At 46.0% G+C, this 128060-nt stretch overlaps 4 protein-coding genes across 6 annotated transcripts in view; 3 read left to right on the top strand and 1 right to left on the bottom strand.

The window, feature by feature from the left end:
• Nucleotides 1-43759: 43759 nt before the first annotated feature.
• On the top strand, nt 43760-78632 carry GTF2H1 (general transcription factor IIH subunit 1). The gene is made up of 15 exons (XM_069740141.1): nt 43760-43892; nt 50287-50459; nt 51830-52022; nt 52557-52719; nt 58874-58967; nt 60581-60730; nt 61825-61904; nt 63203-63330; nt 65486-65573; nt 65721-65809; nt 66067-66184; nt 67249-67339; nt 68070-68185; nt 68461-68553; nt 77270-78632. Exons 2-15 carry the CDS (start codon nt 50306-50308, stop codon nt 77354-77356), a joined length of 1644 nt encoding a protein of 547 aa, XP_069596242.1. The 5' UTR covers nt 43760-43892; nt 50287-50305; the 3' UTR covers nt 77357-78632.
• A 3420-nt stretch (nt 78633-82052) lies between these two features.
• Nucleotides 82053-103940, top strand: HPS5 (HPS5 biogenesis of lysosomal organelles complex 2 subunit 2). Of its 3 annotated transcripts, XM_069740042.1 has the most exons (24): nt 82053-82138; nt 88757-88894; nt 89437-89547; nt 89633-89697; nt 89931-90123; nt 90879-91012; nt 91176-91391; nt 93430-93501; nt 93585-93673; nt 93966-94144; nt 94893-95051; nt 95207-95366; nt 95619-95742; nt 96268-96414; nt 97452-97532; nt 98110-98603; nt 99474-99594; nt 99717-99872; nt 100248-100367; nt 100676-100789; nt 100873-100979; nt 101162-101432; nt 103453-103526; nt 103810-103940. In XM_069740042.1, exons 2-23 carry the CDS (start codon nt 88793-88795, stop codon nt 103511-103513), a joined length of 3276 nt encoding a protein of 1091 aa, XP_069596143.1. In that variant the 5' UTR covers nt 82053-82138; nt 88757-88792; the 3' UTR covers nt 103514-103526; nt 103810-103940. The 3 variants fall into 3 exon arrangements, with proteins under 3 accessions (XP_069596143.1, XP_069596144.1, XP_069596142.1); XM_069740043.1 differs by lacking the exon at nt 103810-103940 and having other exon boundaries at nt 95640-95742; nt 103453-103651; XM_069740041.1 differs by lacking the exon at nt 103810-103940 and having other exon boundaries at nt 103453-103651.
• Nucleotides 103941-108475: 4535 nt separating this feature from the next.
• Nucleotides 108476-128060, top strand: part of SAAL1 (serum amyloid A like 1) — a 57411-nt gene continuing 37826 nt past the window's right edge. Inside the window, exon 1 of the mRNA XM_069740249.1 lies at nt 108476-108515. Coding sequence (XP_069596350.1) covers nt 108512-108515 — 4 coding nt within the window. The 5' untranslated portion in view covers nt 108476-108511. The remainder of the gene's footprint in view (nt 108516-128060) is intronic.
• The window catches only part of LOC138649695 (serum amyloid A-5 protein-like), an 11790-nt gene continuing 3810 nt past the window's right edge, over nt 120081-128060 (bottom strand). Inside the window, exons 2-5 of the mRNA XM_069740320.1 lie at nt 123657-123968; nt 122045-122209; nt 121000-121138; nt 120081-120352 (exon numbers count right to left, since the gene is read on the bottom strand). Coding sequence (XP_069596421.1) covers nt 120214-120352; nt 121000-121138; nt 122045-122183 — 417 coding nt within the window. The 5' untranslated portion in view covers nt 122184-122209; nt 123657-123968 and the 3' untranslated portion in view covers nt 120081-120213. The remainder of the gene's footprint in view (nt 120353-120999; nt 121139-122044; nt 122210-123656; nt 123969-128060) is intronic.

Genomic DNA, 128060 nt, shown 5'->3' with positions numbered 1-128060 from the left:
TGGATCCATCTGGTGCCAGATGACCCTGCAAAATTAATGAAAATGAAGACCCTTCAGCACGCTTTATTTTTAGGCTTCCCCCTCTCCCATGCTTTCAAAGAGATGTTCCCATCCGGAACATTTACAGCTTATGGATAGGATAGATCATAAATGTTCCTGTCGAAAATGAGTCCTCAGCACTTTCACTGTTCATTTTTGCAGGAGCTCCACAAAGCGATGACCGTGTTTTCTTAGCAATGTTTGGAGTTCATAGGTTAAATTTCCATGTTGCAAAAACACACTGGATTTTCCGCTGCGATTTACGTACTTGCTGCATGTTACAGCACCAACAAAGTGCATGAAGTTTTAAAAAGTGTCACGGACATGCTGCGAAATATATCTGCACCGTAAACCGAAAGGAGCTGCGGGTTTGAGATTGGCGGCATTTCAACAGCGGCTGTAGCTGCAAATTCCAAGCTTTGCCATGCCAAAAGTGAAATATGCGGCTTCATCGCACCTTGTCCGACATGATATCCACAGCGTCATATACCACTGCGGGACCTACACTGCTAAAGGTCCGCAGCAAACACTTTCTGTAGTAATGTTTCCTTATAGAAATTAATGTAAAGAGCCGCCCCCGAGTGTCCAGCTCTCTACCTGACAGCAGGTGCCGCCGCCCCGTTTATCGATATGCCATCTATGTACTATATGAGACAATCCCTTAAAAATTTCCGAATCTGGTCCATTAAAGGAAAATTATTGTATATTCATTTATACTATTTGTCTGCATTACTATCACATGATACCAGCTCTTTCTCGTGTGCGCGCCGCCCTCCTCAGACGAGGCTCAGTTGTGCCTATGCGTGGTCCACCTCCCCTCCATCTGCCATGTAATTATCCCTTTTTTGTTGGAAAAAAAATGTGAGCGAACAGAGAATTAACTGTAGTGTGCACGCGGCCCAAAGCTGACCATACTCAAGAGAGGAGTCCAAACAGTGTCCGTTTCTCTCCTTACGAGTACTCATCTCGGCCAAGTATTCATGTCCTTTCAATAAGAGAAGTAAGCAGTAAAGACTCCCCTGGTAACAGTTTAGCTCTCCGAAAAACATTCCAAAATGCCCGATCCTTCCCTTCAGAGGTCTTCATATACTCCCAGGAGACCCCCTTACACGTAGACAGAGCTGAATGACCCCTCAATTGGTGCCAACAACTAAGAAAATCACTCAATGCTCATCAAAAGGAGGTCAAAAAAGGAAGAAGAGGGAAGACAAGCACCAAGTCCTGGTTTGGAAAGTGGTGGTGCCAACAAGCAGTGCCAGTGGGATCTGTTATGGACCTGGTGGTTAGGAGCACCAGGAATGACCTGATGGTTAAACTCACACAAGACAAGCTCTGGGAAGTGGGAACTCTGCTGACCGCAACCCCTAATCCTATCACACAACTAGAAATAGCCGTGGAGCGTACCTAACACGGCCTAGACGCCTCTTCACAGCCTAAGAGCTAACTAGCCCTAGAATTAGAAAATAAAGCCTACCTTGCCTCAGAGAAATTCCCCAAAGGAAAAGGCAGCCCCCCACATATATTGACTGTGAGTAAAGATGAAAGTCACAAACACAGAAATGAAACAGGTTTCAGCAAAGAGAGGCCCGACTTACTAAACAGACTGAGGATAGGAAAGGTATCTTTGCGGTCTGCACAAAAAACTACAAAAAGACCACGCAGAGTGTGCAAAAAGACCTCCGCACCGACTCACGGTGCGGAGGTGCCACTCTGCATCCCAGAGCTTCCAGCTAGCAAAACAAAATCATGATAGCAAGCTGGACCAGAAAACAATGAACAAATAATAACTAGCAGGGACTTAGCTTCTGCTGGAGTAGACAGGTCACCAGAAAGATCCAAGAGCGAACTGAACCAGTACAAGAACATTGACAGCTGGCATGGAGTAACGATCTGAGTGGAGTTAAATAGAGCAGCCAGCCAACGAATAAACTCCGTCACCTGTGGAAGGAACCTCAGAAGCAGCAGCACCACTCACAGCCACCAGAGGGAGTCCATGGACAGAACTCGCCGAAGTACCATTCATGACCACAGGAGGGAGTTCGATAACAGAATTCACAACAGGGATCCCTTTAATCTTTGCGCTGGAGCCACCTGTGTGCAGAATGCATTTTGCCTGTGGAATCTGATAATTTCCACCGAGATAAGCTGCACCAGAGACGCCTGACAACTGCAGGTTCCACAGAAATAACACAACTGAGACCACGGAAACATCTCCGTTTTAACTTGCATATATATATATTTATATTTTAATGGCCTTAGGCTCAATCTCGAGTCATGGTGACTTGATGGATGATCAATCTTGTTCACACCTAGATGGGTTGAATGTATTGAGCCATGGGTTGCTGGTCTTCCTCTTCGCCTCGTTCCTTCTATACTTCCGACCATGATGTCCTTCACCACTGATTGCTCTCTGTATGATGTGTCCAGAGTAGGCAAGTCCTAGCTTGGTGATCCTTTGCTTCCAGTGACATGTCAAACTTGATTTGTTCTAATTGATTTGTTTGTTCTTCTTCTTGCCTTCCATGGTATTGATAACATCCTTCTCCAGCACATTCTGAAAGCGTCAATTCTTCTGTCTTGTGTCTTTAGACTGTGGAGACCTGGGTGTCGTAACCAGTGCCTTCCCCCCTTCCACCAATCCTGTAATGAATACACCCGGGCCTAGGTGGGTTGAACAGGTCGTCAGAGTTAATTAATTACATAAGCAGAGAAAAGGCAATTACATGTCATAACGGGCGGCTCATCACCGAGATCCTGTCCGCGATCGATAGGCGAGTTGGCCAGTGAGCGGTTACCAACCTTTGCCCTCCTCCACTTCCTCCGCTGTAACTTAGTATCGTTAACAAGGGTTAGTTATATAAATATATAATATATATTTTTTTTAAATACAGATATACATCTATCCGCCAGTTAGTATGGTAATTTACAAATCCCCTCTATAATTGTAAAGCGCTGCGGAATATGTTGGCGCTATATAAATACAATTATTATTATTTACACCCCATTGACATTCATAAGGAAGGGAGGATGGGACAAAATCTTCCGGGTGTCCGCCGGAGGAAAAAGGAAGTTACTTACCCGGACACCAGAAATTTGACCCCTATGGGTGTGGCCGTAGGACCTTCCCCTTTATGAACCATTGGACAGCTGGGCATCCCAATTAGTGCATCACCAAGGGGAGTGGTGCGAGGGGGGAAATTGGGCACTGACCGTATTTTATTCGCTTTAGTCATATGGGCTCCACAGTCAGAGGCACGTTCCTTATCCAGTACTGGCCCAGGTTTCGCACCCGTATGTTCCTACTGAAAACACCAAACTATGTGCGAGCCGTGTCTTCATCACCAGGGAAATATTCCGCAATTTGAAGACCTTGTCCAGTGACCTCATTATTGATTTGTCCATAGATATTCTCCTATTGACTTCTGGTGTCATTTTGAGTCATCATCGATCCGAGTAGGTTGACGTCCTTTACAACTCTTTACAGCACACACGTTATATATACAACATAGAACTTGCAACATCAAAAAAGAAATGTTGTGTAATGATAGAAATCTTAGGATGGAGACGTTACTGATCTGCAAAGGATGGAAAAATGGAAACACGATTTTTAAAAGTCTAATTTTATTCGGCCTTGGAGTTGCGCCACATGTAGAAATCCCGGGACTTCCAGCCCGTGAGATCATTTATGGTCGTCCGAGGAAGGTTCTGCTGCTGAATACAGTACTTATGCAAGTGTGGAAAAAATACTACAGAATAAGAATGCTTTAAAAAATAAAATCGTTACTATATTAATTTTATTCATGAACAAAATGCAAAGTAAATGAACACAAGATAAATCTAAATCCCATCGATATGTGGTGGGCGCCCTTTGCCTTCACCTATCCTACTAGGTCGGTTCTCCAAGATGTTTGGAACAACCCCTTACTGAGTTCCTTAACCTTCGTCAGGCTGCATAATTTTACGTTAACAGGCCAAAACGGCAGAGAAGTCACGAAATTTCAGCCCTCTACGGCTTTTCGAGAAAAAAAAGTTATTGCGATTTTTAAACGGAATAGTTACAATTGTACCTACTCAGCCGGACGAAGGTTAAAAAAGCAATTTGATGAAGAACTGTGTGCACATGTACAGAGAAAAAGTGATGAAGACAAAGGGCGGTCACCAAATATTCATGTTCATTCACTTTCCATGTTGATAATTGATAAAAATAAACAATAACACTTCTATTTTTAAAGCTTCTTACTTTGCAGCATTTTTTCCACACCTGCCTAATACTTTTGCACAGTACTGGATGTGTATATACGTTTGTACCTGTATGTGTGTATGATTGTCCTGGTTCACTCACAAAGAATAAGCAGAGATAATGATGGACTCTATAGATCCGCACATTCTTGCACATTAAACTCGGAGGGGCAGGTTGTCGTTCCATTACCATTATCATACTCATAGTGGTACCAGTGTACATAGGGCACCGTGGGCTCCTTATACTGTTATTACTGGGAGGAACTGGTAATACAGAAATGTCACGTCCATACTCTGCTGTATCATTTCCTGCCTTTGGTTACAGGCACAGAGCAACTTGTTTCATCATCCAATTCTTACTATTACAAACATACAGAAACCACTAGTAAGAACATAGAGGAAAAGCAGGACCGGACTGGGACAAAAAAGCAGCCCTGCCACACAAACCCCACCCGCCCACAAACTATAACACTCCTCACCCCCAGTAGACCATGCTATAATTTGTCGTGCCCCTCAACACTCCTCTTAAAGGCGTTATATGAAAAGCAACATGTGAATGGCGCCGCAGTGCACAGGATCGACCACGGGTCCATTTACATGGTGCTCTTTAGAGCTCCAGTTCTCGGGATCATGGGGGTCCCAGCAGTTGGACCCCGGCGATTGGAAAGTTCTTGGGATAGGGGATTACTTGGGATAATCCATTCAAATGGGTTTTCCAATATATATTTTTTATTTTCCCATAGGAATACTGAAAATAATAAACCAGTATTGACCCACCAAAGACCAATGTCGCCTCTCCGAGAACAGGACAGGAGGAGTGGTGCTGTGCAGTGTATATATACAGGAGGAGTGGTGCTGTGCAGTGTATATATACAGGAGGAGTGGTACTGTGCAGTGTATATATACAGGAGGAGTGGTACTGTGCAGTGTATATATACAGGACAGGAGGAGTGGTGCTGTGCAGTGTATATATACAGGAGGAGGGGTACTGTGCAGTGTATATATACAGGAGGAGTGGTACTGTGCAGTGTGTATATACAGGGAAGGAGGAGTGGTGCTGTGCAGTGTATATATACAGGGTAGGAGGAGTGGTGCTGTGCAGTGTATATATACAGGGAAGGAGGAGTGGTGCTGTGCAGTGTATATATACAGGGAAGGAGGAGTGGTGCTGTGCAGTGTATATATACAGGACAGGAGGAGTGGTACTGTGCAGTGTATATATACAGGAGGAGTGGTACTGTGCAGTGTATATATACAGGAGGAGTGGTACTGTGCAGTGTATATATACAGGACAGGAGGAGTGGTGCTGTGCAGTGTATATATACAGGGTAGGAGGAGTGGTACTGTGCAGTGTATATATACAGGAGGAGTGGTACTGTGCAGTGTGTATATACAGGGAAGGAGGAGTGGTGCTGTGCAGTGTATATATACAGGGTAGGAGGAGTGGTGCTGTGCAGTGTATATATACAGGGAAGGAGGAGTGGTGCTGTGCAGTGTATATATACAGGACAGGAGGAGTGGTACTGTGCAGTGTATATATACAGGAGGAGTGGTACTGTGCAGTGTATATATACAGGAGGAGTGGTACTGTGCAGTGTATATATACAGGACAGGAGGAGTGGTGCTGTGCAGTGTATATATACAGGGTAGGAGGAGTGGTGCTGTGCAGTGTATATATACAGGGAAGGAGGAGTGGTGCTGTGCAGTGTATATATACAGGACAGGAGGAGTGGTACTGTGCAGTGTATATATACAGGACAGGAGGAGTGGTACTGTGCAGTGTATATAGACAGGAGGAGTGGTACTGTGCAGTGTATATATATAGGACAGGAGGAGTGGTACTGTGCAGTGTATATATACAGGAGGAGTGGTACTGTGCAGTGTATATAGACAGGAGGAGTGGTACTGTGCAGTGTATATATATAGGACAGGAGGAGTGGTACTGTGCAGTGTATATATACAGGAGGAGTGGTGCTGTGCAGTGTATATATACAGGGTAGGAGGAGTGGTGCTGTGCAGTGTATATAAACAGGGAAGGAGGAGTGGTGCTGTGCAGTGTATATATACAGGACAGGAGGAGTGGTACTGTGCAGTGTATATATACAGGACAGGAGGAGTGGTACTGTGCAGTGTATATATACAGGAGGAGTGGTACTGTGCAGTGTATATATACAGGAGGAGTGGTACTGTGCAGTGTATATATACAGGAGGAGTGGTACTGTGCAGTGTATATAGACAGGAGGAGTGGTACTGTGCAGTGTATATATATAGGACAGGAGGAGTGGTACTGTGCAGTGTATATATACAGGAGGAGTGGTGCTGTGCAGTGTATATATACAGGGTAGGAGGAGTGGTACTGTGCAGTGTATATATACAGGACAGGAGGAGTGGTGCTGTGCAGTGTATATATACAGGAGGAGTGGTGCTGTGCAGTGTATATATACAGGGTAGGAGGAGTGGTACTGTGCAGTGTATATATACAGGAGGAGTGGTACTGTGCAGTGTATATATACAGGACAGGAGGAGTGGTACTGTGCAGTGTATATATACAGGAGGAGTGGTACTGTGCAGTGTATATATACAGGAGGAGGGGTACTGTGCAGTGTATATATACAGGACAGGAGGAGTGGTACTGTGCAGTGTATATATATAGGACAGGAGGAGTGGTACTGTGCAGTGTATATATATAGGACAGGAGGAGTGGTACTGTGCAATGTATATATACAGGAGGAGTGGTACTGTGCAGTGTATATATACAGGACAGGAGGAGTGGTACTGTGCAGTGTATATATATAGGACAGGAGGAGTGGTACTGTGCAGTGTATATATACAGGAGGAGTGGTACTGTGCAGTGTATATATACAGGACAGGAGGAGCGGTACTGTGCAGTGTATATATACAGGACAGGAGGAGTGGTACTGTGCAGTGTATATATATATAGGACAGGAGGAGTGGTACTGTGCAGTGTATATATACAGGACAGGAGGAGTGGTACTGTGCAGTGTATATATACAGGACAGGAGGAGTGGTACTGTGCAGTGTATATATACAGGACAGGAGGAGTGGTACTGTGCAGTGTATATATACAGGACAGGAGGAGTGGTACTGTGCAGTGTATATATACAGGACAGGAGGAGCGGTACTGTGCAGTGTATATATACAGGACAGGAGGAGTGGTACTGTGCACTGTATATATACAGGACAGGAGGAGTGGTACTGTGCAGTGTATATATACAGGAGGAGTGGTACTGTGCAGTGTATATATACAGGCCAGGAGGAGTGATACTGTGCAGTGTATATATACAGGACAGGAGGAGCGGTACTGTGCAGTGTATATATACAGGAGGAGTGGTACTGTGCAGTGTATATATACAGGACAGGAGGAGCGGTACTGTGCAGTGTATATATACAGGAGGAGTGGTACTGTGCACTGTATATATACAGGACAGGAGGAGTGGTACTGTGCAGTGTATATATACAGGAGGAGTGGTACTGTGCAGTGTATATATACAGGACAGGAGGAGCGGTACTGTGCAGTGTATATATACAGGACAGGAGGAGTGGTACTGTGCAGTGTATATATACAGGACAGGAGGAGTGGTGCTGTGCAGTGTATATATACAGGAGGAGTGGTACTGTGCAGTGTATATATACAGGACAGGAGGAGTGGTGCTGTGCAGTGTATATATACAGGGAAGGAGGAGTGGTGCTGTGCAGTGTATATATACAGGGTAGGAGGAGTGGTGCTGTGCAGTGTATATATACAGGAGGAGTGGTACTGTGCAGTGTATATATACAGGAGGAGTGGTACTGTGCAGTGTATATATACAGGACAGGAGGAGTGGTGCTGTGCAGTGTATATATACAGGGAAGGAGGAGTGGTGCTGTGCAGTGTATATATACAGGACAGGAGGAGTGGTACTGTGCAGTGTATATATACAGGAGGAGTGGTACTGTGCAGTGTATATATACAGGACAGGAGGAGTGGTGCTGTGCAGTGTATATATACAGGGAAGGAGGAGTGGTGCTGTGCAGTGTATATATACAGGAGGAGTGGTACTGTGCAGTGTATATATACAGGAGGAGTGGTACTGTGCAGTGTATATATACAGGACAGGAGGAGTGGTACTGTGCAGTGTATATATACAGGGAAGGAGGAGTGGTGCTGTGCAGTGTATATATACAGGACAGGAGGAGTGGTACTGTGCAGTGTATATATACAGGAGGAGTGGTACTGTGCAGTGTATATATACAGGACAGGAGGAGTGGTGCTGTGCAGTGTATATATACAGGACAGGAGGAGTGGTACTGTGCAGTGTATATATACAGGAGGAGTGGTACTGTGCAGTGTATATATACAGGACAGGAGGAGTGGTGCTGTGCAGTGTATATATACAGGGTAGGAGGAGTGGTGCTGTGCAGTGTATATATACAGGGAAGGAGGAGTGGTGCTGTGCAGTGTATATATACAGGACAGGAGGAGTGGTACTGTGCAGTGTATATATACAGGACAGGAGGAGTGGTACTGTGCAGTCAGGGGTGGATTAAGGGTAGCCAGGGCCCCGGGCTGTTCAGACACTGTGGGCCCCCCGGATCATGTGACGGGGGTCATGTGACGGGGGTCATGTGACGGGGCCCGGGGGTCATGTGACGGGGGTCATGTGACATACCCGAGCCAGATTATTCCAGAAAAATGGCCGGGCCCTACTCTACTGTAACCTATTAAATATTTGTTAAAATCTGCAATACAATTTAGGTATATTTTGACCAATAATATCACATACAAGGAACAAATAGCACCGCACCATGACCAGACACCATATTACAACCACAGTGATCAAATTATATCACACACAAGGAACAAATGCCAGACCACATATTAACACCAGTGACCGAATAATATCACATACAAGGAACAAATACCGCTACACCATGTCAAGAGCACATATTACCACCACTTGGTGACCAAATAGCACACACAAGGGACAAATACCACAACACCATTTCCAGACCACATATTACCACCACATAGTGACTGAATACTACAATCCTGACAGTAATAAATAAATAAAAAAACAAAATACTGTCACCATAACTGCCAGTATTCACAGGAGATCTGTAATTGGTATGCAGTCTCTGTGTAGAGGTTATACAGCGATCACTGGCGACATTATACACAGGAGCTCTGTATATGGTTTACAGCAGGGGTGTCAAACTGCATTCCTCGAGGGCCGCAAACAGGTCATGTTTTCAGGATTTCCTTGTATTGCACAGGTGATAATTTAATCACCTGCACAGAATGATCCCAGCGCCTTGTGTAACGCAAAGGAAATCTTGAAAACACGCACGGTCTGAGCTGAGGCCCTCGACGAATGCAGTTTGACACCCCTGGTTTACAGTGTATAGTGTCAGTGTATAGATAACACTGACTCACCAGTGACGTCTCTAGCGGTGAAGTCCTTCATCTGTCATGAAGCACAGACCGCCATCATTTATTCCAGCCAGGGCTTGTTTGTTGTTTCTGCAGGAAATAACACAGTTATCTCGAGCTCCGCTTGCAGAACACATTACTTAAATTTTCACAATTTCAACATTACACCACATGAAGAAAAAAAGGCAATATAGTGTCACTCTGCACAGTAACAGGACCGCCCCCCCATTTAAAAAAAGTATACGCAAAAAATAAAATAAATACATCACTGCAGTAATAATATCCCTTAATTAGCCCCTACGGAAATAATATTTCCCACCCTGGCCCCGTTTATCTCATTCCTGGCTCCTGCAATATATTCTCGCATCCTGCACTCATGAGTATCCATCCTGCCCCATATGATTTACCCATCCTGCCCCATCTGTCTCCATCCTGTCCCATGACAGTATGTTCAACAATCTGCCCCAGTGTGGCCAGCATATTACCCCCAGTGTGTCCAGCATATTACCTCCACACAGTGTATCCAGCAATCTGCCCCAGTATGTCCAGCATTGCCCCCAGTGTGTCCTGTCCAGCAATATGCCCCAGTATGTCCAGCAATCATCTGCCCCAGCCAGACTGTGTCCTCAGGCTCCAGCATTGCCCCAGTCAGTGTCTCCAGCAATCATCTGCCCCAGACTGTGTCCTCCTCCAGCATTGCCCCAGTATGTCCAGCAATCATCTGCCCAGCCAGTCCCCAGACTGTGTCCTCCAGCATTTCCCCCCCAGTGTCTCCTGCATTGCCCCCCCAGTGTGTCCAGCAATAGCAATGCAATCATTTGAGGCCCCAGGCCCGACTGTGTCCTCCTCCTCCAGCATCATTGCACCGTGACCAGTATGTCCAGCAATCATCTGCCCACAGCCCAGCCAGTCCCCAGACTGTGTCCTCCAGCATTCCCCCCCCCAGTGTCTCCTGCATTGCCCCCCACCAGGCCCCAGTGTCCAGAAATAGCAATCATTTGAGGCCCCCCCAGTCCCGACTGTGTCCCCTCCTCCTCCAGCATCATTGCCCCCCCAGACCCAGTGTGTCCAGATATCAGACTGCCCCAGTCCCAGACTGTGTCCTCCTGCTCCCAGCATTCTGCACCTGCCACCCCCCCCCCCCCCAATCACACACCCCCATCACCCCCACTCCCGACTTCTCCACCGTTATATTTATTATATCTCCACTCAGATTATTAAAAAAAAAAAAATTCTCCAGTCCTCACCTTACCAACGATCCAGGCGGTGAGCTCCCTCCCCTCCAGCAGCGCGCACTCGCCGGCGACTGACAATGACGTCAGACGCCGGCGACGTGTGCGCTGCGCCTGCGGCCGACGTTATCTATTGCCGTGCGGGCGCGCCCGCACGGCAATAGGAAACTAACCGACGCAGGCAGCGCCGCTAGGGGCCCGGTGAGCAGATGAGACGGGGCCCGATGCGGGCCCCCTCTCTCTGCCCACCGGGTCCGGGGGGGCTCCCGGCACGGCATGGGCAGTGTCCTCAGTGATCGAGAGTGACGGCACGGCAGGGGCACGGCGGCCGGCCGCACTGGCCCGGCACTCGCGCCGGCGGCGGCAACACATACAAACAAACCAGTCTTCTGACAGGGGCAGCAGGCGGGCGGCTGGGTGGGTGGGTCACGGCCAGGGGTGCCACTGCACTGTGTCAGTGAGACAGTGACTCACTGTGTGCACTGTGCTGAGTCACTGTCATATGATGATGAGACTTGCTGCGAGTGCCCTGATGATGGCGGCGGCCAGCGGGCAATCTGTGTGCGGTAGCCCAGGGCCCCCCCACACCACTGGGCCCTGGGTTACCGCCCAGATTGACCCTCTTATAATCCGCCCCTGTGTGCAGTGTATATAGACAGGAGGAGTGGTACTGTGCAGTGTATATATATAGGACAGGAGGAGTGGTACTGTGCAGTGTATATATACAGGAGGAGTGGTACTGTGCAGTGTATATAGACAGGAGGAGTGGTACTGTGCAGTGTATATATATAGGACAGGAGGAGTGGTACTGTGCAGTGTATATATACAGGAGGAGTGGTGCTGTGCAGTGTATATATACAGGGTAGGAGGAGTGGTACTGTGCAGTGTATATATACAGGACAGGAGGAGTGGTGCTGTGCAGTGTATATATACAGGAGGAGTGGTGCTGTGCAGTGTATATATACAGGACAGGAGGAGTGGTGCTGTGCAGTGTATATATACAGGAGGAGTGGTGCTGTGCAGTGTATATATACAGGGTAGGAGGAGTGGTACTGTGCAGTGTATATATACAGGAGGAGTGGTACTGTGCAGTGTATATATACAGGACAGGAGGAGTGGTACTGTGCAGTGTATATATACAGGAGGAGTGGTACTGTGCAGTGTATATATACAGGAGGAGGGGTACTGTGCAGTGTATATATATAGGACAGGAGGAGTGGTACTGTGCAGTGTATATATACAGGAGGAGTGGTACTGTGCGGTGTATATATACAGGACAGGAGGAGCGGTACTGTGCAGTGTATATATACAGGACAGGAGGAGTGGTACTGTGCAGTGTATATACAGTGGGGCAAAAAAGTATTTAGTCAGTCAGCAATAGTGCAAGTTCCACCACTTAAAAAGATGAGAGGCGTCTGTAATTTACATCATAGGTAGACCTCAACTATGGGAGACAAACTGAGAAAAAAAAATCCAGAAAATCACATTGTCCGTTTTTTTAACATTTTATTTGCATATTATGGTGGAAAATAAGTATCTGGTCAGAAACAAAATTTCATCTCAATACTTTGTAATATATCCTTTGTTGGCAATGACAGAGGTCAAACGTTTTCTGTAAGTCTTCACAAGGTTGCCACACACTGTTGTTGGTATGTTGGCCCATTCCTCCATGCAGATCTCCTCTAGAGCAGTGATGTTTTTGGCTTTTCGCTTGGCAACACGGACTTTCAACTCCCTCCAAAGGATTTCTACAGGGTTGAGATCTGGAGACTGGCTAGGCCACTCCAGGACCTTGAAATGCTTCTTACGAAGCCACTCCTTCGTTGCCCTGGCGGTGTGCTTTGGATCTTTGTCATGTTGAAAGACCCAGCCACGTTTCATCTTCAATGCCCTTGCTGATGGAAGGAGGTTTGCACTCAAAATCTCACGATACATGGCCCCATTCATTCTTTCATGTACCCGGATAAGTCGTCCTGGCCCCTTTGCAGAGAAACAGCCCCAAAGCATGATGTTTCCACCACCATGCTTTACAGTAGGTATGGTGTTTGATGGATGCAACTCAGTATTCTTTTTCCTCCAAACACGACAAGTTGTGTTTCTACCAAACAGTTCCAGTTTGGTTTCATCAGACCATAGGACATTCTCCCAAAACTCCTCTGGATCATCCAAATGCTCTCTAGCAAACTTCAGACGGGCCCGGACATGTACTGGCTTAAGCAGTGGGACACGTCTGGCACTGCAGGATCTGAGTCCATGGTGGCGTAGTGTGTTACTTATGGTAGGCCTTGTTACATTGGTCCCAGCTCTCTGCAGTTCATTCACTAGGTCCCCCCGCGTGGTTCTGGGATTTTTGCTCACCGTTCTTGTGATCATTCTGACCCCACGGGGTGGGATTTTGCGTGGAGCCCCAGATCGAGGGAGATTATCAGTGGTCTTGTATGTCTTCCATTTTCTAATTATTGCTCCCACTGTTGATTTCTTCACTCCAAGCTGGTTGGCTATTGCAGATTCAGTCTTCCCAGCCTGGTGCAGGGCTACAATTTTGTTTCTGGTGTCCTTTGACAGCTCTTTGGTCTTCACCATAGTGGAGTTTGGAGTCAGACTGTTTGAGGGTGTGCACAGGTGTCTTTTTATACTGATAACAAGTTTAAACAGGTGCCATTACTACAGGTAATGAGTGGAGGAAAGAGGAGACTCGTAAAGAAGAAGTTACAGGTCTGTGAGAGCCAGAAATCTTGATTGTTTGTTTCTGACCAAATACTTCTTTTCCACCATAATATGCAAAAAAAATGTTAAAAAAACAGACAATGTGATTTTCTGGATTTTTTTTTCTCAGTTTGTCTCCCATAGTTGAGGTCTACCTATGATGTAAATTACAGACGCCTCTCATCTTTTTAAGTGGTGGAACTTGCACTATTGCTGACTGACTAAATACTTTTTTGCCCCACTGTATATAGGACAGGAGGAGTGGTACTGTGCAGTGTATATATACAGGACAGGAGGAGTGGTACTGTGCAGTGTATATATACAGGACAGGAGGAGCGGTACTGTGCAGTGTATATATACAGGACAGGAGGAGTGGTACTGTGCAGTGTATATATACAGGACAGGAGGAGCGGTACTGTGCAGTGTATATATACAGGACAGGAGGAGTGGTACTGTGCAGTGTATATATACAGGACAGGAGGAGCGGTACTGTGCAGTGTATATATACAGGACAGGAGGAGTGGTACTGTGCACTGTATATATACAGGACAGGAGGAGTGGTACTGTGCAGTGTATATATACAGGAGGAGTGGTACTGTGCAGTGTATATATACAGGCCAGGAGGAGTGATACTGTGCAGTGTATATATACAGGACAGGAGGAGTGATACTGTGCAGTGTATATATACAGGACAGGAGGAGTGGTACTGTGCAGTGTATATATACAGGACAGGAGGAGTGGTACTGTGCAGTGTATATATACAGGACAGGAGGAGCGGTACTGTGCAGTGTATATATACAGGACAGGAGGAGTGGTACTGTGCACTGTATATATACAGGACAGGAGGAGTGGTACTGTGCAGTGTATATATACAGGAGGAGTGGTACTGTGCAGTGTATATATACAGGCCAGGAGGAGTGATACTGTGCAGTGTATATATACAGGACAGGAGGAGCGGTACTGTGCAGTGTATATATACAGGAGGAGTGGTACTGTGCACTGTATATATACAGGACAGGAGGAGTGGTACTGTGCAGTGTATATATACAGGAGGAGTGGTACTGTGCAGTGTATATATACAGGACAGGAGGAGCGGTACTGTGCAGTGTATATATACAGGACAGGAGGAGTGGTACTGTGCAGTGTATATATACAGGACAGGAGGAGTGGTGCTGTGCAGTGTATATATACAGGACAGGAGGAGTGGTACTGTGCAGTGTATATATACAGGACAGGAGGAGTGGTACTGTGCAGTGTATATATACAGGACAGGAGGAGTGGTACTGTGCAGTGTATATATACAGGAGGAGTGGTGCTGTGCAGTGTATATATACAGTAGGAGGAGTGGTGCTGTGCAGTGTATATATACAGGGAAGGAGGAGTGGTGCTGTGCAGTGTATATATACAGGGTAGGAGGAGTGGTGCTGTGCAGTGTATATATACAGGGTAGGAGGAGTGGTGCTGTGCAGTGTATATATACAGGGAAGGAGGAGTGGTGCTGTGCAGTGTACAGTTAGGGCCATATATATTTGGATATAGACAACATTTTTCTAATTTTGGTTATAGACATTGCCACAATGAATTTTAAACAAAACAATTCAGATGCAGTTGAAGTTCAGACTTTCAGCTTTCATTTGAGGGTATCCACATTCAAATTGGATGATGGGTTTAAGAGTTTCACCTCCTTAACATGTGCCACCCTGTTTTTAAAGGGACCAAAAGTAATTGGACAATTGATTCCAAGGCTATTTCATGGACAGGTGTGGGCGATCCCTTCGTTATGTCATTATCAATTAAGCAGATAAAAGGCCTGGAGTTGATTTGAGGTGTGGTGCTTGCATTTGGAAGATTTTGCTGTGAAGTAAATATGCAGTCAAAGGAGCTCTCCATGCAGGTGAAACAAGCCGTCCTTAAGCTGTGAAAACAGAAAAAACCCATCCGAGAAATTGCTACAATATTAGGAGTGGCAAAATCTACAGTTTGGTGCATCCTGAGAAAGAAATAAGCACTGGTGTACTCATCAATGCAAAAAGACCTGGGCGCACACGGAAGACAACAGTGGTGGATGATCGCAGAATAATCTCCATGGTGAAGAGAAATCCCTTCACAACAGCCAACCAAGTGACCAACACTCTCCAGGAGGTCGGCGTATCAATATCCAAATCTACCATAAAGAGAAGACTGCATGAAAGTAATACAGAGGGTTCACTGCACGGTGCAGCCACTCATAAGCATCAAGAAGAAAAAGGCTAGACTGAACTATGCTAAAAAACATATAAAAAAGCCAGCACAGTTCTGGAAGAACATTCTTTGGACAGATGAAACCAAGATCAACCTCTGCCAGAATGATGGAAAGAGAAAAGTATGGTGAAGGCGTGGTACAGCTCATGATCCAAAGCATACCACATCATCTGTAAACCCGGCGGAGGCAGTGTGATGGCCTGGGCATGCATGGCTGCCAGTGGCACTGGGTCACTAGTGTTTATTGATGATGTGACACAGGACGGAAGCAGCCGAATGAATTCTGAGGTCTTCAGAGCCGCCATACTGAGTGCTCAGATCCAGCCAAATGCAGCCAAACTGATTGGTCGTCGTTTCATACTACAGATGGACAATGACCCAAAACATAAAGCCAAAGCAACCCAGGAGTTTATTAAAGCAAAGAAGTGGAATATTCTTGAATGGCCAAGTCAGTCACCTGATCTCAACCCAATTGAGCAGCATTTCACTTGTTAAAGACTAAACTTCAGACAGAAAGGCCCACAAACAAATAGCAACTGAAAACCACCGCAGTGAAGGCCTGGCAGAGCATCAAAAAGGAGGAAACACAGCGTCTGGTGATGTCCATGAGTTCAAGACTTCAGGCAGTCATTGCCAACAAAGGGTTTTCAACCAAGTACTAAAAAGGTACATTTGTTAAAAAATTATTGAATTTGTCCAATTACTTTCGGTCCCTTTAAAAACAGGGTGGCACATGTTAAGGAGCTGAAACTCCTAAACCCTTCATCCAATTTTAATGTGGATACCCTCAAATGAAAGCTGAAAGTCTGAACTTCAACTGCATCTGAATTGTTTTGTTTAAAATTCATTGTGCTAATGTCTATAACCAAAATTAGAAAAATGTTGTCTCTGTCCAAATATATATGGACCTAACTGTATATATACAGGAGGAGTGGTACTGTGCAGTGTATATATACAGGAGGAGTGGTACTGTGCAGTGTATATATACAGGAGGAGGGGTACTGTGCAGTGTATATATATAGGACAGGAGGAGTGGTACTGTGCAATGTATATATACAGGAGGAGTGGTACTGTGCAGTGTATATATACAGGACAGGAGGAGTGGTACTGTGCAGTGTATATATATAGGACAGGAGGAGTGGTACTGTGCAATGTATATATACAGGAGGAGTGGTACTGTGCAGTGTATATATACAGGACAGGAGGAGTGGTACTGTGCAGTGTATATATATAGGACAGGAGGAGTGGTACTGTGCAGTGTATATATACAGGAGGAGTGGTACTGTGCAGTGTATATATACAGGACAGGAGGAGCGGTACTGTGCAGTGTATATATACAGGACAGGAGGAGTGGTACTGTGCAGTGTATATATACAGGACAGGAGGAGTGGTACTGTGCAGTGTATATATATAGGACAGGAGGAGTGGTACTGTGCAGTGTATATATACAGGACAGGAGGAGTGGTACTGTGCAGCGTATATATACAGGACAGGAGGAGTGGTACTGTGCAGTGTATATATACAGGACAGGAGGAGTGGTACTGTGCAGTGTATATATACAGGACAGGAGGAGCGGTACTGTGCAGTGTATATATACAGGACAGGAGGAGTGCTACTGTGCAGTGTATATATACAGGACAGGAGGAGTGGTACTGTGCAGTGTATATATACAGGACAGGAGGAGTGGTACTGTGCAGTGTATATATACAGGACAGGAGGAGTGGTACTGTGCAGTGTATATATACAGGACAGGAGGAGTGGTACTGTGCAGTGTATATATATAGGACAGGAGGAGTGGTACTGTGCAGTGTATATATACAGGACAGGAGGAGTGGTACTGTGCAGTGTATATATACAGGACAGGAGGAGTGGTACTGTGCAGTGTATATATACAGGAGGAGTGGTACTGTGCAGTGTATATATACAGGACAGGAGGAGTGGTACTGTGCAGTGTATATATACAGGAGGAGTGGTACTGTGCAGTGTATATATACAGGCCAGGAGGAGTGATACTGTGCAGTGTATATATACAGGACAGGAGGAGCGGTACTGTGCAGTGTATATATACAGGAGGAGTGGTACTGTGCACTGTATATATACAGGACAGGAGGAGTGGTACTGTGCAGTGTATATATACAGGAGGAGTGGTACTGTGCAGTGTATATATACAGGACAGGAGGAGCGGTACTGTGCAGTGTATATATACAGGACAGGAGGAGTGGTACTGTGCAGTGTATATATACAGGACAGGAGGAGTGGTGCTGTGCAGTGTATATATACAGGAGGAGTGGTACTGTGCAGTGTATATATACAGGAGGAGTGGTACTGTGCAGTGTGTATATACAGGGAAGGAGGAGTGGTGCTGTGCAGTGTATATATACAGGGTAGGAGGAGTGGTGCTGTGCAGTGTATATATACAGGGAAGGAGGAGTGGTGCTGTGCAGTGTATATATACAGGACAGGAGGAGTGGTACTGTGCAGTGTATATATACAGGACAGGAGGAGTGGTACTGTGCAGTGTATATAGACAGGAGGAGTGGTACTGTGCAGTGTATATATACAGGAGGAGTGGTACTGTGCAGTGTGTATATACAGGGAAGGAGGAGTGGTGCTGTGCAGTGTATATATACAGGGTAGGAGGAGTGGTGCTGTGCAGTGTATATATACAGGGAAGGAGGAGTGGTGCTGTGCAGTGTATATATACAGGACAGGAGGAGTGGTACTGTGCAGTGTATATATACAGGACAGGAGGAGTGGTACTGTGCAGTGTATATAGACAGGAGGAGTGGTACTGTGCAGTGTATATATATAGGACAGGAGGAGTGGTACTGTGCAATGTATATATACAGGAGGAGTGGTACTGTGCAGTGTATATATACAGGACAGGAGGAGTGGTACTGTGCAGTGTATATATACAGGAGGAATGGTACTGTGCAGTGTATATATACAGGACAGGAGGAGTGGTACTGTGCAGTGTATATATATAGGACAGGAGGAGTGGTACTGTGCAGGGTATATATACAGGAGGAATGGTACTGTGCAGTGTATATATACAGGACAGGAGGAGTGGTACTGTGCAGTGTATATATATAGGACAGGAGGAGTGGTACTGTGCAGTGTATATATACAGGACAGGAGGAGTGGTACTGTGCAGTGTATATATATAGGACAGGAGGAGTGGTACTGTGCAGGGTATATATACAGGACAGGAGGAGTGGTACTGTGCAGTGTATATATACAGGATAGGAGGAGTGGTACTGTGCAGGGTATATATACAGGACAGGAGGAGTGGTACTGTGCAGTGTATATATATAGGACAGGAGGAGTGGTACTGTGCAGGGTATATATACAGGAGGAATGGTACTGTGCAGTGTATATATACAGGACAGGAGGAGTGGTACTGTGCAGTGTATATATATAGGACAGGAGGAGTGGTACTGTGCAGTGTATATATACAGGACAGGAGGAGCGGTACTGTGCAGTGTATATATATAGGACAGGAGGAGTGGTACTGTGCAGTGTATATATACAGGACAGGAGGAGTGGTACTGTGCAGTGTATATATACAGGAGGAGTGGTACTGTGCAGTGTATATATACAGGACAGGAGGAGTGGTACTGTGCAGTGTATATATACAGGAGGAGTGGTACTGTGCAGTGTATATATACAGGCCAGGAGGAGTGGTACTGTGCAGTGTATATATACAGGACAGGAGGAGCGGTACTGTGCAGTGTATATATACAGGACAGGAGGAGTGGTGCTGTGCACTGTATATATACAGGACAGGAGGAGTGGTACTGTGCAGTGTATATATACAGGAGGAGTGGTACTGTGCAGTGTATATATACAGGACAGGAGGAGCGGTACTGTGGAGTGTATATATACAGGACAGGAGGAGTGGTACTGTGCAGTGTATATATACAGGACAGGAGGAGTGGTGCTGTGCAGTGTATATATACAGGAGGAGTGATACTGTGCAGTGTATATATACAGGACAGGAGGAGTGGTACTGTGCGGTGTGTATATACAGGAGGAGCGGTACTGTGCAGTGTATATATACAGGAGGAGTGGTACTGTGCAGTGTATATATACAGGACAGGAGGAGTGATACTGTGCAGTGTATATATACAGGACAGGAGGAGTGGTGCTGTGCAGTGTATATATACAGGAGGAGTGATACTGTGCAGTGTATATATACAGGACAGGAGGAGTGGTACTGTGCAGTGTATATATACAGGACAGGAGGAGTGGTACTGTGCGGTGTGTATATACAGGAGGAGCGGTACTGTGCAGTGTATATATACAGGAGGAGTGGTACTGTGCAGTGTATATATATAGGACAGGAGGAGTGGTACTGTGCAGTGTATATATACAGGAGGAGTGGTACTGTGCAGTGTATATATATAGGACAGGAGGAGTGGTACTGTGCAGTGTATATATACAGGAGGAGTGGTACTGTGCAGTGTATATATACCGGGTAGGAGGAGTGGTACTGTGCAGTGTATATATACAGGACAGGAGGAGTGGTACTGTGCAGTGTATATATGCAGGACAGGAGGAGTGATACTGTGCAGTGTATATATACAGGACAGGAGGAGTGGTGCTGTGCAGTGTATATATACAGGACAGGAGGAGTGGTACTGTGCGGTGTGTATATACAGGAGGAGCGGTACTGTGCAGTGTATATATACAGGAGGAGTGGTACTGTGCAGTGTATATATATAGGACAGGAGGAGTGGTACTGTGCAGTGTATATATACAGGAGGAGTGGTACTGTGCAGTGTATATATACAGGAGGAGTGGTACTGTGCAGTGTATATATACAGGAGGAGTGGTACTGTGCAGTGTATATATACAGGAGGAGTGGTACTGTGCAGTGTATATATATACAGGACAGGAGGAGTGGTACTGTGCAGTGTATATATACAGGACAGGAGGAGTGGTACTGTGCACTGTATATATACAGGACAGGAGGAGTGGTACTGTGCAGTGTATATATACAGGAGGAGTGGTACTGTGCAGTGTATATATATATAGGACAGGAGGAGTGGTACTGTGCAGTGTATATATACAGGAGGAGTGGTACTGTGCAGTGTATATATACAGGACAGGAGGAGCGGTACTGTGCAGTGTATATATACAGGACAGGAGGAGTGGTACTGTGCAGTGTATATATACAGGACAGGAGGAGTGGTGCTGTGCAGTGTATATATACAGGAGGAGTGGTACTGTGCAGTGTATATATATATAGGAGGAGTGGTACTGTGCAGTGTATATATATAGGACAGGAGGAGTGGTACTGTGCAGTGTATATATACAGGAGGAGTGGTACTGTGCAGTGTATATATACAGGACAGGAGGCGTGGTACTGTGCAGTGTATATATACAGGGAAGGAGGAGTGGTACTGTGCAGTGTATATATACAGGGAAGGAGGAGTGATACTGTGCAGTGTATATATACAGGACAGGAGGAGTGGTGCTGTGCAGTGTATACAGTACAGACCAAAAGTTTGGACATACCTTCTCATTTAAAGATTTTTCTGTATTTTCATGACTATGAAAATTGTACATTCACACTGAAAGCATCAAAACTATGAATTAACGCATGTGGAATTATATACTTAACAAAAAAGTGTAAAACAACTGAATTTATGTCTTATATTCTAGGTTCTTCAAAGTAGCCACCTTTTGCTTTGATGACTGCTTTGCACACTCTTGGCATTCTCTTGATGAGCTTCAAGAGGTAGTCACCGGGAATGGTCTTCCAGCAATCTTGAAGGAGTTCCCAGAGATGCTTAGCACTTGTTGGCCCTTTTGCCTTCACTCTGTGGTCCAGCTCACCCCAAACCATCTCGATTGGGTTCAGGTCTGGTGACTGTGGAGGCCAGGTCATCTGGCGTAGCACCCCATCACTCTCCTTCTTGGTCAAATAGCCCTTACACAGCCTGGAGGTGTGTTTGGGGTCATTGTCCTGTTGAAAAATAAATGATGGTCCAACTAAACGCAAACCGGATGGAATAGCATGCCGCTGCAAGATGCTGTGGTAGCCATGCTGGTTCAGTATGCCTTCAATTTTGAATAAATCCCCAACAGTGTCACCAGCAATGCACCCCCACACCATCACACCTCCTCCTCCTCCATGCTTCACGGTGGGAACCAGGCATGTAGAGTCCATCCGTTCACCTTTTCTGCGTCGCACAAAGACACGGTGGTTGGAACCAAAGATCTCAAATTTGGACTCATCAGATCAAAGCACAGATTTCCACTGGTATAATGTCCATTCCTTGTGTTCTTTAGCCCAAACAAGTCTCTTCTGCTTGTTACCTGTCCTTAGCAGTGGTTTCCTAGCAGCTATTTTACCATGAAGGCCTGCTGCACAATCTCCTCTTAATAGCTGTTGTAGAGATGTGTCTGCTGCTAGAACTCTGTGTGGCATTGACCTGGTCTCTAATCTGAGCTTCTGTTAACCTGCGATTTCTGAGGCTGGTGACTCGGATAAACTTATCCTCAGAAGCAGAGGTGACTCTTGGTCTTCCTTTCCTGGGGCGGTCCTCATGTGAGCCAGTTTCTTTGTAGCGCTTGATGGTTTTTGCCACTGCACTTGGGGACACTTTCAAATATTTTCCCAATTTTTCGGACTGACTGACCTTCATTTCTTAAAGTAATGATGGCCACTCGTTTTTCTTTACTTAGCTGCTTTTTTCTTGCCATAATACAAATTCTAACAGTCTGTTCAGTAGGACTATCAGCTGTGTATCCACCAGACTTCTGCACAACACAACTGATGGTCCCAACCCCATTTATAAGGCAAGAAATCCCACTTATTAAACCTGACAGGGCACACCTGTGAAGTGAAAACCATTCCCGGTGACTACCTCTTGAAGCTCATCAAGAGAATGCCAAGAGTGTGCAAAGCAGTCATCAAAGCATAAGGTGGCTACTTTGAAGAACCTAGAATATAAGACATAATTTCAGTTGTTTCACACTTTTTTGTTAAGTATATAATTCCACATGTGTTAATTCATAGTTTTGATGCCTTCAGTGTAAATGTACAATTTTCATAGTCATGAAAATACAGAAAAATCTTTAAATGGGAAGGTGTGTCCAAACTTTTGGTCTGTACTGTATATACAGGAGGAATGGTACTGTGCAGTGTGTGTATACCAGAGCTGCACTCACTATTCTGCTGGTGCAGTCACTGTGTACATACATTACATTACTGATCCTGAGTTACATCCTGTATTATACCCCAGAGCTGCACTCACTATTCTGCTGGTGCAGTCACTGTGTACATACATTACATTACTGATCCTGAGTTACATCCTGCATTATACTCCAGAGCTGCACTCACTATTCTGCTGGTGCAGTCACTGTGTACATACATTACATTACTGATCCCGAGTTACATCCTGCATTATACTCCAGAGCTGCACTCACTATTCTGCTGGTGCAGTCACTGTGTGCATACAATACATTACAGATCTTTCTAGAATAAAGCAGCCATGTTTTTATAATCCTGGACATCCCCTTTAACAGCTAAGCTCTCTGTATCGTACTAATGATCTTGCATCACTCGCAGACTTATTCACTAATTATTATTATACATTTTTTATTATACATTTTTATAGCGCCATTTATTCCATGGCGCTTTACATGTGAATACGGGGCAAATATAGACAAATACATTAAACATGAGCAGATAACAAGGCACACGAGTACATAAGGAGGGAGGACCCTGCCCGCGAGGGCTCACAGTCTGCAGGGGGTGGGTGAGGATACACTAGGAGAGGGTAGGGCAGGTTGCGCGGCTGTTCAGTAGGTTGAGGATCACTGCAGGCTGTAGGCTTGTCGGAAGAGGTGGGTCTTCAGGTTCTTTTTGAAGGTTTCTATGTTAGGCGAGAGTCTGATGTGTTGGGGTAGAGAGTTCCAGAGTATGGGGGAAGCACGGGAGAAGTCTTGGATGCGGTTATGGGAAGAAGAGATGAGAGGGGAGTAGAGAAGGAGGTCTTGGGAGGATCGGAGGTCGCGTGTAGGTAGGTACCGGGAGACCATGTCACAGATGTATGGAGGAGACAGGTTGTGGATGGCTTTGTATGTCAGTGTGAGGGTTTTGAACTGGAGTCTCTGGGCGATAGGAAGCCAGTGAAGGGCTTGACACAGGGGAGAGGCTGGGGAATAGCGGGGGGACAGGTGGATTAGTCGGGCAGCAGAGTGTAGGATGGATTGGAGTGGTGCCAGAGTGCTAGAGGGGAGTCCAGAGAGTAGGAGGTTGCAGTAGTCGAGGCGGGAGATGATAAGGGCATGCACTAGCGTTTTTGCAGTGTTGCGGTCAAGGAAAGCACGGATCCGGGAAATATTTTTGAGTTTGAGACGACAGGAGGAGGCAAGGGCTTGGATATGTGGCTTGAAAGAGAGGGCAGAGTCGAGGATCACCCCGAGGCACTGGGCGTGTGGGACTGGGGATAGTGAGCAGCCATTGACATTGATGGATAGGTCTGGTGGAGGGGTAGAGTGAGATGGGGGAAAGATGATGAATTCTGTTTTGTCCATGTTCAGTTGTAGAAAGCGAGCAGAAAAGAAGGCTGAAATGGCAGACAGACAGTGCGGGATTTTGGTAAGCAAGGAGGAGAGGTCAGGTCCGGAGAGGTAGATCTGCGTGTCGTCAGCGTAGAGATGGTACTGCATACCGTGGGATTCTATGAGCTGTCCCAGGCCGAAAGTGTAGATGGAGAAGAGTAGGGGTCCTAGAACAGAGCCTTGAGGAACACCGACTGACAAGGGGCGAAGTGAGGAGGTGGTGTGGGGGAGGGAGACACTGAATGTTCGGTCTGTCAGATATGACGAGATCCAGGAAAGGGCCAAGTCTGTGATGCCAAGGGATGAGAGGATTTGTAGCAAAAGGGAGTGGTCTACAGTGTCAAAGGCAGAAGACAAGTCCAGGAGAAGGAGGACAGAGTAGTGTCGCTTGCTCCTGGCAGTTAGTAGGTCATTGGTGACTTTAGTTAGGGCAGTTTCAGTTGAGTGATGGGAACGGAAGCCTGATTGTAACCGATCAAAGAGGGAGCAGGAGGAGAAGTGGGAGGACAGTTCAAGATGGACGTGTTGCTCCAGCAATTTGGAGGCATAAGGGAGAAGAGATATTGGGCGATAGCTAGACACAGAGGATGGGTCGAGGGAGAGCTTTTTGAGGATGGGTGTGATCCTGGCATGCTTGAAGGATGAGGGAAAGACACCTGTTGTGAGTGAGAGGTTGAAGAGGTGTGTTAGGGTTGGGATGAAGACCGTGGAAAGGTTAGGGATGAGGTGGGATGGGAGCGGGTCAAGCGTGCAGGTGGTGAGGTGTGATCTTGACAGGAGGGTGGAGAGCTGATCTTCTGTCATGGTGGAGAAGCTGGTTTTGGAGGAGCAGGGTTGAGCAGCTAAGAGGGGCAGTGGGCGCTGTGGGCCAAAGCTTTCTCTGATCGTATCGATCTTCTGTTTAAAGAAAGAGGCGAAGTCATCAGCAGAAATGAGGGGGGAGGGAGGAGGTGCGGGGGGACGGAGTAGAGAATTGAAAGTGTTGAAAAGCTGTTTAGGGTTGTGGGACAGGGAGGATATGAGGGATGAGAAGTAAGTTTGTTTTGCGGCAGTGAGCGCAGACTTGAAGCTGGCGAGGGACTGCTTGTATGCAGTGAAGTGGTCGGCAGAGTGGGATCGCTTCCATCTCCGCTCAGCAATCCTGGAAGCCCGTCTCAATTCTTTGGTCAGGCTGGTCAGCCAGGGCTGCCTGTTAATTGTACGAGTTTTACTATGCATGAGTGGGGCGGCCGAATCGAGTGTTGTTGTTATTGTGGTGTTATAAAAAGTGGCAGCAGCATCTGTGTCATGAAGGGAGGCTATGTCTGTGAGAGGGAGAAGGGACTCAGAGAGTGATTGTAAGTTGAGATGTTTGAGATTTCTGCGAGGGTGAGTGAGTTTGTGGAGTGGGGGTTGCACACTAGGAGAGGAGAGGGACGAGAATGTCAGTAGGTTGTGGTCAGACAGGGGGAGGGGTGTGTTAGTGAGGTTAGTAAGGGAGCAGAGGCGGGTGAAGATGAGGTCCAGCGTGTGGCCATCTTTGTGAGTGGCCTCAGAGGACCATTGAGTGAGGCCAAAGGAGGCAGTCAGTGATAAAAGTTTAGAGGTAGCTGAGGTGAAAGTGTCAATGGGGACATTGAAATCACCCATGATGATAGTGGGGATGTCAACAGAGAGGAAATGAAGTAGCCAGGTGGTGAAGTGGTCGAGAAAGGTGGAGATGGCTAGTTCTGGGGGGCGGTAGATGACAGCCAGCTGGAGGTTGGAGGGGGAATAGATGCGGACAGAGTGCACCTCAAACGAGGGAAGAGTAGCGGAGGGTGGTAGCGGGATTGGAGTAAAGGAGCAGGTGTCGGACAGGAGCAAGCCAACTCCTCCACCGCGTTTGTTGCTGGGGCGAGGGGTGTGAGAGAGGTGGAATCCGCCATAGGAGAGCGCAGCTGGAGAGGCCGAGTCAGAGGGGGTGAGCCAGGTTTCAGTGAGGCCGAGGAAGGAGAGTTTGTTGGTGATGAAGAGGTCAGGGATAAATGTCAGTTTGTTGCAGATGGAGCGTGCGTTCCATAGTGCTCCAAGTAGGGGGAGCGGGGGAGTGGGGGCTGGATGAATGGGTATGAGGTTGTCGTGGTTGGGAAAACATGCGGAGGATCGTGGCAGGGGGATAGAAACGAGTGTGGGGATGAATTGGGGAGGGCCGGGATTTGGGGATATGTCACCAGCAATGAGGAGTAACAGACAGATCATTAGAAGGTGGGAGCAGGATAGGACATGATGTGGCCGTGTGTGTCTGGAGAAAAAGGATTGTATGTGGAGGAACAGTTCTGAGGGGAAGGTGAGATGGCTGGGGAGTATGGAGGAAGAAATGACTAGTTCCTTACTAGGAGGAGGGATTGCATGAGATTGTAAGAAGGAAAGTAGTATGGGGGTGAAAGAGAAAAGAAACCGAAACATTGTAGTGGTTGGTGTTCTGTTACCTTCCAGTCAATTCCAGTAGAATTCAGTCTAATTCAGAATCATAATTAAAAAGATGTAATTTAAAAGATGGAAGTTAAAAGATGATTTGCAGCAGACTGAGTCTATAGCAGACTCCTGCATGTGAATATATCCCCAGTTAAGGGCAATCAGGTGTGAATGAGGGGGTGGCTGGGTATGGGAGACCAGATGTAGAGAGTTAAGCAAAGGTCATAAAGTGAGGGAGGGGTAAGACTGACCACTCAAAGAGATGCCAGGATCACACAATGAGATACATGAAAACAGGTCGTGGAAACAAGCTCATAGGTGAGAAAGCATACTAAAAGGATTATATGTGCTGCACCAAGACACTCAGATCCAGGGGAAGCATAGAAAAGCCAATCTAATCTGGGAAGATCCTCCTTAAAGCCTCATAATATTCCTCAGTCACCTAAACTCAGACAAACATGGAGGCTGAAGAGTCTGTAGCGAGACACAACACATCCCCACCAGTGTCCCTCGGACCCTTCCTCGCTTTATAGGGTTTTCCGTGGCTTCCGTGTACACTCGGCAGGTCACCTACTTATGTGGCAGATTTTTTTATATGTCAGCACCAACAAGTTGTACAGAATTTTTTGTTCCATGTTGTGAAAATCCTATTTACACCCAATCTATGAGGATATAACAAGAATTCGTGATCACATGAACTGAAATCTTGGTGAAATCTGACGAGTGACTGTAGTGAAGATATAATGTTAAAAATATAAAATAAAGTTTTAACAAAAACAGACTAGACATCTAAAAAAACAATTTACCATATAAATTACTTAGCTACGGTATACTACAACAAGCCCAAAGTATGTAAGCACCTTGTTACTCAGGGGAAAACACGCCATCAAAATCTTATTTTTGCAGCGCAAGTGCTCAGGAACAGCGCCACACATGTGGTTGTGGCTGTGTGTGGTACTGCAGCTCAATATCATTCTGCACCCCTTGCTCTACAGCTGCCAGGCCACGTTCTTGGCAAACCTACTGTATATAGTCCTAAATCACATAGAAATCACAGGAGCAGCTCCTCCGTCCTTACAAGATCGGAGCTGGAATCCGCTGGATCTCACTCAAAATGGGACATGAACTTTGCACAATCCGAACTACGCATGCAAACGGCAAACTCAAAGTTTACAGATCAGGCAACCACGCAATCCGGACATGTAGCATGTATATATCTAATATATAAAGCTGAGTGTCTGTGTGTGTGTGTATGTATAGGCCACGCCCACTCCACATAGCCCCCGACCACTCCGCAACCAATCACTAAGTATCTTTCATTTCACTAGAGCTCTTTAAAAGATGAAAGCTGAGCTGTGATTGGTTGCTATGAGCAACAGTTTTCCTTAGCCACGCACACTCCACATAGCCGGCACAGGCCACATCTAGCTCCCTCGTGTCTAGAATGGAGGTGCTTCTGTGAGGCATGACGTCAATGGAAACAGAGGAGCCTCATGGATAGAGATGTGAGGAGGAAAATGAGAGAAGTGCGGTGCTGCTGCAGTAGGAGGCTGGGTATAGAGACGAGGGAGGCGCTGCAGGTGGAGGCTGTGTATAAGGCCACGTTCATACGTTCAGTATTTGGTCTGTATTTTACCTCAATATTTATAAGCCAAAACCAAGAGTAGGAGAAAAATACAGAAGTGGTGACGAGTTTCTAATATACGTTTCCTCTGATTGTTTTACTCCAAGTTTTAGCTTACAAATACTGAGGTAAAAATACTGACCAAATAACGTGTGAACAAGGTCTAATCCAGGAGGAGATGCACAGGTATATACTATATACATGAGGAGATGACAAACAGGTATATTCTATATATAGGAGGAGATGACATACAGGTATATACTATATACAGGAGGAGATGACACACAGGTTTATACTATATACAGGAGGAGATAACACACAGGTATATACTATACACAGGAGGAGATGACACACAAGTATATACTATATACAGGAGGAGATGACATGCAGGTATATACTATATACAGGAGGAGATGACATACAGGTATATACTATATACAGGAGGAGATGACATGCAGGTATATACTATACACAGGAGGAGATGACACACAAGTATATACTATATACAGGAGGAGATGACAAGCAGGTATATACTGTATACAGCGGAGATGACATTCATGTATATACTATATACAGGGGAGAGAACACAGGTATATACTATATACAGGAGGAGATGACACACAGGTATATTCTATATACAGGAGGAGATGACGTACAGGTATATACTATATAAAGGAAGAGATGACATAAAGGTATATACTATATACAGAGGATATGACATACAGGTATAAACTATATATACAGGAGGAGACGACATACAGGTATATACTATATCCAGGAGGAGATACTACACAGGTATATACTATATACAGGATGAGATGACATACAGGTATATACTATATACAGGAAGAGATTACATACAGGTATATACTATATACAGCGGATATGACATACAGGTATATACTATATACAGGAGGAGATGACATTCAGGAATATACTTTATGCAGGAGGGGATACTACACAGGTATATACTATATACAGGATGAGATGACATACAGGTATATACTATATACAGGAGGAGGTAGCATACAGGTATATACTATATACAGGAGGAGATGACATACAGGTATACAGTGCCTACAAGTAGTATTCAACCCCCTGCAGATTTAGCAGGTTTACACATTTGGAATCAACTTGGCATTGTGACATTTGGACTGTAGATCAGCCTGGAAGTGTGAAATGCACTGCAGCAAAAAAGAATGTTATTTCTTTATTTTTTTTTTTTAAATTGTGAAAAGTCTTTTCAGAGAGTCATTTATTATTCAACCCCTCAACCCACCAGAATTCTGTTTGGTTCCCCTAAAGTATTAAGAAGTAGTTCAGGCACAAAGAACAATGAGCTTCACATGTTTGGATTAATTATCTCTTTTTTTTCCAGCCTTTTCTGACTATTTAAGACCCTCCCCAAACTTGTGAACAGCACTCATACATGGTCAACATGGGAAAGACAAAGGAGCATTCCAAGGCCATCAGAGACAAGATCGTGGAGGGTCACAAGGCTGGCAAGGGGTATAAAACCCTTTCCAAGGAGTTGGGCCTACCTGTCTCCACTGTTGGGAGCATCATCCGGAAGTGGAAGGCTTATGGAACTACTGTTAGCCTTCCACGGCATGGACAGCCTTTGAAAGTTTCCTCCCGTGCCAAGGCCAGGCTTGTCCGGAGAGTCAAGGCTAACCTAAGGACAACAAGGAAGGAGCTCCGGGAAAATCTCATGGCAGTGGGGACATTGGTTTCAGTCAATACCATAAGTAACGTACTCCACCGCAATGGTCTCCATTCCAGACGAGCCCGTAAGGTACCTTTACTTTCAAAGCGTCATGTCAAGGCTCGTCTACAGTTTGCTCATGATCACTTGGAGGACTCTGAGACTGACTGGTTCAAGGTTCTCTGGTCTGATGAGACCAAGATCGAGATCTTTGGTGCCAACCACACACGTGACGTTTGGAGACTGGATGGCACTGCATACGACCCCAAGAATACCATCCCTACAGTCAAGCATGGTGGTGGCAGCTGTTATGGCTGGCAATCAGGCAACACAGCGTGCAGTAATCAGCGCACATACAGAGATCTGGCAATAACCAAAAACAATAGGACGAGCTCTGAGACGTGGAATCTCTGTAGACTGCAGTACCTGATCTATCCTCACACAACTATAAGCAGCAGTGGATTGCGCCTAACAACTACCTATGCAACTCGGCACTGCCTGAGGAGCTGACTAGCCTGAAGATAGAAATACAAGCCTGACTTACCTCAGAGAAATACCCCAAAGGAATAGGCAGCCCCCCACATATAATGACTGTTAGCAAGATGAAAAGACAAACGTAGGAATGAAATAGATTCAGCAAAGTGAGGCCCGATATTCTAGACAGAGCGAGGATAGCAAAGAGAACTATGCAGTCTACAAAAAACCCTAAAACGAAAACCACGCAAAGGGGCAAAAAGACCCACCGTGCCGAACTAACAGCACGGCGGTGCACCCCTCTGCTTCTCAGAGCTTCCAGCATAAGACAATAGCAAGCTGGACAGAAAAAAACAGAAAACAAACTAGAAGCACTTATCTAGCAGAGCAGCAGGCCCAAGGAAAGATGCAGTAGCTCAGATCCAACACTGGAACATTGACAAGGAGCAAGGAAGACAGACTCAGGTGGAGCTAAATAGCAAGGCAGCCAACGAGCTCACCAAAACACCTGAGGGAGGAAGCCCAGAGACTGCAATACCACTTGTGACCACAGAAGTGAACTCAGCCACAGAATTCACAACAGTACCCCCCCCTTGAGGAGGGGTCACCGAACCCTCACCAGAACCCCCAGGCCGACCAGGATGAGCCACATGAAAGGCACGAACAAGATCTGGGGCATGGACATCAGAGACAAAAACCCAGGAATTATCTTCCTGAGCATAACCCTTCCATTTGATCAGATACTGGAGTTTCCGTCTAGAGACACGAGAATCCAAAATCTTCTCCACAATATACTCCAATTCCCCCTCCACCAAAACAGGGGCAGGAGGCTCCACAGATGGAACCATAGGTGCCACGTATCTCCTCAACAACGACCTATGGAATACATTATGTATGGAAAAGGAGTCTGGGAGGGTCAGACGAAAAGACACCGGATTGAGAATCTCAGAAATCCTATACGGACCAATAAAACGAGGTTTAAATTTAGGAGAGGAAACCTTCATAGGAATATGACGAGAAGATAACCAAACCAAATCCCCAACACGAAGTCGGGGTCCCACACGGCGTCTGCGATTAGCGAAAAGCTGAGCCTTCTCCTGGGACAAGGTCAAATTGTCCACTACCTGAGTCCAGATCTGCTGCAACCTGTCCACCACAGAATCCACACCAGGACAGTCCGAAGACTCAACCTGTCCTGAAGAGAAACGAGGATGGAACCCAGAATTGCAGAAAAATGGAGAGACCAAGGTAGCCGAGCTGGCCCGATTATTAAGGGTGAACTCAGCCAACGGCAAAAATGACACCCAATCATCCTGGTCAGCGGAAACAAAACATCTCAGATATGTTTCCAAGGTCTGATTGGTTCGTTCGGTCTGGCCATTAGTCTGAGGATGGAAGGCCGAGGAGAAAGATAGGTCAATGCCCATCCTACCACAAAAGGCTCGCCAGAATCTCGAGACAAACTGGGAACCTCTGTCAGAAACAATATTCTCAGGAATGCCATGTAAACGAACCACATGCTGGAAGAACAAAGGCACCAAATCAGAGGAGGAAGGCAATTTAACCAAGGGCACCAGATGGACCATTCCAGAAAAGCGATCACAGACCACCCAAATGACCGACATTTTTTGAGAAACGGGAAGGTCAGAAATGAAATCCATCGAAATATGTGTCCAAGGCCTCTTCGGGACCGGCAAGGGCAAAAGCAACCCACTGGCACGTGAACAGCAGGGCTTAGCCCTAGCACAAATTCCACAGGACTGCACAAAAGCACGCACATCCCGTGACAGAGATGGCCACCAGAAGGATCTAGCAACCAACTCCCTGGTACCAAAGATTCCTGGATGACCGGCCAGCACCGAACAATGAAGTTCAGAGATAACTTTACTAGTCCACCTATCAGGGACGAACAGTTTCTCGGCCGGACAACGATCAGGTTTATTAGCCTGAAATTTCTGCAACACTCTCCGCAAATCAGGGGAGATGGCAGACACAATGACTCCTTCCTTGAGGATACTCGCCGGCTCAGATAACCCCGGAGAGTCGGGCACAAAACTCCTAGACAGAGCATCTGCCTTCACATTTTTAGAGCCCGGAAGGTATGAAATCACAAAATCAAAACGAGCAAAAAATAACGACCAACGGGCCTGTCTTGGATTCAAGCGCTTGGCAGACTCGAGATAAGTCAAGTTCTTATGATCAGTCAATACCACCACGCGATGCTTAGCACCCTCAAGCCAATGACGCCACTCCTCGAATGCCCACTTCATGGCCAGCAACTCTCGGTTGCCCACATCATAATTACGCTCAGCAGCAGAAAATTTCCTGGAAAAGAAAGCACATGGTTTGAACACTGAGCAACCAGAACCTCTCTGTGACAAAACCGCCCCTGCACCAATCTCAGAAGCATCAACCTCGACCTGGAACGGAAGAGAAACATCAGGTTGACACAACACAGGGGCACAGCAAAAACGATGCTTCAACTCCTGAAAAGCTTCCACGGCAGCAGAAGACCAATTAACCAAATCAGCACCCTTCTTGGTCAAATCGGTCAATGGTCTGGCAATGCTAGAAAAATTACAGATGAAGCGACGATAAAAATTAGCAAAGCCCAGGAATTTCTGCAGACTTTTTAGAGATGTCGGCTAAGTCCAATCCTGGATGGCCTGAACCTTAACCGGATCCATCTCGATAGTAGAAGGGGAAAAGATGAACCCCAAAAATGAAACTTTCTGCACACCGAAGAGACACTTTGATCCCTTCACGAACAAGGAATTAGCACGCAGTACCTGGAAAACCATTCTGACTTGCTTCACATGAGACTCCCAATCATCTGAGAAGATCAAAATGTCATCCAAGTAAACAATCAAGAATTTATCCAGATACTCACGGAAAATGTCATGCATAAAAGACTGAAAAACAGATGGAGCATTGGCAAGTCCGAACGGCATCACCAGATACTCAAAATGACCCTCGGGCGTATTAAATGCCGTTTTCCATTCATCTCCCTGCCTGATTCTCACCAGATTATACGCACCACGAAGATCAATCTTAGTAAACCAACTAGCCCCCTTAATCCGAGCAAACAAGTCAGAAATCAATGGCAAGGGATACTGAAACTTAACAGTGATCTTATTAAGAAGGCGGTAATCAATACACGGTCTTAGCGAACCATCCTTCTTGGCTACAAAAAAGAACCCTGCTCCCAATGGTGACGACGATGGGCGAATATGTCCCTTCTCCAGGGACTCCTTCACATAACTGCGCATAGCGGTGTGTTCAGGTACGGACAAATTAAATAAACGACCCTTAGGGAATTTACTACCAGGAATCAAATCGATAGCACAATCACAATTCCTATGCGGAGGTAGGGCATCAGACTTGGACTCTTCAAATACATCCTGAAAGTCCGACAAGAACTCTGGGATGTCAGAAGGAATGGATGACGAAATAGACAAAAATGGAACATCACCATGTACTCCCTGACAACCCCAGCTGGTTACCGACATAGAGTTCCAATCCAATACTGGATTATGGGTTTGTAGCCATGGCAACCCCAACACGACCACATCATGCAAATTATGCAGTACCAGAAAGCGAATAACTTCCTGATGTGCAGGAGCCATGCACATGGTCAGCTGGGCCCAGTACTGAGGCTTATTCTTGGCCAAAGGTGTAGCATCAATTCCTCTCAACGGAATAGGACACCGCAAAGGCTCCAAGAAAAATCCACAACGTTTAGCATAATCCAAATCCATCAGATTCAGGGCAGCGCCTGAATCCACAAACGCCATGACAGAATACGATGACAAAGAGCACATTAAGGTAATGGACAAAAGGAATTTGGACTGTACAGTACCAATAACGGCAGAGCTATCGAACCGCCTAGTGCGTTTAGGACAATTAGAAATAGCATGAGTAGAATCACCACAATAGAAACACAGTCTGTTCAGACGTCTGTGTTCTTGCCGTTCTACTTTAGTCATAGTCCTGTCGCACTGCATAGGCTCAGGTTTACTCTCAGGCAGTACCGCCAGATGGTGCACAGATTTACGCTCGCGCAAGCGACGACCGATCTGAATGGCCAAGGACATAGACTCATTCAAACCAGCAGGCATAGGAAATCCCACCATTACATCCTTAAGAGCTTCAGAGAGACCCTTTCTGAACAAAGCCGCTAGTGCAGATTCATTCCACAGAGTGAGTACTGACCATTTCCTAAATTTCTGACAATATACTTCTACATCATCCTGACCCTGGCATAAAGCCAGCAGATTTTTCTCAGCCTGATCCACTGAATTAGGCTCATCGTAAAGCAATCCGAGCGCCAGGAAAAATGCATCAACATTACTCAATGCAGAATCTCCTGGTGCAAGAGAAAACGCCCAGTCCTGTGGGTCGCCGCGCAAAAAAAGAAATAATAATCAAAACCTGTTGAATAGGATTACCAGAAGAATGAGGTTTCAAGGCCAAAAATAGCTTACAATTATTTCTGAAGCTCAGGAACTTAGTTCTGTCACCAAAAAACAAATCAGGAATCGGAATTCTTGGTTCTAGCATCGATTTCTGATCAATAGAATCTTGAATCTTTTGTACATTTACAACGAGATTATCCATTGAGGAGCACAGAGCCTGAATATCCATGTCCACAGCTGTGTCCTGAAGCACTCTAATGTCTAGGGGAAAAAAAAGACTGAAGACAGAGCTAAGAAAAAAAAATGATGTCAGGATTTCTTTTTTCCCTCTATTGGGAATCATTGGTGAGGCTCCTTGTACTGTTATGGCTGGCAATCAGGCAACACAGCGTGCAGTAATCAGCGCACATACAGAGATCTGGCAATAACCAAAAACAATAGGACGAGCTCTGAGACGTGGAATCTCTGTAGACTGCAGTACCTGATCTATCCTCACACAACTATAAGCAGCAGTGGATTGCGCCTAACAACTACCTATGCAACTCGGCACTGCCTGAGGAGCTGACTAGCCTGAAGATAGAAATACAAGCCTGACTTACCTCAGAGAAATACCCCAAAGGAATAGGCAGCCCCCCACATATAATGACTGTTAGCAAGATGAAAAGACAAACGTAGGAATGAAATAGATTCAGCAAAGTGAGGCCCGATATTCTAGACAGAGCGAGGATAGCAAAGAGAACTATGCAGTCTACAAAAAACCCTAAAACGAAAACCACGCAAAGGGGCAAAAAGACCCACCGTGCCGAACTAACAGCACGGCGGTGCACCCCTCTGCTTCTCAGAGCTTCCAGCAAAAGACAATAGCAAGCTGGACAGAAAAAAACAGAAAACAAACTAGAAGCACTTATCTAGCAGAGCAGCAGGCCCAAGGAAAGATGCAGTAGCTCAGATCCAACACTGGAACATTGACAAGGAGCAAGGAAGACAGACTCAGGTGGAGCTAAATAGCAAGGCAGCCAACGAGCTCACCAAAACACCTGAGGGAGGAAGCCCAGAGACTGCAATACCACTTGTGACCACAGAAGTGAACTCAGCCACAGAATTCACAACAGGCAGCATCATGCTGTGGGGCTGTTTCTCAGCCAAGTGGCCTGGCCCTCTGGTCCGCATCCATGGGAAGATGGATAGCACGGCCTACCTGGAGATTTTGGCCAAGAACCTCCGCTCCTCCATCAAGGATCTTAAGATGGGTCATCATTTCATCTTCCAAAAAGACAACGACCCAAAGCACACAGCCAAGAAAACCAAGGCCTGGTTCAAGAGGCAAAAAATCAAGGTGTTGCAGTGGCCTAGTCAGTCTCCTGACCTTAACCCAATTGAAAACTTGTGGAAGGAGCTCAAGATTAAAGTCCACATGAGACACCCAAAGAACCTAGATAACTTGGAGAAGATCTGCATGGAGGAGTGGGCCAAGATAACTCCAGAGACCTGTGCCGGCCTGATCAGGTCTTATAATTATTATTATTATACATTTTTATAGCGCCATTTATTCCATGGCGCTTTACATGTGAATACGAGGCAAATATAGACAAATACATTAAACATGAGCAGATAACAGGCACACGGGTACATAAGGAGGGAGGACCCTGCCCGCGAGGGCTCACAGTCTGCAGGGGATGGGTGATGAAACACTAGGAGAGGGACGATTATTAGCTGTAATTGCAAACAAAGGTTATTCCACAAAATATTAAACCTAGGGGTTGAATAATAATTGACCCACACTTTTATGTTTAAAATTTATAAAAATTTAACTGAGCAACAAAACTTTTTGGTTTGTAAGATTTATGCATCTGTTAATAAATCCTGCTCTTGTTTGAAGTTTGAAGGCTCTAACTTATTTGCATCTTATTAAACCTGCTAAATCTGCAGGGGGTTGAATACTACTTGTAGGCACTGTATATATATACAGGAGGAGATGACATACAGGTATATACTGTATACAGGAGGAGATGACTTACAAGTATATACTATATACAGGAGGAGATGACACACAGGTACATACTATATACAGGAGATAACATACAGGCATATACTATATGCAGGAGGAGATGACATACAGGTATATACTATATAAAAGAAGAGATAACATAAAGGTATATACTATATACAGAGGATATGACATACAGGTATATACTATATACAGGAGGAGATGACACACAGGTATATACTATATGCAGGAGGAGATGACATACAAGTACATACTATAGACAGGAGGAGATGACATACAGGTGTATATATATATATATATACAGGAGGAGATGACACACAGGTATATACTATATACAGGAGGAGATGACACACAGGTACATACTTGTTATGATCCGGTGACCTTGGAGCAGCATGAAAACTTTCACTGGAGTAGGTGGTAACTATACTGACCGCAAATCCTGATCTTAACACCGCAACTAGAAGAAGCCGTGGGGTGTGCCTAACAAATCCTAGACACCTCGTCACAGCCGGAGGACTAGATACCCCTATAGATGGAAATAGGAATACTACCTTGCTTCAGAGCAGAACCCCAAAGGATAGGCAACCCCCCACAAATATTGGCTGTGAGTAGGAGAGGAAAGACAAACACAGGCAGAAAACAGGATTTAGCATAAGAGGACACTCTAGCTAAAATAGGAAAGGATAGAACAGAGTCCTGTGCGGTCAGTATTAAAACACTTCCAAAAATATCCACAGCAGATTATACAAAAAATTCCTCCATCTAACTAAAGACGTGGAACGTATATCTGCAACTCCAGAGACTCCTACAGTCAGAGCAGGAATACAATCAAAAAACAAGCACACAGCTTGTGTGTCATAGAAAAAGAAACAGAAACTTATCTTTGCTGAATTGGCAGCTAAGCAGGAGAAGCCAGACAGAGATCCAACACTTCCCAAGAAACATTGACAACTGGAAAGGACTAATGAGTCCTGCAAACCTAAATACCCCAGTCAGAATTGCAATCAGTAGATACACCTGACCAGGACTGCCGCCCAGGGACAACTGCATTACCACCTACAACCACCGGAGGGAGCCCAAAAGCAGAATTCACAACACATACTATATACAGGAGGAGATGACACAGGTATATACTATCTACAGGAGGAGATGACATACAGGTGTATACTGTATACAGGAGTTGATGACACACAGGTGCATACTATATACAGGAGGAGATGACACACAGGTATATTCTATATGCAGGAGGAGATTACATTCTGTAATGCTGTAGATAAGCCCCCGCTGTATCCTAAAAGATGAGAAAAAAAGGTTAGATTATACTCACCTGGGCGAGCGGTCCAATCCGATGGGCGTCGCTGTCCGGGTATACTCACCCAGGGGCGGTCCCACTGCTGGTCAGGTTCGGGGCCTCCCATCTTCATCAGATGATGTCCTCTTCTGGTCTTCATGCTGCAGCTCTGACGCAGGCGTACTTTGTCTGCCCTGTTGGGGGCAAAGTACTGAAGTGCGCAGGCGCCGGAAAAAGGTCAGAGAGGCCCAGCAACTGAGCACTGCAGTACTTTGCTCTGCCCTCAACAGGACAGACAAAATACGCCTGTGTCAGAGCCGCAGCGTGAAGACCAGAAGAGGACGTCATCTGATGAAGATAGGAGGCGCCGGACCGGACCAATAGCGGGACTCCCTCAGGTGAGTATAATCTAACCTCTTTTTCTCATCTTTCAGGATACATCGGGGGCTTATCTACAGCATTACAGAATGCATTACAGAATGCTGTAGATAAGCCCCTGATGCCGTTGGGCTTACCTCACCCTTGATTTTGGGGATGACAGATCCCCTTTAAGTGTTCCCATTATTTTTTGAGCAGTGTATATACGGTACATGTCTGTATAGTAACAATGTTTCTACATACAATACACACTAAAGTTAAAAGAAAATTGTTACATTTTTTAGATTGTTATTCCGTTTTTAGTATTTTTTTTTCCTGGGGAAGCAGGGTGACAACCCTTGTGGCGAACATTACAAAGGAATGTCACTCAGCTTTCCCAAACTCCTGAATGAGATATCCCAGTAGTATCAAGCTAAAACGGTTTAAGATGCCAAAGCTAATATTATATTGCAATCCATGAAACTTTTGCCACAAAGGGTGTATTAGTAATAAGTGACCTTCGATTGTGTGTGAACTGGCTGATCAGGTGGCCGCCATTAGTGGTGGTTGCCGCCATAGGGAAGGGAAATCCCACTGGGATGTCTAATATAATCCTGGTCCCTTACATCTGGTATGAATCAGCATCGCTCCTTTATGGTAGAGTACTAATGTACAGTATAAAGTGTATATATCTTATATCCAGATTGATATAGTTAAAAGTTTACTGCAACCGCGGCAAAATTATGTCAAAACTGTACCATGGAGTAACTCGAAACTTCAAATCAACACAAAGTCGGTAACAAGCTCCCACCTATCAGTATGTGCCATTTATAATACTGGCGTCTTCTTATTTCATGTAAGGATTTATACTAAACTGAGACTTTGTAACTCTTCTTGTTCATTCATAAACACGTCGTAAGAATCCTCATCGTCCTCGGTTGCTCCTCAGCAGATATGGGACCATATCCCAAAGCATAAGACCCAAGGAATAGTTAATTTTTTTTTTTTGGGGAGGGAGGGGGGGGGGGTAGTGCCCATTCTGTGCGCTCATATGGATGATATGATTTGACACATGGCTGGACATTTTCTCAGCTTCACTTCTCAGCTATATCTCCTTGTTTTTAGGATTTAGATAGGAATGTTCATTTATTCCGTCAATGAAGGAGAAGAATAACAAGTGGTCGGGGGCTTCACCCTGGGGGTCTCTGCTTAGCTTGCAGTCGGTCTGTCATCTGATTCTATATTCATGCTGGGACACAAGGCTGGGGGCTTTCATAATGTCCTATTATATGCCATATAAATTGTTAACCTGTTAATGACCAGGGATTTCCACTATAAACCTGCCCAACAGATGCCAAAGTAACACTTACATGGACAGAGTCTATAGGGCTTTCTACAGTAGATGTCAGGCAGTACTGTCCTGTTGTAACTATTCTGCACTGTGTGCGGAATTATTAGGCAAGTTGTATTTGGATCCCATGATACTTTTTATACTTGTTGTCCTACTCCAAGCTGTTCAGGCTTGAGAGCTAACTACCAATTAAGTGATGTGCATCTCTGTAATGAGGAGGGGTGTTGTCTAATGACATCAACACCCTATATAAGGTGTGTTTAATTATTAGGCAACTTCCTTTCCTTTGGTAAAAAGGGTCAGAAGAGAGATTTGATGGGCTCTGAAAAGTCCAAAATTGTGAGATGTCTGGCAGAGGGATGCAGCAGTCTTGAAATTGCCAAACTTTTGAAGCGTGATCACCGAACAATCAAGCGTTTCATGGCAAAGAGCCAACAGGGTCGCAAGAAGCGTGTTGGGCAAAAAAGGCGCAAAATAACTGCCCATGAATTGAGGAAAATCAAGCGTGAAGCTGCCAAGATGCCATTTGCCACCTGTTTTTCCATATTTCAGAGCTTCAACGTTACTGGAGTAACAAAAAGCATAAGGTGTGCGATACTCATGGACATGGCCAAGGTAAGGAAGGCTGAACAAGAAACATAAGCTTAAACGTCAAGACTGGGCCAAGAAATATCTTAAGACTGACTTTTTAAAGGTTTTATGGACTGATGAAATGAGAGTGACTCTTGATTGTCCAGATGCATGGACCAGAGGCTGGATCAGTAAAGGGCAGAGAGCTCCACTCCGACTCAGACACCAGCAAGGTGGAGGTGGGGGACTGGTATGGGCTGGTATCGTAAAGATGAACATGTGGGACCTTTTCGCGTTGAGGATGGCGTGAAGCTCAATTCCCAGACCTACTGCCAGTTTCTGGAAGACAAATTCTTCAAGCAGTGGTACAGGAAGAAGTCGGTATCGTTCAAGAAAAACAGGATTTTCCTGCAGGACAATGCTCCATCACATGCCTCCAACTACTCCACAGTGTGGCTGCCCAGTAAAGGTCTCAAAGAAGAAAAAATAATGACATGGCCCCTTGTTCACCTGATCTGAACTCCATAGAGAACCTGTGGTCCCTCATAAAATGTGAGATCTACAGGGAGGGAGAACAGTCCACCTCTCGGAGCAGTGTCTGGGAGGCTGTGGTGGCTGCTGCACGCAATGTTGGTCGTAAACAGATCAAGCAACTGACAGCATCTATGGATGGAGGCTGCTGAGCGTCATCATAAAGAAAGGGGGCTATATTGGGCACTCATTTTTGGGGTTTGTTTTTGCATGTCAGAAATGTTTATTTCTAAATTGTGTGCAGTGATATTGGTTTACCTGGTGAAAATAAACAAGTGAGATGGGAATATATCTGGTTTTTATTAAGTTGCCTAATAATTCTGCACAGTAATAGTTACCTGCACAAACAGATAATAATAATTATAATAATAATAATTTTATTTATATAGCGCCAACATAATCTGCAGCGCTTATCCTCGTAAGATAGCCAAATCTAAAAAAAACCCCACTCCAACTTCCAAAAATATTAAGCTTCGATATTTGAGTCTTTTGGGTTGATTGAGAACATAGTTGTTGATCAATAATAAAAATAATCCTCTAAAATACAACTTGCCTAATAATTCTGCACACAGTGTATAGTGTGAAGTCTGGTTGTCCTCTAGTGGTCAAAGAAAAAAGCGCGCTTAAAATATTAAAACCAAACACTACATGAAATCTGAGTCCCACTTGGCTCCTCTTCACTTCAATTTTTCATTATCGCCTTCCAACAGCTAGAATGTGTTTATCTTTCAGTTCATAGAGTTGTATCAGGCTTTTTTTTTAGCAGGGTGTGCTGTAGTTTTAATCTTCACTATTTTGGAGTACTAGTAACAACAGATGAGGTCACAGCTCACCTCCTCCTCCTGTACAATGACTGATAGAACTTCTATACACAGTAGATAACATAGGATCCACCATTCACAACAGATTATGTCACAGCTCACCTCCTCCTCCTGAACAATGACTGAAAACACCTCTATATACAGAAGATAACATAGGATCCACCATTCACAATAGGTGATGCCACAGCTCACCTCCTCCTCCTGTACAATGACTGATAACACCCCTATATACAGTAGATAACACAGGATCCACCATTCACAATAGGTGATGTCACAGCTCACCTCCTTCCTTCATAACTTTTGCCCAGATTAGAGCATGCCCAGATAACGGTTCTCTACTAACGCATAGGATCTGAGTTCGTCTGTTGCCGCTAAAGTCCATGTGAGGAACAGGAAGTACATGTCTAATATTAGGACCAGTGCACAATGTGAAAATTGCCAAATTTATTTTTAATATACGCTCCTCGACATTGAAATTACAACACCAAGAAGGTGGAAGATGGAAATCCCAGGAACTAGACATTACTTATATGAAAATGATGTAAAATGGAAACAAAGTGTTCATAAGATCTGGATTTCTTCAGTCAGGAGTATGAGCTACATGCAGAAATCCCGGCACTTCCATCCTCGGCTGCTATTACTGAGGTTATTAATGGTCGTCTGAGAAAGGTTGTGCAGCTGTATGCACTTGGGCAAATCATCAAGATCCTCTGCTGGCAGCTCCTGTGTAATCACCAACTAATGACAGACCCTATTTTAACCCGATCTGAATGCACAGAAGTGGTGTGTGTATTATAACAGCAATTATATGTTCAAGTTTCCTAATAAAAGGCAAAAAAAAAGAAAGTTAAACTGTAAAAATAAATCCGTTCATTGTTCCTAATACACGTGTTGTTTCCTGAAACCACAGGAAGCTGAAGACTAATAAAAGCTCCTATGGCCAATGTGAAAGCTGCAGGATTTCCATTTATTATATTTGTAATACAGATTATGATGTGAAAAAAATATTGGCAGAAAAACTTGATTCAAACAGCAGGCCTGCTTCTGATGACCCCTTCCCTTCAGAAAGAAAATGACAAAATTGTGTTTCTTTTTTTATTAAAGAAGTCACTTGCCCCCCAAAGTGACATCAGGAGAGACTGCAGGTCGCCCTGAAAGTCTCCCACAGCCGTCGCCAGAAAAATAACAATAATGTCGGTCTCAGAATGAAATAAAAACAATAAAAATATATAAAAGTTTTTGATTAAAAGCAGCAAAAACCCGAATAAAAACCTATATTAATTTAGTCTCGCCTGAATCGTACCGACACCTTAAAAAATGAAACCCCAACAGACACCTGCGGAACTGGTTGTGAGAAAGTGACTGCTATATTGGAGAAAAACTGTGATTTTTATCTCCCAGTATCCATGTAATTAATGCTAACAAGTTAACAACTCTACTCAGTATTTATTTGTGGTGTATAAGTAGGATACAGCCGCCATTTTTTTGGTGGGACTTCCTCCAAAGCGTCATATTTGCGACACAAGCCATCAATGAGCAAGCGATTAGCAGAGAGGCGTTTGATTGGTGAATTTTGCTGAGTCCACGAGACCCCAACTAACCAATAGCATAAGCCGTTTTCTACTGGCCAATGAGCTACCATAATTCTCTAGGAGCTGTCATCGGCGGCCATGTGATTCTGAGTAGCCAATGAGCGGCCGAGGCTCGGCCGAGCTGCTGTACGCGCAGGGGTAGTTTGGACTGCGCGAAGCTCCGTAGTTAGAGGTAAAGGAAGGGAAGTAGAAGCGGCGAGTGGGGCCGCCTGGGAGCATGGAGCTGCTGCCTGTGTGCGCCTAACCGGAGCGGTACGTGTCTCCACACCTCCCCTACCGGCCGTGTACACACCCAGAGACGCACCGTGTGTACGTGCATCCATAGTGACTGCTGCCTCGTATGTGCTGATACACAGTGACAGCACCAGGTGCTATTACACTGCTGACTGCCCAGAAAGCTTTACCTTATATATGGTAATACACGGGCCTCATAGTCCCGGAGCCCTGCCTTATATACTGTGATACTCCGGCCCCTGTTCCTGATGACAGCGCTGTGTCCTAGTACTGGGGGTCTCCAGCTCTTCTCCACCTTATGTGACGCTGACAGCAATGACAGGCGAGGATCAGAGCGACTCACGGGGACAAATTGTGATGGCTACACCAGTGGGTCCTAGTATCTACATAATGGCAGGTTCTATGCGGTGTTCCCAGTGTGCAGGGGGTCCTGTGGGGTGTTCCCCGTGTGCTGGGGGTCCTGTGGGGTGTTCCCAGTGTGCAGGGGGTCCTGTGGGGTGTTCCCTGTGTACAGTGGCTCTCTGTGGGGTGTTCCCAGTGTACAGGGGGTCCTGTGGGGTGTTCCCTGTGTACAAGGGGTCCTGTGGGGTGTTTCCTGTGTGCAGGGGGTCCTGTGGGGTGTTCCCAGTGTACAGGGGGTTCTGTGGGGTGTTCCCTGTGTACAAGGGGTCCTGTGGGGTGTTCCCTGTGTGCAGGGGGTCCTGTGGGGTGTTCACAGTGTGCAGGGGGTCCTGCGGGGTGTTCCCTGTGTGCAGTGACTCCTGTGGGGTGTTCCCCGTGTGCAGGGGGTCCTGTGGGGTGTTCCCCGTGTACAGGGGGTTCTGTGGGGTGTTCCCTGTGTACAGGGGGTCCTGTGGGGTGTTCCCAGTGTACACGGGGTTCTGTGGGGTGTTCCCTGTGTACAGGGGGTCCTGTGGGGTGTTCCCCGTGTGCAGCGGCTCCTGTGGGGTGTTCCCCGTGTGCAGCGGCTCCTGTGGGGTGTTCCCCGTGTGCAGCGGCTCCTGTGGGGTGTTCCCAGTGTGCAGGGGGTCCTGTGGGGTGTTCCCAGTGTGCAGGGGGTCCTGTGGGGTGTTCCCAGTGTGCAGGGGGTCCTGTGGGGTGTTCCCCGTGTGCAGCGGCTCCTGTGGGGTGTTCCCAGTGTGCAGGGGGTCCTGTGGGGTGTTCTTTGTGTACAACGGCTCCTGTGGGGTGTTCCCAGTGTGCAGGGGGTCCTGTGGGGTGTTCCCCGTGTGCAGGGGGTCCTGTGGGGTGTTCCCCGTGTACAGGGGGTTCTGTGGGGTGTTCCCTGTGTACAGGGGGTCCTGTGGGGTGTTCCCAGTGTACAGGGGGTTCTGTGGGGTGTTCCCTGTGTACAGGGGGTCCTGTGGGGTGTTCCCCGTGTGCAGCGGCTCCTGTGGGGTGTTCCCCGTGTGCAGCGGCTCCTGTGGGGTGTTCCCCGTGTGCAGCGGCTCCTGTGGGGTGTTCCCAGTGTGCAGGGGGTCCTGTGGGGTGTTCCCAGTGTGCAGGGGGTCCTGTGGGGTGTTCCCAGTGTGCAGGGGGTCCTGTGGGGTGTTCCCCGTGTGCAGCGGCTCCTGTGGGGTGTTCCCAGTGTGCAGGGGGTCCTGTGGGGTGTTCTTTGTGTACAACGGCTCCTGTGGGGTGTTCCCAGTGTGCAAGGGGTCCTGTGGGGTGTTCCCCGTGTGCAGGGGGTCCTGTGGGGTGTTCCCCGTGTACAGGGGGTTCTGTGGGGTGTTCCCTGTGTACAGGGGGTCCTGTGGGGTGTTCCCAGTGTACAGGGGGTTCTGTGGGGTGTTCCCTGTGTACAGGGGGTCCTGTGGGGTGTTCCCCGTGTGCAGCGGCTCCTGTGGGGTGTTCCCCGTGTGCAGCGGCTCCTGTGGGGTGTTCCCCGTGTGCAGCGGCTCCTGTGGGGTGTTCCCAGTGTGCAGGGGGTCCTGTGGGGTGTTCCCAGTGTGCAGGGGGTCCTGTGGGGTGTTCCCAGTGTGCAGGGGGTCCTGTGGGGTGTTCCCCGTGTGCAGCGGCTCCTGTGGGGTGTTCCCAGTGTGCAGGGGGTCCTGTGGGGTGTTCTTTGTGTACAACGGCTCCTGTGGGGTGTTCCCAGTGTGCAGGGGGTCCTGTGGGGTGTTCCCAGTGTGCAGGGGGTCCTGTGGGGTGTTCCCAGTGTACAGGGGGTCCTGTGGGGTGTTCCCCGTGTGCAGCGGCTCCTGTGGGGTGTTCCCCGTGTGCAGCGGCTCCTGTGGGGTGTTCCCCGTGTGCAGCGGCTCCTGTGGGGTGTTCCCAGTGTGCAGGGGGTCCTGTGGGGTGTTCTTTGTGTACAACGGCTCCTGTGGGGTGTTCCCAGTGTGCAGGGGGTCCTGTGGGGTGTTCCCAGTGTGCAGGGGTCCTGTGGGGTGTTCCCAGTGTGCAGGGGGTCCTGTGGGGTGTTCCCAGTGTGCAGGGGGTCCTGTGGGGTGTTCCCAGTGTGCAGGGGGTCCTGTGGGGTGTTCCCAGTGTGCAGGGGGTCCTGTGGGGTGTTCCCAGTGTGCAGGGGGTCCTGTGGGGTGTTCCCAGTGTGCAGGGGGTCCTGTGGGGTGTTCCCAGTGTGCAGGGGGTCCTGTAGGGTGTTCCCAGTGTGCAGGGGGTCCTGTGGGGTGTTCCCCGTGTGCAGCGGCTCCTGTGGGGTGTTCCCAGTGTGCAGGGGGTCCTGTGGGGTGTTCTTTGTGTACAACGGCTCCTGTGGGGTGTTCCCAGTGTGCAGGGGGTCCTGTGGGGTGTTCCCAGTGTGCAGGGGGTCCTGTGGGGTGTTCCCAGTGTGCAGGGGGTCCTGTGGGGTGTTCCCTGTGTACAGGGGGTCCTGTGGGGTGTTCCCCGTGTGCAGCGGCTCCTGTGGGGTGTTCCCAGTGTGCAGCGGCTCCTGTGGGGTGTTCCCCGTGTGCAGCGGCTCCTGTGGGGTGTTCCCAGTGTGCAGGGGGTCCTGTGGGGTGTTCTTTGTGTACAACGGCTCCTGTGGGGTGTTCCCAGTGTGCAGGGGGTCCTGTGGGGTGTTCCCAGTGTGCAGGGGGTCCTGTGGGGTGTTCCCAGTGTGCAGGGGGTCCTGTGGGGTGTTCCCAGTGTGCAGGGGGTCCTGTGGGGTGTTCCCAGTGTGCAGGGGGTCCTGTGGGGTGTTCCCCGTGTGCAGCGGCTCCTGTGGGGTGTTCCCAGTGTGCAGGGGGTCCTGTGGGGTGTTCTTTGTGTACAACGGCTCCTGTGGGGTGTTCCCAGTGTGCAGGGGGTCCTGTGGGGTGTTCCCAGTGTGCAGGGGGTCCTGTGGGGTGTTCCCAGTGTGCAGGGGGTCCTGTGGGGTGTTCCCAGTGTGCAGGGGGTCCTGTGGGGTGTTCCCTGTGTGTGGTGGGTCAAAACTGGACCAAGGAGGAATTGTGATGGGTCGATGTTTTGCTGGGAAGCCTTGGGTCCTTGGACCATGTGGATGTGACCTGTACCCCCTAACTGCTCTGGCCACGTACCTCTGCTGATGGCAGCGGGTCTCCCCGGTGGCAGTGGCCTCTCGGCAGGTTAGTGCCTCCTGCCACATTGCAACAGATCGTAGAGATGAAGGTGATGACTTCACCAGATCTCAGTCTGATCGATCATCGGTGGAATGTGCTGGAAAAAGAAATCTGCTCTGCTGCCAATGTCTTGGTGCCAGATCCGCCAGGACATCTCCCGAGGTCTGGTGAAGTCTATGCCTCCGAGGGTCAGAGACTTTTTTTTTGGCCAATAAGGGGGAGCCTACAGAATATTAGGCAGGTGATCAGCCTATATACTGATACACGGTACAGCACTGTGTCCTGGGGTAAAGCTGAGCCCCCAACCTTACAAATCGCCATACACCTTCCTCAGCACCCGGTGACAGTGACGACCTTCTAGTACCCCAAGTGCTCGATGACTCCGACATTTCCAGAATGACGGCTTCTCCCCATATCACTGAAGTATTCCCACCTATTCTTATACAAGCAGAGATATATTGGGGTTATCAAATATGTAGCCCACCTTACAGATATGGACACGTGAAAAGAGCCCCCTAATAGAAACTCACCATAAGTGTATTAGTGACAGGTGCAATGTATAAACTGATCCTGTCTGCATAAGAATAACCAGCAGCGGAAGTGTCACAGTATGCTGGGAGTTGTAGTTCTGTAAAAGGCAGCTCTATATTAGATGCCCTTGTCCATTACAGCCAGGTTCCTGCTTAGTTTTTTTTTTTTGAAGGGCTTTATATGAGTGAGAGCTGGTTAATAAATCTCTCCCGACAGCGCTGACCCTTATTCCCAGAGGATCCCGGCACCTGTCTCTGTGCGCTGTGACATTACTCAGCATTTGCTGCCTACAAGCTTCCATTGACTTCATCATCAGTCATTTATTACATTAGTTTAATCACCGAGACGGAACCGCAGCCAAGAACTGGGACGCGGAGATCAGACTTTATTTTACACACAGATAATGGACTTGTATCTCTCACTGATTAAGGCTATAAAAACGGTATAAAACCGCAAATAATCTGCATACATTAAGCATCCCATCATTTATAATGGAATCCGCAATTTCTGTGCACATGATGTGCGTTTTTCCGCATGAAAAACGCATTGCGGAAAAATAATGAACCTGTTCATTAATTTTGCGTTTTTTTCGCGGATTTCCCACTGTCTAATGCACTGGGAAATGTCTGGGAAAAAAACGCGCAAAAACCACGTCAAAACCGCGCAAAAAACGCATGCGGATTTCATGCGGAAATCTGGCAGAAATGTCCGGATTTCCACAGGAATTTTCTGCATGAATTCCTGAACGTGTGCACATAGCCTTACACACTTTACGTTCCCACCTCTGTCCAGTTAGGAAAAACTCATATTAGTTAATGGGGTTCTAAATTATTACTGATCCACAGTAAAGGCGATACGTTGCTTATTGTGGGGTGACCCAGTAACGAGGGCGGCTGTCTTGAGTCCTTATGAATGGAGTCTTGCACCGTCCGTCACTTTGGATGGAGCTGCATGGTCCCTTCATATGGGGGTCTTAGAACTCTCTTCTCCTGATTGCTGGGAACCACACGCTGACCTAGGTCAATATCTTGGTTTAACCCCTTCAGAGAGGTGACATTTTTCAATATTAGATATTTGGGGTCTGACTCATTGCTAAAACAAGAGGGGGGATCTCCAGACCAGCTTCTCCCAACTAACACATGAACGGATGGAACTATAAAAAAAGCTAATTGCTATTTATATACTTTCCATAGGAGACTGGTGCCCCCTATTTAGTGATCGGTCAGACCCCCACAGATCTGGCATGTGGGCAGTTGACACATGTGAAATGGTGGAATACTCTGCTTTCCTTGAGCCATTCAGAGTTAAATGTCCTAGGTATTGGGGGATAGAGGATGGGTCTCTGCATAATGAGCAATTTGCCTTTCTGAAACTTTGTAGAGCTGAGTGATTAATCCAGTGAGTGCCGTAATGATGCGATGAACAGACACAACTGGGCAAATCAGATTTCCTTTTTTCTGTTGTCGCTCTCCTGCCCCTGTAGAGTTAACAGATACCATCACTCTCATCATCCACTAATCTCCCTCCCGGTCTGACTCCATTCTTAAGGTACTGTCACACTAGACGATATCGCTAGCGATCCGTGACGTTGCAGCGTCCTCGCTAGCGATATCGTCCAGTGTGACAGGCAGCAGCGATCAGGCCCCTGCTGTGCTGTCGCTGGTCGGGGAAGAAAGTCCAGAACTTTATTTCGTCGCTGGACTCCCCGTAGACATCGCTGAATCGGCGTGTGTGACACCGATTCAGCGATGTCTTCACTGGTAACCAGGGTAAACATCGGGTAACTAAGCGCAGGGCCGCGCTTAGTAACCCGATGTTTACCCTGGTTACCAGCGTAAAAAAACAAACAGTACATACTTACATTCAGCTGTCTGTCCCTTGCCGTCTGGTTCCTGCACTGCTGGCCGTAAAGTGAAAGCAGAGCACAGCCACAGCGGTGAGTCACCGCTGTGTGACTCACCGCTGTGCTGTGCTTTCACTTTCACTTTACGGCCAGCAGTCAGTGCAGGAACCAGACGGCAAGGGACAGACAGCTGAATGTAAGTATGTACTGTTTGTTTTTTTACGCTGGTAACCAGGGTAAACATCGGGTTACTAAGCGCAGCCCTGCGCTTAGTTACCCGATGTTTACCCTGGTTACCGGGGACCTCGGGATCGTTGGTCGCTGGAGAGCTGTCTGTGTGACAGCTCTCCAGCGACCAAACAGCGACGCTGCAGCGATCCGGATCGTTGTCGGTATCGCTGCAGCGTCGCTAAGTGTGACGGTACCTTTATCCCCAGTCCTTACTGTGATGTGACTCCTCGGATTATCCCCTCCACGTGTCACCAGTCTCGTCATTGTCACCTTGTGCCCCCCGCAGCGCCCGTGCCGTCTCCACCATGGCTACGTCATCCGAAGAAGTGTTACTGATCGTCAAGAAGGTGCGACAGAAGAAACAAGATGGAGCCCTCTACCTGATGGCCGAAAGGGTTGCCTGGGCCCCCGAAGGGAAGGACCGATTCACTGTGAGCCACATGTATGGAGACATCAAGTGTGAGTGAGCACCGAGGGGAGATTTTTTTTTTGGCAGACACTTTTACTGATAAACCCACATCTCAGATACATTGTGGGTTGGAACTCGAGGCTGTGGAAGGCTTAAAGGGAACCTGTCACCCCGTTTTTTGAGATTGAGCTATAAATACTGTTAAATAGGGCCTGCGCTGTGTGTTCCTATAGTGTATGTAGTGTACCCCGATTCCCCATGTATGCTGAGAAATAACTTACCAAAGTCGCCGTTTTCGCCTGTCAATCAGGCTGGTCAGGTCGGGAGGGCGTGGTGACATCGCTGGTTCTTCCTCAGCTTTACGTTGGTGGCGTAGTGGTGAACAAGCAGCGCGCGATCTGCGCTGTCATCCCTTTCGTCGGTGGGGGCGGCCATCTTCCTGGGGCCGCGCGTGCGCAGATCGAGTGCTCTGCTGCACGGGGCTTCAGGAAAATGGCCGCGGGATGCCGCGCGTGCGCATTAGAGATCGCGGCGGCCATTTTCCCAAAGCCGAGTTTGCATCTCGGCTTTGGGAAAATGGCCGCCGCGATCTCTAATGCGCACGCGCGGCATCCCGCGGCCATTTTCCTGAAGCCCCGTGCAGCAGAGCACTCGATCTGCGCACGCGCGGCCCCAGGAAGATGGCCGCCCCCACCGACGAAAGGGATGACAGCGCAGATCGCGCGCTGTGTCTTCACCACTACGCCACCAACGTAAAGCTGAGGAAGAACCAGCGATGTCACCACGCCCTCCCGACCTGACCAGCCTGATTGACAGGCGAAAACGGCGACTTTGGTAAGTTATTTCTCAGCATACATGGGGAATCGGGGTACACTACATACACTATAGGAACACACAGCGCAGGCCCTATTTAACAGTATTTATAGCTCAATCTCAAAAAACGGGGTGACAGGTTCCCTTTAAAGGGCTGGTCCAGGTTGTAAGTAGCATTGGACTTCATATCCATTGAAGTGAATGAGCTGCAGTACCGCAAACAACCTGTAGACAGGTGTGGTGGTGGTTTTTCTTTTTTTTTTTTAAGAAAGCAGTCAGTTTTCTAATCTCACTCTCATAATAATAATCTTTATTTTTATATAGCGCTAACCTATTCCGCAGTGTTTTACAGTTTGCACACATTATCATCGCTGTCCCCAATGGGGCTCACAATCTAAATTCCCGATCAGTATGTCTTTGGAATGTGGGAGGAAACCGGAGTACCCGGAGGAAACCCACGCAAACACGGAGAGAACATACAAACTCTTTGCCGATGTTGTCCAGGGTGGGGCTTGAACACAGGGCCCCTGCGCTGCAAGGCTGCTGTGCTAACCACTGCGCCACTGTGCTGCTCCATGTATGACTTGTCCCTATTTGCTGCTTTCAGGTCAGAAAATTAGCCCCGATGGCAAAGCAAAAGTCCAGCTTCAGCTCGTCCTGCACACGGGAGAGACCACAAACTTCCATTTCTCCAATGACAGCACAGCAATAAAGGAGAGAGACGCCGTAAAAGAGCTGCTGCAGCAGCTGCTCCCGAAGTTCAAACGGAAGACGAACAAGGAATTGGAGGAAAAGAACAGGTGAAGACTCTGAAATAACCTCCTGCCTGAGTAGTGATCGCGGCCTCTTAAAATGGCTCTGTCAGTCTCATGTTCAGGATCTTTCAGGGATTAACTTTCCTCTTTCCATTGGCTTTTGACAGGTTCAAATAATAAATTCACTCTCCCCAGGTCCAGCCATGTCTCTTTGCTGCTTCTCCGGTCTTTGTTGACTTTCTTCAGCAGTTTCTTCACTACTACAGCACATGTGACCGCTGCAGTCAATCACTGGGTACATCATTTCTGCTAGTTATGATTGGCTGCAGCGGTTACTTGCTGTGTAATCATGATATCGCCACAGCAGCTTGTCGGCAAACATCAGGTCTGCAGCGGAGAGGCAGTGCTGGATATGGGGAATATGTGGGAGTCTCCTGAGTTTATTATTTTGACCTAACGGAAGTCGATCGGGAGTAAAAAGTGAATCCAGGAAAGCGTCATAACTGCAACCAATGAGGTTTCCTTACACTGACAGCTCGTGGAAACGGCTCACAAAAATGCTTTATTCTCTCCTCGTAGGATGCTGAAGGACGATCCGGTCTTGTTCCAGCTCTACAAGGATCTTGTGGCCAGTCAGGTGATCAGCGCCGAGGAGTTTTGGGCTAATCGTCTGAGCCTCAACTCTTTGGAGAACAGCCTGTCCAATAACAAGCAAGACGTGGGGATCTCGGCCGCTTTTCTGGTGCGCTTTTAGGCTGGATTATATTGTATATGTGTCCGGTGTACTTATTGTATTATCGGAGGGAGTCATCAGTGGAGATAGCGTGTCATTGGTAATGAAGGAGAACAATATACCATTATATTAGACAATACACAATGGGCTCGTCTCTGCTGCCAGATCCAAGAGAAAATAAGGGGACGTCCCAGTCTGTATGGCCGCTTCCACTGATTATTAGATATGCAGAAATTTGACTAACAGCAGGCAATAAAATCAAATCCGCATTACTCCCCCCGCTGCTGCAGCACCCATCAGTTCAGAGGTCCCCACCCTTCTTGCTTTGGTTACGTCGCCGTACATCGTTTGTGGCTTCGGGTGATACTGACACTTGACCATTCATTTGATAGGCGAGTTATGGGTATTTTATTGCATCACCTACTTTTAGGTAAATTTCACCAATTACTGGAAAGCTCTGTTAATTTCACTCTTCCCTGTCATTAGCAGATGGTGTATATATTGCTAATCGATCACAATGTATTTTGGGGCTTGAGTAATTTCAAGTACAAACATTAATGCAGAGAATCACTTGATTAATCCAACAGTCTTTTATTCAGTCGCCATGACAGCACAACGAGAGAGGGGATCCGCCCTTCAGGGACAGGAAACCTCAGACATAAAAAGGGCGGCACCTCACTCCCCCGCCAGTTGGTTTCCTGTCCCTGACAGTGGAACCTCTTCAGGCAGACCTTTTTTGAAGAAGGTTGAAGAAAGAAGTCTTCCCACTCCTGACAGGCCGGATCAGGTAGCGGGGGTCCCCTGCCTCGGCCTAGTCAGGAGGCCGGTAGCACCACACGGCAGGGGGACTGTTAGTGTCGGTGAGAGCAGGAGGAAGCAACCCCAAGGGGTTAGCTTCTAGGTGTCACATTACCTTGTGAGTATACGCCGCCGTGTCTACGTGGCCTCTGGGGTCTGTCCACTCCTGCCTTGGTGGTCCGTCTTGGCCGGAGGACGCTGCCGTCCTCTGTTCGGCGCGTCTGCCCTCGGCGCCGCGGCTGTGACCGGAAGGGGCGTGTCCGGATGACGCAGCGAGCGGCGCCGGGCGGTGGCGCGGCCGCGCATGCGCGGTAGCGTTCTTTCGCCGGCTAATGGCGGCGCCCAGGGGCAGGGGGAGGATACTGGCCGCAGGGAGTTCGGCGCTCAGCGTGGGGCACGGCGTGCAGTGGCCAGAGCCTATCGGTAGTTAATACCGATCGTTGACACCTGGAGGAAGCCCTGCTGACCACCATCCGGGGGTGGTACCCAGGGGGATGTATTTAAGAGCCGCACAGATGCCCATCCTGGTTCCTGTCCATTTCCTAATGGAGTCACCGGAGGGAACTCCGCAGCTGTGCGGTGAACAGCAGCAGCCTTTGGAGCAGCCACAAACAGGAAAGTCTCAGAGAAGCTCCCAGCGGCGTTCCAGTGGCAGTAGTCGTGCTGGTGGAGCTAAAGCTGCTCAGAGGTCCACCAAATCCTCGGGCCGTAGGAATTCTCCGGCCAAAGAGGACCCCCCGATCACGGTACCGTTTACTTCAAGGATGGGTAAGTGAGCTACGTGAAAGTACGCTTTCTGATTGGTGTCCCTCCTTGTATTCCCTCTCTCCTTATTTAGGGGAAAAAATGTGCTTCCAAAGCTAAACATAGGGAGTGTGCCGTTTGTACAGAGCCTCTCCCAGATGGGCATAAAAAGAAGCTGTGCAGATCCTGCATACAGCACTTAATAGAGGAGGAGGCCCCTGACCTGACGTCTACCCTTAGGGACATGGTCAGACAGGAGATCAGGGACTCCTTAAAATCCAGTTCTCATAAGAAACAATCCAAGAAGAGAATACTAGGTTCATCCCCTGTATCAGAGATGGATTCCGATAGTGTGAGCTCGGATTCTCATCCATCATCTTCATCTTCAGAGGACGTAGAGTCTAGCCGAACATGTCTATCATTAGATAGGATTAATCATCTGGTGAAAGCTGTCAACAACACCATGGGGATTGAAGAGACTCAGCCAGAATGCTCCATTCAGGACATTATGTTCAGGGGCATAGACCGTAAATCCCGAAGGGTTTTTCCTGTAGTGGAGAAAATCAAGTCTCTGATTTTGAAGGAGTGGAAGAAGCCCGAAAGAAAGGGGTCACTTCCGCCAGCATTTAAGAGAAGATACCCGTTCGAGGAAGAAGCTTCAGCTTCTTGGGACAAAGTCCCGAAGTTAGACGCAGCAGTGGCCAAAGCATGCAAAAAGTCTTCTCTTCCATTTGAAGATTTAGGTAACTTAAAGGACCCGCTCGATAGAAAGGCTGATGTGTTCCTTAAAGGAGCTTGGGAGACTTCTGCGGGATCCCTGAGACCGGCAGTGGCGGCTACTTGCACAGCTCGGTCCTTGATGGTGTGGCTAGGCCACCTGGAAGATCAACTTAAGGATAAAGTTCCTAGAAGTGAAATCCTATCATCTATGCCCATGATCCAAGATGCTGCAGCCTTCCTTTCGGATGCATCAGCGGATTCGGTCAGGCTGGCCGCAAGATCTTCAGCCTTATCCAACGCAGCCCGCAGAGCACTTTGGATTAAATGTTGGCCAGGTGATTTACAAGCTAGGTCAAGGCTATGCGGCATCCCCTGTGAAGGAGTTCATCTGTTCGGTCCGGTACTTGATGAGCTGCTTGAGAAGGCGGGCGACTCTAAGAAGCGGTTCCCTCTATTAAGAAAACCTTTTTATAGGCGTGACTACAGCAGGGGATGGTCTTATCGCCGCAGATCTGATAGAGAACCAAATAGAGATTCATCCAAATATTACAGCAGCAGCAGAAGAAGAGGCTTCTCCTGCAGAACAGTTGGCGTTGGAGTCAGAAGTTCAGGATCTCAGACAAAAGGGGGTTCTTATTCGGGTACCCACGGAAGAGCGAGGTAGGGGGTTCTATTCCCCGTTATTCTTGGTAAAGAAGCCAGATGGGTCATACCGTACCATTATTAATCTGAGAGGCCTGAATGAATTCTTGCTAATCCCATCCTTCAAAATGGAATCTGTGAAAACGGCAATAAAGCTTCTTTTTCACAAGTGCTTCATGGTGGTCTTAGATCTAAAAGACGCCTATTACCATGTTCCGATACATGCAGATCACCAGCGTTTTCTCAGGGTGGCGATTTCTCTTGCCGGCACAGTGGAGCACTTCCAATATCAGGCACTCCCCTTTGGTGTTGCAGTCGCACCCCGGGTCTTTACTAAGGTTATGGTAGAGGTTATGGCACACCTTCATGAGCAAAACATACTGATAATTCCTTACTTGGATGACTTACTGATCGTGGGGCATTCAGAGTTACACTGTAAAGAGCAGTTAGAGAAAGTGATGGTAGCACTTCGTAACTTAGGTTGGATTGTCAATCTTAAAAAATCGCGTCTTCAACCCTCCACATCACAGCAGTTTTTGGGTCTTCTTGTAGATTCAGCTCAGCAGGAATGTCGCCTGCCAGACTCAAAAGTTGATGCTATCCACCGGCTGGCCTCTAGAGCAATTAAAAATCCCGTAGTCTCCTTAAGAAGTGCTATGTCTCTTTTGGGGTCACTTACTTCTTGTTTTCCGGCGGTGATGTGGGCACAGTTTCACTCTAGGTCTCTTCAGTGGGATGTCCTACGTAATTTTCGGCGACTAGGCGCCAACCTAGATAAGAAATTCTCTCTATCCGTAGAGGCCACGGTTTCACTAAGGTGGTGGACGCACATCCCTAATCTGCGTAAAGGGGTACCTTGGACATATCATATATCACGAGTAATAACAACTGATGCTAGTCCCACGGGGTGGGGAGCACATTGGGAAAATAATTACGTTCAGGGTCTATGGTCCCGATCTGAGCAGGACTCGTCTTCCAATCTGAAAGAATTGATGGCGGTGGAACGCGCCTTGGATAGGTTTCTTGTACCTCTACAGGGTAGACATGTTAGAATACTCTCTGACAACCAGGTGACCGTTGCTTATGTGAACCGCCAAGGAGGCACACGGTCTACGTCATTAATGAACGTTACAAATCGTATTTTTCAGATGGCCGAAAATCACCTACTCTCCCTTACGGCCCTTCATATAAAGGGGAAACTAAATACCATGGCCGATTACTTAAGCCGCAACGAGCTCAAACAAGGGGATTGGTCTCTAAAACCGGCTGTCTTCAATCAGATCGTACGGTTGTGGGGATGTCCAGAAATAGATCTGTTTGCCAGTCGAGGAAACAAGAAGCTCCATCAATTCTGTTCCCTAGACCCAAGAGACAACCCGTACGCAATCGACGCTCTTCTGATCTCCTGGAACTTCAGTCTCGCCTATGCGTTTCCCCCTCTGAATCTAATTCCTTTAGTTCTGAGGAAGATTCGGGAAGACAAAGCCCGAGTTATATTAATAGCTCCATTCTGGCCCAGAAGGTCTTGGTTCCCATGGTTAAGAAGCATGTCCATTTCCCAACCATGGATTCTCCCAGAAATTCCAGACCTCCTCTCCCAGGGTCCAGTTTTGCATCCACGAGTAGCCAACTTACATCTGACAGCGTGGAACTTGAGAGGTCACTTCTGAAAAAGAAGGGATTCTCTCAGAACCTTGTAAATACGCTGCTTAAGAGTAGGAAAGCCTCCACGACTAGCATTTATGTTAGGATATGGAGGAAGTTCCTATCAAGCTCAGGAGCACAGATCGATCAGAAACCTGATATTACTCAGATCCTAGAATTTCTACAGAAGGGCCTAGATTTAGGCTTAGCCACCAGCACCCTTAGAGTTCAGGTTTCGGCTCTAGGGGCACTATATAATTCCAACATAGCTAGTAATCACTGGATAACAAGGTTTTTCAAAGCGGTCACCAGATCCAGGCCGGTTATTAAACAGAGAATAGTTCCATGGGACCTAAATCTTGTGCTCTCGGCTCTAACACAAGCTCCGTTCGAGCCCATTGACTCTGTCCCGATCAAGATCCTGTCTGTCAAAACAGCCCTCTTAGTTGCCCTCACATCGGCAAGAAGGGTTAGTGATCTGCAAGCATTGTCCAGGCAGCGTCCGTATATACAAATTACGGAAGATAGAGTGGTGATGAGGCCTGACCCTCTTTATCTTCCAAAGGTCGCGTCAAAATTTCATAGGTCCCAGGAGGTAATCTTGCCTTCATTTTGTCCTAATCCCTCTAACAATAAAGAACAGAGATTTCATTGTTTGGACGTGCGTAGATGCCTTCTCAGATATATTGCAGTAACAGACGCCTGGAAAAAAGATCATTCCTTATTCTTATCCTACCAGGGAGTTAGGAAGGGGCTTAGGGTATCAAAGAATACGCTAGCCAGATGGATTAGGGAGGCCATATTTCTTGCTTATACCGCAGGTGGCGTGGAAATTCCAGAAGGCATAAAGGCACACTCCACTCGTGCGGTAGCCACATCTTGGGCTGAGAGGGCAGAAGTGTCGATTGAAGACATCTGTAAGGCGGCCACATGGTCTTCTCCATCCACCTTTCTTAGACACTATAGGTTAGATCTAGGTGGCTCCTCCGACCTCACGTTTGGGAGAAGGGTGCTGGAGGCGGTTATCCCTCCCTAGTCACTTTTTTCACTTCTCTGAAAGTCTCTCGTTGTGCTGTCATGGCGACTGAATAAATACGTACGCTACTCACCTGGTAGCAGTGTTTTTTCAGGAGCCATGACAGCACCCTTATATTCCCTACCCTCTTTGTTTATGGGTTCAACACTTCCTTTAGTTAATTCCTAAGTTTAGTCACTGGGTGAATTGTACCATATATTAATATTGTTTATGTGCTACTAACCTAGAAGGTCCTTTCATACTCTGTAAACCAACTGGCGGGGGAGTGAGGTGCCGCCCTTTTTATGTCTGAGGTTTCCTGTCCCTGAAGGGCGGATCCCCTCTCTCGTTGTGCTGTCATGGCTCCTGAAAAAACACTGCTACCAGGTGAGTAGCGTACGTATTTCCAGTTGTGGCAGATGAGATAATAGTAATTAACCATCACTTCCAAAAAAAATTGTGACTTCTTAACAGTTTTTGTTGTTGTTTTTTTTTTTTTTAATCCAACCATAGTTGACATTTTTTTTTTATTACGGAAAATGTATCTGGTGCTTTGCATAAATTAAGTTCTGTTTTTTTTATTTTTATTTATTTTTAAAGGCTGATGTTCGTCCCCAAACTGATGGATGCAATGGTCTGAGGTACAACCTGACTCCGGACATCATAGAGTCCATATTCCGCACCTATCCTGCAGGTGAGATTGCAGTGGATATTCTGGATGACAGCGGTTACCCCATCCACATGAGATGGATGATTGCTGGGGGTGTTACTGCTGAGTCCCGATGTCTCCTGTGTGGATGGAGTTGTAGCGAGCATGTGCAACCACTGTTTTATTAAAGGGGTTTCTACTACTCTGACAACTCCCTTCTCAATCCATGTGTTTCCTATCAGTAAAATAACACTCTGCCGGCACAGTTCCAGCGGTGTCGGCACTGGCTCTCCCGGGCATTCCTGCCACCAATCGTGTTTTGTGAGCCTGGAGAGAGCCAGTGCTGACACCAGTGCTAAGTATAAGTGTTAAGGTACCTTCACACATAACGATATCGTTAACGATATCGTTGCTTTTTGTGCCGTAGCAACGATATCGTTAAGGCAATCGTTATGTGTGACAGCGACCAACGATCAGGCCCCTGCTGGGAGATCGTTGGTCACTGAACAAAGTCCAGAACTTTATTTCGTCGCTGGATCTCCCGTGGACATCGCTGGATCGGCGTGTGTGACACCGATCCAGCGATGTCTTCACTGGTAACCAGGGTAAACATCGGGTTACTAAGCGCAGGGCCGCGCTTAGTAACCCGATGTTTACCCTGGTTACCAGCGTAAAAGTAAAAAAACAAACAAACACTACATACTTACCTACCGCTGTCTGTCCCCGGCGCTGTGCTCTGCACTCCTCCTGTACTGGCTGTGAGCGTCGGTCAGCCGGAAAGCAGAGCGGTGACGTCACTGCTCTGCTTTCCGGCTGCTGTGCTCACAGCCAGTACAGGAGGAGTGCAGAGCAGCTGAGCGCCGGGGACAGACAGCGGTAGGTAAGTATGTAGTGTTTGTTTTTTTTTTACTTTTACGCTGGTAACCAGGGTAAACATCGGGTTACTAAGCGCGGCCCTGCGCTTAGTAACCCGATGTTTACCCTGGTTACCCGGGGACTTCGGGATCATTGGTCGCTGGAGAGCTGTCTGTGTGACAGCTCTCCAGCGACCAAACAGCGACGCTGCAGCGATCCGGATCGTTGTCGGTATCGCTGCAGCGTCGCTTAATGTGAAGGGGCCTTTAATGTTTTACTGGGAGCAAACAAAGGTATTCAGAAGGGGATGTCCGATTGTGGACAACTCCTTTAAGTGGCGGTCACACATACTACTGTTCCATTTGCACTGGGAACTGTGGAGTCCCGTTCTTGGTATTGATGGGTCCAAAGTGATCTTACATTTATCCTGTGGGTAGACGACAAATTTTGTGTATGGGACAACTCTGTCAGAGAACATAATCTACAGGCAGGTATGTGGCTCCTGGTTGGATTTGAACTGGGGACCACATTGCTGCAAGGAAAAGGTGATGACCATGAAATCTGCTTCCCAGCGCATTCACCCCGGCAGTCACAACCATTTCAGAATACATTACAGTCCAGTCCAGAAATGCTCGATGTGTGCAGCCTAGATCTGACTCCGAACTACTGCATAATAATCTGAACCTGATTTTACACGCACCTCACATGAAGTTGTGCATTTTCTGGATACTCGTTAACCATCCCTGGCAGTCGTGAATTCATTATTCCTGGACTTATAACCTCCATTTTCCTTTCTCTTGCAGTGAAGCTGAAATATGATGAAAACGTTCCCCACAGCTTAACAGAAAAAGAGTTCTGGACCCGCTTTTTCCAATCTCATTATTTCCATAGAGACCGACTCAACACTGGATCCAAAGACTTGTTTGCAGAGTGCGCCAAACTCGACGATAAAGGTCATTAATTTTGGTTTCCGTTCTTTATAGAGCACTAACCTACTCTGCATCTGACACTGATACAAGCAAGGTCAAGTGGGTCACAGGGGAGTAAAAAGGTTTTTAACACACTTCATAGCATCCGCGCACTGGTCCTGGTGACTTGTCGTAGCACAATATCCCGTGGCCACGACTGACAGTCACCAGGAGGTCAGGGAGGACCCTGGGGACCATTGTCACAGGGCACAGCATCAAATTGAAATGGAAGCAACTTTGGCAATGCCGCTGTGTCTATTGTCTATATTCAGTTTTTGTAAAGGATAATGCAAACAGTGACTTCTCCCTGCTCTTATCTGATCACTCCTGCTGGTAAAGAGAATTATTCCTATGTGGATAGGGAAGTAAAACAATAGCATTATAAGTCTCACTATGGTTAGATGCTTATTTTTCAATTAGACTAGAAAAGGTTTTAATAGGTTTATACAGTCCTTTGGAAACAGATTTTCAAAGCAAGTACACTAGCATCATCAGGTCTAAGCTAGGTTAATGTATGCAGGTTATATTGTGAAATCTCATGACAGATGAGTTTTAAACAAGTTATTCTAAGAAGACATTACATAGCCATCGTTCCAATTTTTACACGGTTTTCTCTTAGCTGAACCTTGGCACAAGCGATCCTTGGGGTTCAGGGTCCTTGGGGGTTCAGGGTCCTTGGGGTTCAGGGTCCTTGGGGTTCAGGGTCCTCGGGGTTCAGGGTCCTCGGGGTTCAGGGTCCTCTGGGGTTCAGGATCCTCACGGTTCTCGGGGCTCAGGGTCCTCACAGTTCAGGATCCTCTGGGGTTCAGGATCCTCAGGGTCCTCACAGTTCAGGGTCCTCTGGGGTTCAGGGTCTTCGGGGTTCAGGGTCCTCTGGGGTTCAGGATCCTCAGGGTCCTCGGGGTTCAGGGTCCTCTGGGGTTCAGGATCCTCAGGGTCCTCGGGCCTCCGGGTCCTCACAGTTCATGATCCTCAGGGTCCTCGGGGCTCAGGGTTCTCACAGTTCAGGATCCTCTGGGCTCAGGACACTCTTCATCTACACTTCCACGTAATGAACATGTCTATTGATCTTTTACTAGGTCTGAAATCCTTAGTTTCCCAAGGGGTAAAAAATCCTATGTTAGATTTGATGTCTCTGGAGGACAAGTGTCTGGATGAGGTAAGGCCGTAGATCGTATTCTGTCGTTCTACTGACTATTGAGCTTTATATTTCGGCAGAAATCCCATAATGCTGGAGCTCTGGTTCTGGCTCGTGTCCTGCATAGACGGTTATGCATGAATCTGAAGCAATTCCGGATTTTACTGCAGAAAGTTTTCAGGGATCAGTCCCATGTGGACGTAACCTTAGGTTAAGTTCACACATGTATTTTTGGTCTTGCACCATTTGTAGCCTGTTTGCAGCATGGAGTAATGTGGTCTCGTTTATGACCTAGGCTAGTGCAGATAAATAGGCCGGCATGTGTGCAAGTGCACGGAGCGACACGTGGAGCCGGTCACATCTCCAACTTGTCTGTGACTTGCCCGATTTTTCACCTGACTGAGCCCACCTTTAAAGACACAGATATTATCTGCTTGGGAAATCCTCTTCACCATAAATCAGTAATTGCTTTATAACTTTGGCATGGAGCAATAATTTGGAAGTGGAGGGCAGATGCGGCCATGCGTTGTTGATGCGGCCATGCGTTGTTGATGCGGCCATGCGTTGTTGATGCGGCCATGCGTTGTTGATGCGGCCATGCGCTGTTGATGCGGCCATGCGCTGTTGATGCGGCCATGCGCTGTTGATGCGGCCATGCGTTGTTGATGCGGCCATGCGTTGTTGATGCGGCCATGCGTTGTTGATGCGGCCATGCGTTGTTGATGCGGCCATGCGTTGTTGATGCGGCCATGCGTTGTTGATGCGGCCATGCGTTGTTGATGCGGCCATGCGTTGTTGATGCGGCCATGCGTTGTTGATGCGGCCATGCGTTGTTGATGCGGCCATGCGCTGTTGCGGCCATGCGTTGTTGATGCGGCCATGCGTTGTTGATGCGGCCATGCGTTGTTGATGCGGCCATGCGCTGTTGATGCAGCCAGTTTAGCAATGATGACGGTGCTTGCCGTCACTGTAACTTCAGCATATTAAATAATCTCAGAAACTGGAGAGCAAACGTTTATAATTTCCTCTTCTATCAGAGCAGGATCTGTTTACTGCACATTAAAGGGTTTTCCATTGTTATCATTTTGATGGTCTATCCATGGGATAGGTCATCAATATTCGAGCAGTGGGGGTCCGACACCTTTTACCGCCAACGATCAGCTGTTTTCACCGCTGGAGTTGCAAACATTTGTTGATTTGGACTGATCCTATATCGATGACCTATTCTAACGACGGGTCCTTAGTATCAGACATGGAAACACCCCCTCCCCGGTGATCTTGTGGCTTCTAAGGTGACTGTGATTGATCTTCTTTTTCAGGGATACGGGATTTCGTCTGTGCCATCAACGTCAAATGCAAAATCTGTGAAGGAGAATAGCAACGCTGCCATCATCAAACGATTCAACCACCACAGTGCCATGGTGCTGGCGGCGGGACTCCGAAAAGAGTGAGGCTTTCCTCCTAGAGGCCATACAGTACTCAGACCTGATGCTCCCCGTAGACATTTATTAACATAACCGACATTTTGTTCTTGAGTTATTTGCTCTATTTTGGCTCTATGTAAATTTAATTCTTTTGGGGGTTCTGGGAAAACACCAATTCTCAATTCTGCCGATACGTCTTGGGTTTAGTTCTCACTCTCTGTTATAAATAACTTTATTCTCGGTCCCTGCAAATATATATATTTTTTTGTAGTTTTGGTCATTTAAAACACTTCACAGAACGTGTATCTGTGTCGTTATATTTCTAGAGCCATAACAGGACGATTTTCATGTTTCCATCAGCTGAGCTTTATGAGGGCTCCTTATCTGCGAGATGAGTTGTAGTTTTGATTGGTGCCATTTTGGGGTTCACATAACTTTTTAAACCCTTCATTCAGCTTCTTGATTACGCAGAGAGCAAACTTCAGTCTCCACAAAGAAATAAGGATCTTACGCCTTTCTTATATCTTTGTAGGAGCTTCACCTTGGTCTTTCCATAACAATGATCTAATTCTGCGACGTATACTTCAGTTTATTTATTCATTTTTTTACAAAATGTTGTTCCCAAAATGGTAAGTTAACCTTTTCATATGATGGAGGATAATTTACTGACTACTGGTGGTTCAACTGCTGAAATCCAAAGTGATCCAGAGTACATGGCTCAGGATCCCAGGGGCCAGGATCCCAGGAGCCAGGAACGGTAGAGCCCTGACTTGAATGGAGAAGTGATGAGCGAGTGGGCTCATTACTCGGGTTTTCCAAGCATGCTCGGATGGTCTCGGGTTGCCTGTTTGTTAGGAAATCCCCACATGTATTCAGGCTATCATGCAGCTGCGGGCCACTCGAACCTAATCTCCGAGCACGCCATAAATACTTGGAGACCACCCGAGCATGCTTGGGAAACCCGAGTAATGAACACACTCGCTCATCACTAGAATGGAGCGAATATCTTACTTTTTCTCCATTCATTGTCTATAGGACTGCCGGAGAAAGCTGGTGAACAGCGCATCGCTCTTTCCAGCAGTCCCATAGACAATAGAGGTTCAGCTTGCACACAACCTCCCCATTCAAGACTGGGCTCTGCTAAGATCTAAAGCCCTATTCTCGGGATCATATCCGCAATTGAACCTCTATTGATCAGTAAGTTATCCTCTGTCGTATGTTAAAGGGGATGACTTACAATTTTGGCAATAACCCTTTAACTTTGCCAGCTGCCACCACTAGAGGGAGCTCACTGTAAACGGTTTATACGCTGAACTCAATCAGATTGCAGTATACAGTAAGTTCCTTGGCTCCCCCTAGTGGTGACTGCTGGTGGTCAAAATGTTATTGTTTAACCCCTTCATGACCTTTGATGTATATTAATGTCAAAGCTCGGGTCCCTGCTTTTAACCAGTGATCAGGTGCATTTAACTGAACCCGCGGCTGTTTAATCAGTTAAATCCCACTATCGATCACTGAAAGCGGGATTTAACGCGCATTGGCCAGAAGCGCGTTATTCATACTGCCCATCGGCATCCCTGTCACGTGATATTGAGGCACCGATGGGTTGTCAGGACAGCTGATGACCCTTTTGGCGCAAAAAATAAGTCCATACTCCGCCCCAGAGCCCAAAAAATGAAAACTCTACAGGTCTCGGAAATTGGCGACATACGGTAAGGGATTTTTCTCCACCACTTAAACAAAAAAACGCCTATATCCTTGTACTGACGTGGCGCATTGTGGTGCACTTTTTTTGCTATTTCAATTTGAGTTTTGGTTTTTTTTTCCCCCACTTTCCATACAACATGAAAAAATGAATGATGTCATTTAAAATTACAACTCGTCCTGTAAAAAACAAGCCCTCATATGGCAAAGGGGACGGAAAAATAAAAAAAAAACCGTTATGGCTCTTGGAATAAGGGGAGGAAAATACAAAAGGGCAAAAATAGGAAAATCACCAGGTCATAAAGGGGATTAAAGGGAACATGTCAGCAGGATTTAAGCCCCTGGTCCGTAGTGAAGGAGTAAGTGCCGGATTCATGATGTTAGACCAACAGCGCCACACATTGGTCGATGACTGTCACTGCAGGCTTACTACTGTACATAGTAATCGACTGAGACTTTTTTCTTTTTTTGCAGAGAAGCACAAAATGACCAAAACAGTGAGACGAGCAGCACAGATGGCAATTCCCGGGACTCTGACTTCTTCCAGCCCCCTGTAAAGAAGGTAAGAAATAAGGGGTAGACGTCAGATAAATGGTGCCAGCGAGCGCAGGCTCTTGCATGAGTTCTTTAGTGTCGGCCCCGTTTCGTTTCCTATCATAAGTTACTGCAGATCTTCCATATGTATCAGCGCCGTTGTCGATCGTTGTAGGTGAAGTTGCAGGAGGCCATAGACTACGAAGATTTAGAAGAACGGAACGGTATCAAACCAATAGCACTAAACCTCAAGAAATCAGATAGGTAAGATGACACAAATGACACAGGAAAAAAAGGCGCTTTCTTGTAAAAACAGCGCCACCCCTTTCCATGTGTGGTACACCACATTCACCTAGATGGACCAAAGCTGCAATGTCTGACACGACCTGTGGACAGGAGAAGCCCCGTTTCTTAAAGGAAACAGCAGCGTCTTTTTCATAATTCTGGACGACCCCTTTAAAGAGTTAAAACCCGTTTTTCTTTGTGTCTGCGTTCATTGCTCTGTTGTTGTTTTTCTCCAGGTATTACCATGGTCCTACCCCGGTCCAGTCCCAGCAATACACAACCAGTCAGGATACTATTAACTCCTATAATAGTATTAAACAACAAATGGAAAACTATGTACCAAGACTAACTCAGGTGGGTGCAGTCTGTGGCCATAGTGACTACTGGATTTAAAGCGTAAATTCATCTTTTTTTTTTTTTTTCCTAGTCCGTTTGACAATTTAAGGGATTGTCCAGCATTCATTTTTTTCCCTAAGGCATGAGCTGGTATAAAGTAAGAGCCATGCTCTCCTCCTGACACCCATGTACATACAGCGAAAGCTACGCCACTAGTCAGGACATGACTGCACCGTCCAGATGACACAGGATTTCTAAAACCTGTGATTGGCTGCAGCGGTTACGCTTTTGGGACAGAATCATCAGAGATACATCTGATGACGAGCTGTTCCACTCACCTGATCGCTTTGGTGGTCCTGGAAATTTTAGGCAGTGCAATCATTGCTCTGCATCCACAGGGTGACAGCAGGAGAGTATGTGTCCAGTAGTTATTTTATACCAGCCTGTGCCTTCGAAAAATAAAAAATGATGCCGGGAAGTCCTTTTAAAGGAACATTGTAGCCAAAACCAATATCCTGTGTTATTCATTTTCTCCACGTCTGAGGGGGGCAGAACAGGACACAGCATTTCAGGAACAACATAAAGAATGTTTAAGTCAGATTCACAGATACACTAGACATGTATGGCCACGTGTTCCCAAGGAAAAGATGTATGGCCACATGTGTGCCCGTGGAGGAGCAGTATGGCCACGCGTGTACCCGTGGAGGAGCTGTATGGCCACGCGTGTACCCGTGGAGGAGCTGTATGGCCACGCGTGTACCCGTGGAGGAGCTGTGTGGCCACGCGTGTACCCGTGGAGGAGCTGTGTGGCCACGCGTGTACCCGTGGAGGAGCTGTGTGGCCACGCGTGTACCCGTGGAGGAGCTGTGTGGCCACGCGTGTACCCGTGGAGGAGCTGTGTGGCCACGCGTGTACCCATGGAGGAGCTGTGTGGCCACGTAGAGGAGCTTTATGTATCTTCCTTTGCTGGGTTCTGCACATTATCCCTTTTGGGAATATTATATTTAGATCATACTGATCCTGTTATATGTCACATGGAAAGTTGGTGCAAACATGAATTGCTTCTTTTCATTCTGATTTAGGTTCTATCACACAGCGCTGCTAGTAGTACAATATCTGCTTTGTCCCCGGGGGGAGCGTTGATGCAAGGAGGGACCCAGCAAGCCATAAACCGTGAGTTCTAATCCCACTTCCACAGTGCAGTGACCGCAGCGTCATCCTGGCGGCCAAATGATCATATTGCAAACAACTTGGTGTTTTAGTTTCCACTTTATTGTTTAGCGTTACACTGACGCACGGGCTGAGATCCTGCACGAGCTTACAGTCCATTTGAGTTGAGTGCAGTGCTTTCTTTTGCCCTATAGGACCATATCTCTCCATTGATAGGGTATCCATGTGTGATCGCTGGTGACCGGACCCCCCACTCTTCACCGCAGTACATGACACGCCACCGGACGCTGGTTCTGGTTCAATTTATCTGTTTATTTTTATGCCAGGTGCCAAAGCCGAGAGACCAGTGGCACCATGTTGGAAGTAATAACGGAACTGACCCCTACAATCACGTTTCAAAGATGGAAAATATTCCAAGATTCCATAAATCTTTATTTAAAGGAGTTGGTTAAACTATGATAAAGCCCATTGGAACTCGCCTATCGTCCAGACGATCTAGTGCTGACTTTCTGGCGGTTCTCAGTATTTGCTTGTACATGGCTGTGGTCATCTGCTGTCCTACTGGCCTCATCGCTGAATGATGGGAGTCATGATTCCAGTAATAATTCACAGGTCATAGCTGCTTATAAAGAGGCTTTAAAGTGCTTTTTGCACCATTTCTTTAATGACCCCATGGTGCCAGGAGAACGCGCACCCCTATAGGCGCTGAATAAAGTATCGCTGTCCTTTTTAGAGATGGTGCCAAACGACGTCCAGTCTGAGCTGAAGCACTTGTACGTGGCGGTGGGGGAGCTTTTACGCCATTTCTGGTCCTGTTTCCCCGTCAATACTCCCTTCTTAGAAGAAAAGGTAAGTGTCGTTAGCGCATATTAGTTCTGGGGACTGTTTTGTTAGCGCACTAGTTTAACACTTTATTCCCATTCCAGCCCACCCTTGTTTTAAAGGTCCCCACTTTTAATGACTAAGGGGGACCCCCAGGGTGAGGTCTACCCAGGCGGGAGCTTTCTCTTTGGTATTGAGTCCCTGATTATCAACCACTGTGTAGATTTTAGCAGCACATGTGATATCTGGATTTCTATTATTTGTCAAATTTGCAAAAATTGTGTGTTTTTTTTTTTTTCTAGCTCATTAAGATGAGAGGTAACTTGGAAAGATTCCAGGTGACTAAACTGTGTCCATTCCAGGAGAAGGTGAAGAAGCTCTACCTTAGCACAAATGTAAGTCCGGTATGAGGTTTGGTTATTTGTCAGCACGTGAGAGGGAGCCATGCTGTCCCCAGTAATGCACAAGGACCTGGAAGGTTTAGAGTTGGTGCAAATCCATCAGCAGGAGCCCAGGGAACCACCTCTCTTCTTTTGATTTGCTGGTCTGGCATCGCCATTGTTGTGTAACGCATCTGACATCACACCAGGTTGTCTAATCGATCTAAGAGATGCGGATGCCGCCAGGTAAGAGGTGGTCCTCCGGGCTCCCGCCCAGCACTGGCCGATGGACTGAGGACTCAACCCCCGAGGATTCCATTATTCCTGCTAAGAGCGTGGGTGAGTCTCCAGGAGACTCCTAAATAAATGGGCTATGTTATAATCTGTAATATACTAAGATTGTACAGTCGCGTAATGTAGCTGCACCCTAATTAGTTTCAATAAGGGCCAAAGGCTCCTGCCGCCCCCTCGGTGCACGTTACATAAACACCGTAATGCCTGTATTGGAAACAGTCATTAATTGTGCAAAGCCTGGTGCACAGAAAACCATTTCCAGAATGAAAATCACCAGCACAAGCTTAGTGTAGACCCTGAACAAGCAGGAAATGTTGGGAGAATTTAGCTCTGAAGTCAGCAGAACACAGAGTGCTGCTCTGGAGTATTATGCAGGATCTAATATAGGATCAGTCCAGGATCAGTAATGTAATGTATGTACACAGTGACTGCACCAGCAGAATAGTGAGTGCAGCTCTGGAGTATAATACAGGATGTAACTCAGGATCAGTAATGTAATCTATGTACACAGTGACTGCACCAGCAGAATAGTGAGTGCAGCTCTGGGGTATAATACAGGATGTAACTCAGGATTAGTAATGTATGTACTCAGTGACTGCATCAGCAGAATAGTGAGTGCAGCTCTGGAGTATAATACAGGATGTAACTCAGGATCAGTAATGTAAGGTATATACACAGTGACTGCACCAGCAGAATAGTGAGTGCAGCTCTGGAGTATAATACAGGATGTGACTCAGGATCAGTATTGTAATGTATGTACACAGTGATTGCACCAGCAGAATAGTGAGTGCAGCTCTGGGGTATAATACAGGATGTAACTCTGGATCAGTAATGTAATGTATGTACACAGTGACTGCACCAGCAGAATAGTGAGTGCAGCTCTGGAGTATAATACAGGATGTAACTCAGGATCAGTAATGTAATGTATGTACACAGTGACTGCACCAGCAGAATAGTGAGTGCAGCTCTGGGGTATAATACAGGATGTAACTCTGGATCAGTAATGTAATGTATGTACACAGTGACTGCACCAGCAGAATAGTGAGTGCAGCTCTGGAGTATAATACAGGGTGTAACTCAGGATCATTAATGTAATGTATGTACACTGACTGCACCAGCAGAATAGTGAGTGCAGCTCTGGGGTTTATTACAGGATGTAACTCAGGATCAGTAACGTAATGTATGTACACAGTGACTGCACCAGCAGAATAGTGAGTGCAGCTCTGGAATATAATACAGGATGTAACTCTGGATCAGTAATGTAATGTATGTACACAGTGACTGCACCAGCAGAATAGTGAGTGCAGCTCTGGAGTATAATACAGGATGTAACTCTGGATCAGTAATGTATGTACTGTGACAAAACACTCTGGGATCGCCTTTGCTGGGGTCAAAGGACACGTGGTTTGTGCATTGAATCTGAGGCGTACAGCAGGTTTCTGAGCAGGCTGACCTCAGGTCAGATTTATTAACGTGAAAGCAACACAAAAAACAAAACATAAAAATAAACCCTAGCCTGTCCGGCACTAACTAAACAAATACGTTGCTATCTCAACAACTGGGGGGGCTTCTCCCACCCAGCTAACATCATACAGATCTTGAGCAGAGCTCTTCACTCACGTTTGTCTCACACAGGCAGGCAATCTGTGTGCCCCAGGCAGACACTGGAAACACCCAGCTGGTCATCTTTTATTCCTGCAATCATTAACCCATTAGCACCCTGAAGATACTGAGTGGCCTAATTCACATAGGACAAACACCTGGGCGATATATATCTGCCTCCAAATACCACACCAGCATGAGTCTTACATATCCCCCCCCTTGCTCAGACCACTCCGGTCGAGCAAGAACACTTTTGAAACAGTGCACTCGGGATAGGGCATCGGCGTTCCCCATCTGCACCCCAGGTCGGTGCTCCACCGTAAAAGAGTAAGCCTGCAGGGCAAGGAACCACCGGGTTACCCGACTATTACGATCTTTGTGGAGGTGCATCCACTTGAGAGGGACATGGTCGGTGACCAGCCTAAACTTCCTACCAGCCAGGTAATACTTGAGGGAGTCGAGAGCCCATTTAATGGCTAGGCACTCTTTTTCAACCACGGCATACCTCTGCTCATGTACATTCAGTTTCCGACTGAGATAAAGGACCGGGTGTTCGACTCCGTCCCTCACCTGGGAAAGTACAGCTCCGACACCAGTATCAGAGGCATCAGTTTGTACCACAAACTCGCTGCTGAAATCAGGAGTCACTAGTACGGGCTGAGAGCACAAAGCCCGTTTCAGGCTGTGGAAGGCCTCTTCAGCAGCTGAGGTCCATTTTACCATGACGGAACCCTTCCCCTTGGTAAGATCCATCAAGGGAGTAGCCATGGCTGCAAAATTGGGTATGAACCGGCGATAATAGCCGGCAATCCCCAGGAAAGCCTGCACTTGTTTCTTGTTCACTGGTTGTGGCCAGCCCTGAATTGCCTGTATTTTGTCGATCTGGGGTTTAACCACTCCTCGGCCAATCACGTAGCCCAAGTATCGGGCTTCTTCAAGCCCGATGTGGCATTTCTTGGGGTTTGCCGTTAAACCTGCATCTCGCAGGTCATCAATCACCGCTTGTACCTTCTGGAGATGAGTTTCCCAGTCCATGCTGTAAATTACGATGTCATCCAGGTAGGCAGAAGCGTACTGTCTGTGAGGCCTCAAGACTCGATCCATCAATCTCTGGAACGTTGCGGGAGCTCCGTGAAGTCCAAACGGCATATAGACATACTGGAACAGACCTTCCGGTGTAGCAAATGCCGTCTTCTCTCTGGCCGCCACGGCCAGAGGAATCTGCCAGTACCCCTTTGTTAAATCCAGGGTCGTAATGTATCGGGCTTTACCAAGCCGGTCGATCAACTCATCGACCCGGGGCATAGGGTACGCATCAAATTTAGAAACTGCATTCAGTTTCCTAAAGTCATTACAAAACCGGATGGAGCCATCCGGTTTAGGTATCAACACAATTGGACTGGACCAGGCGCTGTGTGACTCCTCAATGACTCCTAAGTCCAACATTGCCATCACTTCCCGGGAGACGGCTTCACGGCGGGCTTCCGGAATCCGGTAGGGCTTCACATGAACAGTGACGCCAGGCTCTGTGACAATCTCATGTTTCACCAACTTAGTCCGGCCAGGTTTTTCGGAGAAAAACTGTCGGTTCTGTAACAAAAATTGCTTAACCTCAGATTTTTGTCGTTCTGAGAGAGTCTCAGCAACCTGCACCTCTGGTACAGTAGGTGAACAAACCGGACGGGGCAGATCCGCCGTTAGGGCAGAGCGGTCTTTCCAGGATTTTATCAGATTCACATGATAAATCTGTTCCGGTTTTCTCTTACCCGGCTGGTACACTTTATAGTTCACTTCACCAACTCTTTCTCGGACCTCAAATGGGCCCTGCCATTTCGCCAGGAATTTACTATCCACCGTAGGGATTAGGACCAACACCCTATCGCCGGGTGCAAATGTACGGACCTTAGCGCCTCTATCATAACTTTGCCTCTGGGCTCCCTGGGCCTGTAACATATGGTCCCTAACAATGGGCATGACAGCGGCAATACGATCCTGCATTTGTGTTACATGGTCGATCACCGTTTTAAAGGAAGTGACTTGACCTTCCCAGGTTTCTTTTGCGACGTCCAGCAGTCCCCGGGGACGACGGGCGTACAACAGTTCGAAAGGCGAAAACCCTGTGGAAGACTGGGGAACTTCCCTAATGGCAAACAGCAAATAGGGTAACAAGTAATCCCAGTTCTTCCCATCTTTGTCTATCGCCTTCCGGAGCATCTGTTTTAAGGTTTTGTTGAAGCGCTCAACCAGGCCATCTGTTTGAGGGTGATAGACAGACGTACGCAACGGGTCTATTTGTAAGAGCCTGCAGAGCTCCTTCATTACCCTCGACATAAAGGGAGTCCCCTGGTCGGTGAGTATCTGTTTTGGAATTCCCACCCGACTTAAACACTTGTACCAATTCCTTGGCGATCGTCTTGGTAGCTGTGTTACGCAAAGGGACGGCTTCCGGGTAACGAGTGGCATAGTCCACGATGACGAGGATATGTTGGTGCCCACGTGCGGATCGGGGAAGGGGCCCAACCAAATCCATCCCAATTCTCTCAAAAGGGACCCCGATGATAGGAAGGGGTACCAAAGGGCTACGGAACTGAGATTTAGGGGCCGCGACTTGGCACTCTGGACAGGACTCACAATAGTTACGCACATCACAATGTATTCCAGGCCACACAAAACAATGCAATATCCTTTCTGTGGTTTTCTGTACCCCCAGATGTCCCCCCATTATATGTCCGTGGGCCAAATCCAGTACCTTCCGCCGATAAGGTTTGGGTACCACTAACCGTTGCACTGTGTCTTCCCCTTTTTTTTCTACCTGGTAGAGCAAATCATTTTCAAGAACCATATACGGGTACGCTAGCCTAGTGTCAGGTTCTACGGGTACCCCATCTATCATTTTTACATTTTTCCTAGCCGGAGTTAGGGTAGGATCTTTCATTTGCTCGCTGTGGAAGTCATCCACCTGGACTCCCAAATCTGGCAGGCAGGGTGCCGGATGGCTGTCTGCCTCCGCCTCTCGCTGAGGTTCCTCAGTTTCCTCTGTTTCCCCCGCCATGACGGAGAAGGGGTACTGAAGGTTAGATTCACTAACTTCCCCAGCAACATCTTCCTGTGGGGTCTCCTCTAGGGACTCGGGACCTCCAGATGGCATGGGAGAAGATTCACGGGTACAGCTACCGTGAAGAAGTAACTGATTCTCCCACAACTGCCAGAAATAGGGAAAATCCCTTCCCAGGATTACATCCTGTAACAATGCGGGAACGAGTCCCACTTTGTGCTGCACTGACCCATAGGGAGTAGAAATCCATATGACCGCTGTTAAGTACGAGCGGGTGTCACCATGCACACACGTCACAGAAAACTTGTCAGACGGACCAGATGGAAGTGCCACCAGACTAGCTTTCACCAGAGTCACCACACTTCCAGAGTCTAATAATGCCACAACATTTTTCCCATCAACAGATAATTTACACAGGTGTTTCACTGTATCATTTTGACCCGCATTCACACTCACTAGCTGTGTAACCAAAGACATGCGTTTTCTAGAGTCTATAACGTCGCACTGCATGGGTTCAGCGGTAACAGGACAGTTCGCAGAAACATGACCCTTCTCATGGCAGCGGAAACACCTAACAGGTCCCCTACTGAGACCACCGTCTAATACTCTTGGTCTCGGAGTGCGAGCAGTCCCGGACTCCTCCCCCACAGTTTTAAGCGATTTTCCTTCACCCGTGGTCCCTGGAACAGTCTTACCGGTTCCACGAGGAGGAGGCACAGTCCGGGGTTTGGCGGTGTCGTCGGGAAGTCCTTCTGCCACGGAATAACGCTCGACCAACTCCACAAGTTGATCCGCTGTCGTGGGATTTCCTTGGCTTACCCACCTTTTCAGCGCTGGGGGTAGTACTCTCAGGTACTTGTCCAGGACAACCCGCTGGATTATTTCGGGTATTGTCAGTACCTCGGGTTGCAGCCATTTCTTTGTCAAGTAGATCAGGTCGAACATCTGAGACCGCGCCGGTTTATCTTGCTGGTATGTCCACTGATGTACCCTCTGTGCACGGACAGCCGTCGTCACACCCAGCCGGGCCAGGATCTCAGCTTTCAGCTTCTCAAAGTCCTGAGCGACCTCCGGGTCCAAATCATGGTAAGCTTTTTGGGCCTCGCCGGAGAGAAACGGGGCAATCAAATCGGCCCATCATGCCTTCGGCCACTTCTCTCTCAATGCCGTCCGCTCAAACGTTGTCAGATATGCCTCGACGTCATCTTCTGCAGTCAGCTTTTGCCAGTATCGACTCACATGGATCCTTCTGGACTCTGCTTCTGGGTCAGCGTCAGGCATGCTCACCAGGCGCTGCGCCACCTGTTGGAGAAGTTGGCGGTCTGCAACCGTCATGTCCAGTAACTCCTTCAGCTGTGCGGCCATCAAGCGATTAGCTTCGTGCTGTGCGGCAGTGGCCTAAGCTGTACGGCAGTGGACTGTACTAAGGCTTTCACCACGTCTTCCATGCTGTCGCCTGTGCCACGGTATGCCCGCGTTCTCCACCACAATGTGACAAAACACTCTGGGATCGCCTTTGCTGGGGTCAAAGGACACGTGGTTTGTGCATTGAATCTGAGGCGTACAGCAGGTTTCTGGGCAGGCTGACCTCAGGTCAGATTTATTAACGTGAAAGCAACACAAAAAACAAAACATAAAAATAAATCCTAGCCTGTCCGGCACTAACTAAACAAATACGTTGCTATCTCAACAACTGGGGGGGCTTCTCCCACCCAGCTAACATCATACAGATCTTGAGCAGAGCTCTTCACTCACGTTTGTCTCACACAGGCAGGCAATCTGTGTGCCCCAGGCAGACACTGGAAACACCCAGCTGGTCATCTTTTATTCCTGCAATCATTAACCCATTAGCACCCTGAAGATACTGAGTGGCCTAATTCACATAGGACAAACACCTGGGCGATATATATCTGCCTCCATCTACCACACCAGCATGAGTCTTACAGTACACAGTGACTGCACCAGCAGAATAGGGAGTGCAGCTCTGGAGTATAATACAGGATGTAACTCAGGATCAGTAATGTAATATACAGTGGGGCAAAAAAGTATTTAGTCAGTCAGCAATAGTGCAAGTTCCACCACTTAAAAAGATGAGAGGCGTCTGTAATTTACATCATAGGTAGACCTCAACTATGGGAGACAAACTGAGAAAAAAAAATCCAGAAAATCACATTGTCTGTTTTTTTAACATTTTATTTGCATATTATGGTGGAAAATAAGTATTTGGTCAGAAACAAACAATCAAGATTTCTGGCTCTCACAGACCTGTAACTTCTTCTTTAAGAGTCTCCTCTTTCCTCCACTCATTACCGGTAGTAATGGCACCTGTTTAAACTTGTTATCAGTATAAAAAGACACCTGTGCACACCCTCAAACAGTCTGACTCCAAACTCCACTATGGTGAAGACCAAAGAGCTGTCAAAGGACACCAGAAACAAAATTGTAGCCCTGCACCAGGCTGGGAAGACTGAATCTGCAATAGCCAACCAGCTTGGAGTGAAGAAATCAACAGTGGGAGCAATAATTAGAAAATGGAAGACATACAAGACCACTGATAATCTCCCTCGATCTGGGGTTCCACGCAAAATCCCACCCCGTGGGGTCAGAATGATCACAAGAACGGTGAGCAAAAATCCCAGAACCACGCGGGGGGACCTAGTGAATGAACTGCAGAGAGCTGGGACCAATGTAACAAGGCCTACCATAAGTAACACACTACGCCACCATGGACTCAGATCCTGCAGTGCCAGATGTGTCCCACTGCTTAAGCCAGTACATGTCCGGGCCCGTCTGAAGTTTGCTAGAGAGCATTTGGATGATCCAGAGGAGTTTTGGGAGAATGTCCTATGGTCTGATGAAACCAAACTGGAACTGTTTGGTAGAAACACAACTTGTCGTGTTTGGAGGAAAAAGAATACTGAGTTGCATCCATCAAACACCATACCTACTGTAAAGCATGGTGGTGGAAACATCATGCTTTGGGGCTGTTTCTCTGCAAAGGGGCCAGGACGACTGATCCGGGTACATGAAAGAATGAATGGGGCCATGTATCGTGAGATTTTGAGTGCAAACCTCCTTCCATCAGCAAGGGCATTGAAAATGAAACGTGGCTGGGTCTTTCAACATGACAATGATCCAAAGCACAAAGCCAGGGCAACGAAGGAGTGGCTTCGTAAGAAGCATTTCAAGGTCCTGGAGTGGCCTAGCCAGTCTCCAGATCTCAACCCTATAGAAAACCTTTGGAGGGAGTTGAAAGTCCGTGTTGCCAAGCGAAAAGCCAAAAACATCACTGCTGTAGAGGAGATCTGCATGGAGGAATGGGCCAACATACCAACAACAGTGTGTGGCAACCTTGTGAAGACTTACAGAAAACGTTTGACCTCTGTCATTGCCAACAAAGGATATATTACAAAGTATTGAGATGAAATTTTGTTTCTGACCAAATACTTATTTTCCACCATAATATGCAAATAAAATGTTAAAAAAACAGACAATGTGATTTTCTGGATTTTTTTTTCTCAGTTTGTCTCCCATAGTTGAGGTCTACCTATGATGTAAATTACAGACGCCTCTCATCTTTTTAAGTGGTGGAACTTGCACTATTGCTGACTGACTAAATACTTTTTTGCCCCACTGTATGTACACAGTGACTGCACCAGCAGAATAGTGAGTGCAGCTCTGACATGTAAGCTGTAAGATCTAACAGATGCTGAACAGTTTATTCTCCACATTTGTAGTTTGTCTCTGGTGCTCAATTCTGTAATGTTTTTTTCCTTGCAGCTCACGAGTCACTTAGAAGAAATGCTACAAACAGCCTACAACAAGTTTCAGATGTGGCAATCCCGCCGGATGTTAAAGAAAACGTGAGGTTTACTTTCTAAGACTTTAAAAAAATTTAAAAACAAAAAAAAACATATGTCTCGCAAATTGCGACAGGTAAGCCCCATGTAGAAAAAAACAGATCTTAATCGTAACACCTGGCAGACATGAGTGGCGCGAGGTGTTGTTCTGCTGAGGAGCCTCACACAGTCGGCGGCGCCGATCCGCAGCAGCAGGAGAAACGACGACAAAGTAGAACCTTAAAGGAACCAAAAGTTTTCTATTCAAGTGGCCAAAAACAAAAAGGAGGTGCGGACGTCACATGATCCTGTTCTGTGCGGTCACTCAGGAAGACGCGAATCCTCTCCATAAGAAGCTGCTCCGGAAAAGTCGCTTATTTTTCTTATTCCTGAATATTCTACTGACCGTTTGGTACAATTCTGGTTTCTTTGCAGTTCCCAATGACGGCTACGCGGCGCAGGGTGCGGGGTCCGGCTCTCGGTTTCGCGTAGATTTTATTTCACGTTTGTATCTGTTTATACTTTTGGTAATTTTCTCTTTTTGAAAGTTAAAAAAAAAAACTTTTTGCAAAAGTTCTAAAACTTTCACCCCCCTCGTCCCCAAAACAGGAGCATTTAGTTGCACTGCCGGGTTCGTCTCATGCAATTCATATATGCAAATTCTTACGAACACTGTTCCTATTGGTCAGAATGGCCGAATGAAGAGGCAAAATAAAATGTTTTGATATTTTTCATGAACTTCCCGGGATATTTGGGGAGGCTCATCCTCTCCTCGTGACTGTTATGGTGCAGCCGGCGACTGATAATCATTGGCCACTGAGGAACGTGACCGGAATCGGCAAGTCTGTGCCATAAAACATCATTTCTTGTTGGAATCTGCGCATCATCGGACGACGTGTTGTATCATAGGAGATGTTTTCTATGTCGTATTCTCCTCTCTGGCAACATTATTATCTATGCAGATGGGACGATGGCCGGGGAGGTCAAACTTTTTTTTTTTTCCCCCCCCCCCCATTTTGCTTTAGAGCAAGGTGTATTCAGTCCTCGGCATGTTGCTTCTTTCCACCTTCTCCCCAGATATTGAACCTACCATGACGATAACTATAGTTTGTTGGGGTTTTTTTTTGTTTAAACTGTGGGTGCGTCTGAATTGAGCATTGTGTCACTGGACTTTTTTTGAGCCAGGATCTGTCACTTGAAGTGTTGCAAATGGATTCCTTGTTCTGCAGCCGATGTTAAACAGATCTCCGACTTTTTTTTTCTTTTTCTTTTTATAAATAAAATAAATAAAAAATTATTCCTAATTTTTCATGGTGTGGTAATGTAACTGAAGGGGTAACAGAACCCCAAAAACTGCAGGTTCACAGTTGTGCTCTGGTTAATTTAACCTCTTTACCCCCAAGGGTGGTTTGCACATTAATGACCGGGCCAATTTTTACATTTCTGACCACTGTCCCTTTATGAGGTTATAACTCTGGAACGCTTCAACGGATCCCGGTGATTCTGACATTGTTTTGTCGTGACATATTGTACTTCATGATAGTGGTAACATTTCTTTAATATTACCTGCGTTTATTTGTGAAAAAAAAAAACGGAAATTTGGCAAAAATTTTGAAAAATTTCACAATATGTCACACAAAATACTTAATAAGTAACATTTCCCACATGTCTACTTTACATCAGCACAATTTTGGAACTAAATTTTTTTTTTTTGTTAGGGAGTTAAAAGTTGACCAGCAATTTCTCATTTTTACAACACCATTTTTTTTAGGGACCACATCACATTTGAAGTCATTTTGAGGGGTCTATATGATAGAAAATAACTAAGTGTGACACCATTCTAAAAACTGCACCCCCTCAGGCCGGCCTCACACTCAGCGTATAAAAATACAGTCCGTATTTTACGGCCGTAATATGCTACAAAATTGAAAAAATGGTGATCCGTAAGTACTCTGTAGGCAGGGTGTGTCGTGCGTATTTTGCAGGGTGTGTATTTTGCTCATGGCATCCTCCGTATGGCATCCGTACTGCGAGATTTTCTCGCAGGCTTGCAAAACCGACATACAAGGGAACCATGTGCTCAAAAAATCGTAAAAACATATATAGTGTGTGTGTGAGAGATATATATATATATATATATATATATATATATATATATATATATATATATATATAATTTATTTTTATTTTTTTCATACAGTAAACCATCTCATATCCCCTTTTTTTTTTTTTGCATATTCCACACTACTAATGTTAGTAGTGTGTATGTGCAAAATTTGGGCGCTCTAGCTATTTAAGGGTTAAATTGCGGAAAAAATTGGCGTGGACTCCCGCGCAATTTTCTCCGCCAGAATGGGAAAGCCAGTGACTGAGGGCAGATATTAATAGCCTGGAGAGGGTCCATGGTTATTGCGCACCCCCCCCTGGCTAAAAACATCTTCCCCCAGCCACCCCAGAAAAGGCACATCTGGAAGATGCGCTTATTCTGGCACTTGGCCACTCTCTTCCCATTCCCGTGTAGCGGTGGGATATGGGGTAATGAAGGGTTAATGTCACCTTGCTATTGTAAGGTGACATTAAACCAGAATAATAATGGAGAGGCGTCAATTATGACACCTATCCATTATTAATCCAATTGTCTGAAATGGTTAAAAACACATTATTACAAAGTATTTTAATGAAATAACCACAGGTTTTTATAATATTTTATTATACTGGTAATCCACCTGAAGACCCTCGTTCTGTAAAAAAGGTAAATTAAAAAAAAAAAAATATCCCATACTTTCCGTCGTTCTGTCACGTCCCACGATGTAAATCCATCTGAAGGGGTTAACTAATTTTACAAGTAGAAGCTCTGCTAATGCAGCGGTGCTCCTGCGGGGAATGAATGGAATGTAGGTGAATGACCTGTAGTTGCCTTCAGTTGCGGTGATGCGCCCTCTGCTGGATGTCCACATATGAACTCGAGTGTGGGAAAATATTCTGAAAAGTTCCCAGGAGGACAATCATGCAGTCTAACTGAAAATGAACAATAAAGGGTAATGCCAGGATTATGTCCCTCAATCCTGAAGGACCCAAAGCCGTGAAATGGGAGCTGAGGGATATAAAAAAAAAAAGCCTGCTCCTGTTATCAATGTCATTCTACAGGACTTCAGCCTCGGGACCCAGGTTCCAGCTGGTGGATTACAGAATTGCATCACTGCCCCACAAATTTGCCCCCCACCTTCTTGGATGGGGCAGAAGGGTGGTCCAGGTGTGGCTATCGCAGAAGGACGGTCCTGGTGGGGCCGCTGTCCTCCCCCCTACCCCATGTATGGGGCGGGAGGAAGGTCCTGGCGGGGATGTTCCCACCCAACCCTGGATGGGGAGGAAGGATGGTCAGGGAAGGGCTACCCCCCTCTCTCCCGGATAGGGCGGAAGGACGGTCCAGGCGGGGCTGTTGTTCTCCTGGATGGGGTGGAAGGATGATCCTGGCGGGGCTGTCGTCCCCACCCCCATCATGTATGAGGTGGGAGGAAGGTCCTGATGGGGCTGTTCCAACCCACCCACCCCTGGATAGGGAAGATGGTCATTGCAGGGCTGCCAAACCCTGGAGATGGGGCGGGAGGAAGGTCCTGGTGGTGCCGAACCCCCCCCCCCCCCCCCATCCAGATGGGGTGGGAAGAAGGTCCTTATGGGGCTGCTGCCCTCAACCACCCCCGGGTGAGGCGGGAGGAAGGTCCTGGCGGGGCTGAACCCCACCCCCTCTGGATGGGGTCGGGATAAGGTCCTTACGGGGCTGCCCCCAACCACCCCCGGGTGAGGCGGGAGGAAGGTCCTTGAGAGCACCTACTGACCCTCATGTCTCCACAGAAGCAGAGCCAAACTTTGGGGTCCTGAAACAAGCTGCAACACCTGCTTTTTGTCTGCAGCTTTTTCTTTCTCTTACTGCCAAGATATCAGGTTTTGGCTGCAGAAATAAAAGCAACATGTGTACAAAGCCTTAATGAGAGTACGCAGCCTTTGATGTGAACGTTCCTTTTTTCTAGATCACAAAAATAGAACATTGTGCGCTATATAGTTCAGAATCAATTGAAGCAGAGGAAAAGCCGCCCGAAAGCTAAACATGTTCCCAAATTTATTTATTTTTAAGGCAGAAAAATTCCACATAAAAACCAAACGATGTGACCGTGTCCTTATTGTAGGAACGCACCAATTTTTTATGTGGATTTTACATTGGAACCTTTCTAAAACTCACTTCAAAAACCTTCATGTGAACGTGTGCGCGATCAATTATTTATTTTGCTCCAATCGCAGTAAAACTTCAGCTTTTTGGTACAATTTTCGAAAGAAAACAAAACGCGTTGTGACTGTCGCTCTGGGCTTTGTTCACACTGCTATTTTTGGGGGGCAGTAAAATCCATAGCAAAAAAAAACAACCCTGTGAACAGTCCCTTATACAGAAAGCAGAGCGTTTTATCTGCTCGTGTGACTCGAGGAGTTGCCATTCCAGCACTTTTCCCCTTCGCTCCGGACAGGAGGACGCCACATTCCGGAGCAGTCACCGCCGCACAGGAGACGCCGCTCACTAATGAGAGGCATGTGACACAGCGGTGAGACCCCGCACAGTGACTCCACCCTGTTCCGAACACACAGCCAATCACAGGCCTCCATATAAAAGTAGCTACCACAGGCGGCCAATCACCAAGCCTGTCTCATCCTCCCTCATAAAATTAGCCCCTCCCCTCTAATCAGACTGTGGCTCTCCCTCTCACAAGCCTTCACCAGTTCCTGACAGGCTCTGCTCGGTGACACCGGAGAGGCGGACACGGTCTGTATGTCCGGGCATTACCCTCATTCCGATACGTTGTTGCGCTTAGTTTTTAGATTTTTAGTCAGTTTTGTGATTTTCTGAGCTTTTCTTTACTTTATGTTGTCCAATTATTGTTGGTTAATTTTCACCTGACCCGACCGTCTTTCCGGAGTGGAACGGGACACCGTGAAGTGAAGCTGAGGCGCCATGGCGATTACTGGATGTTTATGAAACTGGCTAAAAGAGAAAAAAAAAAAATATTTTTTGTTGTCCATAGCAACCAATCCCAGCGCAGCTTTCATTTCGGATAGTGCTCTTCAAAAATGGAAGCTGTGCGCTGATTGGTTGATACAGGGGGAAAAAAACGGGTCGGGAGGAAGGTCCTGGCGGGGCTGATGACGGGTCGGGAGGCAGGTCCTGGCGGGGCTGATGACGGGTCGGGAGGCAGGTCCCGGCGGGGCTGATGACGGGTCGGGAGGAAGGTCCCGGCGGGGCTGATGACGGGTCGGGAGGCAGGGGCTGATGACGGGTCGGGAGGCAGGGGCTGATGACGGGTCGGGAGGCAGGTCCCGGCGGGGCTGATGACGGGTCGGGAGGCAGGGGCTGATGACGGGTCGGGAGAACGGTCCCGGCGGGGCTGATGACGGGTCGGGAGGAAGGTCCCGGCGGGGCTGATGACGGGTCGGGAGGCAGGTCCCGGCGGGGCTGATGACGGGTCGGTAGGCAGGTCCCGGCGGGGCTGATGACGGGTCGGTAGGCAGGTCCCGGCGGGGCTGATGACGGGTCGGGAGGCAGGTCCCGGCGGGGCTGATGACGGGTCGGGAGGCAGGTCCCGGCGGGGCTGATGACGGGTCGGGAGGCAGGTCCCGGCGGGGCTGATGACGGGTCGGTAGGCAGGTCCCGGCGGGGCTGATGACGGGTCGGGAGGAAGGTCCCGGCGGGGCTGATGACGGGTCGGGAGGCAGGTCCCGGCGGGGCTGATGACGGGTCGGGAGGCAGGGGCTGATGACGGGTTGGGAGAACGGTCCCGGCGGGGCTGATGACGGGACGGTAGGCAGGTCCCGGCGGGGCTGATGACGGGTCGGGAGGAAGGTCCCGGCGGGGCTGATGACGGGTCGGGAGGCAGGTCCCGGCGGGGCTGATGACGGGTCGGGAGGCAGGTCCCGGCGGGGCTGATGACGGGTCGGGAGGAAGGTCCCGGCGGGGCTGATGACGGGTCGGGAGGCAGGTCCCGGCGGGGCTGATGACGGGTCGGGAGGCAGGTCCCGGCGGGGCTGATGACGGGTCGGGAGGCAGGTCCCGGCGGGGCTGATGACGGGTCGGGAGGCAGGTCCCGGCGGGGCTGATGACGGGTCGTGAGGCAGGTCCCGGCGGGGCTGATGACGGGTCGTGAGGCAGGTCCCGGCGGGGCTGATGACGGGTCGGGAGGACGGTCCCGGCGGGGCTGATGACGGGTCGGGAGGAAGGTCCCGGCGGGGCTGATGACTGGTCGGGAGGCAGGTCCCGGCGGGGCTGATGACGGGTCGGGAGGCAGGGGCTGATGACGGGTTGGGAGAACGGTCCTGGCGGGGCTGATGACGGGACGGTAGGCAGGTCCCGGCGGGGCTGATGACGGGTCGGGAGGCAGGTCCTGGCGGGGCTGCCCCTCCGTATTTGGAACGAAGGTCCGGCCAAGGCCAGAATGCCTCATGCTGCTTTTTGTGTAGTTGCATTTTTGTCAGTACATTTTGTGAGGTTCCCTTTTGACACCAACCATTAGACTGAACGCTTTTCCTGACGAATGCGGTAACGGCACTGTCTCTTATGTGGATGACTTGTCACAGTCGCCCAGGACTACATTTCAAAAACCTGACCGTCACATCCAAACATAGACTTAAGTGTGAACAGGTGCTGAACCTAGAGTCGCCAACTCGTATGTAGTGAAATGAATAAGGCTGCACACTGCAGCGCTAAAACATGCAAACACGAAAATTGAACTGCATTACTGCACTAGAAATATGAAAAATGAGAGCGTTTAGCGCATAAAAATGGCCAATTTTATGTGTACCTGGTAGCCACTTTACGGCATCTCTCTTATACCAGGTCCTACGCTTGCCTTTCCTCGCTGAGAATAAACGTCTCCATCTGACGGTCAGTTTTTTTAAATGTATTCTCTAGCCTTCTGATCGTGCACTCCGCCTCCTAGTCACAGGTGTTTTAATTACAGCAGGTCCAATACCCCTCCACAGAGAGAGAGAATTTTAGTCTAAGAAGAGGTTTCACATGCACCCATTCAGATGGAGACGTTTATTCTCAGCGAGGTTAGGCAAGTGTAGGACCTGGTATAAGAGAGATGCCGTAAAGTGGCTACCAGGTACACATAAAATTGGCCATTTTTATGCGCTAAACGCTCTCATTTTTCATATTTCTAGTGCAGTAATGCAGTTCAATTTTCGTGTTTCATGTTTGCATGTTTTAGCGCTGCAGTGTGCTGCCTTATTTACTTGACTTTTTAGTCGCCCAGGACTGGCACGGGCCACCTCCACTCTTGCAGCCAGGTGGCCGCTGCATTTTGGGCAATGTCAAAACACCGCTCCAATTTCTGATCACCTGTGGACATTGCAGCGACACATTGTTCGCCTGATGCCTGAGCTTCTCTCTTCTGCCCATTGTTGGTTGACCTCTCTGCTCTTTGCATTTTCTCCCAACACAATGGAGCTATTAGCTGTGTAACCCATTCCTCACCCAGATCTGCACCCATCATCCGTCTACAGATGCTGCAATACTTCACTTTTGCAAGTTCTCACGGGTGACTGACTGCAGCGGGGGAGTCAGTGTCACAGGACCTGACTGATCTCCGCTCATCTCCCCCATTCAGGGTCCACAGCTGCAGATAATGGAGTCTTGTGACTTGCATTAACCGTTTTTTCTCCTGATTGAATAATCGGTCGGGTTGGGGGAGGGGTGAATGGTGTGGGGAAACACAGAAGCATTAAATAATCCACTAGTTCTGACAGTCCGGCATTAGGCGTCAATATAAAATTACACTTCTCAAAATAACCCAATAATCCAGAATATCTGATAATTTGGCGCCTTTTGCGTTACATTACTTTTGTGCCATGATTTCACAAAATTGTAAAAATATAGCTTCAATGTGACTTTAAAGAATTGCAGCAAGAAACGGAAAGCGACAGAAATTTCTGAACGTTTTGTAAGGGCACAGATTGGGGGGCGGATAAAGGATGAGATCAGCGGCGCCACAATCCATCACTTCTGTAATGACCTTCAGAGGAGGACGAGGACCTGAAATATGATCAATACTGGGCAGGAAGTGGCCGGGAACATAAGTCTTACTGTAAGAGCAGCCAAGGTTTTATGTCCTTGATGCGCCTTCCAGAGACCTGTGATGTGACCGGAGGAGAGAGAAGAGGAGCAAAACCACAGGCACAAAGAGGAGGAAAGTCACAGATACTGCTCAGTGCAGCGGAGAATCCCCCGAGGGCAGTATTATAGTAGTCATATTCTTGTACATAGGAGCAGTATTATAGTAGTTATATTCTTGTACATAGGGGCAGTATTATAGTAGTTATGTTCTTGTACATAGGGGCAGTATTATAGTAGTTATATTCTTGTACATAGGGGCAGTATTATAGTAGTTATATTCTTGTACATAGCGGCAGTATTATACTAGTTATATTCTTGCACATAGGGCAGTATTATATTAGTTATATTCTTGTACATAGGGGCAGTATTATAGTAGTTATATTGTGTATATATATATATATATATATAGGGGCAGTATTATAGTAGGTATATTCTTGTACATAGAGGACAGTATTATAGTAGTTATATTCTTGTATATAGGGGCAGTATTATGGTAGTTATATTCTTGTATACAGGGGGCAGTATTATAGTAGTTATATTCTTGTACATAGGGGCAGTATTATAGTAGTTATATTCTTGTACATAGCGGCAGTATTATAGTAGTTATATTGTATATATAGGGGCAGTATTATAGTAGGTATATTCTTGTACATAGAGGACAGTATTATAGTAGTTATATTCTTGTACATAGGAGCAGTATTATAGTAATTATATTCTTGTACATAGGGGCAGTATTATAGTAGTTATATTCTTGTACATAGGGGCAGTATTATATTAGTTATATTCTTGTACATAGGGGCAGTATTATAGTAGTTATATTCTTGTACACAGGAGCAGTATTATAGTAGTTATATTCTTGTACACAGGAGCAGTATTATAGTAGTTATATTCTTGTACATAGGAGCAGTATTATAGTAGTTATATTCTTGTACATAGGGGCAGTATTATAGTAGTTATATTCTTGTACATAGGGGCAGTATTATAGTAGTTATATTCTTGTACATAGGGGCAGTATTATAGTAGTTATATTCTTGTACATAGGAGCAGTATTATAGTAGTTATATTCTTGTACATAGGAGCAGTATTATAGTAGTTATATTCTTGTACATAGGGGCAGTATTATAGTAGTTATATTCTTGTATATAGGGGCAGTATTATGGTAGTTATATTCTTGTATACAGGGGGCAGTATTATAGTAGTTATATTCTTGTACATAGCGGCAGTATTATACTAGTTATATTCTTGCACATAGGGGCAGTATTATAGTAGTTATATTGTATATATAGGGGCAGTATTATAGTAGGTATATTCTTGTACATAGAGGACAGTATTATAGTAGTTATATTCTTGTACATAGGAGCAGTATTATAGTAGTTATATTCTTGTACATAGGAGCAGTATTATAGTAGTTATATTCTTGTACATAGGAGCAGTATTATAGTAGTTATATTCTTGTACATAGGGGCAGTATTATAGTAGTTATATTCTTGTATATAGGGGCAGTATTATGGTAGTTATATTCTTGTATACAGGGGGCAGTATTATAGTAGTTATATTCTTGTACATAGGGGCAGTATTATAGTAGTTATATTCTTGTACATAGCGGCAGTATTATACTAGTTATATTCTTGCACATAGGGCAGTATTATAGTAGTTATATTGTATATATAGGGGCAGTACTATAGTAGGTATATTCTTGTACATAGAGGACAGTATTATAGTAGTTATATTCTTGTACATAGGAGCAGTATTATAGTAATTATATTCTTGTACATAGGGGCAGTATTATAGTAGTTATATTCTTGTACATAGGGGCAGTATTATATTAGTTATATTCTTGTACATAGGGGCAGTATTATAGTAGTTATATTCTTGTACACAGGAGCAGTATTATAGTAGTTATATTCTTGTACACAGGAGCAGTATTATAGTAGTTATATTCTTGTACATAGGAGCAGTATTATAGTAGTTATATTCTTGTACATAGGGGCAGTATTATAGTAGTTATATTCTTGTACATAGGGGCAGTATTATAGTAGTTATATTCTTGTACATAGGGGCAGTATTATAGTAGTTATATTCTTGTACATAGGAGCAGTATTATAGTAGTTATATTCTTGTACATAGGAGGCAGTATTATAGTAGTTATATTCTTGTATATAGGGGCAGTATTATAGTAGTTATATTCTTGTACATAGGGGCAGTATTATAGTAGTTATATTCTTGTACATAGGAGGCAGTATTATAGTAGTTATATTCTTGTATATAGGGGCAGTATTATAGTAGTTATATTCTTGTACATAGGAGCAGTATTATAGTAGTTATATTCTTGTACATAGGGGCAGTATTATAGTAGTTATATTCTTGTATATAGGGGCAGTATTATGTTAGTTATATTCTTGTATACAGGGGGCAGTATTATAGTAATATTCTTGTACATAGCGGCAGTATTATACTAGTTATATTCTTGCACATAGGGCAGTATTATATTAGTTATATTCTTGTACATAGGGGCAGTATTATAGTAGTTATATTGTATATATATGGGCAGTATTATAGTAGTTATATTCTTGTACATGGGCAGTATTATAGTAGTTATATTCTTGTACACAGGAGCAGTATTATAGTAGTTATATTCTTGTACATAGGAGCAGTATTATAGTAGTTATATTCTTGTACATAGGAGCAGTATTATAGTAGTTATATTCTTGTACATAGGGGCAGTATTATAGTAGTTATATTCTTGTACACCGTAGTATGACTATAATATAATTGTATTCAGTCTACAGTAAAGAGGATTGTTCTTTCGGTGAAATCAGATACGTATAACAAACATTAATAGTAAAGTACTGTAAACCACCTGGAGGTTAATATTGACCTTTGGAATCTCCCTGATGTTAATATCACCTTTTCGTCCCTTCCCCCGGCTCTGAGAAGTCGTGGAGTATTTCATAATCTGGAGAGGGTAATCATCTCTGCGCTCCTGTTCCTCTTCTGAAGTCGTTAGCCGTTTATTTCCCAATAACAGGGAAGTTGCCAGACTGATGATTGGACATATGGGTGAAGGTTTGGGGTGACAAACTGATTTAAAAAAAATCTGCCTCACAGAAGTTACCAATAAAACTAATTTGTATAGTGACTGGGGAGCTTTGTGCGTAGAACCTGCTGTATAGTATTTACCCTGTATGAGCTGTGTAGTCTATGACTTGTGGATTTTACCCCATCTGGTGGTAATAAATGGTACTGCAATTAATATATTTTCACTTGTTTCAGGGCATGTAATGTGCAGTAAAGGACGGTCTTTTCTCCATGAGTGCCCCCGTGCCAGAAGCCCCCAGCCATGTTCTGGCAGAATTTGACTCCCTCGATCCTTTGCTGTCCATCCTGCGCTTAGATTCCAGCAGATTAAAGGTATCAAAACTTTTTTTATACAACGTATATATTTTTTTTATGTACAAGGCATGTGTATCCAGGGAATTGCATTCATGATAGAAGAGGCTCGGTGTGCCCTATCCTATATCGCATTCATTATATAATCTCTGCTTAACGTCAGTGAATAAAAACATTCTTGGCTGCAAATTCCACTTTACGCTGATACATTGTAGCAGACCAGCGGGTTTCAGCTCTGGTGTATTTATCTTAGAGCATTGTGCAAGCTGGATACAATTGTAACAAACGGTGAAGTATTACACCCGGATAGAATGTGGCAGTGTTTCACACTTGGGGTGTGAATAAGAAAGTTTGGTCACTGACAACAAGCAGAGGTCTTGAAAATAGCGAGGACTAAAAGCAAAAACTGTATTAGAAAGTTCCAGTATATTTCATTATGGAATACATAGTCTTTATTCACGTAACACAGGAAAACCCTAAACATTGTTTTTGAAGCTTGTTGGATCTGCCACCATCTTTATGCTGATGTATCAGTGCTTTACGAGGATTGCTTGCCCTTGTAGTGCACGTGTTTGGACGTGTCCAGGAGATGGCTGGTTCTTGGCAGTTCAGGGGGAGGCCTGAACCTCATCCAGAAGGACGGCTGGAAACAGAGACTCTTCCTTACCCACAAGGTACAAGGGGTCTTTATTTCAGGGTATCCCCTTTTCATACCAAAGTGCCCATCATTAACCTCTTACATTGTTGTTGTGGATTTAGGAGGGCGGCATCTCCAGGGCCGCCTGCTGCCCCCATGATGACGACTTTGTGGCGGTTGCAACCAGGTATTTGACTTCTTCTTCCCATAAGAAATGTATGTATGTACTGTATGTATGTGTGTGGAGATAGATATATATATATATATTCTCCTCACTGTCACTAGGTGTTTGATAAATGGCTCTTATGGCTTTCGGCATCCTTCGCCTTATGTGGCTGATAACAATGCTGCATAAGCTAATACCGTTGTTGGGTTTTGAGGTCCACATCTCATCGCTCCGCTCTGACACTGTTCCTACAGTCAGGGAATTGTGGTTGTCTGGGAATTAAACCAGGAACGTCGCGGGAAACCAGAAAGGATCTACGTGTCGTCCGAGCACAAGGGTCGCAAGGTGACCGCCCTCTGCTGGGACTCTGCAGCGCTGCGCGTGTTTGTCGGCGACCACATGGGCAAAGTGTCTGCTATCAAATTAAACTCTTCTAAGCAAGGAAAGGTGAGCGCAAGCTGTCTGATAATGCTCCACTAATTTGGTGTATACGATATGTTGCGTGGTGTCCTTTTTTTTTTTTTTTTTTTCCCGTGGGTGTACCAACTTACTGGTTTCTGTAGCAGGTCTCCTGCTGCCATGGCAGCCCATCGGCACTCTAATTATGTTGCGGATAACCAATGGTGCACCCCACAACCACCACCACGCTCCTCTTGAGCCGCCCACCTTAAATGCAGCTGTCAGGAATGACCGCTGCACTTAATGGAGTTACTGGCAGCAACATACCATACCATAACATCGCTGCGGTTACCAGCAGATGAGTCTATGGGAGTTTGTTGTGTTTTGTTTTTGTTTTGTTTTGTTTTTTATTTTGCTTTATCACTTTCTACAATGGTGGCGCTCTCTTGGCCCAAGATATGTGCAAGTGACAAACGTCTTACTTGCTTTACTATATCTTCAGTGTTACCTTTTCAGCTCTGCTACCTCGTGTCAGTCTTGATCAGTGCCTCCAGCTCCCCTTTGTTGCCTGTTGGAGTCATAAATCCACTTTCTAGCTCCTTAGAGGCTTCAGCTGCTATTTTTCCATTTTTGCCCACCATGCTTTACACTGCAGGCTGCTGCTCTTTTTTTGTTTTTCTCAAGATGTTGCGTAGAGATGAATTATTTGCCAGCAAAGAATAGAAATCAGGAAGATCAAGGGGCAGCTCTGATTTTTTTTAAATTTTTTTTCTTAAGTGCTACCTTAACCCTTTCTTGCCCAGGCAGCTGCTTCTTTCGTGATGTTCCCGGTCCAGATAATCACCAGCGTTGACTCCCGGGTGGTGCAGCTGGATTACATGGATGGTCGTCTGCTCATCTCCTCCCTGAGCCGCTCCTATTTGTGTGACACTGACAGGTGAGCTGCACTACCTGTATACACTCTGGGGTGCCCCCTTGTGGATGGGCTGGATAGTGGCACACAGACGTGTATATGTGGAGACCTTGATGTGGCTGCTGATTTTAGAGAAAAGTTCTCAGGAACCGTCTAGAAATAATTCTACTTATCTTTCATCATCCAGGGAGAAATTCTGGAAGATCGGCAACAAGGAGAGAGATGGGGAATACGGGGCCTGTTTTTTTCCTGGAGGACGGAGCTTGGGGGCTCAGCAGCCCCTCATATACTGCGCTCGGCCTGGATCCAGGATGTGGGAGGTGAACTTTGAAGGAGAAGTGCTGAGCACTCACCAGTTCAAGCAGCTCCTGTCCTCAGCGCCTCTGCCGATCATTAACACCAGGTATGTAATGACTCCGCTGTGACTGAGGATCCTGTTTTTTAGGCCGGTTTCACACATCAGTGGCTCCGGTACGTGAGGTGACAGTTTTCTCACGTACCGGAGACACTGACTTACGTAGACACATTAACGCCACTTGGAGCTGTCTTAGCAGCTACTTAAAGGTCAACGACAATCTATATTATACCAATAGGAACCCTTTATGTACTAAAGATAACACAGATAAAATATAGCTTTTAAAAGCTATATTTTATCTGTGTTATCTTTAGTACATAAAGGGTTCCTATTGGTATAATTACGTAGACACATTAAAATAAATGTGTCTCTGCACATGTCAGTGTGTTTTCACGGACCGTTTGCAAAACACGGAGACATGTCAGTATTCGTGGGAGCGCACAGATCACACGGACCCATTAAAGTCAATGGGTCCGTGTAAACACGTACCGCACACGGATGCTGTCCGTGTGCGTTTTTTCTGTCATGGGGTTAAAATTGTAAAAATTGTTGCAATATACGGACAGCACACGGACCCTAAAAACGTACTCACGGATATCACACGGATCCCACACGGATGGCCTACGTGTGCACACTGACACACGGCCACGGATAACTCCGGTACCATTTTCTCCGGTACCGGAATTATCTGGACGTGCGAGACTGGCCTTAAAGACATAGTCCTACAGAAACTGCTGCTCTTCACCACTAGGGGGTGCGTAATGCCATTTTGTATATATTGCATCTATTGGACCTGTATCAACAAGTGTATGCTAACAGCTCCCTCTTGTGGCAGCTGGCAGAATTAAGAATTTTTCACATTTTATTCTATTGCTGTAAAAAAAAGTTTTATGCTGCGACCAGAGGCTAAAATGTGTTATACGTCAAGATAATGTATGTACACAGTGACTGCACCAGCAGAATAGTGAGTGCAGCTCTGGAGTATAATACAGGATGTAACTCAGGATCAGTAATGTAATGTATGTACACAGTGACTGCACCAGCAGAATAGTGAGTGCAGCTCTGGAGTATAATACAGGATGTAACTCAGGATCAGTAATGTAATGTATGTACACAGTGACTGCACCAGCAGAATAGTGAGTGCAGCTCTGGAGTATAATACAGGATGTAACTCAGGATCAGTAATGTAATGTATGTACACAGTGACTGCACCAGCAGAATAGTGAGTGCAGCTCTGGAGTATAATACAGGATGTAACTCAGGATCAGTAATGTATGTACACAGTGACTGCACCAGCAGAATAGTGAGTGCAGCTCTGGGGTATAATACAGGATGTAACTCAGGATCAGTAATGTATGTACACAGTGACTGCACCAGCAGAATAGTGAGTGCAGCTCTGGAGTATAATACAGGATGTAACTCAGGATCAGTAATGTAATGTATGTACACAGTGACTGCACCAGCAGAATAGTGAGTGCAGCTCTGGAGTATAATACAGGATGTAACTCAGGATTAGTAATGTAATGTATGTACACAGTGACTGCACCAGCAGAATAGTGAGTGCAGCTCTGGGGTATAATACAGGATGTAACTCAGGATCAGTAATGTAATGTATGTACACAGTGACTGCACCAGCAGAATAGTGAGTGCAGCTCTGGAGTATAATACAGGATGTAACTCAGGATCAGTAATGTAATGTATGTACACAGTGACTGCACCAGCAGAATAGTGAGTGCAGCTCTGGAGTATAATACAGGATGTAACTCAGGATCAGTAATGTAATGTATGTACACAGTGACTGCACCAGCAGAATAGTGAGTGCAGCTCTGGAGTATAATACAGGATGTAACTCAGGATCAGTAATGTAATGTATGTACACAGTGACTGCACCAGCAGAATAGTGAGTGCAGCTCTGGGGTATAATACAGGATGTAACTCAGGATCAGTAATGTAATGTATGTACACAGTGACTGCACCAGCAGAATAGTGAGTGCAGCTCTGGGGTATAATACATGAATGTACACGGTGACTTTTCTTTAGGAACATTCTCTCTACTATAAGATTTGCTTTGTGCCGTTGTCTGCAGGTCGGACCCCCAGTATGATGCCTTCCCTGTTCCTCCTCAGTCTTTAGCTTTTGCCAAGCTCCTGTTTGTTGGGTAAGGAGTGAGATGAACGTTTCCTTCTTTCCTCCGGAGCGGATTATAATGGATCTGAACTAATGTTTTGCTCTTTATTGCAGTGATCATAGCGTTGTGACGTGGACAGAGCGGGGGATTTATGTGTTCATCCCTCAGAATGTTCAGGTTTTGCTGTGGAGTCAAATGAAAGGCAAGTTGCTGAACTGGACATTTAACATTTCTGGCTTTTTCCTTTGAGAAAGTGTTTGGCCCCATCCCAAACTTCTGAATAGACCAATGTGTAAAACTTCTACACCAGAAAAAATCCCCAAATTAATTTTTATCCTGTGGGATGCCCTTGATTTGGGGACCAATCCTCTGCTGTGTCACCTTGACCTACACTCCCCCATTTAGCTATTTACCAGTGCTGGGGGACGGCGTGTTATCTACATTCTTAAGAAGAAACAAAAAGCAGAATTGCAGCCATGTGCCTCCCTCTGCAGGTATCCAGGACGTATCTGTGTACAAGAACGAACTCTTCTGCCTCCACATAGACGGGAAGATCTCCCACCTCTCCCTGCTCCCTGTGGACAGATGTGTGGAGCGACTGATAAAGAGGAACCTTTGGGGCGCGGCGGCCAGAGTCTGCCATATATTCCAGGGTGCCGTCATTACCAGCAAAGTGAGTGAGACGACGTCCACTTGTACCCTGATGTCTGTATATGGGGGGTAACCTGCCATGTTAGGTCTAGGCGACATCCACTCGTACCCTGATGTCTGTATATGGGGGGTAACCTGCCATGTTAGGTCTAGGCGACATCCACTCGTACCCTGATGTCTGTATATGGGGGTAACCTGCCATGTTAGATCTAGGCGACATCCACTCATACCCTGATGTCTGTATATGGGGGGGTAACCTGCCATGTTATATCTATGTGACATCCACTCGTACCCTGATGTCTGTATATGGGGGGTAACTTGTCATGTCTTATATAGGTGACGTCCACCTGTACCCTGATGTCTGTGTATGGGGGGTAACCTGTCATGTTATATCTATGTGACATCCACTCATACCCTGATCTCTGTATATGGGGGGTAACCTGCCATGTTAGATCTAGGCGACATCCACTCATACCCTGATGTCTGTATATGGGGGGGGTAACCTGCCATGTTAGATCTAGGAGATGTCCACTCATACCCTGATGTCTGTATATGGGGGGGTAACCTGCCATGTTATATCTGTGACATCCACTCGTACCCTGATGTCTGTATATGGGGGGTAACTTGTCATGTCTTATAGGTGACGTCCACTCATACCCTGATGTCTGTATATGGGGGGGTAACCTGCCATGTTATATCTAAGCGACATCCACTCATACCCTGATCTCTGTATATGGAGGGGTAACCCGCTGCCATATTTTATCATCTAGGCACGAAAGGTGTTATCTATTGAAAAAATGGAGCACCTAAAAGCTCAGCTCGATCTTGTGATTCAGCAAGACCTGATCGCTCAGATGGAGGACGTCCTGTCCAGAGCGGAGCCCATGGACTCTGCCTGCAGCAGCAGAAGGAGCAGCATCTCGTCTCATGTAAGCAGCAGAGTTGCATCGTTTTTTTTTTTCAGTATTCGATGCTGTGGAGCGATGGCTGCATGGGTGGACACAGCCTTTCTTAATACTTTTGGGGTGACGCGTCATTAGAGGTGATCTTTATCTCAGATTGTTTTTTTTTTTTTGCTTCACAGGAAAGTTTTAACGTGTTGGACTGTGGAATCTATCGGGTGATCAGTCGCAGGAACAGTCAGTCCGACGAAGACTCTGGGTCTCTGCACAGTCAGACCCTGTCGGAGGACGAGCGGCTGCGGGAGCTTTCTGTGCAGCCGGATGAAGAACAGGCCGAGCTCGGTAAATCGTGCAGTGATTGTTAATAGAAACAGGAGGATATATTCTAAATCAGCAGAACTCTGAATGCAGCTCTGGAGTAAAATGTGATCTGACCCAAGTATTGTCTGAAAACAAAAAAATGTCTATCGTGCCTTCCGCTCTGCTCCTCAATAATGAGTGCTACCCTCATCAGATCTCTGGCACATCAGTTTTTGATTTTCACTCACATTTATTTTATTTTCTATATTTTGCCATGCATGTTCTTCTCATCAGACACCGTTTCTCATGCCTCAGTGAATGTGGACAACGATCGGACCGAGTCCCACCTACCATTTAACATCTCATTACCATTCCGCTCCACCTCACCCCGTGTGTCTCTTCAAGCAGTGAAAGAAAGGTAAATCAAGGGTTAACCGCTTGACACTGACAGTTCACACACAATATCATATTTGGTCCCAAATGTGTAAAAATGTAAAAAATAAATAAATAATAAAAAAAAATATTTCAGTACCACTTAATACCACTGGATGTCACTATGTACCACTGCAGGAATGTAGTTTCTCCCCTATACTAATTATTTGGGGGCTCATTTAATGTTATGGAGTTTCGGTGCAAAATCATAAGCGCTTGATATTATAGATCTAAAATTCCACTTCAATCTTTTTTTTTTTCTCCTGACAACTTTGTTACCATCCTCATCAATGAAATTTATCTGAGCTGTGGATGGACACCCACAGAAATATATAGCCAGAATATCTGCAGGAAGTGTTGTCTTGGTCATTTATCATTTCTGATTATACAGATGTTTCCTGTAAGGATTTAACGTCTACATAAAAAAAAAAAAACTTAAAAACGGAAATAATATGCATTCCGAGTTTTGCCTATAACCTAAGCCCCCTCCCTGCATTGTTTTTGGTTCCAGTGTTTCCAGTTTTGTTCGAAAAACTACAGAGAAAATTGGGACCCTCCATATGAGTCCTGAAATAAGGAGGAAGCAGGAGCCGACAGAAGAGCGACCCCTGGAGGTGTCTGTTAATGGGGTGTCCCAGCCAGAGGAGGAGAGGACTGAGTGAGTCCATTATAACCGAATAGGGAGAGTGGATTGTAGCGGTAGGAAGGGTTTGTGGTGTTCGCTGATTTTTGGCGGTGATGAGTTCTCTTAGAATTATGCTACACTTAACAAATTCTGCCACCAGGTGGATCTCTCTTGGTCCATTAAAGTTAATTTAACATCTGTCATAAACAAAAGAGATGAGCGAATAAATTCCCAGGACCCTGGTGCATGACCCCATCAGTAGTGTGTGACTGCTGGTCAGGAGCCCTGTGAAGCGCCTCCTACCTGCCGCCATTCCTGGGTCCTCTTTAGATTAAAGGGAACCTGTCACCCCCAAAATCGAGGGTGAGGTAAGCCCACCAGCATCAGGGGCTTATCTACAGCATTCTGTAATGCTGTAGATAAGCCCCGATGTAACCTGAAAGTTGAGAAAAAGCGGTTAGATCATACTCACCCAGGGGTGGTCCCGCTGCTTGTCCTGGTCCGGCGCCTCCTATCTTCATCAGATGACGTCCACTTCAGGTCTTCACGCTGCGGCGCAGGCGTACTTTGTCCTGTTAAGGGCAGAGCAAAGTACTGCAGTGTGCAGGCGCCAGGAAAGGTCAGAGAGGCCCAGCACCTGAGCACTGCAGTACTTTGCTCTGTCCTCAACAGGGAAGACAAAGTACGCCTGCGCCGGAGCCGTAGCGTGAAGACCTGAAGTGGACGTCATCTGATGAAGATAGGAGGCGCCGGAATGGACCGCAGCGGAACCGCCCCTGGGTGAGTATAATCTAGCCTCTTTTTCTCATCTTTCAGGATACATCGGGGGCTTATCTACAGCATTACAGAATGCTGTAGATAAGACCCTGATGCCCGTGGGCTTACCTCACCATCGATTTTGGGGGTGACCGATTCCCTTTAACTGGTCAGTGCTGTTGGGTAGGAAGCAGCTCCTGACCGGAAGCCACAAACTACTGATGTGGCCACTGGACCGGGATCCTGTGAATTTATTCACTCGTCTCTATTAACGACCATTTATTTTTTGCAAATCTTTCACTCTTGCATTACAGATTGGATCTCGTGCAGCCTCCTGAGCCCTCAATAGAAGAAATTCTAGTAGATGAGCTGAAATCTGCAACTTCTGAGACCCTGTAAGTAATGAATGTGAGCACTTATAGCTATGATAACAAGCGGGCATTTTTATTGTACAAGATCTTTTGGGTTGTGAGTACTTTCTCCATATTACAGTTTCCATATTGAATGAATCTACATAAAAGTGGAGTGACTGTACGTAAATTACGTAAACTGTGTACATGAATTGCGTATCCCGCACTGATTTTTGTATTATACTCCAGAGCTGCACTCACTGTTCTGCTGGTGCAGTCACTGTGTACATACATTACATTACTGATCCTGAGTTACATCCTGTATTATACTCCAGAGCTGCACTCACTATTCTGCTGGTGCAGTCACTGTGTACATACATTACATTACTAATCCTGAGTTACATCCTGTATTATACCCCAGAGCTGCGCTCACTATTCTGCTGGTGCAGTCACTGTGTACATACATTACATTACTGATCCTGAGTTACATCCTGTATTATACTCCAGAGCTGCACTCATTATTCTAGATAAACTTGGCTTCAAGTGACAACTATTGTCTAGTGAACTTGATCCCCACAATCCTTGTGGATTTTCTAATTCTTATTTCTGCTTTCTTTAATAGACATAAAATTCAAGAGCCTCAGGTCCTGTTTGATGTGGAAGCCATGAGGAAGATCTTAAGCATTTGGCTCGGGTACCTTGATAAAGCTCTTTGGCCCCAAGACCAACCCAACCGGAGCCCAACTGAGTCTTCTCTGGGAACGCTACAGTGTTCTGGGGAAGTAAGTGGCATCCACATGGACCCCACAAATGAACCAGAGAAGTTGGAGGAGAAGACAATGGTCCATCTTCCGTCAGGGGAGCATCTGGGCTTCCAGATTAACGCTCCCTTTCTTCTAGAAGAGTCCTTACAGCGGGACGTGTCTCAGCTCGCCATGATGTGCCTGGAGTTCAGAGCTTTTAGTACTGAGGCTCCTCCAGATCCGGACGCCTGTGCTACTCAATTCATACAAAACTACTTATTTCTTCTTGACCTTAAAAGGTTAAAACGCTGCATTGTCCTAAATTATGGAGACACCCCGGAGGTCTGGAGCACCTACATAGAGGGGCTAAAAGGTATTGGATCTGAACCGGGATGAGAAATTACATTAATAGAAGTTTTCTAGAGCTGTTAAACTGACGGATGATCCTTAGAACAGGTGATCGAGACATATCTAATATTAACCAATCAGTGGCATCCACCTTACATGTACGACAACATGCGTACTGCCTGGCTCAGGAGCTGCGTACTGCCTGGCTCAGGAGCTGCGTACTGCCTGGCTCAGGAGCTGCACTCTCTCCTTACACCATGGATGCTCGCTGTATTACACAGCCGGCACCTGACAGAAGCTGATGTTACTGTCAGAGCCAGCTCTGATCATAATGTAATACCGTTTAATTCCACTCTCAAGCATGACTGCGGCATTTAAAAGGCTTTACTTTGGTGCCCCTCAGTTCTGATAGCCATCGGCCCCCTTTGAGATGCATTTGTGGGCTTGGCGATGCATCTCTGGGGGGCTTGAAGGCCCTGTGTCTGCAATGATAGAAGTCCTATGGAAGTCCAGTGAGATCATCAATGCAAAGTATAAGTATGGCCTTTGGAAGAAGAGTAGGAAAAGAAATTAAAGTGCAAAAAATAAAAATATCCCCTGGTCTTTTTAAGGGGTTGAAGGCTTGTCTTGGGACATAGTGGGTGAAGGCGCAACTGGTGGGCCATGCCAGATTGTGAAGCTATTGGGCTCCAAGTGAAGTCTGGCTTCTAAGTACCATATTACTTTGGTTTGGGGTTCTGTGTTTTTTTTTTTTTTTTAATATAGCCTCATTCAACTACCTGCTATGCAGATTGAAGACATAATGTTCTATCTGCTGTACAGGGCACTGCCTCTCCATGCCACACAGGATGCCGGATTCCTTTAAACCCTGCCCACTTACGTTTTCTGTTTTCAGAGCTGACAAGTTCAGCACCAGAGGTCCAGGCCATCAGAAATGGTGACTTGGTGAGAGCGATCCAAGCGTTGACTGATCTGGAGCCTTGGGATAGCCCTCTCCTGCTGGCGCATGTTTCCAGGTATCTCCTAATATTTGCAGATTATCCAATGCTACATTAGGGGCTTTACTCTTACGTATAATCTGTATGGATAGATTTGTGATGGTGTTTTTATTTTTTTTTTTCATTTTTGCTTCTTTCAGGATTTATGAAAAGTTTGGTGAAGCAGCAGCGAGGGCTCTCATCACGTTTTACCCGTCAGTCTTACCAGCCGATGTCGTACGGATCTGCAGCGACCATCCGGGACACTTTCTAGCGTATCTGGACAATCTCATGAAGTCTAAACCCGAGGAGCAGAGGTAGAATGCAAATAATCGGGAGTTGGTAGGAGCAAAAGCAGAAATATCTTCTGAGAAAGGGACTCTGAAATTCCCCGCCGGAAAGAAGCAGTTGCCACACATGTGTTCAACCACGCCATTCATTGTCTATGTGATGGCCATGGATAACCAAGGGCTTAAGTCTATCTCCGGCAGTCCCGTAGACAATGATTGGAGTCTGAGGTGCTCATGCATGGCCACCACTCTGTTCTGATAGGGCATTTCAGAACTGGGAGCCCCAGCAATTTACCGCCGATTGTGTGGATACATTTTTATTTTCCAAGCCCATTTTTAAGAAGTTACTTATTGCAGTAATGTTGTGATATTATTATCATGCGCTATATTCTGGTATTGTAGACTTTCTCTACTACAGTCCCTTGCTCAGCCTGAGTCTCTAAAGCTGGACTGGCTTCTTCTGGCCATTTGCCACGATGCGCCTCACCCCAGCAACACCATGAACCCCAGTGGAAATCCAAGGTGAGCAGTTTTGGTCTTCTGTGTTCCTTACAATCCATATTACCTGTTTTTTTTTTGTTTTGTTTTTTTTTTCTCACGTCTGGCTTGTCTACATGATGCCACGTGTAGAGCACCCCTTCCTGCTCCCAATTACATGCCCACGGTGTTTGGGATTGCTCCTTGCTCTTACCTGATGCCATATGTATTGATATATTTGGCATTTCCCTGCCAAGCACCAGTATCTCTGTCCTGCTGCTCCTTGCTTCTTTCTTGCTTGGTACCTGTCGTTTGCAATGTGCATTTATGTACCTTATGATCCTTCCTCCCAGGCCGCGGTCACATCTGTACACGTGGGGGTACGGGCAGCTCATGTCACTTCTGATCAAGCTGCCGTCAGACTTTGCAACCAAAGAGAAAATGTTGGAAATTTGTAAAACATTTGGGTAAGAAGGTGACGATCTGTCTGTCTTAGTATATATAACGGAGGGCGCGTTTCTAAATGTCTCTTTGCTCCTTTACCTTTTAGTTATTGGCCGGGTTTCATCGCACTTTGTTTGCAGCTGGAGAAAAGACTTGAAGCCCTGACCACCATAGTCCATCTTGATGACCTGCAACTAATCGATGAGAAAAATGGTCAGTAGAGTAAATCAATAGCTGACTATTCATCCTCCAGGGTATCGGCAGATAGTTGATCCGTTTTTACTGAAGAGCAGCAGCATAAAGTATGGTGGAGAGAGCGAATTGGGTTGTATATGTGTTGATTTTTTGTCTCTCCTTTTTTCATATATTTTTGTATAATATTGATATGTAATTAGGTTTATTACCAGAGACGATGGACGAATGGAAATATATAGTATATCTAGCCAAAGACCAGCAACACAGGACTGTGAATGGAGATGCCTCAACTGCTGATTATTCTGACGGGACAAACTGCATCAGCGTGGAGAATGTGGCACTGCTGTTGGCAAAAGCGATTGGTCCAGATCGTGCCATGCCGTATTTACAAGACTGGGGGGTGACGGAGGCATTATCTGACAGATTTTCCAAGATATGTGATATTATGAAGGTGTCAGAGAAAAGACAAAGGTACAGTGTCCTAGTATATTAGTTATTACTAATAATACTGCTCCTATTTACAAGAATATAACTACAATACTGCCAATATGTACAAGAATATAACTATTATAATACTGCTCCTATGTACAAGAATATAACTACTATAATGCTGCCCCTATGTGCTAGAATATAACTACTATAATACTGCTCCTATGTACAAGAATATAACTACTATAATACTGCCCCTATGTACAAGAATATAACTATTATAATACTGCCCCTATGTACAAGAATATAACTATTATAATACTGCTCCTATGTACAAGAATATAACTACTATAATACTGCCCCTATGTGCTAGAATATAACTACTATAATACTGCTCCTATGTACAAGAATATAACTACTATAATACTGCCCCTATGTACAAGAATATATCTACTATAATACTGCTCCCTATGTACAAGAATATAACTACTATAATACTGCCCCCATGTGCAAGAATATAACTACTATAATACTGCTCCTATGTACAAGAATATATCTACTATAATACTGCCCCTATATACAAGAATATAACTACTATAATACTGCCCCCATGTGCAAGAATATAACTACTATAATACTGCCCCTATGTACAAGAATATATCTACTATAATACTGCCCCTATGTGCTAGAATATAACTACTATAATACTGCTCCTATGTACAAGAATATAACTATTATAATACTGCCCCTATGTACAAGAATATAACTATTATAATACTGCTCCTATGTACAAGAATATAACTACTATAATACTGCCCCTATGTGCTAGAATATAACTACTATAATACTGCTCCTATGTACAAGAATATAACTACTATAATACTGCCCCTATGTACAAGAATATATCTACTATAATACTGCTCCCTATGTACAAGAATATAACTACTATAATACTGCCCCCATGTGCAAGAATATAACTACTATAATACTGCTCCTATGTACAAGAATATATCTACTATAATACTGCCCCTATATACAAGAATATAACTACTATAATACTGCCCCCATGTGCAAGAATATAACTACTATAATACTGCCCCTATGTACAAGAATATAACTACTATAATACTGCCCCTATGTGCTAGAATATAACTACTATAATACTGCTCCTATGTACAAGAATATAACTACTATAATACTGCCCCTATGTACAAGAATATATCTACTATAATACTGCTCCCTATGTACAAGAATATAACTACTATAATACTGCCCCCATGTGCAAGAATATAACTACTATAATACTGCTCCTATGTACAAGAATATATCTACTATAATACTGCCCCTATATACAAGAATATAACTACTATAATACTGCCCCCATGTGCAAGAATATAACTACTATAATACTGCCCCTATGTACAAGAATATATCTACTATAATACTGCTCCCTATGTACAAGAATATAACTACTATAATACTGCCCCTATGTGCAAGAATATAACTACTATAATACTGCTCCCTATGTACAAGAATATAACTACTATAATACTGCCCCTATGTGCAAGAATATAACTACTATAATACTGCCCCTATGTACAAGAATATAACTACTATAATACTGCTCCTATGTACAAGAATATATCTACTATAATACAGCCCCTATGTACAAGAATATAACTACTATAATACTGCCCCTATGTACAAGAATATAACTACTATAATACTGCCCCCATGTGCAAGAATATAACTACTATAATACTGCTCCTATGTACAAGAATATATCTACTATAATACTGCTCCTATGTACAAGAATATATCTACTATAATACAGCCCCTATGTACAAGAATATAACTACTATAATACTGCCGAAAAAACCTTCTTAAAGTCAAAATTTATTGCAAAAAGTTAAAAGGATGTATCATCCATGTGAGTAATGAAGTATGACTTGGAATAAAACTATATAGCAACAGCGATGCGTTTTGATCGTAATGATCTTAATCCTCGTTAGTAGACATTGCAACGCTCACCTTGCACTGATGGGATGATTTGTCTTTGCAGAGCTCTGATCCAGTCTATGCTGGAAAGATGTGAGAGATTTCTGTGGTCCCAGCAAGTATAACGACTCCAGCTCCGCTAACATTGTCCTGGCGTGTGAACTGCAGTAAATCTATAAATGGCAGCTGATATTTCCTTGTCTCCTCGGAACGACAAGGTTAACGTTGATAATTCTGTTACATGTCACTGTTATATTTATATATATATATATATATATATATATATATATATATATATATATATATATATATATATATATATATATATGTGATTATATAATCCGGATGCCAAGAGATCCGTATAACTGGAATCAAAGACTCCACAATGTAATATGCGACTTTAAGGAGATCTAGTGATCAGACAAGACGCACGGATCCGCTGTGCTGGAAAACTATTCTCTCTATTTCTGGGTCTGACATCAGAAAGACACAGAACCGAATTACCGCACAATAGTACTTTTTTAGTAACTCCAAGTATTTATGACTTTGAAGTGATGCTCTAATCGCCGCTATTCAAAGTGAATATTGGAAGGTTCTAGTTATTACAGATTTATTATCTAACTTTCTGTAGTTTGTAGAAACTCTAATATAAAATCAGAAAACTTTAAAACCTATTTGTTTTCTCAGTGATCACCATTAGACAGCTCAATATTTTTATACCTATCATTAGTGCTTCGTTTCATAAAGAATGGTAAAAGATGTCGGTGCTTTTTCTTACATACAGAGCTCCAAATCCCCAGCTCCTCCTCAGCCTGATGCCAAGTTTCAATCTGCCTGCAGTCACCACTAGAGGGAGCTCACTAAAGACTTTATAGTGATTAGTGTATAAATTCTATGTAGTGTGCTCCCCCTAGTGGTGCCTGCAGGCAGATACAATTTTTAGAATTCAGAAGTCACCGAGACCCTTTCCGAAATATCCATTTGAAATATTGCCTTTTTTTTTTTCTTCTAAAGTAAGCACAGATTTATCACAACTTGTGACATTTTTCTAAAAAGCCAAAACTGTTATTTTTTTTTAATCTACAGCTAGACGAGAATCCTTAATAATATAGTAGTTACAAAGTCTGTTACATAGGATCATATCGTGAGGTTTGGTCATTGAGTTATGTAGAATGAAGGAAACAAATCTATGTGGGGACATATTCTGTATATCAGAGGTCTGATTCTCACTGTCCCAGGCATGAGACTAACTAGAACAGAAAACCGGTAAATTGGGGAGGTTCTGGCACAGGGGCGACACGGTCACCCTCGTCTTTAAAAGAGGATCTGTTCAGGATTAGAAAAAAAATAGCTGCTTTTATACTTGTAAAAAAAAAACAAAAAAAAACACACACAACAGCGCCACACTTGTCCATAGGTTGTATGCGGTATTACAGCTCCGCTAAATTTGCTTGAATGGAAAATCCAGGTTCTCTGTATGATATCCCAGCCTTTTGTCTCTTGTGTAAATAAGCTAAAGTGTCCAATGTGATTTATAATAATTTATATCCACCGGTCTGAGTCATGAGTCCATATGGACAAGTGGGGAAAACACAATGTTATTTGACTTTTCGGGGAATATTAAGGTATCTACTTGCTGTGGGTGAATGGATCAGGGTGAGGACCATACGGTGACATGGGAGCAGCAGGTCATGGGTTGGGAAATTGGGAATGGAGTGACTTGTATGAAATAGACCTTCCGTAATACACTCCCCGCTCTCCCTCATTCATCACGGCCAAAGTGGTGATCGCACCAGATCGATGGAAGGACATCACAGCTAGCTAACAGTCTTCTGATTATGTTGTGGAACTACAAGTGACAACTATTTTTCAGACAAGTCATTCTGGTAAGTGTAGTTCTACAACTAAAGAAAAAAAACTTATCTCCTTAGATCTAAAAGGTGTGAAGTCCGGTGCAGTCGGACTTGGACAGTCTGAGTGTTTGGACATCAGATCAGGTTCATCAAGTCATGTATTCCGGCACTAATGACCTGCGGCCATCATATGCTGTAGGGAGAGTAAAACTGGGAGAGTCACTTGTAGAGAAGGATCTGGGTGCACTGTTAGATCAGACAAAATAATCTGCAATGTCAATCAGTGGCTGCTAAAGCCGGCAGGGTATGTATTCTAGGAGGCATGAACTCGCAGGACAGGGGTGTAATACTACAGCTATACAAAGTGTTATAGCGCAACCTCATCTGGAATATGTAGTTCAGTTTTGGGCAAACGGACAACTCGGCGGCTCTGAGCGACTTCTCCATCGTCTCGGGCAGAGCTCACTTATTGCCTGCAGTGGTCTCGTGAGTGACGTTGGGTCTGTAGGATAAATTACACTGAGCGCAGCGGATGAGACTCAGTGCTGGACCTGGGGAGGGTGAGTACAGAACAGTTTATGTTAAGAAAAAAAAAAATCCTCCAGCTGGGGCCAGAGGGTTTCCGAAACCAGAAACCCCCTTAAAAATTCCCATATCTGCTACATGACAGTTTTACATTCGAGTATAAAGTCCATGTGCCATAAGATACAGCGTGCCGCAGAGCCTACAGGGCACGGGAACCAAAGACTCCATTCTAGCCAGAAACCGATTATGATCTTCAAGGAGGTCAAGTGATCGCCGCATCCGTGAAAGTGCAACCATCAAACTGCGTTTACGGTGAATGCTGGAAATAAAGAAAATGTTGATGAAACAGAAATCCTCTTTTTTTTTTTTTTTTTTTGTTGCCTGATTGTCCTCGCACGACCAGATAAAATGTGTGCAAAGGCTGGTATAAAAAATAACCGCAGTTCGTGGCTCCAAAAGCTGCAATCCCTCACCAGCTCCAAGGATGGAAAAAGGAAACGTTAAGGTACCTTCACACTGAGCGACTTAACAACGACAGCGATCTGTGACGTTGCAGCGTCCTGGATAGCGACATCGTTGTGTTTGACACGCAGCAGCGATCTGGATCCCGCTGTGACATCGCTGGTCGGAGCAGAAAGGCCAGAACTTTATTTCGTCGCTGGACCTCCCGCAGACATTGCTGAATCGGCGTGTGTGACGCCGATTCAGCGATGTCTTCACTGGTAACCAGGGTAAACATCGGGTTACTAAGCGCAGGGCCGCGCCTAGTAACCCGATGTTTACCCTGGTTACCGTTGTAAATGTAAAAAAAAACAAACACTACATACTTACATTCCGGTGTCTTTCCCTTGCCGTCAGCTTCCCGCACTGACTGAGCGCCGGCCGGCCGTAAAGCAGAGCACAGCGGTGACATCACCGCTCTGCTTTAGGCTATGTGCGCATGTTGCAGATTATTTGCGGTTTTCTAGCGTTTTTGCGCTATAAAAATGCAAATAATCTGCATACATTAAGCATCCTATCATTTTTAATGAAATCCGCAATTTCTGTGCACATGATGTGCGTTTTTCCGCATGAAAAACGCATTGCGGAAAAATAATGAACCTGCTCATTAATTTTGCGTTTTTTTTCGCGGTTTTCCCACTGTCTAATGCATTGGGAAATGTTCGGAAAAAAACGCATCAAAAACGCGCAAAAAAACGCATTCGGATTTCATGCGGAAATCTGCCAGAAATGTCCGGATTTTCACAGGAATTTTCTGCATGAATTCCTGAACGTGTGCACATAGCCTTACGGCCGGCGCTTACACAGTGCAGGGAAGCTGACGCTGGGAGACGTGACAGACATCGGAATGTGAGGATGTAGTGTTTTGGTTTTTTTTTTACTTTTAGGCTATGTGCACACGTTCAGGAATTCATGCAGAAAATTCCTGTGAAAATCCGGACATTTCTGCAAGATGTCCGCATGAAATCCGCATGTGTTTTTTTGCGCGGTTTTGACACGTTTTTTGCGCATTTTTTTCCGGACATTTCCCAATGCATTAGACAGTGGGAAAACCGCGAAAAAAATGCAAAATTAATGAGCAGGTTCATTATTTTTCCGCAATGCGTTTTTCATGTGGAAAAACGCACATCATGTGCACAGAAGTTGCGGATTTCATTAAAAATGATAGGATGCTTAATGTATGCAGATTATTTGCAGTTTTTATAGCGCAAAAACCGCAAATAATCTGCAACGTGTGCACATAGCCTTACAATGGTAACCAGGGTAAATATTGGGTTACTAAGCGCGGCCCTGCACTTAGTAACCCGATGTTTACCCTGGTTACCCGGTGACTTCGGCATCATTGAAGACAGTTTCAACGATGCCGAAGTCTTTCCCCGGATCGTTGGTCGCTGGAGAGAGACGTCTGTGTGACAGCTCCCCAGCGACCACACAACGACTTACCAACAATCACGGTCAGGTCGTATCGCTGGTCGTGATTGTTGGTAAGTCGTTTAGTGTAACGGTACCTTAAGGGCGTGTACACACAGTATGTTACATCACTATTTGTACGGCCAGACCAGGAGTGGGTGATAAATACAGAAGTGGTGCATATGTTTCTATTATACTTTTCCTCGAATTGTTCCACTCCTGGTTTTGGCTACAGATACTGATGTAAAATATACTGACCATGTGTGAACCAGGCCTAAAACTGTATTTTTTACCCCCACCATAGCAACCAATCAGAGCTTAGCTTTCATTTTACCACAGCAACCAGAGCTTAGATTTCAGTATACCACAGTAACCAATCAAAACTTAGCTTTCAATTTACCACAGCAAGTTGCAACCAATCAGAGCTCAGCATTCATTTTCCCAGCTATGCGTAAGACATGAAAGGTGATCTTTGATTGGTTGCTGCTTGCAAAAAAAAAAAAAAAAAAGGACCGTTTTATTTCAGACAATTTAGATCAATGTGGCCTGTTGTGTTTTAAATATATAACAAGAGCTTATATTGAAAAACAAAAATGCCATTTATCATCCCGGCCTTTTATCTTGTTTTTGGTGTAAATGAGATTTGGCAGAGTTCACACCACAGTCCAAAACAGACTGAAGGCAACGAAAGTCAAACGTGATATGTGTGAGGTGTTTTATCCCTCGCAGGCTTCTGTAAGATGCGGCTGTGGCGGGTCACGTGACCTGCAGAGGCTTTCAAGTGTTACGTCACGGGACTGGGCGGGGCCTGTGACGTCGGAGACGGGGAGCGGGATGGGTGAGTGGCTGCTCCGAGCAGCGGGTGGTTGTCGAGAGGAGGGAAATTGAAAATGCCGGCGGCCACATGATGGAGTCCCGGTGCGCGCCGTCCTCCTCTGAGGACAGTGGTTAATGCTATGAGACCACTATTCTAAATGGAAAGTTCCCGGATATTGACGCTGTGGGCTGCTGTTTGTGTCAGGTGTGGACGCTCCTCGCTCTGAGGGGCGCTCTGTCTTTTCTGCCCCCTCAGTTTTGGGGTCAGTGACGTCGTGAGGTTGCAGACCCCTCTGGATACCAGTATTGGACGTGACAGAACTTCCCCTTTAATTAAAGGAATTTTCCATAGATGTGGGAGAATCTGTGGCTTCCTCTCCCCTCTGTGTTGCGGGTGTTATTTGTGTTTTACAGCAGCAGAGAAGCAGAAACGAATAACCCAAATCTGATCCTCCAGCACGAGAACGTGTGCGGCAGGGGCGACAGTCACCAGGCAGCGGTGTACCGTGCAGAGCTGATGGGCCGGCGGAGGGTTGTGCTCCGGGGTCTCCTTACCCCAGTATTAATGCCGCAGTATGAGACCGTGCTCAATAAATGGCCCCACTGGGGAGGAACTGTTTTCGGATACGACCTCTCGGACCGGTGGGAGGATGCGGCGACATGAGGCTGAGAATGATGCTAATCTCCCATGGAGGGGCCGGTGTTATTGATGTGATGATTATAGTCGCCTCTTTCACATATTGGGGCTGACCGATAATCAGCAGTTATTCTTACACGACCAGTGACGCGTGGGCACAGTGGGGCGAGAAATAAGGTTGATGCGGCGCACAGGACAGCAGTGAATAAAGCGCCTTTTTCTATGTGGAGGAGACTGGTCTCACGTTTTTGCTTTTTGCTACGGCTTTTATTAGTCCAGGGATGTCAGTCATTTTCACCCAGGGCCACATCAGAACTATTATTGACTTCAAAGGGTCACTTGTAATCGTAAGGTCTCATGCAGACGTCTGTGCAACATGGATCAATCACATTTATACATAATAGTCCAATGATAGAATTTGCACAGAACACATTCAAAACTGTGGTACACCACAAGAGGCCACCCAAATAATCAGGCCACAGAATGTTCAGTTCAAACATATAATTTATATATAGCAATTGGGATAAAAGTTCATCACTCAACATATACAATTTCATACTAGTATACGCAATGCCTTCTATATCCAAAAACTGGTTTCGTGTGCAATGCAAAATATCAAGACAATAGCCTTCTTATGGTACATAATAGGGCAAGTCACTAAATAACTTGTACCTTAATCATTGTTAGCCCAAATGGTAGGTATTATGTCAAATGAATCGCCTAATATACTATGCTAAAGTGGCAGTGTGCATTAATATATAGCTATTTTATCCAAACAGCCTATAAGGAGTATATTAGTATACAAGCCTTTGTGTTCACTTATTGTGCTGGCTAACTGCGTTCTTTGTGTTCACTTATTGTGCTGGCTGACTGTGTTCTTTGTGTTCAATTATTGTGTTGGCTGACTGTGTTTTTTTGTGTTCACTTAATGTTGCTGTCTGACTGCGTTCTTTGTGTTCACTTTTTATTGCTGGCTGACTGTGTTCTTTGTGTTCAATTATTGTGTTGGCTGACTGAGTCCTTTGTGGTCACTTATTGTGCTGTCTGACTACGTTCTTTGTGTTTACTTTTTGTTGCTGGCTGACTGCATCCTTTGTGTTCACTTATTGTTGATGTCTGACTGCGTTCTTTGTGTTTACTTTTTGTTGCTGGCTGACTGCGTCCTTTGTGTTCACTTATTGTTGATGTCTGACTGCGTTCTTTGTGTTCACTTTTTGTTGCTGGCTGACTGTGTTTTTTTGTGTTCACTTTTTGTTGCTGGCTGACTGCGTCCTTTGTGTTCACTTTTTGTTGCTGGCTGACTGCGTTCACTTTTTGTTGCTGGCTGACTGTGTTCTTTGTGTTCAATTATTGTGTTGGCTGACTGCGTCCTTTGTGGTCACTTATTGTTGCTGGCTGACTGTGTCCTTTGTGTTCACTTTTTGTTGCTGGCTGACTGCGTCCTTTGTGTTCACTTTTTGTTGCTGGCTGATTGTGTTCTTTGTGTTAAATTATTGTGTTGGCTGACTGCGTCCTTTGTGGTCACTTATTGTTGCTGGCTGACTGCGTCCTTTGTGTTCACTTTCTGTTGCTGGTTGACTTCGTCCTTTGTGTTCACTTATTGTGCTGGCTGACTGCGTCCTTTGTGTTCACTTATTGTGCTGGCTGACTGCGTTCTTTATGTTCACTTATTGTTGCTGGCTGACTGTGTCCTTTGTGTTCACTTTTTGTTGCTGGCTGACTGCGTCCTTTGTGTTCACTTTTTGTTGCTGGCTGATTGTGTTCTTTGTGTTAAATTATTGTGTTGGCTGACTGCGTCCTTTGTGGTCACTTATTGTTGCTGGCTGACTGCGTCCTTTGTGTTCACTTTCTGTTGCTGGTTGACTTCGTCCTTTGTGTTCACTTATTGTGCTGGCTGACTGTGTTCTTTGTGTTCAATTATTGTGTTGGCTGACTGCGTCCTTTGTGGTCACTTATTGTTGCTGGCTGACTGTGTCCTTTGTGTTCACTTTTTGTTGCTGGCTGACTGCGTCCTTTGTGTTCACTTTTTGTTGCTGGCTGATTGTGTTCTTTGTGTTAAATTATTGTGTTGGCTGACTGCGTCCTTTGTGGTCACTTATTGTTGCTGGCTGACTGCGTCCTTTGTGTTCACTTTCTGTTGCTGGTTGACTTCGTCCTTTGTGTTCACTTATTGTGCTGGCTGACTGCGTCCTTTGTGTTCACTTATTGTGCTGGCTATCTCAAACAGAATAACCGTATGCACTACTGGTGAAATGGTGCTAAGGTTAGGTTCCCACACCTTAAGACAGTATAATGAAAAGAACCTAGCACTCAACTTGATGCTTTTAGTGCATAATTTATTGTAGTAGTACCCAAACGTTTCGGTCCTTCATAACAGACCTTCATCAGTAAACTACATGTGAGAAAATAAAAAATATAAACAACCAAACATAAACCAAAAGAAAAAAATAAACTATACAAAACAAAGTATATACATGAAGTGTTTGATACAGAAACAGCATCGGTATAAAATACAGGTCAAATGTATAAATGGAATATACGCTGAGGAGAGGTACACCGAATATCGAGGCATGACAGGTTCCACTTATAGAAATAGGAGAAGACAGCCAGAAATTGTGAAAACAAAGGGTGAAGTACATACCGTACTAGTAAGTGGAAAATGAGACCATAGGGTCATGGGGCACTAAAAGAGCAGCGTCTGGGGATATAGGAAAAACCTATTAAAGACTCACATGAGCCCATAGGACATTAGTGGGGGGATATAATGCAAAACATACCTTTAGAGTAAGGCCGGATAGGTATGGTAATACTGCGAAACACAATGAGGCTAATTACATACCGGGGTATAATAGATAGGGCACAGGCAGCGCAAGTGCTATAATTACCTAAATTAGCAGAGGAGAGTGAAGCCGCTGACAGACGCGGTGTCCACCGCTGGTCTGGTCAGGAAACGAAGGAACCGCCGCTACATGGTCGGAGGGCGGGACCGATCACAGCCCAATGGCCTATCAGCGGCCGCGGCGATGGCCGGAAGTGACGTCGCGCAAGTTGTAAGAGAGTGTGCGGTTATGGAAGGGGTATGTGCGCCGTAATACCCGGAAATGACGCCATGTTGTCATGGTGATAGAACGGTACAGAGGGGCGGCTTCATAGGAGCACAGAGAATAGCGCCGGCCTAGTATCTATATCTAGCAGTACTTTAGTAGGGGGAAACGAAGAGAAAGACCTAGGAGGGAGGGTTCAAGAAGGTCACAGTAAAAAGAAATCGGGCACACAAGTAGCATAGAAATGAAGTGCCTAGCGGAGATTCCGTGACTGGTGAGAGGTCTCCGTGGTGATGGTGCTCCTATAGCGTAGCAAATAGCCATGTGACAAACTAGGCAAGGTGCGTGTGGCAGACTTGATCCAGTGTGTATACGGGTGGTATGACAAGATCTCAGTACAGGCGACTCTAGGTAAAAGAGAGAAAGAGTCAGTTATCGAGATACGGTATATACATACGGTACATTGTATTGAAATCAGTAGCAATAAAGTTATTGAAGTCCATAACAACCTGTAGGAAAAACAACAACGTAATAAAACATTATATGAACATGCCATAGGCATGGGATGGACTAGCTACCCTGGTTGGAGTAAAAAGCCAGATGTGTATGTACCTGTCTGGATCTCACTCAGAGAAAGGAGGCCAAGTCATAGTCCCTATTGAGTCCCATGGGATGGAGGGTTTCTAACGTGTGAATCCAAAAGGCCTCCCTCCGTTTAAGACGGGCAACCCGGTCGCCACCACGACGAATAGGGGGGACTTGTTCAATAACTGTAACTGTGAGACATTGTGGCCATGATTATTGAAATGAAGGGGGATGGGTAACAACAAATTCTTACAGCGAATCGTGGACTTGTGTTTAGAGACACGATCTCGTAAAGTTTGCGTAGTCTCACCTACATATAAAAGTCCACAGGGACATTTGATCAGGTATATAACCCAGGAAGAGGCGCAGGTGAAATAGCCTGGAATACTGTATGTTTTACCTGAGCGGGGGTGGTGGAAGGAGGAGCCTTTCAAGACGTTGTGGCATTGTGAGCAATTGAGGCACGGGAACGTACCTGTACGTGGACCCTGTAGAAATCGTTGGCGGAGGGAGGGAGTACTTGGTCCCAAGTCCGCCCGTACCAAAGAGTCCCTCAGGTTGGGTGGGCATTTGAAACAAGGGAGGAAGGGGTTTTGAAACTCGATTACGTGAGGGTATGCCTTTGACAAAAGGTGCCAGTTCTGACGTATGGACCTATGTAATATGTATGCAAAGGGGTGATATGAATGGACAAATGGGATACGATTAGAGGCTCTATTAGGTCGTGGGGGTGAGGGAGCAGCGGCTTTTTCTAATACCGATGGCGGGTAACCCCGTTGGGCAAATTTGGTGGCCATTTCCTGAAGGCGGACTGGTCTAAGCTCAGTATCAGATACAATTTTTTTTGACCCGATGAAATTGAGATTTGGGCACCGAATTCTTGGTGGCAGGAGGGTGGAAGCTCGTGTAGTGTAACAAACTGTTACGGTCGGTGCTTTTAGTATATAGGTCCGTGGTGATGGAGCCATCAGGTTGGAGAATGACCATTGTGTCCAGAAAATTGATTTGTGAGGTGTTATGCGACATGGTGAAAGAAATACCCGGCCAAGCTGTGTTGAGCCAATCAAAAATGGATGCGAGGGCTTCCAACGAGCCCCCCCCCCATATGCAGAACACATCGTCGATGTAACGTCTCCAGACTATAACGTTGTCACGAAATAGAGGATGGGAGTATATCAGGCTCTCCTCAAAGTCGGCCATGTAGCAATTAGCATATGGGGGTGCTACGTTGGAGCCCATCGCGGTACCACGGATTTGTAGATAGAAGTCATCCTGAAATAGAAAATAATTACGGGTGAGAATGATACTCAACAAATCAATACATAAGTTAATCTGATCCGGTAGAAAGCCAGAGTGGGTCAGAAGTTTATGGACCGCATTAATACCTTCTATGTGAGGAATAGAAGTATATAAGTCTTTTACATCCATAGTTACCAGTATGGAGTGTGAGGGAATGGGTCCTATATCCTTAAGAGTGTTGAGGAAGGATCCTGTGTCCAGGATGAAGGACCGGGATGACCTTATCAATGGGGTAAGAATCTTTTCCAAATAGATGGCCAAAGGGGAGAGGATGGAGTCGGTTGAGGCGACTATGGGTCTCCCTGGGGGTTTTTCCAAATTCTTATGGATTTTAGGGATGGTATAGAATACTGGAGTAATCGGGTGTGTATTGGTGAGAAATTCCCGTGTTTTTGGGTCTAACACACCCCGTTCAGTATGTTTCAAGAACGTGTCTGAGATGACCTCCCGGATGGTGGCTAAGGGGTCACGTTGTAATTTAACATAGACCGTAGAGTTGTCTAATTGACGTTTAATTTCGTCGAGATAATCTGACCTATTCATGATGACGAGGGCGCCCCCTTTATCAGCGGGTTTAAAAATAAGGTTACTATCATTTTGTAGACCCCGTAATGCCTGCCGTTCCGTAGGGGAGAGGTTAGGGGGAAAAAATAACCTACCCCGTCTAATATCCTCACATAGTGTTTTAAACGATTCTTTGATAAATCCTATAAATGATTCCATGGCATGTGAGCCATATGGAGGTCTAAAGTGGCTTTTCGTATAGAGGCCTAAACTCCGCGAAGAGAGAGGGTAGTCAACTGGTGCCGTTGAAGGCTGTGTAGGGGGCGATTTCCTGACCAGACCAGCGGTGGACACCGCGTCTGTCAGCGGCTTCACTCTCCTCTGCTAATTTAGGTAATTATAGCACTTGCGCTGCCTGTGCCCTATCTATTATACCCCGGTATGTAATTAGCCTCATTGTGTTTCGCAGTATTACCATACCTATCCGGCCTTACTCTAAAGGTATGTTTTGCATTATATCCCCCCACTAATGTCCTATGGGCTCATGTGAGTCTTTAATAGGTTTTTCCTATATCCCCAGACGCTGCTCTTTTAGTGCCCCATGACCCTATGGTCTCATTTTCCACTTACTAGTACGGTATGTACTTCACCCTTTGTTTTCACAATTTCTGGCTGTCTTCTCCCATTTCTATAAGTGGAACCTGTCATGCCTCGATATTTGGTGTACCTCTCCTCAGCGTATATTCCATTTATACATTTGACCTGTATTTTATACCGATGCTGTTTCTGTATCAAACACTTCATGTATATACTTTGTTTTGTATAGTTTATTTTTTCTTTTGGTTTATGTTTGGTTGTTTATATTTTTTATTTTTTTTGTGTTCACTTTTTGTTGCTGGCTGATTGTGTTCTTTGTGTTAAATTATTGTGTTGGCTGACCGCGTCCTTTGTGGTCACTTATTGTTGCTGGCTGACTGCGTCCTTTGTGTTCACTTTTTGTTGCTGTCTGACTGCGTCCTTTGTGTTCACTTTTTGTGCTGGCTGACTGCGTCCTTTGTGTTCACTTTTTGTTGCTGGCTGACTGCGTCCTTTGTGTTCACTTTTTGTTGCTGGCTGACTGCGTCCTTTGTGTTCACTTTTTGTTGCTGGTTGACTGCGTCCTTTGTGTTCACTTATTGTGCTGGCTGACTGCGTCCTTTGTGTTCACTTATTGTGCTGGCTGACTGCGTTCTTTGTGTTCACCTATTGTTGCTGGCTGACTGCATCCTTTGTTCACTTTTTGTGCTGGCTGACTGCGTCCTTTGTGTTCACTTTTTGTTGCTGGCTGACTGCGTCCTTTGTGTTCACTTTTTGTGCTGGCTGACTGCGTCTTTTGTGTTCACTTTTTGTGCTGGCTGACTGCGTCTTTTGTGTTCACTTATTGTGCTGGCTGACTGCGTTCTTTGTGTTCACTTATTGTGCTGGCTGACTGCCTCCTTTGTATTCACTTTGTGTTGCTGGCTGACTGCGTTCTTTGTGTTCACTTTTTGTTGCTGGCTGACTGCGTCCTTTGTGGTCACTTATTGTGCTGGCTGACTGCGTCCTTTGTGGTCACTTTTTGTTGCTGGCTGACTGTCCTTTGTGTTGACTTTTTGTTGCTGGCTGACTGTGTCCTTTGTGTTCACTTTTTGTTGCTGGCTGACTGCGTCCTTTGTGTTCACTTTTTGTTGCTGGCTGATTGTGTTCTTTGTGTTAAATTATTGTGTTGGCTGACTGCGTTCTTTGTGTTCACCTATTGTTGCTGGCTGACTGCGTCCTTTGTGTTCACTTTTTGTTGCTGGCTGACTGCGTCCTTTGTGTTCACTTTTTGTGCTGGCTGACTGCGTCTTTTGTGTTCACTTTTTGTGCTGGCTGACTGCGTCCTTTGTGTTCACTTATTGTTGCTGGCTGACTGCGTCTTTTGTGTTCACTTTTTGTGCTGGCTGACTGCGTCCTTTGTGTTCACTTTTTGTTGCTGGCTGACTGCGTCCTTTGTGTTCACTTATTATGCTGGCTGACTGTGTCCTTTGTGTTCACTTATTGTGCTGGCTGACTGCGTCCTTTGTGTTCACTTATTGTGCTGGCTGATTGCGTTCTTTGTGTTCACCTATTGTTGCTGGCTGACTGCGTCCTTTGTGTTCACTTATTGTGCTGGCTGACTGCGTCCTTTGTGTTCACTTATTGTTGCTGGCTGACTGCGTTAGTTGTGTTCACCTATTGTTGATGTCTGACTGCGTCCTTTGTGTTCATTTATTGTTGCTGGCTGACTGTTTTCTTTATGTTGACTTATTCTGCTGGCTATAACTGCGCTCTTTGTGTTCACCTATTGTTGCTGGCTGACTGCGTCCTTTGTGTTCACTTATTGTGCTGGCTGACTGCGTTCTTTATGTTCACTTATTATATGATTATAAATGGTATAGTCTCTAACTGGGTCGCTGTGACCAGTGGGGTACCGTAGGGGTCGGTATTGGGACCTGTTCTCTTCAACATATTCATTAATGATCTGGTAGAAGGTTTACACAGTAAAATATCAATATTTGCAGATGATACAAAACTATGTAAAGCAGTTAATACAAGAGAAGATAGTATTCTGCTACAGATGGATCTGGATAAGTTGGAAACTTGGGCTGAAAGGTGGCAGATGAGGTTTAACAATGATAAATGTAAGGTTATACACATGGGAAGAAGGAATCAATATCACCATACACACTGAACGGGAAACCACTGGGTAAATCTGACAGGGAGAAGGACTTGGGGATCCTAGTTAATGATAAACTTACCTGGAGCAGCCAGTGCCAGGCAGCAGCTGCCAAGGCAAACAGGATCATGGGGTGCATTAAAAGAGGTCTGGATACACATGATGAGAGCATTATACTGCCTCTGTACAAATCCCTAGTTAGACCGCACATGGAGTACTGTGTCCAGTTTTGGGCACCGGTGCTCAGGAAGGATATAATGGAACTAGAGAGAGTACAAAGGAGGGCAACAAAATTAATAAAGGGGATGGGAGAACTACAATACCCAGATAGATTAGCGAAATTAGGATTATTTAGTCTAGAAAAAAAGACGACTGAGGGGCGATCTAATAACCATGTGTAAGTATATAAGAGGACAATACAAATATCTCGCTGAGGATCTGTTTATACCAAGGAAGGTGACGGGCACAAGGGGGCATTCTTTGCGTCTGGAGGAGAGACGGTTTTTCCACCAACATAGAAGAGGATTCTTTACTGTTAGGGCAGTGAGAATCTGGAATTGCTTGCCTGAGGAGGTGGTGATGGCGAACTCAGTCGAGGGGTTCAAGAGAGGCCTGGATGTCTTCCTGGAGCAGAACAATATTGTATCATACAATTATTAGGTTCTGTAGAAGGACGTAGATCTGGGGATTTATTATGATGGAATATAGGCTGAACTGGATGGACAAATGTCTTTTTTCGGCCTATGTTACTATGTTACTATTGTTGCTGGCTGACTGCGTTAGTTGTGTTCACCTATTGTTGCTATCTGACTGCGTCCTTTGTGTTCATTTATTGTTGCTGGCTAACTGCATTCTTTATGTTGACTTATTGTGCTGGCTGACTGCGCTCTGTGTTCACTTATTGTTGCTGGCTGACTGTGTTTTTTGCGTTCACTTATTGTTCTGGCTGGCTGCATTGAAGGCGTGCACTGTTCACTCTGACTATGGTACTTGCTCCTTGTGCCATCGTCGCCCTCTTTATTTACCGCTCGCTGCATTTGCTCAGATTCAGGTGGCATCAGCTCCCTGTGCCGGCTGCGTCCCCTTTGCTATGCACTGGCTGTGTTGATGTAGTACTTATTAGTGGGGGTGGCTGCCATATTAGATTTTGACCTCTGGCGCACACTTTACTGCTCGGACCGGCTGTCAGCTTTCCCCTTACGGAGAGCTGGTCAGAGCAGTGTTGAAGATTCATGAGCTTGCGGGCCGCATAGATTTATACCTATGTTCTAGTCCAATTAATAGAGACCTGAGGTCCAAAAGTGTTGGAATTGTGACGTAAAAAGTCTTGTCCACAATTACAAATATGTCTTCACTGTCCTCAAGCACTGACACATGGACATCAGATCTGCTCAGTGACGCACTGCCGATTGCCGCATATCTGTGTGCAGCGACCTCCGCGGAGCTCTGCAGCTATAATGAAGCATCGGCCATGGGCAGCAGTGATCCTGCTATGTGCGCTGCTGCGGTGGTGTCGTGTCTGTGTTCACACCATGCACTGAGAGGAGCCTTTGTCATTTAGATACTTTGACTCTTTTTTTTTTTTGTTTTTTTTTTTTTGTTATTATGGCCATGTTCACACAGTGCGTTTTTTACTGCGGAACCGCAGCGGTATTGCCGCTGCGGTTCCGCAGCAGTTTTCCATGCAGGGTACATAACAATGTAACCCTATGGAAAACAGTCACTGCTGTGCACATGGTCTGTAATTTCGTTTAAAAAGCCGCGCAGAATAGCTGCGGCAAAAAAGGAGCATGTCACTTCTTTTTCCTGAACCGCAGCGGTTCTGCACCCATAGACCTCCATTGTGAGGTCAAAATCGCAGTAAAACCCGCAGATCAAAAATATATCTGCGGGTTTTACTGCGATTTGATGTGCAAAACCGCTGCAGCAGGAAGTGCGGGGGAGCGGGCGGAAGTGCGTGGGCGGAGTGTGGCTGCCCCCCCGTGCTCCGATCCCGCCCCCCCGTGCTCCGATCCCGCCCCCCCGTGCTCCGATGCCCCCCCCGTGCTCCGATGCCCCCCCCCCCCAGTGCTCCGATGCCCCCCCCGTGCCCTAATCTCCCCCCCTTATACTTACCCGGCGTCCCGGTGTCCGTCCGGCCGTCTTCTCCCTGGGCGCCGCCATCTTGCAAAATGGCGGGCGCATGCGCAGTGCGCCCGCCGAATCTGCCGGCCGGCAGATTCGCTCCAAAGTGCATTTTGATCACTGAGATATAACCTATCTCAGTGATCAAAATAAAAAAATAGTAAATGACACCCCCCCCACTTTGTCACCCCCATTGGTAGGGACAATAAAAAAATTAAGAATTTTTTTTTTTTTTTCACTAAGGTTAGAATAGGGTTAGGGTTAGGGGTAGGGTTAGGGTATTTTCAGCCATTTTAGCCCTAAAAAGCTTCCTAGGAAACACACAGTCTCTGCATAGAAAACTGCATAATAAAAGGATAAAAAAACGCATCAAAAAACGCATCAAAAAAGGACAAAAAAAGGACCAAAAAAAGGACCTGCGTTTTCTGCCAAGAGCTGCAGTTTTTTAAAAAAACTGTCCTGAAAAAAAAAGGATGGAAATCCTGAACGTGTGAACATACCCTATCCTTTTTTTTTCCCCATTGCTGCTTAAATATTGTTGACTGAGTATTTATAGTCATGTCATTCGCCTGCTTATTGTACTGTACAGTAGAGGGTTTGTTACTGTCTCGTCTTGTGCTTGGCGGCAGTGATGCATCATATCACAGTTGTGTATATATCTTAGGAATTACAAGGATCTATAAATGTAGCAAAATCATTTTATTACTGAAGTCTCCATGAATATTGTGTATGTTCCCCCGAATCGCATCCAACAAGCCCCTTATAACCTCCTTATAGCCGCAGCAGTGCAATTTTATTTCAAGGTATAAGTCTAGTATTTCTTGGGGAGTCCTTTAGGCCTGAAGCGATTGGGGTCACGGCCGCTGCGCCCCCAGTTGTTTGCCCTCTGATCTGCCGCGCTGTCGGCAAGTCCTCTGCCACCGATGGTCTGGACACGTTCTCTGGCATTACTGCAATAAGATAGAGATGGACAAAGGCTTAGTATATAGTGGCCGTCACATCCAGAGCTGCCTTTAACATTCTCTCATTTCCTGTTAACTCTCAAGTGTCGCGCCCCCCACCTCTCTGCAGCTTCTCTTTACTTTTCCTTAAAAAGGGGTATTTAAGTTTGAAAGTTATCCCCTAACTTCCCAATCGCTGAAGGTCCAACTTCTGGGACCCCACCGATCCCGAGAACCGGGGCTCTGAAATGCCCCATGCGAAAGGTGCGGAGGTTGTTTATATGCACTGGCACTACATTCATTCTTGATGGGACCGCTGGAGATGGCCGAGAGCTGCTTCTTCTGGGCTTAGGCACTGCTATTAGGATGAAGGTAGCAGCAGTGCATATGATCGACCTCCGCGCCATTCACATGAGCGTATATGTCTAGGATATGTAAATGACCAATTTAAGTAATTACCATTGTGTGTGATATGTAGATATAAACTTCACCACGATGGATGATCTCCTACATTTATTAAATCGGACATTATTGAATTTTTAAACGTGCAACAAAAGACAACACCCAACCAAACCCCCCTCACCATGTCCTACATTTATAGCTTAGTGATAGGTCTGATGGTTCTTGCGCCAGCCCAGGTCTATAGGGCCACTTACCTTATAACCCTGGATGCCCAGGCACCTCCCTTTCCTCGCTTAGCAGCATCGTAATTCCCCCGGGCATGGAAATACTTGTCAGCACCCTTGTAGTTGGCATCTCTCATATCTTTATAGGCTCGAGCCATGTCCCATGATCCTGCAACACATAAGTGCCCCAGCTTTATATTAAATTATATTTCCCTCTTTAAAGGGAAAATATTTATCCGAACAGTTAGAGCCGTTGTATAGAAATGAAACACAGAATTAGTTCCTTAGGCCTCTTTCACATTTCCGTCTTTTAGGGGCCGTCGCAATGCATCGTTCTGTGCAAAAAAAACGCATCCTGCAAAGTTGCCCGCAGGAAGCGTTTTTTGCACATAGACTTGTATTAGTGACGCATCGCGACGTATGGACACACGTTCCATACATCATGCACTGGATGCGTCGGAATTTGGCGGACCGTTGTAGCGAAAAAACGTTCAAGGGAACGTTTTTACGTACGTCGGGTCCTGCAATTCCTACCGCGCATGTGCGGCCGGAGCTCCGCCCCCTCCTCCCCGGGACTATACAGTGGGCGCGTTGAAACACTGCATCCGCTGCCCACGTTGCACAGAATTTTCACAACGTCCGTCGGTACGTCGCGCCGGCCGCGTAACAATGGAAATGTGAAAGAAGCCTTATATAACAAGTCCCCAATATACATTGTTATTGCACCCCCAGTGGAGAGATCTGGTAATTGCAAGATAACTAGAACATATTTTCCTTGACTTGCTTTAAAGAACTTGTAGAAGAACTATAAGGCTACTATGGGTTAATTTAAAGGAGTTGTCATTTACCAGACACTGGAGCAATAATAATTTGACAAGTTATAGCTCCCCCTAGTGGAGACTGAATGCCTAATTTCCCATCAAGCTATATTTTAGTGAAGAGACCCATGTGTGTATGTGACTTATTTTTAAGGCAGTGCATAATGGAGAAAGAAATCTGTAAGTAACTTATAGCAGCCGAACCACAGACCCATAGAAGTCCGTAACGTCGTCATGTCTGGTCTTTCGGCACCTACCTTGCGCGGCCTGCTTCGTAAACCTGGCAGCGTCTCTAACATTGCTCTTGATTTGTCTGCCTTTGTTCTTCAACCATTGCAGCTGTGCCTGGGCCACCGCCACGGACAGCAGCAGCAGGACGAGCACTGACAGCCTCATTGGGAATCAGCAGGGGGCGCTCTTCTCTGCGGGGGATAAAACAAGCCGTTTATGGGGCTGCAGCAGCACTGACAGTCCTCACACACCCAGTCTACATACGACTGATATTCTCACCTGTGGCAGTACTACCATTCCCAGCCTGTGGCTACCGGGCATCATGGGAGTTGTAGTATTGCAGCTGCCGGAGGGCCACAGATTGGAATTACTGCCTTGCATGTAAATCCCACTCTCCCACCAACTCCAGTGAGGATTATTAGGGAGTCAATATTTATGCAATTTCATAAATGTAAAATAAAAATAGATATTATCACTTTAAAGTGGATCATCAAAGCGGCCTTCTATAAATTAAGGAACTAATAAAATGAGGGTACTCCTAAGTAAAATATCAAAGTATCCAGACCCTGGATCTAGGTGTAGCAAGATGGAAGTTGGGGAAAACAACCTATTAAATGGGTTTTCCACTTATAAAACAAGTTAATAGTTAAGGGAATCTTAAGCATGTTTTTGTGATGTAAAATGAGAGCAGCATGAAGCAGGGGCAGAGAGCCTGATTCCAGCGATGTCACTTACTGGGCTGTTTGGTGCAGTTTTGATAGCATCCCTTTGTCTCTTATGTAGATGTAGCAGAGCTCAGAATGTTGAGCTCTGTATAACTCCACCCACACCTCTGATTGGCAGTGTGCTGTGTACACTTCGCATTGTCGGCAAGCTGCCAATCAGGGGCGGGGTTACACAGATTAGCCGGACTGCTTGGCACAAGACACCTGGTCCTGCAGTGATAATCTCCTTCCAATAGAACACTGATTGTAGTGAAACTTCAGCACGCAGCCTAACAAGAGACACATCACTGGAATTGGGCTCTCTGCCACCACATGCTGCTGCTCTCAGATTACAGAGCAAAGCCTGCTGACAGTCCTTTTTATTTGCCCAGAGTGGTGTAGGAAAGCAAAGCAAACTCTTCCCCCTCCTAGACAGGTGTCGCTCTACATGCCCCCCACCGGTCTCCTGGCATCAACATCTGATGATGTGGTGACTTGACCACTGCAGCCGATCAGTAGCCACTGATCGCCTGCAGCCTCCTCTTTATTAATGGAAAAAAACCTTTAAATCCTTGAAAAAAATTACCATTCTCAATTTTGCGACTTAAAATATATTTGCGTAAAATCAAATATATTTTCTTCTATCTCAGTGGAGGCACAGAGGTGCCCAAATATCAGATGTTCGGCATTTTCAGACGGTCATAAGTTAAAACGCCTCCAAGGTGGAAGCTGAGAATAATATAATGCAGAATAAAATCAAGATGTTTTAGATTATTATTTTGGATTAAATTAATTTCACCGCACATTTTAGTTCAGATTCATAATCCGTAACTGAAAGCACGCTGTGTTCATTGCTTATTAGTGGGCTACTAAAAAAGTCACGTGGGCTCCCAAATCCTTACTGAGAGCAGTAAGGGCTATAGTATCCTCTCACCTGTATGTGGGGTCCTCGGTCTGCGCCTCGCTCTGGGGTCCGCTGTGGGGATGGTGGGCAGTGCTGCTATTTATCCCAGTTGCTCTCTAGTCGTTGCACCAATCAGTGTCGTTGGTGCAATCACTAATTTGGTGACCGTGGAGAGGACTCTCTGCTCTGGACATTTCTCAATCTCAGAATTTCCTTTTTTTGAGGCGTTTTCCAGGTTTACGAGAATCTCTTCTGGAGCCCTGCCTGGTGCAGGAGGCTCGCAGCGCCCCGTCCAGTGTCAGGCTGGGTGGAGGGGGACTCTGCTCGGAATTTCCATGTGAACTTTGCAAACGAGGAGAAAAAGATGTCATATTCTGCAGTCTGAGATGTTGCAAGAAATAAACTAGGATTAGTGCACTTCAGTGTTTATGTAGAGGGGGTGCGAGAAGGGAAATGTAAGATGTAATGTCTGATTTAGGGTATGTTCACACGTTCAGGATTTCCATCCTTTTTTTTTCCTGACTGTTTTTTAAAAAAACTGCAGCTCTTGGCAGAAAACGCAGGTCCTTTTTTTGGTCCTTTTTTGGTCCGTTTTTGATGCGTTTTTTGATGCGTTTTTTGATGCGTTTTTTTGATGCAGTTTTCTAGCCAGAGTCTGTGTGTTTTCTAGGAATTTTTTTAGGGTTAAAATGGCTGAAAATACCCTAACCCTAACCCTAACCCTAACCCTAACCCTACCCCTAACCCTAACCCTAACCCTACCCCTAACCCTAACCCTACCCCTATTCTAACCTTAGTGAAAAAAAAAAAAAAAAAATTCTTTATTTTTTTTATTGTCCCTACCTATGGGGGTGACAAAGGGGGGGGGGTGTCATTTACTATTTTTTTATTTTGATCACTGAGATAGGTTATATCTCAGTGATCAAAATGCACTTTGGAACGAATCTGCCGGCCGGCAGATTCGGCGGGCGCACTGCGCATGCGCCCGCCATTTTGCAAGATGGCGGCGCCCAGGGAGAAGACGGCCGGACGGACACCGGGACGCCGGGTGAGTATAAGGGGGGGAGATTAGGGCACGGGGGGGGCATCAGAGCACTGGGGGGGGGCATCGGAGCACTGGGGGGGGGGCATCGGAGCACGGGGGGGCGGGATCGGAACACGGGGGGGGCAGCCACACTCCGCCCACGCACTTCCGCCCGCTCCCCGCACTTCCTGCTGCAGCGGTTCTGCACATCAAACCGCAGTAAAACCCGCAGATATATTTTTGATCTGCGGGTTTTACTGCGGTTTGGACCTCACAATGGAGGTCTATGGGTGCAGAACCGCTGCGGCTCCGGAAAAAGAATTGACATGCTCCTTCTTTTTTCCGGGAGCTATTCAGCGCGTCTTTTTTTTTACAATTTCCGGACCATGTGCACAGTGTGTCCTGTTTTCCATAGGGTACAGTGTACTGTACCCTGCATGGAAAACAGCTACGGAACCGCAGCGGCAAAACCGCCGCGGTTCCGCGGTAAAAAACGCACTGTGTGAACATGGCCTAACAAAGTTCATGGTCAAATGTACAATTTGGGAATTTTCATTTTATACAGGAGGGTCCCATGTTCAGACCGCAGAGTTTGGATGGTCTCCTTCTATAAGGGGGGCCCCAGCAGGCCCATTTCATTACCATATAATGTACTGGAAAACTGTACAAAAAAAATCCAAGTGCCGTGAAATTGAAAAAAAAAATGCATTTCCACAATTGTTTTGCTTTGATATTGATATACACACACACACACACACACACACACACACACACACACACACACACACACACACACACACACACACACACACACACACACACACACACATATATATATACACACACACACACACACACACACACACACACACACACACACACACACACACACACTAGATGTTGGCCCGATTCTAATGCATCGGGTATTCTAGAATATGTATGTAGTTTATTTATGAAGTTTTCAGAATAATGCAATTTATCCACAGGATTCGGCCGGCCGCGACCAATTAGCGAAGCGTGGTTAAACTTCCGTGCCAATTCGCGGCCGGACTACGACTGTCGCTGATTAATCACGCCCGACCGCGAACAATCAGTGAAGCCAGGGCCGACTCCAGGTTTTTGAGGGCCTCGGGCGAAAGAGTCTCAGTGGGCCCCCCACGATTCATGATGCACAGATACAGCAGAGAAATATAACACCGCCAAGTAGCATATAACACAGCCCACGTAGTATATTGCCCAGCCCACGTAGTATATTGCCCAGCCCACGTAGTATATTGCAGAGCCCACATAGTAAATAGCACACACGTAGTATATTGCCCAGTCACGCAGTATATAGCAGAGCCCACGTAGTATATTGCCCAGCCACCTAGTATATAACTCAGGCCACATAGTATATAACTCAGGCCACATAGTATAGAGCACAGCGATGTAGTATATTGCCCAGCCACGTAATATATACCACAGCCACGTAGTATATACCACAGCCACGTAGTAAATAGCACAGAGATGTAGTATATAGCACAGCCCAGTCAGTATCTAACACAGCCCACGCAGTATAGAGCAATGTGGGCAATATATCCCTCTTAAAAAAAAGAATTAAAATAAAAAACCATTATATACTCACCCTCCGTCGGCCCCCCGGATCCAGCCGAGGCCTTTCCTGCTCCTCGCGACGCTCCGGTGATCGGTCCATGCATTGCGGTCTCGCAAGATGATGACGTAGTGGTCTCGCGAGACCACAATGCATGGACCGATCACTGGAGCGTCGCGAGGAGCAGGAAAGGCCTCGGCTGGATCCGGGGGGTCGACGGAGGGTGAGTATATAATGGTTTTTTATTATTTTTAACATTAGATAGGCAGCATCAATAGTAAAAAGTTGGTCACACAGGGTTAATAGCAGCGTTAACTGAGTGCGTTACCCGCAGCATAACGCGGTCCGCTAACGCTGCCATTAACCCTGTGTGAGCGCTGACTGGAGGGGAGTATGGAGCGGCCATTTTGCCGCCAGACTGTGCCCGTCGCTGATTGGTCGTGGCTGTTTTGCCACGACCAATCAGCAACTTGGGTTTTCCGTGACAGACAGAAAGACGGAAGTGACCCTTAGACAATTATATAGTAGATATGCATATATAATGTATATACATATATATATATATATATATGTACACATGCACATATATATATGTATATATACATATATATATATATATATATATATATATATATATATATATATATATATATATATATATATACACACACACACATATATATTGTATATACAGTACAGACCAAAAGTTTGGACACACCTTCCCATTTAAAGTTTTTTCATGGCTATGAAAATTGTACATTCACACTGAAGGCATCAAAACTATGAATTAACACGTGGAATTATATACTTAACAAAAATGCGAGAAACAACTGAAATTATGTCTCATATTCTAGGTTCTTCAATGTAGCCACCTTTTGCTTTGATGACTGCTTTGCACACTCTTGGCATTCTCTTGGTGAGCTTCAAGAGGTAGTCACCGGGAATGGTTTTCACTTCACAGGTGTGCCCTGTCAGGTTTAATAACTTGGATTTCTTGCCTTATAAATGGGGTTGGGACCATCAGTTGTGTTGAGCAGAAGTCTGGTGGATACACAGCTGATAGTCCTACTGAATAGACTGTTAGAATTTGTATTATGGCAAGAAAAAAGCAGCTAAGTAAAGAAAAACGAGTGGCCACCATTACTTTAAGAAATGAAGGTCAGTCAGTCCGAAAAATTGGGAAAACTTTGAAAGTGTCCCCAAGTGCAGTTGCAAAAACCATCAAGCGCTACAAAGAAACTGGCTCACATGAGGACCGCCCCAGGAAAGGAAGACCAAGAGTCACCTCTGCTTCTGAGGATAAGTTTATCCGAGTCACCAGCCTCAGAAATCGCAGGTTAACAGCAGCTCAGATTAGAGACCAGGTCAATGCCACACAGAGGTCTAGCAGCAGACACATCTCTACAACAACTGTTAAGAGGAGACTTTGTGCAGCAGGCCTTCATGATAAAATAGCTGCTAGGAAACCACTGCTAAGGACAGGCAACAAGCAGAAGAGACTTGTTTGGGCTAAAGAACACAGGGAATGGACATTAGACCAGTGGAAATCTGTGCTTTGGTCTGATGAGTCCAAATTTGAGATCTTTGGTTCCAACCACCGTGTCTTTGTGCGACGCAGAAAAGGTGAACGGATGGACTCTACATGCCTGGTTCCCACCGTGAAGCATGGAGGAGGAGGTGTGATGGTGGGGGGGTGCTTTGCTGGGGACACTGTTGGGGATTTATTCAAAATTGAAGGCATACTGAACCAGCATGGCTACCACAGCATCTTGCAGCGGCATGCTATTCCATCCGGTTTGCGTTTAGTTGGACCATCATT

The sequence above is a fragment of the Ranitomeya imitator genome, chromosome 9 (genome assembly GCF_032444005.1).
Source record: "Ranitomeya imitator isolate aRanImi1 chromosome 9, aRanImi1.pri, whole genome shotgun sequence".
NCBI lineage: Eukaryota > Metazoa > Chordata > Amphibia > Anura > Dendrobatidae > Ranitomeya > Ranitomeya imitator.
This window is presented reverse-complemented; position numbering and strand designations above follow the sequence as displayed.

Coding starts and splice junctions, on each gene's coding strand:
- HPS5 (XM_069740042.1), top strand. CDS start 88,793: ATGAGTGCCCCCGTGCCAGAAGCCCCCAGCCATGTTCTGGCAGAATTT. Junction 93,502..93,584: donor GCCAAGCTCCTGTTTGTTGG/GTAAGGAGTGAG, acceptor TCTTTATTGCAG/TGATCATAGCGTTGTGACGT. Junction 93,674..93,965: donor GCTGTGGAGTCAAATGAAAG/GCAAGTTGCTGA, acceptor CTCCCTCTGCAG/GTATCCAGGACGTATCTGTG.
- GTF2H1 (XM_069740141.1), top strand. CDS start 50,306: ATGGCTACGTCATCCGAAGAAGTGTTACTGATCGTCAAGAAGGTGCGA. Junction 52,023..52,556: donor GAATTGGAGGAAAAGAACAG/GTGAAGACTCTG, acceptor CTCTCCTCGTAG/GATGCTGAAGGACGATCCGG. Junction 68,186..68,460: donor CTCCCTTCTTAGAAGAAAAG/GTAAGTGTCGTT, acceptor TTTTTTTTCTAG/CTCATTAAGATGAGAGGTAA.